The sequence below is a fragment of the Rhamphochromis longiceps genome, linkage group LG7 (assembly GCF_057381845.1).
Source record: "Rhamphochromis longiceps isolate RC_006_pf linkage group LG7, R_longiceps_female_GT1.1, whole genome shotgun sequence".
Classification (NCBI taxonomy): domain Eukaryota; kingdom Metazoa; phylum Chordata; class Actinopteri; order Cichliformes; family Cichlidae; genus Rhamphochromis; species Rhamphochromis longiceps.
This window is the reverse complement of record NC_140563.1, coordinates 56911699-57055877: the sequence shown is the minus strand read 5'-3', so window position 1 is coordinate 57055877 and position 144179 is coordinate 56911699. Positions and strand designations below refer to the sequence as shown.

The following is a 144179-nucleotide window of genomic DNA, read 5'->3' as shown; positions in this document are numbered from 1 at the left end:
GCCTCCTAGAGCAGGCCTTTTAAGTGTTCTTTCTTGCCTTCCCCTTTCCTCTCTTTTGCCTATATTGTTTTTATCGTTAAGTCTTGCTTGCTTATCTGCGTGCTTGTATGCTTGGTTAATCAATGCCAGCCATCTGCTAGCTTATCTGCATTTGTATTTTACTACTGTTTTATTGGATTATGTGAAGCATTTTGGCTACCTCTGGTTTTAAATGTGCTATACAAATAAAGTTGTATTGTATTGTATTGTATTGTCTTTCATGTTAAACTGAAGGCTATGAAAAGATTTTCATGCCTTTGAACAGCGTGAGTAGTTAAACATATTTTAGTAATAATTAGTAACTATGAACTAGTGGCCCCGAAAAAATTAGCTAGATGCTCCACAGGAGGTGCCCTGAGGGCTAAATAAATACACATACAGCAACAAGAAGTAATCTTTTATTATGGCAAATGAAAGAACTGTTTCTGTAAATGTATCCTGAAACACCTTGATCATAGTGCACCCTTTAGCGCAGTTAATGTCACATAAGGTTAATTTTAGGCTTGTCTCAATCAAACCTTAATTACATACAGTATCAACACAAACACGTGGCTCATGTTACACACAAACTTGACATGCCCTGTTCATCCGAGCTGAAACAGGAAGAACAGGAAGAAAAATTCCTCCAAATATTGCACAAAATGGCAAAAGTTGTTTATAAAATTGCCCTGGTGAGCATGACTGATCTGATAAAAAATAATTTAAAACAATGTCTGAACTTTTTTGTTTTAAAATCAAGTACTTGGGATTAAGCACACAGAGAAAAACTTTATAGATACGCTTTACAGGAACATGGCAGAGCGTGGGCGGTACGCTCTTTGGCTTTGCAAATGGATGGATGACAGGAAGCAGTCTGTACAGCAGAGAGGTCAGGGAAAACCAAACACACTTACAGGAACTCACACCATAAAATCACAGCTGAGTTAAATCAGCTGCTTCATCAGCACTGACCTCCTTATGGCCTTCACCTCTCTGAGGACCAATCAGTGAAATAGCACATGTTATGCGTCTATAGCGCCCGAGGCCTCTTGGGGGTGATTTGTTTGCTAGCTTGTTCCTCTTCCTGGAGAGTACAACGGAAAGACTTGACTTTATCTGGAAGAGGAGAGAATATCACACAGAAGGCACTATTTAAATGATGATCTTTGTCTTTAAGGATAACATGAAATCACGTCACTCATACAAAATTTGATACACCAGCTGAAGCTTTTTTTTTAAATATTGTGAAATATTCTGTAGCAAAATGTGAATTTTATAAAAAGTGAAGGTGAAATGATAGGATAAGAGCAGAAACTGGTGAAGAATAGGAAATAAAGATTTATCTCTGTCCTATCAACATGGATAATCCTTCTGCTGGACAATTGTGTTGTCTTTGTTGGGTCTCTTGTATTTTCATATAATTCGTAGCTTAACTTCTTTCTTTCATATAATCAGCTATTTGCTCATTGTGACAAAGTGGAGAAGCAGTTGTAATTCTCTCCATTTGTCCCATATGTGTTTACCTTTTTTTTGCACATTGTACACATTATTCTGTTTCTATGTATTTGCTATGATTTGCTATTTGTCAAGTAACATTGCTTCACTCACTATCCCGGGTTTGTTTGTGTAAGCGTTTTGTTGCCGGCAAATCAAACATTCTGCAAATTAAGACAAATACTAAGTTATGCTTCTTTATACTTTATTATGTTACAGATTAAGTCATTTGTTCATACTTACTCTGTTTGTCTTTTCAGTCATCATGAGTGTCAGGTGTGGGGAAACGCCCGCTTGGCATTTCCTCATTTTAAAGTCCTGATCATGTCACACATGACATCATCAGGTCAAACCATGTGGAGGGGTTTCTTTTTCCAGAGAGATGCTTCCTTTTGTTTGTGTTAATGTTTAAAGGGATTTGTTGAATGTTTTTCCTTTTGTTAATACTGCCATTTAGTTGTGTAAATGTGCATATTAGAAGTGTGTAGAGGTTTTGTGTTTTTAGATAACCTGAGTAGAGTTTTAGATCCCTCAGTTGAGTGAGTGGTACTGGCTGGGCAATTGGAGGGAAATTGATGGCCCTATTTAAAGCCAGTCTCTACCAGATGCAGGAGAGAGGAGAGGTGAGCTGTGTCACCAGAGCCATGTTATGTTGAGTTTTGTTAAATGAATTGATTTGGGGAAAGTTTTGTTAAGTTATACATTAAATTAAGTTCACTGCAAATAAATTGCTCACCTTGGAAACCCAAAATGTCTGCATAGTCTGCTTCCCTACCACCTTCCTTGACGTTCGAGTGTGACTACTTCACACTCATCAATACTGACCTTGATTGAAGTATCAGATTTTTAAATCACCAAATATGGGTATAGTTCTTAAAAATCCAATATGAATATCACCCCTATATAGGGCGATTGTGGCTCAAGAGTTGGGAGTTCGCCTTGTAATCGGAAGGTTGCCGGTTCGAGCCCCGGCTCGTGTCGTTGGACGGTGGATGACTGGTTGTCTATAGCGCTTTGAGGTCCTTAGGGACTAGTAAAAGCGCTATACAAATACAGGCCATTTACCATATGAATAAGTGTAAAACTTATTTGAATTGTTTGCACAAAACACATTTTGAGTTGTACAACTGAAAATGTGAAGATATATTTTAATTTTACTTGCAAGTTTGTTGATGGAAATGGCACACTATCATAGAAACTACTTAGCACTCTTGCACTGTAATGCGTTAGTTTGGATTGAAGCTTACGCACTGTAAACAGAACAATAATACAAACCAACCAATATACACATCAAGGCTGCAGTAGATGAAAAATCCTGTGTTTTGTGAGATAAAATTGCCGTTTCTGAGTCTGGTGGAGAGTAACAGATTCATTTCCTTGTGGGAAAGAACTGCTGGCAGAGGAAATGTTTTAAATGTAGCTTAATATATAACATAACATCGGTACATTGCTTTTATTACTGTGGCAGCTGGTAGTTGTTTGTTAACGGTGTGTCTGTTGCCATCTACAGTTATTCATTTATCAGACTAACTTGTAGAATTGATACTTTCTTAATGCAAAGAGGCTGAAAATTTGGAAACTGCATGATGTTTACCTCTTAACTCAGTAAGAATGTCTATCTTCTGGTCCAGGATTTGTTCTAACTGAGTTGCATATGATTCAACATCATAGTCCACCTCCTCTGTCATTTCCAGAAGCACCTTCTCATCCTCCAAGCACCGGATCGACTCCTGTAAGGGAAAACGATGCAGCTGAGTTGGGCTATGTGGTTTTAAATTCATATTGCCTATGAATGCAAAAGTGGGTCAAAGTTATGTTATGGCACGTGGTTCCTCCTTATAAAAATATGGCAAATTCTATGGTATTTACTGTAAATTACTGCACTAAAGATAAGATAAGATAACCTTTATTAGTCCCACATGTGGGAAATTTGTTTTGTCACAGCAGGAAGTGGACAGTGCAAAAGTTATATGGCAAAAATTAGAATATAATAAAAATAAAATACTGTACACAACTGTACAGAATAGAATAAAATAAAATACTATATACAGTAGAATAAATAGAATAAAATATACAATAGGATAAAAATAGAATACAAATACTTAATACAACTGAGTAAAAATACAACTTTGTCAGATAAAGAGTATTGCACTTAGTGTTATTGCACATGTGTGGATGTGTGTGTTTGATCAGTTGGAGTCTTTGTTGTACAGTCTGACAGAAGTGGGGAGGAAAGACCTGCGAAATCTCTCCGTCCCACACCGTGGGTGCCGCAGTCTCCCACTGAAGGAGCTGCTCAGTGCTGTCAGAGTTTCCTGCATGGTGTGGGAGATGTTGTCCAACAGGGATGACAGCTTAACCACCATTCCCCTGTCACTTCCCACCTCCACTGGGTCCAGAGGGCATCCTAGAACAGAGCTGGCCCTTCTGATCAGCCTGTTCAGTCTCTTCCTGTACCCGGCAGAGATGTTGCCACCCCAGCAGACCACACTGTAAAAGATAGCTGAGGCCACCACAGAGTCATAGAAGGTCTTCAGGAGTGGGCCCTCCACTCCAAACGACCCGAGTCTCTGCAGCAGGTACAGTCTGCTCTGCCCTTTCCTGTAGTCTGAGTTATGAGTCCAGTCCAGTTTGTTGTTCAGATGAACACCAAGGTACCTGTAGCAGTCCACAGCCTAAATGTCCATACCTTGGATGTTCAGTGGTTGCAGTGGAGGATGTTTGTGCCTGCGGAAGTCGACCACCAGCTCCTTGGTTTTACTGGTGTTGATGTGGAGGTAGTTCAGCTGGCACCAGTCCACAAAGGCTTGGGTCAGTCCTCTGTACACCTTGTCGTCCCCATCAGTGATGAGGCCGACTACTACAGAGTCATCAGAGAACTTCTGCAGGAAGCACTGGGTGGAGTTGTGGGAGAAGTGTGCAGTGTAGATGGTGAAGAGGAACGGAGCCAGAACCGTTCCCTGTGGGGTCCTTGTACTGCAGACGACCCTGTCCGACACACAGCCCTGAGTCCTCACATACTGTGGTCGGTCGGTGAGGTAGTCCAGTATCCAGGTAGTGAGGTGACGGTCCACTCCAGAGTTCTCCAGCTTGTCCTTCAGGACCGAGGGAAGAATAGTGTTGAAGGCACTGGAGAAATCAAAGAACATGATTCTCACAGTGCTTCCAGCGGTCTCCAGGTGAGCGAGGGAGCGATGTAGGAGGTGAATGACGGCATCATCCGCTCCAATGCCAGGCTGGTAGGCAAACTGAAGTGGGTCCAGTGATGAGCTCACCAGGTGCCGAAGCTGAGCCAGGACCAGCCGCTCCAGGGTCTTCATCAGGTGGGATGTCAGAGCCACTGGCCTGTAGCTGTTGAGGTCCTTGGGGCGTGAAGTCTTTGGCACTCGCATAAGCTGTTATCGCGATAACATGCGAGAATTCCCGGGGCAGGTAATACGGACGCATGCTAACGGCTAACAGCTCAATGTCTCTGCTGCAGAGTTGTTCTTTCACAGTGATGTGCTCAGGGTTACACCATCTGTCATTTACAAACACTGCCAGTCCCCCTCCTTTCCTCTTACCGCTGTCTCTCGTCCTGTCCGCTCGCAGCAGCTGGAATCCCGGTAGTGTCACGCTTGTGTCCGGAGTTAGCTCCGTTAGCATCATGATGCTACATTGCCGGTACTCCCTCTGTGACCAGGTTAGCGACGTGACCTCATCCATCTTATTGGGCAAAGATCTTACGTTTCCAATAATTACAGAAGGAAGAGATGGTCGATAACGTCTCCTTCTCGGGCGACGGCGCTCCTTCCCAGCACGACACCCCTGTCTTTTCTTCCTCAGCTCGCTGGGAATGTCGATGTAGCTTTAAACAGGTTAAAGCTATCAACAAAGGACTTCATGGAAGGACTTCATACATCTATGTATTTTGTTGAACAGATAACAGAATAAAGAATGACAAACTTCTGGTGACCAAAGAAAAGCAGGATGCTTGTTGAGTCAAACACTTCTGGGAAACACTGACCCACACATACAATTTTGAGCAACAAGAAGAACTGGGAGCTCTTCAAGTAGAAGAAGGCACCATATCTCAACATGAAGTCTGTTTGGCGATGAAAGCTCAAAAATCAAACAAACCAGCCAGCATGGATGAAATCCAATCAGAATTGCTGAAATATGGAGGGCCGATTGTTACAAATGTGCTCACAAAACTGTTCAATGAATGTTGGTGAATGGAGGCCGTCCCCAAAAACTGTCAGAAAGGCGTCATCCTCAAACTACCAAAGGAGAGCAACATGATGGAGTACACAAACTGGTGTGGAATCACCCTACTCTCTGTCAAAAGAAAGGCCTTCTTCACCATGCTACTCTGCCAACTTAAAGGCACTGCCGACCAACGCCTCTGCGAAGAACAGGCGGGCTTTCGACATGGACGATCATGCACTGACCAAATATTCACCCTCAGGAACATCATCGAACAGTTAGCGTTCAATGATATGTGTTAATTGAGAGCGATCACTCTCAATAAACTTCATCGACATCAAAAAAGCCTTTGATAGCATTCACAGAGATTTGCTTTGGAGCATCCTCCACCTGTACGGTGTCCCGCGAAAATTCATCTCAATCTTCAAGTCACTCTACTGCCACCCCAACTGCTCCATCAAGATGAACACGGGCCACACCGATCTCTTCACCATTGAGACTGGTGTCAGGCAAGGACGCATCCTCTCGCCCTTCCTGTTCCTAATGGCCCTCAACTTCATCATGAAGAAAGCCCTGGTCAGGCCAGATGCAGGCATCACCTTGGACGGGATCAGTTGACTTACCGACCTTGATTTTGCAGATGACTGGTGGAAGATGGACACCACCTCCAGCATCCAACGTCGAACCTGGCTGGAAAAAGTTGGACTTTGCATCAGTGCAGAAAAATCAAAAATCATGCACATTAGCGACCAGGCCGGTATGCCTAAGATCAAGATCGGTGGGCAAGAACTCGAGGTGGTTGAGAGGTTTGCATATCTTGGCAGCGTCATTGGCTGGGACGGAGATTGAGAGACTCATTTCAAGAGCCGCACTGGCAAAGCCTCGTTGGTATTCCAACAAATGTGAAATATCTGGTCATCTGCCTCCATCTCAATCAACATCAAGGTTCATTAGTACGCCTCAACCATCATCCCAATGGAAATCTATGCATCTGAAAGGTGTAAAGCGTCGGCCAGTATTACCAGGAAGGTGGACGTCTTCCACCAGTGCTGCCTTTGAAGGATAATGAAGATCCGATACTTTGATCATGTCACCAATGAGTAGGTGCTACGATGAAGCAACCGTCCTCACCTCAGCGTGATTATCGCATGCTGCCGTCAAAAACTTGCCAGGCACATCATTCGCATGGACGACAGCCAAACAAAACATTCAGATGGGTTCCACCTGGAGGTTGTGGCAGGGGACGGCCATGGCTGACCTGGCACCGGACCTTCCATTATGACCTCAAAGCCCTTTGCATTGCTTGGGATAAAGGTGAAGAGCTTGCTGGAAATCGTAATCGATGGAGAGACCTTGTCGCCCAATACGCTCGATAGCTTGGGTGGACGAAGGTCTGGCAAAGGTAAAGCCTCTTGAGAAAATAGGGTAGATGAATTCCAGTGCTAGCTGTGAACTGTTGCTTAGGATATCAGATTTTTAAAACTAAAGCTTTACCCATTATAATAAACGATTTAGCATTGTTCAGAAAAAATCTGTATCTATACTAACATGCCTCAAAACAAATGATCAATCAGGTATGTGGGGCTAGGCATAGCAATTAGCTACAATTGGTTATTAATTTCCTATTATTTTTAGCTGTAAATGGAAAAACAGAAATCTTCTGGCCTACTGTACCTGAAAAACAGCCCTGTGATCCTCTAGCACCTGCTCCTCCATTTCTACCAGCTGAGAGACGGCTTCATGGAAAGTGAAGAGCTGCGGGGAAACCTCTTCCTCCTACAATAAACAAAGCCAGTGCTGTGATTATGAATTTAAAACTGCAGGAAATATATGCAAATTTAAACTAAAAACAATTATGCTAGATAAATTCCAAGAAATAATAATAATGTACCAAAACCCAGAGGTACTTCATTTACTTCTTTTATTAAATCCTAATGTTATTCAATATTCAGCCATGACCATTTTCCAGATGAGGCACCATCAGCCACAATGTGAATGAGGGTTATGACATAAAAGTTAAAAAATAAAGTGACTGCAGAGGAAGGCAAGATCTATTGTTTATTTTGTTGAAACTAGTTTTATATGGAAAGTAACTGTGCAAGAACCTGCAAGCAGACTTAGTGCTGAATTGAACTGTGAATGTGGCAGGGAGCTAGAGTAAAGATATGAGAAGGTAGGAGGTATTTTGAATATTATTGTTTTCTATGGGCCACATTTGTGGAATAATGCAAGTTATCATCTGGCTCAGCAGTTCCCAGCCAACTGAAGTCAGTTTGTGGAAACCTAGCATCTATATTTTTCACACGGAGCTGCTGTGGGTTCAGATGTTCTCTGTCACGGTAGCGTGCGTGGGCAGCAGATGTTCTTACGTTCTGTTCACAGAGCAGCTTCAGATCATCTCTCTGTGGAGAGCTCCCCACTCCCCACTGAGCCTCCAGCACCTCCAGCTGCGTGATGTGTCCTCCCTGATGGCTCTCCATCATGGCTGCCGCAGGGTCCACTGTGAGCTCCTTCACCCTGACAACACATCAGCACTATAGGTAAACCAACAGTATGACAACTGCAAACAACTGCAGAGGTGAGCTACAATGGTGTGTAGCTGTATATGAGAAATATACAAACGTGTCGCGTCGGTGACAAGTGGTTCAACATGCCAAGAAATCAGTGATGAATACTGTGAGTTATGAGAAAGAAACATGAAGATGAAGATGAAGACGAAGAACTTCATGCAGGCTTTGGGAACTCACGTCTGGAAAACAAGTCAAGTCAACAAATGACTGATGAAAAAAGCCTAAAGAACAAAGAAAACCAAAAAGTTTACACTTCTGCTGAATTTGGGATTTAGAGATGGAACAAAGTGGGGCACATGCATCATGATAGGTGACACAAAGCTAAAATATATTGAATAGATTGGATGATACTGGTAAGGTGATGTAGCGATTTCTTTTTTACTTTTTGCCAACAAATCTTACAGAAAGATCAGAACCCAGAGGAGGCAGTTGTCAAATGGTATGCTGAATGGAAAGATCAGGATGCGGTGTAATTTTTTTATATTTTTTTTGCCAGCCATAAATTATTGTAGCACATAATTTTATAAATGAATTGTTAACGTACTCTTCATTTTAGATCAGTTTTATTAACGGTTTCCTGAAGATGCTTTATATTTTAAGGTAAAAGCCCACAGCAACACTGAGAGAACCCCATTGCCCTATGAGCAGCTTTGTTGAGGATCGCTCCTTTAACAGGAAGGTCATATGTGTTGTTAATTGACAGAAAATGCCCCTCTTTTTTTTTTTTTTACTGTGAACCCCTTATAAAAAATTGAAATTTCTATAGATAGTGAAAGAACAGGATCTTTTCTGTCATTTAACAGCTTATCAGTTGCGTCATTACATCGGTGCAGTATAAATGGCCATTAGGGAAGGTTGTGCTGGGCCAATTTCTGCCCCCACGCCCTATATTTGATACTGCTGCTTTAGTGAATAATTATTTGCACTACGAAGACATGTATGTGGGTTTAAAACACAATAAATGACAATTAGTTTTTACAGCAACTAAAAAATTTGTCATCCAGTGCAACAGTGTATCTCACTGGAGTGTTTTGGGATGGAAGTGCAAAATATATAATACTTATATAATGTAATACTTCATAGAAAAGTACAATTGTTATTGTTTTTTTTTTTTCCCCAAAAGGATTTGTTGACAAAAATAAAATAAGACTAACAAAAAAAGTGAATGACTTAACCTTCTAGGACCTGGCGTCCACATATGTGGACATCACATTTTGGGTTATTTAGACCAAAATACTCAATTTTGCTCTACAAGGGCCTGATATCCACTTACGAGGACATTATACAGCTACTGTTCTATCAAAATTTTAAACAAATATCCCCATATGTGGTTCTTATTTTTCTTAAAAACAAAAATAAGGTAAAAAAAATAATAAAGAAATCTGGTGATTCTTCGTTTTTACATTCATAGGGCCCCAATCGGCCCAAATATCAAAGAGAAACTAAAAATGCATTCTGTGGAAGAGTTTGGGTCTTAGGAGGTTAAAGCAATAAAAAAAACTTTGTAAATAATAAGTAAAGTGAGGCAGACAGTGAATGAACTCATTTTAACCTTGGTTCACATGCCAGCTAAACTGAATTTAATTCAGTTTTATTTATATAATGCCAAATCACAACAACAGTTGTCTCAAGGCACTTTATCTTGTAAGGTAAAGACCCTACAAAAATGATTACACCATTATTATGGTGACTGATGATGTTAGGACCCTCAATGATCTTTTTAGAAACAGACACAAAGCGGCTGCCTGGGTTCATGTGAAATGCCAATACGGGGGTAACTAATTGTGCAGGACACTGTTAAGAGACATAGCAAAATGATCATACTCATAGGTAGGGGAGAGCTCAGAGCGACCTCCTCCACCCCCACTCTGGGAGAAGGGAATGTCTGAGGGACTTATCCCAAATTCCTTTACTCTGGGAAAAAAATGCATGACAGGGGAGAGAAACACACATCAACAAGTGGAGGCAGGAGAGGATCATGTTATGTTATGTTATGTAGTCTTTTCTATTTTACATTTTTATGAATTCATTCAACAGAGGAGAAAGACAAACGGAGCACACAGATAACTAAGAATATTCCTCACAATAAGTCAACATTTTCAAGAAAAATCTGGCTTTATGTTTCATGCAAACTCCTCAAACACAAAATTTTAAATAATTCTCTATACTGTTACAATGGTGAATGTGCTTAATAAACAAATTTTCCAAACTTCTGTTTGTGATAGGCAGCCAATCAGAAGAAAGCTGGCTTAAAGTGAGAGAAGTTGAAGTTGAATTGAATTTTTTGACAGTTGAATCTTGTATATTAGATAAAACTATGGAACTTGAAATCAGTATAACAGGTCCACTTTAGAACTTTATGTTGATGCTTTTGACAAAACCTGAAAGTCAGGGTAGTTAGTGGAAAGTGAAGGTGTATAAATTTGAAATTATAACTCAATGTGCATTCATCTTAATGTTATATCTGAAAACCTTTTTTTGCCTTTCAGTAGAATCTTTCCTACCTGTTGGCATATCTCAATGTGTTCAGTGTGTTTTCACAAGATGCCATCCCAGGAGAGATGGTTGCAATCTGTAAAAAGATGAGAGAGGGATTTACCAAAACTGCAACCAAATCTGTAATCACTTTCTATTGTGTCTGTCTATAGTGGGTACATGTTGTTTTCTTACCATGCATGTTCTGGAGTTTTCTCCGATGAACGAGTCCCGCAGCACTTGGGTTAACTTGCTGGCTCTAAATGGAGTGTGTGGTTTGTTTCTGCCCAGGGCTCGAATACACTCCTGCAAACATACACCATGCCCAATTATGCAAAAAATCTGGCTAACTAATTATAGTCATTTTTGAAAATAATTTTTAAGGAGAACTAGGAAATATTTACTATTTTTCTTTTCTCAGATGATTTGCTGTTTCAAGTCAATTGAATATATCTGGGTTTTCTCGAGATTGCCTGCCTCCATCTCCTCCTTTCCTGTAGAATCTTCCAAGAATCTTCTTTGCTGTCTTAAAGTTGTTGTTTTTTTGCTTTTTTTTATATCTATAGCCTATTTGTTGCATTTTCCTTGATGGATGTTCTTCTGATTATACAGCAGCAAAATGCCCCTGAAAGATATTCTTGATCCCTTTTTTCCTCCTGCCTGCTGTCTTCACATCCATTGCTTCATATATCCACTATCCCTCCTCTGACATGTCCAAAAACCCCACCCCTCAAAGCTGCTCAACCAGAGCACCTTATTAAATCCTGTCCAATCTGCTTACTCCTACAAAGATCTTAACATCTTCAACTCTGCCACCTCCAACTTGGCCTCCTGTCAGTGCCACTGTGTCCAAACCATACATCATACCAAATCTCACTACCACCTTACCTTTCACTCTTGCTGCTATTCTTCTGTCACAAATTACCCCTGACAGTTGTCTCCATCAACTTCACCTTGCCTGCACTCGCTTCACCTCTCTTGTGAGGTGAAGCGAGTGCAGGCTGTCTCCGTAGCGATCGGTGAGTGGGAATAGTCGGTGTAAGAATCCAAGTTAATCGTCTTAATATTAAATCAATCGAAAGTATCCGTAACATTTTCTTTCTGTTTGCAGCATCCCCTCGTCGACATGAGAGCTAAGTGGTGAAAGAAGCGCATGCGCAGGCTTTTCCTCTGGGACATTCTGAACTCTTTGTTCTATTAGAAGGCATAGCATACATTTTCACTGCTATGCAGATGACACCCAGCTCTATCTGTCCATGAAGCCAGATAACACACACCAATGAGTTAAACTGCAGGAATGTCTTAAAGACATAAAGACCTGGATGGCCGCTAACTTTCTGCTTCTTAATTCAGATAAAACTGAGGTTATTGTACTCGGCCCTGAAAAGCTTAGAAATATGGTATCTAAGCAGATTCTTACTCTGGATGGCATTACCTTGGCCTCCAGTAACACTGTGAGGAACCTTGGAGTCATTTTTGACCAGGATATGTCCTTCAACGCACATATTAAACAAATATGTAAGACTGCGTTCTTCCATTTGCGCAACATCTCTAAAATTAGAAATATCCTGTCTCAGAGTGACGCTGAAAAACTAGTTCATGCATTTATTACTTCCAGGCTGGACGACTGTAATTCATTATTATCAGGATGTCCAAAAAACTCACTGAAAAGCCTTCAGCTAATCCAAAATGCTGCAGCAAGAGTACTGACAGGGACTAGAAAGAGAGAGCATATTTCTCCTGTTTTGGCTTCCCTTCATTGGCTTCCTGTTAAATCCAGAATTGAATTCAAAATCCTGCTCCTCACATACAAGGTCTTAAATAATCAGGCCCCATCTTATCTTAATGACCTTGTAGTACCATATCACCCTATTAGAGCACTTTGCTCTTGCTCTGCAGGCCTACTTGTTGTTCCTAGAGTATTTAAAAGTAGAATGGGAGAGAGAGCCTTCAGTTTTCAGGCCCCTCTTCTGTGGAACCAGCTTCCAGTTTGGATTCGGGAGACAGACACTATCTCTACTTTTAAGATTAGGCTTAAAACTTTCCTTTTTGCTAAAGCATATAGTTAGGGCTGGACCAGGTGACCCTGAATCCTCCCTTAGCTATGCTGCAATAGACATAGGCTGCCGGGGGATTCCCATGATGCATTGAGTTTTTCCTTTCCAGTCACCTTTCTCACTCACTATGTGTTAATAGACCTCTCTGCATTGAATCATATCTGTTATTAACCTCTGTCTCTCTTCCACAGCATGTCTTTTATCCTGTCTTCCTTCTCTCACCCCAACCGGTCGCAGCAGATGGCCGCCCCTCCCTGAGCCTGGTTCTGCTGGAGGTTTCTTCCTGTTAAAAGGGAGTTTTTCCTTCCCACTGTCGCCAAAGTGCTTGCTCATAGGGGGTCATATGATTGTTGGGTTTTTCTCTGTATCTATGAAGCGCCTTGAGGCGACTTTTGTTGTGATTTGGCGCTATATAAATAAAATTGAATTGAATTGAATTCTGTACTGTCACTTTGCATGGTTAACCCCGAGTATTTTAACTCATCCACCTTCACTACCACCCTTGCTGCTTGCTTTTTCACTGTTATACCTGCCTTCCTTTACCATCAAAACTGCTCATGTCAATGTTAATTAGATTTGCAGGACATTCATGTGCTCCAGGACTTGAAAAAATGAAAACCTTCACTAGGACTTTTCTGTTGTTCTACAAAGTATAATTCTTTTTTTTTTTAGCAAAGGTATGGTGTGCAATCATTTCACCCTGGAAAATAAACAGTTCAAAGAAATCTTTAAAATGAAAATGACATTAATACCCAAAATGAGTGTATGTAAACTTCTGAAATCACAACTATATGAGAAGCACAACACTAAAGAACAGAATATCTGTAGTACTAAAGCGAAGACCTTGAGTGCCAGCAGACTCTTGTTGATCTCTGCTCCCTCGAGGCGAGTCTGCCGGTCAGCGCTGGACGTGTCTGCCCCTCTCTCATTCCCCGCCAGGTCGATAAGAGAGAACTTTCCATGCATCTTCCCCCGCCGACGCAGGATGATCTGGAAAACAGCGTGACTCCGGGAGGAGTGAGCGTTGGCCGATGTCTGCCCAGACGTCCTGCAAGAGGCATGGTGGGGGGTGTTCAGGGGGTTCATTCAGCGGTTCTCCAACTCAAATCTTGTTACTGTTTAGTGTTTTCACATATCCATATGTGAAAAAAAAAATCACGTTTACCTGCAGCTGTTTCCCACTTCGATGAGTTTGAGGACATCTTCTGTGCATTTCACCTCCCTCTCCTGCAGGCCCACCACCTGCACCTGCTGCTTCCCGTCCTCCAGCACCCGTAACTTGGCTTTACGGTTTAACAGGTCAAACACCTTCAAACACAAATATGCTCAACAGTAGCGTTAGCAGTTTAACCTTTTCTCAGCTTCACAAAGACAGAGGACTGGACTCTGGCAAATTTCTCCTGATTTAATTTCCATTACTTGTGCTGATGGTTCTTACCCCATGTAGTATTTTCCTAGCAGCACTTCTACCATGAGAATCATTCACATGATTTACCACCAGCCACTTATGCTGAGATGTGTTTAACATGGTCCCTGATCTGAGCTGCTGGTATCTGGTCAAGGCACATGAACCTCCTTTCCTAGAGCAATTCTCATTACAGCTAATTTTAATCAGAGCCGGTCCTTAGAAAAACTTTTCTGGACTACCTGTCTTTATCATTTGAAGTCATTCTTGTCATAATATTAACATTTACAGCATACTTCCTCCTGAAGTAGCACCATTTAATTTCAATCCCTCACTGCTGACAAATAATACAAATAACGTGCGATATCATGCCCAGATGTGATATGAATCCCAAGCTTGCACCTAGCTCTTACAGGTTCACAGTTCATCTGCTCCCTGCCAAGAAAGCGGTGCCTACTTCAGGTCAAGTTCCATGTTAGTCGCCTTAGAGCAAAGGCCCACTCATGAGCCTCCACAGGGTGTGGAGAGGGGCTCACGTTTGCATGTGAGGAGGAGGGAGATCCTGAAGTTCCTCTGTTGCTGCCCAAGAAGTGCAGTATAAGTTATAAGCTCTCCCACTCGATTATGGAGCCTATCTCCCTGGCATGGAGCACCAAAGGTGCCTCAGGAGGCAAAACAAGACCACAACTGAGAGTATGTTCCACCTGGTGAATGCCAGTGTTCCATGCTATTTGTGTTGTTCTGAATGAACCGACTGAAAGGGAACAAAGTGTTATGTTTAATACTTCTATTGCCTGGAGAAGAGGAATGAGGTAAAACACTAGCTTGCTCTGTTGTGCAGCTGGGCTTGGTGAAGAGCAGCTATCAGACTGACTGTGATGACAGGGGTGTGTATGTGCAAGTGCGGCCGACATTATATATGTTCAGGGAACAGAAGTTATAAACATAACAATTTGTTTTCCAGTGACTGAGGTACCCGTCTGCTACAGAGAATCAAGCACATTGGCATAAACAGTTAAATATAAATATGTGGTATTTTTGAAGTAAATTGAAGTAAATGTCTCATCCTTCATCATGACTCTATTCATCAATTATTTAACCTTTTTTTTTATTATATATTAACATACAGCTTAACTGATCAGTGATGATAACACACTTACCTTCCCACTGTAAATTTCAAAAAATGTGGCAAAAACTTGCAGGTCCAGCTTCTTATAATTTGGCTTCTTTAACATGAGAAAAACGTCTCTGGCTGCAGGGAGAGAAGGACACACCTAAATGAGAGAGACCAGCAATAATAATGATAATAATAATAATCAGTAAAGCAGAAACTAACCAGACAGTGCATAGATCCCTTTGGAGCAGTCCTGGTTCTTTCCTGAGAAGTCCCCTCCCATTGTCTAAAAGGAGACATGAGTTAGAATTTGAGAAGTTTGGTTTTATGACACTAAAACCAAACTTCTCAAATCAAAGTCAAAAACTCACATGTGTTTTTCCACTTCCAGTTTGTCCGTATGCAAAGCACGTCGCCATTCCCCTCTCAAAAATGGTCTCAACCAGTGGCTGAGCAGTGAACCTGCAGGGTGGAGTGTTTATTGGCAGCAGAATATTTGACTCAAGTGCTACAGCATGAAGAAAAAAGAAAAAACAGTGTACCTGTAAACCATTTCATTGGTGGAGTTCTCATCAAAGGCATAGTCAAATCGGAAGGTCTGGTTCTCCAGGTAGCGGGTCAAGTCAACTTTCTGCTTGGGCTCATGGACCATTACAACGTCCTTACTGGGAATGGTGATCACATCCAGATCCTTTGTTGATAACTCTGAAGAGACACAGTCATTGTTATAGACACAGGCTACAATGATGTACAAGGGCAAGGACAAGCAGCAGTCTATAGACATCCCTGTTACTTGTTTTTAATTAATCGACATTCAGAGATTTTTAGAAATAATATTTAAAATGGACACAATTGGCACCACAACAGAAGAAATGACCCATGAGTAGGGATGGGTACCGGTATCCGGTGCCATGATGGCACCGGTTCTGACATAAACGGTAGTAACCAGACCGAAAAGCAGCGCACATTTCGGTGCTTTATTTCCCTGAGATGTCATACACTTTGGATTCTAGCCAATCATTTTACCTTTCCGAGGATAGTAGGCGGGTCCAGGTACGTACGTTCTTTTAGAGCAGAGCTACAGATTAAAAACGCCCAAGGCGAAGTGGTCAAAAGTCTGGCTGTACTTCACAGCAAAAGATGCAAACCCAGCAGCCTGCAACAAGTGCTTTAAGGTGATACTGTGCAAAGGAGGTAACACCTCGAATCTGATGAAACGCCTGGCGACCCATAGCGTTTTTTTAAAAGTCTAGAAATGCGCCGTATTTGATAGCTTGCTGCAAGACCTCACACCGTGCACATCTACTGCGGGTGTGGTGCCTGTTATCGGACCAGGAGTTAGCAACATGAACCCGAAGAGGAGAGTCCTGGCCCCTAGCCCTGCCAGTGTAGCAGAAATGATGACGGATGATGACGGCAGCAGCAGCCGTTCTTCTCTGCGTGAGTAGCTTAATGTTGTTCGTGTGTAATTTACGTTGAGTAGGCTAACCACCATTAATGCACGTAAGGTGAACTAGCAAACACCGTCGTAGTTACATGCGGCTGTCTTCTTGTTTGACGGCAGATGCTCCCTTCACCCTGGCCAAAAAGGCTAAAATGCCCAAAGAAAAAGTGGAAAACAGCTGAGAGGTTTTAGGACAAAGTTTGTGTTTTTCCATTGTTTAAGCACTGCTTCCAGCCAAGAGTGATACCATATATGCCACATAGCTGCAGAGAAGACTAACATTGTTATCTTTTTACAAAAAAACAACTGAACATGATAGGTTTTTGGACAAAGTTTGTGTTCTTCATTCTTTAAGCACCGGTTCGAGCACCGTTTAAGCACTGGCACCGTTTAAAAAGTATCGGTTTGGCACCGGTATCGGATTAAACCTAAACGATACCCATCCCTATCCATGAGTGTCCAAAATCAGGCAGATCTGATTGATATAGTGGATGTAAACAATAAAAAACTTTTAGGGAGGCTTTCCACCTCCTCACAGGGGTCATCTCTCCAATTCTAAACTACTTTGATTAGCTGTCTGAGCTTGAACACAGGCTTCACAGTTTCTCTGAATACAGCTGCTACATAAATATGCTCTTACCTTTTTTGTTGAGGGGACGTGCACGAACGCACACGCATATCCTGTGCTCCTCAATCTGAAACATGAGAAGACATGAATAAATAGTGCGGTTCACACCTTTGTACTGGCCATATGACCTCCTCGTTTCTCCTTTCTTCCAACATTCTCAGGTACCTCTCTCTCTACTGACTCCTTCTGACCAGCAGATCTAAATTGGACTCACCAGATCGTTTGTGGTTAAAGGTCTGTAGTCCAGACTGGCTCTGAAGTCTCTGATCATACACATAATCTCATAGTTTGGTAAATTAACGTCCACCTCCTGCAGTGGCACAGAAAACAAAAGTATTGATCACATAATGACAAAGACAATAAAAACATTCAGGAAGCATTTCAATTATTCGTGAATTAATTAATTCAAAATCAACATCCTAACATTTTGAGTGACACGTCATGTACTTTTAAGTCTTTTGTCTAAATCAGCCGATTAGAAGCTACTTTCAGCCTGAGAATACTTTTTGTATCCAGACAGTGCTCTCTAAAATGGGTTTGGTAGATCACGTTTTGATTTTTAGTTCCAACTAACTATATGTTTTAACTCTAGGGCCACCTGCTCAGAACACTGTGAACCGAACACAGCTGCAATAATCAAAAGAAAAAAACTGAAGCATCTGATTCCTTTAAAAGTTTGTGTTGTTTCAGCTGTTTTCAGAATTTAAACGTTTTTATTAAATGCTACATGAGCTGACTGATTAATTAAAACAGTGCTTATTAAATCTTCTCACAGTTTCAGTTAATATGACTTGATGAGTAATGTTTCTTTTGCTTTGTTTTTTTGGAGTATAATTATCCATGTTTTTTTCTTTTTCATTTCACTCACATTGTCACAGTTTTGCTTATTTAACATGAGGTTATATTTAAAAAACCTGATTAATGGCATGCATTATAGTTTCAATAATTTGCTACTGCAAATCTGGAACATTACCAGCACACTGTGAAAGACTACAGCAGACACACACAATAGAAATAAGCACAGAAAAAAGCTCAGTCCACACATCCACATGCATTAAGGTCAAAATATTCAAGCAAAAATATATACAGTATATTTAATCTTGGGTTAACAGTACAGAGTCTAGTTGTTTGTGCATAATTCTGTTGACCTTTTTTTTTATAAAGAGACACAGTACAACAGTATAGTGGGTAAAACTCCTGTTGTGTGAGAGGCAGCATTATTATCCATGTCTTATAGTTATGACTATAAACCAGAACTTTCAGCATTTAGGTTTGAAAATCTGGGACTTTTGTTTGTTAGAGTGGTGGGGTTGGCTCAAATACTGAACTTTGAAGTCATTTAGATGAAAAAGTGAAGACAGTAGACATTTTGCATTTTTGCAAATTTTGGAAGTGTTACAGTACAAATAGTAAAACAGGTGGCCTCCAGGAGATGTCTTAAAAACCCTGGGAACATGTGTTGGCAGGTATGCTATAAATCAGCTTCATATCTAGAGATAATTCTCAAACAAATGGTTCTCCACTTCACACTGTGGTAATGTGTTTGTTGATGTGTGTATAATGTAAAGTACTGTAGTGTATGCTTGAGTTCTCACTTGTGCCCTCTTCTCTCTGAGCTCTTGTTGCTGAAGACGTCTCTTCTCTCTTTTCTCCTGCAGTTTCTCCACCTCCTTCACACAGTTAGATTTCCTCCGTGCTGAAAAAACAAGGAGCACAGTGGCCTAAAATATCAGCATCAAAATATATATACATATGGTTACAGGCTGAAGTAACAGGGACTATTCCCTCTGATACATTAACAATTATTTTTGATGATGCTGACTCATAATGCCTTACATTTACTTTTACACACACAAAACAAGAGCTGCAGTTTTGCTGATGCTCCTACTCAGTCATCTGGCCACCACATCGACAAAACACTTCATACAACAAAAGGGAAAAAAAAAGAAATAAATCAAAAGAACTGTGTAGCTGAGTAGTTACACTACGCTTTGTACATTTACCTAAAATCTAAATGGTTTCATAAATTTAATTAATCTTGTTCAACTTTTATTATATGTCCCACTTTCAAATCTTGAATTAAAAGTCAGTTTTTCTACTATACAGATGCATCATGCATGCATCACCTTAAATCAGTCATTCTCAATAATCAAGTGTAAAATGTACAATATCTAAAACTTTATATTATAAAGACTACATCCATTTAGCCAATTCATAAGTTGTAAAAAATAATTTGTTGATAATTGTGAATGCCCCCTAACCTGGGTGTTTTTTTAATTGGCAACCAGCATTATTTTAAACGTGTTAAAAGTCCTGGAGTATTCCTAAAACACATGGCAGTGATTTGATTGATTCAGTCCCTCAGCCCATATCTTGCCAAGCTCCATTTGTCATTCTGTGTCTGAGTTCATCTGTGTCATGATGTCGGCTCCGTTCTGCTCTTGCTTTCAGTGTATGCACATAGCCCGGTGGGCAGGTCTACAAAAAACTTGCCAGATTTAGCTGATTTTTAAAAAAAATTACACTGAATATGGCTTTTTATTTACAGTATTTCTTTTTTCAAATGTTATGTTTTGAGTGCTATTTGAAGGCCTGATCTTATTTACATATTTATGGTCATTCAAACAACAGCAGAGGAAAAACTTAAACAAGTGCTGCAGTATGAAGCCACAGCGAGTGAAAGAGCCTTTGACACCCTTAGACACACAGCTGTGTGGGAGCATGACATCACTGCTACAGAGAACAACAACAGAGATGCTGGAAACTCCCTCCAGAGAATTTCAAACAGAGCCATGTGGACATGAATCCTCTCTCATATGAAGTTTGCAGACGGGGTGACTGTGTTACCGTTCTGCTGCTGTATCAGGGACTGGTTTACGGCAGGCTGGGGAACGATGGTTGGTGGGGGTGGCTCCGCAGCTTGGCTGTGCTGACTGGGACGTGCCCGGGTTGTTCCCACTGAGGCAGCTGAGGAGCACACAATCCAGTGTAACTGCTCATCTCAAAACATTAAAAAGGCAGTTCACCCAAATTATACAAAGTTAAACCCAAATTCTCAGGAGAAGTGTTCACAGTGACCCTCTTAGATTTTCTGTGAGGTTTGTTCATGCCAGTGTTTCTATGCTGACTGCTTCAAACCGACTGCACAAACTTAACCATTCATTTTGTCATAACTGACAGACTCGTGAAGCAGGGGATTTTATCATTAGAAGAGTAAATACAACCAAACATGACTCTTTAATTCTAACAAAATATTACAATTTTAAATATTTAACACTGATTTTTTTTCTTGTCAATTCAGTTAAACATTCATAAGAAAGAAATTTCAGCACACTTATTGGATGTTTCTTCCTAAATGCACACTGGGAGTCATTATTACATTCTTACAAAACCCTGTTGTATACAAATTTCTATCTTTGACTTTTACAGTTATTAATCACTTGGACTAATTCTTGTATTGGGAAAACTTTAACTCACCTTAAAAACTGACTTTAAGGTGAGTTAAAGAAGTTGTAGTGAAACTGTTCTACAGTAATTTCCGAGAAAATAACCCTCACTCACTCTGCTTCCCATAAATTCTTTTTTTTTTTACATGATCGGGCAGCACCAACTGTATCGAAGTAGAAAATGATTAAATTATAAGCTTCATATCTCAGAGCTGTTAGTGGGAGAACGTACCTCTGTTCTCCCGTGGGGTATTTTCAGCCTTGGGTATTGCTGTAGTCCGTCTGGTCTATAAAGACCATAATCATTAGAGTTGAATTAAGAATGAAAGAAGGGAGTACACAAAGTATGCAAGGAAAAATGTCTAAACTGAATTATATGTTATAGCAATAAATACAGCATAATCTCTTCAAATCAGGAATAATAGTAATATTCTGTTAAAAGGTCATGTGCAAATAGGAGTGATTGATTAATGATGTCTGGTGTTGAGAAGCAGACCTTGGGTACTTTGCTGGTTTTGGCAACATTGGAGGGAGGAACAGGAGCCTCGGGACTCTGTGGTATCTCTTCATCAGGAGCTACATCTGGATTCAGAGCAAAGACGCTCTCCAGATCAATCTAAATCAGAAAAAAGAAAGAAATTCCTTTGTTATCGTTACAATCTTTGTTTAAGCAGGGGCTAAAGATCACCTCATCAAGTGCAACAGGGGCTGTATTTGCTGAGAACATCAATAAAGATGATCAATAACGTTTATCTTTGCAGTATGTGACTGCTTAATTTGTCGTAATATCTTTTATCAATAATATTTTTTCAATATTTCTACTCTTTTAGAAGGCTGTAATGATGTAAAGGTGAACTTAGCCTCCCAAATGAACACCCAACATAAAAAAAAAGCTCAGATAATTCTGCCAATGACAAAGCTCGTTAAAATCTGCGATCTTTCTGGTTGCCAGCAGGAGGACATTCTTTAGCTTTTTAAAAAGAAGTTTGATTGCATAGAAGCCTATGGGAAAATGGCCTATGAGTTTCAGGTCTTATTGCACACATACATGAAATTATGGTCCTAATTAGATTCTAAAATGAACAATAAAGCAGGTTTTGTCTTAAAGCAAACCTACATTGTTTTTGTGAATGTAGTATTGCTAAATCTTCCAGTCTTTCCTAGTTTTGGTAAACCTTACTTATCACATCTGGTTTCAAAACATCAACATTACAATTCCCAAAAAAAAGCTCACCTTTTGACATGAGGACTTTATTAAACTATGGGTCATGTGACGGTGTCTACTTCTATCTTTTTTAAGCATTTTATGCTTATACACTTGAGATACTTGTAGTGCACTGCATCGGGTACAGCAATATGTTATATGTTACAACAGCATTACAACATGTCCAGGATAAAGCAAGTAATAAGATACTCATGTCTATTTCATTGCTTTCAGGTGTTCCAAAAAGTGATTTCCAGTGTTTCTTTGTGTTTTTCATCTCTAACATATACTGATAAATATTGTGTGGTCAGGATTCACTAAGCTGTTATGTATAAAATAAAGAAATTACCTATTTTGCAAGTATCTTCATGACTCTGTAATATTGTATCTGCTCCTTGTTTTTTATTACGATCAATCCAGTCCTTTTTGGCTACTTAAAACATCTTTACAGTACTATGTCATGTTTGTTGCAATTTCTGCCTCTCTTTTGGCCAGATCCCTCTTAAAAAGCCATTTTTAATATGAATAAGAGTTTTTACCTTGATAAATAACGCGTATATAAAAGTCACTTTGACAAAACTGATTGCAGCATCTGATGTCTGACAGGGTTATTGTTTCTGGCTCAAAATGCTTTGATATTATTAAGATATGTTTCACAGGTTATAGGCCAGCAACTCATTTACAACAGTTTAAATACCAGCTATCATTTTTTGGCAGACAATCACTTTTTAGTCACTTCATCAGCAACACAAATAAAACTACAGACAGGTGCCATATTTGAAAGTTAATTCCTGACAACAATTCAGGAAGAGAATTACAAATTACAAATCACTACATTTCAGGACATAATGAATGAAACCGAGTGCAGAGGTAGATGTACCTCTTTCCCTTTGGTGTCTCCGTTCTCAATCCATTCCACTGTCACACTCTCATTGTCTTCATGCAGTGATGTGACCATCGCCTGGTGTATTCGTCCTGCAGAGAGGATACAGATGGATGCTAGGCCTGCGCAGTGCTGGACCAGACTGTAGAGCCAATGCTCATACAGACACCAACTTATGAGCCATAAAGCTAATGTTCAGTAATTAGGCCTGAGGATATTTTGTGCATTATCTTACAACAAATAAACTGATCCATCAGTCATTCAGTGTTTACAGGGAAAACTTAAACCCTAAAATAAGGATGCTGATATGCTAAATGGGTGTGGCTGATGAAGGATGATGTTGAGACTGTCAATCACACCACTGCAAGCGCTGCGTGTAGTGACTGTTGACCGGGTTCTTAGCCATCAGACAAATATTAAAATACACAGAGCAGTTTGAAAGTCGTGCGATTTTTTTACTGAGATGAAATACAGTTGGAGATGAAAGGCCCCCATCAGCCATCCATCAGCCCTGGTTAACAGGCCACCGCTGCATGGTGCATGATGCAGTGCAGACTTGTGCCTGCATCCCGTCCTCTAACCGGAGGTGTTTCGGCCATGAAGCAATGGACGGGAGGAAGGAGAGGGAGGGCGGCAGGGTAGGTGTCAACCGGACAGCAGGTGGACGGACCCGCCCGCAGCCCTGCAGTCAGGTCGACCCATTGCCGTATGTCTGCATCACTGACAGACACAGCAGCACCGTGTCAAAGACTATTTGTGTCATTTTTGAGTCTCTGACATTTCGCTCGCCGACCTTTTACTGCGACATTCCTGTGAATGACAGTGTAGCAGCCTGCTAGCTAGCAAAAACACCCGGCTGCGTTGAGCGGTAACGTTAGCTGCTCTCATGCGGACCGGCCGGATGGAGAGCGGTGTGTCTGAATGTGCATGTGTGAGCGGAGCATGCTACGTACCGTCGCTCCGTTTTATCTCCACATAAATGCCAACGAATATCTTCCCGAACATCCCGGCCATCGCTCCCGGTATGCCGTTTATTGAGCGCTCCAGTCTAAGTTGTGTGATATTGCGGAGACTGAGGTCATTTGCGGTCTGTCAGGAGAGAAGACAGGCGGAGAAGAGCAGGTGCGCATGCGCCACTGATGTTTTCACCTACAATTTCAACCCAATAAATAAATAAATAAATAATAAAAACGGACTACTGTCGTTAAATTTATAACAAAAATTCACGTTGTAATCCTGTTGTTGTTAGTACAATTAACGAAATATGTAGATACTTTACTTTTATTTCCATTTTCTGTAACTTGGACAATATAATTATTATAGGGCAGAAAATTTGATTAATATATCTTATTTTTTTATTTATTAAAAAAAAATCAACAATCTAAGCTCAATAAAAGCTAATGAACTTTTCGATTTTGGACTGATTCAGAACCTTAGGAGCCTGACAGGCGACATTCTGTCCTCTCCAGTTTTTTGTGACTGTGAATCAGGACAGGAATTAACGAGTACAGTTTATACCAAAATGTGCATCTGTTTAAAATATTGTGGCAATTCTGTTCATTGTTTTTTGTGATGTTTTGTCATAGCGAAAAGAGAGAGACTGTAAATGTATATATATCACATAATTTATTTTTAATATAACGAATTAAGATGTATTCATCCAGTTTTATGCATATAAATAATAATAATAATAATAATGATAATAATAATAATAATAATAATAATAATAATAATAATAATAATAATAATAATAATAATAATTTACAAAAACAAGTTAACTGTGACTGTATGAAGGCAGACCATAACAGATATGGTGACATAACTGATTGACAAATATCATTTTTATGATTCACTACTTTAATTAAAAAGTGCATCTTTTTTTAAACCAGCATTATTGTAAGGACAATCACTGAACATTAAGTCGTATTTTTAAAACAATGCTATATCTTTTTTTATGGAAGCTGAATTTAAAGCAGATTTTTCAAAGTAACATTTTCAACCAGGACTGTTTATTCTTGATTTTCTTTATGTTTACAGAAACCCCAGGATTGTTAACTCACTCTATTCTATTTTAAGCCAGTTTGAGCTTCTGACAAAACAAAAAAGTTGCTATTGTTCCCAATCACTTGACCGTAGAGTAGTAGAAGGAAATTTTAGAACTGAATTTGTTGTACGAGTGGCATCTCATCAAGCTGGAACTCCTGAGAGTGACCCATTATGTTTGTAGTAGCCTGTAATCTTTGTAATCTTTCATTTTCATTCATCTTGACCCCATGCCCACGGGGCTTGTGAAATCCTGCCTCTCTTCTTTACTCCCACTCATCTGTGCTATCATTCACTCTTCTCTCACCACCGGTATCGTTCCCTCCTTATTGAAGACTGCTCTAGTCACTCCTATACTGAAAAAACCTTCTTTAGATCCTAACAACTTTAACAACCTCCGTCCGATTTCCAATCTACCCTTCATTTCTAAGATACTCGAAAAAGTGGTTGCAGCTCAACTTCATTTACACCTGGTTAATAATAACATCTATGAGAGATTTCAATCTGGTTTTCGCTCATGTCACAGTACCGAAACTGCTCTACTTAAAGTCACTAACGATCTCTTAATCGGAGCTGACTCTGGTCTTCTCACCATTCTCGTCCTTTTAGATCTGAGCTCTGCCTTTGACACCATTTCTCACTCTGTCCTTCTAAGCAGACTTTCCTCTCTCGGCATCTCTGACACACCCCTCGCCTGGTTTCAATCATATCTCCTCGACCGTTCCCAGTTTATTCAACTAAGATCATTCTGCTCTCGCCTATTCCCCGTCACCTCTGGTGTACCCCAAGGCTCAGTTTTAGGCCCTCTTCTCTTTATAATATACATCCTCCCTCTGGTACCATCTTCCGCAAATTTGATCTTCAGTTTCATTGTTTTGCTGATGACACCCAGTTATATCTCTCTTGCAAACCTGATTCCTCCCTCCCACCTTCTTCCCTTACAGAATGTCTATCCGAGTTAAAATCCTGGTTTACCTCTAATTTTCTAAAGCTCAATGAGGATAAAACTGAGATCCTCCTTATTGGCACCAAATCCAACCTTTTGAAGGCAAACCATTTCTCACTTACCATCGATAACTCCACAGTTTTCCCTTCTCCTCAGGTTAAGAGCCTTGGTGTCATCCTAGACAGTACACTTTCTTATAAATCACACATCAATAACCTCACCCGTTCTGCCTACTTCCATCTACATAACATTAACAGATTGCTTCCTTCTCTTTCCACCCAGTCTACGTCCATTCTTGTACATAGTCTTGTTACCTCCCGTATTGACTACTGCAATTCTCTTCTGCATGGTCTCCCCCAAAAATCCCTCCATAAGCTTCAACTGGTTCAGAACTCTGCTGCTCGCATTATCACCAGAACCCCCTCTTACCAGCACATCACCCCTGTTCTTCAGGAACTTCACTGGCTCCCTGTGAAATTCCGGATAATTTTCAAACTTTTTCTGCTCACCTTCAAGGCCATTCATAACCTCGCTCCTTCTTACCTTTCTGACCTGTTAACCACCACTTGTTCTGCCCGTTCACTTCGTTCTTCTTCTTCTGTCCAGCTTACTGTACCTTCCTTCCGCCTCACCACCATGGGAAGCAGAGCTTTCAGCTGCTCTGCTCCCAGGCTGTGGAACTCTCTGCCCCCTGAAATAAGAAATATTGGTTCTCTCCCCCAGTTTAAATCCCAACTCAAAACTCATCTGTTCAAATCTGCATATTCACTGTGAATCCACTGTTTGTTCATTTTATCTTGTGCTTTATTTTATTGTTCTTATTCTGCCATTGTTTTACTAAGTGTTTTATCCTATTGTAAAGTGTCCTTGGGTGACTTGAAGGGCGCTCATAAATAAAATTTATTATTATTATTATTATTTTATACACTGGTGACCATGGAAGTGATCGAAACACCTGAATTCAGTGATTTTGGATGGGTGAGTGAATAATATACTGTAATGTACATGCTATGATACACTTATATCTTCTAACACACAGCTGAGGTCACTTGTGGGGCTCCACAGGGTAGCATTGAATCCTATGACAACTATTCAAAAACTATTCAAATTTTCCTTTATTTTTTGATGATTAAAAATGTATATATATATATATATATATATATATATATATATATATATATATATATATATATATATATATATATATATATATATATATTAGAAAGGTTCTGATTCAAGGGGAATAGAAATGCTTTGGTTCAATATACATAAATTATCACTGAATTATAGCAGTGTGATTGTAGTTACAATGTTCTTGTTCAGTCATGTTTATTTGCTAGTAGATAAGTATACATTTATATATGTTGCATGCATTAACTTCCATGACATATTACAAACTGACTCTGGAGGAAGACTTATTACACAGAAGGCAAGTCTTTATTTTGACTGAGTCACAGTTCTCAGAAACGTTATCCAAACTAAATCCAAAAACTAAACACACAAACTCATAAGTAGCCCAAAGGTGTATACTAGGAATCAAACTGAACACAGCCATGATTTTTGTTGTTGTTTTTTTCCCTTGCATAAGCTGGCATGACAAATCACAAAACACCAGCTGGGAATAATGGGCCGCATGATGATTGATATCAACTTTCTTTGTTAATCAGGGCTTTCTGCATCAGGCTCTGTGTGTGCTCACAGAAAAATGGGGGATTTCATGCATCTTTTGACTTATTTTCCACACAAAATGATCTCTATGTGACACCTACTCCGATTAGAGATGTCATCAGATCATCACATGTTAGTTAAAATCTATATAGGATATAAAAGGATAACAGTAAAATGCAACATTTAAATTAATTAAATTAATTAATTTATCCTCTGCTAAAGGAGGTAACAAAAAACCCCACATAAACATGTTTTCTTAGTATTTGCAAAAATTCACCAATGACTTACTTGTGGGTTCTGTTATCAGTTATATCTAAATTCCCCCATCATGTTTTTAAATGACTGAATTTGTGTTTTAATTAAGCTTGTGGTACTTTCTCTCACTTTCTGTACAGTTTTTCTCAATCGCTTTGGCTCAGTTCTCACAGCAGAAAAGTCAAAGCAGTGTTGTCATTGTTTCTACACATACTTCAATACTAAAGATATTTATTACTGCGTTGATGCACTTCTCATTTGAGTCTGACAGCTCATCAAAGCAGTTTGTACTTTTGTTGTTTACAACTCTAGGTCTGTCACTTTCTTGAATACTGTCCAGCATTGCATTAGTGTTTTCAATCAAGTTACTGCAAAATTACAAGAACTATTTTACTTACAACAAATGAAAATACATACTTTCAGTCTTGTGTCACAGTTGCTCATCTAAATTTCCCTTTCTAGTATGTACTAAGAATGCCTCAGTTTCCTGTTCTTAACTGACAGGTGTGGCTCCCAGAGATGCTCTTCTGAGTGAGTGGGGTTTTTTTGAGTTACTGTTTCCTTCCCAAGAGCTCGAAGTAATCTGGCCATTCTCCTCTGATATCAACAAAGTGTTTTCACCCAGACAACTGTCGCTCACTGGATGTTTTCTCATATCAGCCTTTTGAGAATTATATCTATATATATTTTCCTTTTTATGAGCGTGTGTTTCCCTGTAAACCCTGCAGGGGATTGTGTGGGAAAGTACATCTACAGTGTCTGAAATATTCACACAAGCTGACATCAAAATCCACGCCATAAATAATTATTGTTCTTCCTTATTCTGATGCTTAGTTAAACTGAGGTTTAACTCAGTTCTCAACATCTGCTGCTATGTTCTCAGATTGTACATACTCTCTTTGTCTGTTTTCGTATTTTGCTTTTCTCCATTTCATCAGTTTTGTAAAGTTTCAAATAAATCCTTTCCATTTCTTTTTTGCTGAAAACAAAGCACTCTACATCGGCCTTCATTTCTGCAGAACTTTTTCCAAAGTCAGTATGGTTTTGACAAAAAAAACCAAAAACCAAACAAACATTTTATTGACTCAGTCTTTAAAGGTCAGTGAATGGTTTTTATTCATTTACCAGAGTTGATGTGCTTGATTGACCATTCATGTTTCAACAAAAGTAAAAAAGATTTTGATCATTGGAGCATCTTTTGCACAGGTTACTGTTTTGAAAACTGGATTATGAGTGGCGAGAATGACTTTTCTGCTGTGAGAACTGAGTCGAATTGATTGAGTCGAAACGAATTGGTTTTAATAAAGCCTTGAGACTTTATTACTACTTGAGACCAGTAGAGGGAGCTGCTGTCTTAAAAAAGATGAGTCTCGGGTAATTATCACATACAATGATGCCAGTTTAGGGAGCTGGAAGATTTTAGATAAGGAAAGTTGAGATTTTTTCTACCAAACTGTATTGGCATCACTAGAATATTGTATATTGTTATATACCTCAAATTATTTGTCATACAATAATACTACTCTGATAACCTTTGGTGTAGGGATTCATTTTTTAAAGGGCAGTACAAGCGCACCCAGAAAATGCTACCTTGCATTATAAATCATTAATAATTGAAGTGATAGAATAGAATAGAATAGAATAGAATAGAATAGCTCTTTATTGTCATTGTACATGCAAAATGAAACTGGAAGAGAACAGAAGTATATTTGTATATTTCGGCAAAAAGGTTCTTAGTGCTTTTTAAAAATTAAAAGTAAATTACATGAGAGCAAAAACGCCTTAAAAGACGAGCCTTTTTAAATGTACTATTTATTTTAAGAACAGAATTTAATTCAATAATTAATCAACAATTTAAGATAAAAAAAAAGTCAGTACTTTGTTTAAATGTTGGCACAAGTATGTAGTCAGCAGCATCTAGATTCATTTAGGCATGTGATCAAGATAACATCCTGAGGTTCAAACCGAGCATCAAAATGGTGACGGAAGGTGATTTTAAGGCTTTAAGGCATCATTCTCTCAGAATGGCTGTCACAGTGGAAAGAAAGTATGCAGTACTGACAAGTCTGAACTCACAGGTCGAACTTTGAAGCAGATGATTTACAGCAGCAGAGGATTGCACCGTGGTGCCACTCCTATCAGATAAGAACAGAAAACTGAGTCTACAATTCAGAAGGGTTTACCAAAACTAGGAAATAGAAGACTGGAAAAAAATTGGATAGTAGGGTCGGAATAAAAGCATGGAGCCATCCTGACTTGTATCAGAGGTTCAGGCTGCTGTTGATGGTGTAATGGTGTGGGGCATGTTTTCTTGCCAATGTTTGAGCCCCTTATTGCCAACTAAGCATCGTTTAAGTGCAACAGCCTACCCGAGTATTGTCTGATGTCTGCTTCCAGTACAATAATGCACCATGTCCCAAACTTTGATAATCTAAAATTGGTTTCTTGAACATGACAATGAGTGCTCAAATGGGCGCCAAAGTCACCAGAGTTCAGTTCAATACGGCATCTTTGTGATGTGGTGAACTGGAGCAGCTGATACATCTGCAGTAACTGTGTGATGCTATTGTATCATGGACGAAAATTGCTGAGGAATTAAGGGAGTTCTGAAGGTAAAAGGGGGTCCTGGCAAGCCACTGATGAGTTTTTGCCTGTAATTGCAAATAGTTAAACATAGTGATTAGGGGGCACTTTTCTAACAAATGCAATGTGAGAGTGCAGTGTGAAGTCACAGTTTATATTTTATGGAGTTCTGTTTTGAAAATATGAAATGAGAATACAGATGAAGCTCATATCAAGACAACTTTACAGTTGTATGAATGTAGAAGTATTGTGATCTCCAGAGCAGTCATTCTTTCTCTCAAAGAGTGCCCAGGTTCTCCAAAGGACACAGAGCTCACACCAGAAACAGCCAGCAAAGAAGATGCTCATGGTGGTGTTATGTAGGCTGGAGAAGATGAAGAGGCAGTGTGTGATAAATTTAACTAAATTCAAATTAAAAGCCTTGCCTCCCTTCCTGTTCATTTTAAACAATACCTTGTTGATGACTCATCTACAATTTGCATTAATAAATATTTTCAGAAGAACTCTCTGTGCACACTTTAATATGCTGTGGGGGGGAACAATTAAACAAAGTGTTAATTCAGCTGGGCACTATAGTTTTTAAAACACAGTACTGGGAATTATTTTCAGCAGTGGTTAAATACGTATTTGTTCCTCTTGTATTTCTGAATGTAAGACAGTGACGTAGTAGAGCAATGTGTCTGTTTATGATTAGAGAACCAGTGAACCTCAGGACTAATTTAAACTAAATGTTAAAGTGCCTTTCCACAGATACTATGCAAGATACTTCACATTGAAAAGTGAAGCCACCAGACATTAATTAAACCTGGATTCTTGTTAAGAGGCTAGTTTCACATCACATTAAATAAAAATTAAGTTCAGTTTGTAAAAGTATGGTCATTATTAGAGTGAAAAAAGATTATAAACTATACATTTCACTGTCAGTTTGACTGTCAGATTCACCCTCTCTCAGATGATTTTAAAATACAAAGAAGGTGACAATGAAAAGCTTCTGCTCATTCATGACGCCACTGCATAATTAGAGTCTTTTTGACTCTCGATAATTTACAAAATGAAAATGTTGTATTCAGTGCAGTGTGACTGCAAATGTATCAGGAGAGCCTTTACTGATGTTATAGATAAAGTGAGAAATAGGGGTTTTTTTCTCTTGTAATTTTTGATAATTTGATTTCTTTGTGCAATCAGGACAGTTGCCTCCTGCTGGTCGTTACAAAGAATGCAGATTTTGGGGTGAAATCTTTCTGGTAGGAAAAAACCCAAGCTTAATTATCACTCAATCGTTGCTGCACTGTCAAACAAAACAAACAAACAAATAAACAAAAACAACTTTTATTTACATCATACATTAACTAGGTAATTATTTTTCTATGTATTGAAATTTTAAACACCTTCGTTGCAGTCAAATACAATTCTTGTTTCATGGACTGGGGGATACAAGATCAATACCAAACCTAAAACACGTAATAAATATAGATTGTTCTACTAAAGGTAGATGTAAATATGTTTTTATTCATTTATTTATTTTTTATAGAACAACTCAAGGAACACAACTTAAAAAGCTGAGCAGCCATTCAATTTTATAGGATACACTTAAGCATTTATGATACCATAAACAAATGTGGCAGCTCTCCACATCCTTGAAGCTATAACCACAGAGGGTATGGCCTTATTTCTTGAAAAGCAATTGATGATTGACTTTTATGTAGATCTAAAAATGTATTCTCTTGATTATTTTTGCATACTTACAATACATGCCTGTGGTTGACTGTGGTTTGGCACTTGTATTTTGTAATAAATATGAAGACATATATTACATTTTTTTTCTTATTACCTTTTTAGTGTCTCTACAGTGTAATTTTAAGACATCTGCCTTACACACAAAAGATCTCCAGTTTAAAACTGAGAGGAAACACAAGACCTTGGGAGGGTTGCGTCAGAAATGGCATTTGGTGTGAAAATCTGTGCCAAATCAAAGCTGTAGATCCATCATCACTCAATTCAGTTCAGTTTAGTTTAATTCATATAGTGCCAAAATCACAACAACACTCACCTTAAGGCATTTTATATTATAAAGCAAAGACCCTACAATAATAGAGAGAAAAACTAAACGAACAGAAAATCGTTCATGAACAAGCGAGTGGCAACTGGGGGAGGGAAAAACTCCTTTTTAACAGGAAGAAACCTTCAGCAGACCCAGGCTCAGGGAGGAGCCATCTGTCATGACTGGTTGGGCATGAGGGGAGGAAAACATCAACTTTTTCAAGTACAATATTTGATCTTGCCTGATCGGCACTCAGCTTTGGACATCTAACTCTTTTGTGATAGAAGTGAGGTGCTCCAAATATATCAGCCTTCCATTCAGCAGTCTTCAGTCCTAAGCTTTTAGCCATCATGCAACAACACATCAGTCCACAGTAGACTTCTTCACACTGTCCCCCTTTTCACCCCATCATTAGCAACACCCTTTTGCTCTGCCCCCCACACAGATGGACAGGCACAGAAACACATCCCCTTGCTTCATCCTATCCCTGAGTTGTCGGCCATCGCTGTCTCTTGTTTCCCCAGCAACGGCAGCCTGCCCTGCCAGACCTGAGTGTGCTTTCTTCTGTTTGCTTTGGTTTCTGGAGGATTTATGGGCCCACATTATTTTGCTGGTGTTGTGTCTAGGTGTGTAGATGAATATTGGGGTTCAGGGAATACACTGCTGCATGTTCTACAGTAAGAATGCAATTACATTTTTGAAAGCAATTATGTTTCTATAACAAGATGCAAACTCTGGTTATTTAATCAAAGTTCTCTGACATTTGAGTGTCATAGGAAATGTACTCCTTAGCTTGGAAATGCTGATTGAACCCAGACAGACTATGCTTGCATACATATTTGTGCAGATAATTCGCATTATTTTACATACCAATATTCCATGTAGTGCAGCTTCTGCAAGCAGGAGATCTATTTTGCAATCATGGATAATTCATGACGTGCACAGACACTGCATATGAAAGTCCTCTGAAGATGTTTTGGGGCAGGGAAACTCCCCTTTCTTCCACTTACTTTCACTTAGTTAATGCCTGGCTTTTTGTGTTTACTGCCTGGAAATTCACACATTGAAGTAATGTCAAATACATGACTCACTTAAATCAGCCAATGGTGTTCATGTTTTTCCTCCTGCAGTTTTGTTCAGATGTGGAATGAACAGTGTTGACATCTCTACCCAACTGAATCAAGGGGTGATCTACAGAAAGATAGAGTGGTGGCTGTTTATTTAATTTGGTTTTCTTTATTGGCGACAAATATTAAGACACAATATAGGGCAAAGAATACAGCCGCAAATAAGAAAAAGGGTTTGTAGTATCCTCTTACATCTGCCATAAAACTAACAACATTTCATAAAAAGAACATTACACCAACAGTCAGACACGGTGGTGGTAGTATGATGGTCTGGAGCTACTCTGCTGGATTCATGAGAACTGCTACTCATTGGATATTTGCTCTTTTTCAGACCATTCACTGCAAACCTATCTGGATGTACAGGAAACACAGGAAGTTAGTAATTTAAACACAAAATTAAAGTGATTGCTAAGGTTATTAAACAGTTTTTTTCAAGAACATTTTGTTTTTTGTTTTCTCTTTCCAGCAGTTTTTTTTACCATTTGGGTATCCATACCCTTTTGATCGATCGCAGATGCTCACAGCCCTGTTGCCAGCTTGATTATTTGTACCAGATTTCATAAATTGGAAAATACATGACCCACTGAAACATTCTTACCCTGTGCTACTTAAGTCAGCAGGATTTTGCAGGAATGCTTATGCACTTTAAAAATCCAAAGTTTGTTTGTAATGGATTGTTTTCCCAATGCTGTGTTGATACTTATATCTAAACACTAATTTGCCATTGACAGTGATGTGTATGCCTGTCATGTTAGTTGTCAGCACGTTGTGCACTCTGAGCTGACCCGTGAGGGCACATATGATTAACAGCCTGCACTGTAATTGCACCGATTCGACTGCCAATTAAAATTCCCTGTCAAATCTGAAGGTCTGTGCTCAAGTTCCAAGCCTGAAAGGTCTGAGCAGTTCTCTGTAAGGACAAAGGGGCCAATCGAATTACCATCCATTTTACTGATTTCATTGCCACAGTAGAGGCCACAGGAGCAGAGCATCTTCAGCAGGTAATGGTTTCTGGCAACGATGGGCCCCTTTGTCTAGTTCACTGGAGCTGCAACATCACCCCAGGGTTTTATTGGCAGTTAGAGCAATCATTTCTCCTCTTGATGTCATTTGATGAAAAAAAAAGTTATGCTTTAGTTAACCTCATTTGCTGCTCTTTTGTGCATAAAAAAATCTAGGCTATTGTATGTCTGCTCAACCAAACAATGTCCTGTGTAACTGCATAGGTCATTTCAATGTGAAATGGGATCATTTAGAAATATATGAGAGAGATTTGCTTTTATTCAAGCCAGAAATTCACTGAAAAGATGCACTACATAATGGGGATTGTCAGGTAGCAGGCCAGAGACCTTTAATTGGAAGATTAGAAACTGAAAGGAGGAGGAGGAAGAAAAAGAAGAAGAAGGTAGGAGGGGGAGGATGCTGCTGCAGTGTTTAGGGGTGAGAGCAGCGGGAGACCTCTCCAGGGATAGGGTGCTTTACTTTGAAGTGCGTGGTAGGACTGTGCAGCACAAAATCCCCCAGTCCTCAGTCTACCAGGCTTTTCTTTGCTGCTGTATTTGCTCATTATGTTTTCATGGGCTGATTCTCAACGCCTGAGTGGAATCTTTTGGCTCAGGAGAGACAAACTCCAGGGGAATAGGAATGAGGCAGAGACGCTCGTGTATTTTCAGGTCGGCTGTCTACATGGATTGATATGACTGACATCAAAAACGCTAAGATGACATATTAAGAATATGTTACTGTGATTCTTTGATTGAAAACTCACACTGAGCTGCCTTATATGAACCACTCTATCTCAGTTCAGTCTATAACTAGAATAATGAGCCCTGATCATTAGCATCGCTTTATATTTCTTCATGCTCATTTGGCCACATTAAATGTTCTCATCTTGGGTCTTGTCTGAGTGCTCCTGCCTCCTTATCCCGTAAAGCATTTTCTTCAAATTATGTCACACAAATGACAAATGAGAAATCGGTAAAATTATATCTTATTTTAAATTATGCTGAGCAGACAGTTAATGGTCTGAAATGCTGTTCGTCACAACCTTCATTGTTAGTCTTCAAATCATTGTCTTTGTTTACTTTAATATCCGTCAAATGCACTGATTTGCAAAAAGAAAGAAATATTGCTGATGCAAAAATAACATATCAGTTCAGTAAAGTATATTCTCCCTTTTATCATTTTATAATTATGATGATAAAAGTAATTTATATTTTGGATCCAGTTTTCCAATTGAAAATGGATGATGTGTTTTTATTAAAATTATCTTTTCAAAAATTATTTTTATTTTAGTTTTAAGATTTGAGTGCATATACAGTGATTATACGCACTGTGAAAAAGTTTATTTCCATGTATATTTGCAGATGTTTTAATAAATGCTGCACCTATTTTACCAGCAAAATATAAACAAAAAATAAAATAAAAATGACATTCAATTATTCTACATTTAAATTTGACATTTGAAATTATTTTTTTAAAATCTGGGTTTTTGTGTGAATTGCTTAAATGTAAATAATACTTTATTTACATTAAGTACCTATTTTTGGAAATTCAAAATATGAGACATATATGCTTCAATGCCAAACAAAGCATATATATATATATATATATAAACAAAACACCCAGCACGCCCCTGCGGGCGGTTTATCCTTCAAGCTCGGGTCCTCTACCAGAGGCCTGGGAGCTTGAGGGTCCTGCGCAGTATCTTAGCTGTTCCCAGGACTGCGCTCTTCTGGACAGAGATCTCCGATGTTATTCCCGGGATCTGCTGGAGCCACTCGCCTAGCTTGGGAGTCACCGCACCTAGTGCTCCGATTACCACGGGGACCACCGTTACCTTCACCCTCCACATCCTCTCGAGCTCTTCTCTGAGCCCTTGGTATTTCTCCAGCTTCTCGTGTTCCTTCTTCCTGATATTGCTGTCATTCGGAACCGCAGCTGGATAGCGTAGTGGTTAAACTACACGCCTTTGGAACAGAGGATCGCAAGTTCGATTCCTGCCTGGGGCGTCTGTATCCAGTAAGGGTCCTAAGGCTAGACCCCCTATGCTAAGCAAGCCTACCGCAGACATGAGCGAGACAGATAAATATGAAGGCATGCCGGCTCGGACGTCGCCCGGATCAACAAGGTCCGCGTCAGGTGTTGAGGAACCAGGGCACCCTGACGAAAAGTGGGCTACTGGAACAAGAAGGCATCGGTGGGCAAGGGACGAAAACAGGGCGTTGTTGGAATGCTACTACGCAAGTAACCCCGGCGGAAGGGGCTACATGAATAGGATGAGGGACCTATATATATATATATAGATAGATAGGAGGGAGACGAGCTTGGGAGTCACTGCACCTAGTGCTCCGATTACCACGGGGACCACTGTTACCTTCTCCCTCCACATCCTCTCGAGCTCTTCTCTGAGCCCTTGGTATTTCTCCAGCTTCTCGTGTTCCTTCTTCCTGATATTGCTGTCATTCGGAACCGCTACATCGATCACTATGGCCGTCTTCTTCTATTTGTCTACCCCCACTATGTCCGGTTGGTTAGCCACCACCATTTTGTCCGTCTGTATCTGGAAGTCCCACAGGATCTTAGCTCGGTCATTCTCCATCACCCTTGGGGGCATCTCCCATTTTGACCTCGGGACTTCCAGGTTATACTCGGCACAGATGTTCCTGTACACTATGCCGGCCACTTGGTTATGGCGTTCCATGTATGCCTTGCCTGCTAGCATCTTGCACCCTGCTGTTATGTGCTGGATTGTCTCTGGGGCATCTTTACACAGCCTGCACCTGGGGTCTTGCCTGGTGTGATAGACCCCAGCCTCTATGGATCTTGTACTCAGAGCTTGTTCTTGTGCTGCCATGATTAGTGCTTCTGTGCTGTCTTTCAGTCCAGCTTTGTCCAGCCACTGGTAGGATTTCTGGATATCAGCCACCTTCTCTATCTGCCGGTGGTACATACCGTGCAGGGGCCTGTCCTTCCATGATGGTTCCTCGCCTTCCCCCTCTTTCTTGGGTTTCTGCTGCCTGAGGCATTCACTGAGCACGCTGTCAGTTGGGGCCATCTTCATGATGTATTCGTGGATGTTTGTTGTCTCATCCTGGACTGTGGTGCTGACACTCACCAGTATGGTGACCATATTTTGATTTCCAAAAAAGAGGACACTTGGCCTATTCATGAAGAACTTTAATAATGCTGTTTGCTTAAAGACATTTTCGGTTAGCCATTCCGGGTGTCTCTCGTCAACTAGCAGCTGGTTCATTGGTGCTGCCAGATGCTTGTGGAGTGCAGTCAGCTTCTTCAGCCAGTAGGCGTGAACCATGTCAGGGCCTGGTGCTGTCCAACTCTTCATATTGGAGACCCTTTCTTGGATGTCTGCCACTGTGATGGTTACTGGACCCTGTTCGGGGAGGTTGCTGTGGTCTGTCCTCAGATCCACTAGCCACTGAGCATTGCTGTTATGGGTTGCATCCTTCTCCCATATGCTCTTCCAGTATTGTTCCGTATCCAGCCTTGGTGGTGCTGTTCCCATATTGTTCCCCTGCCACTGAGACTACACCTTGGCTGGTTCAGTGGAGAACAGCTGGTTTATTCGCCTTAGTGATGGAGTTTCTACTTTTGTTCTTTTTAGATAACATTTATTGTGCATTTAAAATACCTTAAAACATTTAAATGCATTAATTCATGGTGTGAAGCCCTGATTTTGCTTGTTAATTAAAGAATTAAAGTCATCTTAAGGGTACATGTAAGGTTATTTAGTAAATGAATTCCATTTTTGAGGTACAATTTCCATTTGGCATGCAAATCCCTCAAAATATCTTTTGTTCACATCTGAAAACATTCTAGATTTTAATTTAAAGCAATATCATAATGACTTATTAAATATACCATAAACAATTACTTGTCTTATTCTTTTCAAAATAAATATATTTAAAAATATGATTAATGATATGTTTTCCAGTTATTAGTTGAACCAAGTGATCACTATGTTAAAAATGTGCATTTATTGTTGTGCATGTTTAAAGTTTTTTGATAAAGAGCCAGGTTTTAGGTTGTAGTAAATTCAGCCTGGTGAAGTTTCATTTTCAGAGGCAGCTGATTGCTGATTATTTGGTTTAGCTATAATGAGATGCATTAGAGTGGTGTGGCACAGAAATTTAATACTCCAAGCAATCCTTTCTCCACCAGGCAACTACCAAGTGTGAGCTAAATTTTGGGGAATCTTTTTTTCCTCTAACAGCTATGAAATCTTATCATTTTTACTTCTGAAATTTGTTTTTACTTCTGACAATTGGTGTCTTGTCAGATGATGTTTGCGCAGTTTTTCCACATGATTCCATTGATTTTTCTCTGCCGGCCCATCCAATATCCGCAGCTCTCGTGCTCTTCGTGTTGCACTGCTTGTCACTTATTTTAATATGGCTGTTTTTCATGGTGCGATGATAAAGCCATTATCTACCCTATTCAAAAACTGTCACACGCTGCCACAGAGCGGGTAACAATTAATTTTCTCCAGTGATGATACCTCAGCGAGTCCCTGGTTTGAGATAAAATTTCTTTGTCAGCTTTTATATGAAAATGTATATTTCACAAACGAGTGTGCACCATTCAATTTGGCACACATAGCTGTGCTCACAATCCATCTGATTCCCTTCAGTGGGGTCCCAGAGCTGTCAGCTGGTGAGTCAGTGGGATGCTATGGGTTGTGACAAACTGCAGCAGATGATAGCTGAGAGGTGATGGTGAGCGATTGTGGTGCTCTGTTGGCAGCTGAGAATTTGCCATTATATAAGTAATCCACCACATTTCACCTAAATGCAATTTTTTGTGTTTGGCTACACTTTGCAAAAAAGTTAAAATGTGGCTACCATTTTTGTGAAAACACTCAAATTTGGTTTTTTGAATCACACTGCATAAAAAAAAAATAAAAAATAAAAAATACACACAGTAAAATAAAAACCAAAACGTAACTGCTACATAAAAGTTGATGATGGGTCCATGAGTTTAACATATTTAGACCATATTTAGACCACTTGTCATAAAAACAAAGAAACTGTCATGGGACCGAACAGACTCAAGTGCAGACTCAGAGTTCTTAGAATGAAAATCAAAAGTTTATTTACAATCACCAGGTGAAATATATACAAAGTGCAGGGGTCGGGGTTGAATTTCAAGAAAATAGGTCGGGGTTCCACGGGAAGGAGGGGGAAGGTCCATACACAAAGTCACTATCACACACGCCATGCTCCTCTCCAATGTATACTCCACAGTCATCTTCTGCGAAAACACACTCTCACTCCACACCACCCTGCCAAACTCAGGAATCAAGGGAAGGTAAACAGGAGCAGGTCCAGGGTACCTATGTACAGGGAAACACACAGTCAGAAACAAGCAAGTGATTCGTACAGAGCCTAGGATTTGCTGGGGCTGCACTGACTCAGGTTACTCAATGATCCAACGGGGAGAAGTACTGAGCCACTGCCTTAAACAGTGGCCAGAAAACCAGGTTATTGAGCGGCAGGTGGTTAATCACTCCAGGTGTGTGGGCCAAAGGCAGGAACCTGTGACGAGTTCCAGCCAGGCAGGAGACAGGAGAGTGAGATAGAGAGAGCGGAGAAAAACAATAACAACATATGGGCTGACGCTGAGCCAGTCGAAGAGATGCAGGGGTCTTCCGGTTACTCACCAGGCTTGTCAGGATACTGGCGATGAGAGTCCCACAACATTGTCTTATCCAGGACAGCAGCCCGTGGGATCCAGGAGCGCTCTTCAGGGACGTAGCCCTCCAACAAATGCTGGAACTCCCTAACCCCGCCTAAAGTCCATGATGCAAGTAAAGGAGCAGGTTGGAAGCCTATCCACGACCTGGGTGGGTGGAGGGATCCTGGAATGAGGGCACAACGGACTGGAGAGAATAGACTTTACTTGTGAGACGTGCAAAACATTGTGTATTCCTCATGTTGCGTGGGAGTTTGAGTCTTACAGAGACAGGATTTACCAGAACTGAGACTTCAAAAGATCCAACATAGTTTGAGGTGAGCTTCTTGGATTCTGAATGTACCGGGAAGAAACGTGTGGAGAGCCAAACCTGGCCGACGGAGTATTCCGGTGCGGGAGCTCGGTGCTGGTCTGCAATGCGCTTGTTGCGCTCCTTGGTGCGCAGCAGCGCTGCCCGAGTGGCCCACCATACCTGCGCAGATGAGACTGAAGAGGCGGAACAGAATGCTCACCTTTGATTCTGGGAAAAAGCAGTGGTTGAAAACCCAAAAGGCCTCAAATGTGGTTAGAGCGGTGTTATAAGCATACTCAATCCAAGGCAGCTGCTCACTCCAGATGACCTGATTGGATGAGGCGACACAGGGCAGAGTGGCCTCCAGCTCCGTCTGCCTGCTACTCTATGGATGAAACCTAGAAGAGAGACTGACCTTGGACTAAGGAGCAGAACTCCTTCCAGACCTGAGAAGTAAACTGCGGTTCCCGGCCCAAAACAATGTCCTTCCATGAAGGCAAAAAAACCATGGGTGGTGAGTAGCTGCGCAGTCTCTAAGGCAGTAGAAAGCTTGCATAGGGCCACAAAATGTGCTGCTTTGGAGAAATGATCAACAATAGTAAGAATTGTGTTGTTACCTGCTGAGAGGAGTAGGCCGGTGACAAAATCCAGGGCAATGTGTGACCAGAGCCGGGGAGGTGTTGACAGAGGTTGCAATAATCCCGCAAGTGGCTGATTTGATGGCTTGTTCTGGGCTTGAACAAGGTTGAACAGGCAGTCATATATTAGTGGGCATCCCGGGATAGACCAAAAGAAGTGGCGCTGCAAGAAGGTAGTGGTGCGGTGTACTCCAGGGTGACAGGTGAGGTGGGCTGTGTGAGCACAGTGAGGTACCTGAGACCGGATGGAGACAGGACTGAAAAGCCGCCCCGATGGACCATTTCCAGGGTTCGAGTTGGTTTGCTGGGCTTCCCGATTCTATTTCCCAGGTGACGGCTCAGATTAAGCAAGAGACAGGAAGTACTGGTGCTGGGTTCTGTTTGTTGTCGGTGACGAAAAACTGGTGTGACAAGGCGTCTGGCTTGACTTTGTGAGATCCCGGCCTGTAGGTAATCGAAAAACAGAAACAGGTGAAAAACAGGGCACATCTGGCTTACCGGGCATTCAGTCGCTTAGCTGACTGCAGTCAGTTTTCTCGGTCAGAATCCAGAAATCAATAGAGTAGTCAGCCATACTTCGTCTTCCTTTTTTAAGGTTTAGCAAACGATGTGCGGCTGCTGTCTTGCTGGAGTCTTTGTCAAACACATTCCTAAACTTAGAGAGAAACTCAGAGTAAGCAATTTCTGGGTTGGCTTTAAGAGCAGTCTGAGCTCACTTGATCGTATAATCACACAGTAATTGCACAAAGAAAGTTATTTGCGCTCCATCTTCCCCGTATGGGTGCCTCTGCTGGCAGAAAAAAGTGAACACGGGGTTTGAAATGCTGCACATTTGTCCAACTCACCTGAAAAAGGTGTGGGTAGGTGCCTCTCCAGAGATGCTGATAAGAAGAGACCTTTTGTCAAAGTGAGATGGAAAACTCCCTTTTAAAATAAAGAGACCTCTGGCAGAACCAGGCTCAAGGAAAGGCAGCCATCTGCAATGACCGCTTGGGTGTGAGGTACGAAGACAGGACAAAGACACGCTGTGGAAGAGAGCTAGTGATGAATAATTAATGATTAAATGCAGTGAGCAGTGTAAAACACAATAGATTTAAATGTATTCAACAGAAAAATGGCAAAAAGAACTGAATAACAAGTAATCTCCAGCCAGCCCACTGTCATGGTTCTAGGTCTTTGACCCAGTGTTTAGTGCTTTGTGTTCTGGACTTGTGTGTTTATTTTTGTTTTGCTTATAGTTAATAGTGGGTTATGTTTCCTTGTTTAGTTTTCTTGTTTTATTTCAGGCAACTCATGTTTATTTTACATCGTTTAGTTCCTTTTGTGTTCCCCTCTTGTCCCTCAGTCCTTTCATTGTGTTAGTTTCTACCTTACCAAGTCGGTCTTGTTGTCATGTCCCATCTGTCACAGTCTTCATGCCTGTGTTATGTCTTTAGTGTCCTGCTAGTCTCCCCAACCCGTCCCTTAGTCTTTTCCTCGCTCTCTCCCTCCGTCTTTTGGGCCGATCATGTCTATCTGTCATGTGTTTGTTACTCTTCCCACATCAAGTTGTGTGTTTTGGTCTGCTTCTCACTTTGTTTCCTGCCTTATTTTGACAGTCCCTCATCTCATGTGCATTGTGTTCAGTTTCACTTCCTCTGTCTTGTTATGCCTGATTTGTTACTCCTGTTATCCCAGCTGTTTCCACTTTCCTGATCACCCTGTTGTGTTGTCCCAGTCTCCCCTTTTCATTTGCTGGAACATCAGTTCATCTCATCTCTAGGTTTGCATGACACTCACACTGAATATGGTGGACTAGGAACTGTAATCAACACATGATTTGTTATTAGTAAATAAAAATGTTAAAATTGAGATTTTATCACTGATAAAATAACAGAAAAATAATTTCTCGCTTAGAACCACTCACCCACCCACACACACAGACAGGCATCTTTTTTCCACTTTTCACCTTTTCCCTGTGTTGCTGTCATTGTCCCGGGTCGCTGACCCAGCGTTCTGAGTTTATTGTTATTACTTTCTAGTTTCTTCTGATTTTGTATTAGTTCTTAGGGTTTGGTTCTTCTGTTTAGTGCTTTATTACTCCTACCTGTGTTCTCCCCCCTGTGCTCTGTTCGTGTCCCTGAGTTTGTGTTGTAAAACAGTCTGTGAGTTTCCTGTTTTACTTTGAAGGTCTGTGTCTCATTGTGTCTAATTATGTTCAGCTGTGTTCCCCTCTGGTGTGTCATTCCTTTGTTATCTTGTGTGTATTTATAGTGTGTGCCTGTCTGTGTTTGTTGTCGGCTCATCTGTGTAAACCTTGGTAAACCTTCGCGTCTCTCTGCTCTCCATTCTCTGTGTCATCTCTGTGTATCTTCCCATGTCCTCATGTTTTCAGGTTTGTTCATTAGTTTTTCCCAGTCTAGGTTTTAGTTGCTCCCTGTTCCTTATTTCCTGTTTTTGTACTTTGCCATCACTATAAGTAAACGCTCACTCACACTCCAGCAAGTATCTGCATTTTGGGTCCTTTTCTCACAACACCACACGACTGCTGCCCCAGCCGTAACAGTTGCTGCTCTTTTCTGTCTTTTGTAGAGTGGTGTGGTGGTCTGCTGACTTTATAGCTTGTGGAAATTCTGATAAAACAACAGGGATTTAAGATGACTATGATTTTATGTTGATGATTTATGTATAAAAATGTATGGTTAGCAGTAGAACCTCTACTTTCCCACACTGCCAAGTGGTGGGGAGAGCAACACTCGATCTCTTCTGAATCCTCTGAGCCTGAGCATTGACAGAGCTGCTGGGGAGAAAACATTTTTCACTATGAAATATGCATGGTGTATTCAGCACAAAATATGTCACCGCTATTCCAGTCCGAACTGCTTTCCATGATCTGTCTTTTATGAAAAATGCATGTGTTGTTGTGCCTCAGAACTTCAGTGCAGCCAAACTTGAGTTCGATTAGGGAGAAATCAAAGCACAGATTCTCAGCGAGGAATAATTCATCTTCATTGAGATGCGTTTGCTTTCCCAAAACTTGTGTGATAGTGAATAAAGGGGAGATTCTTCTTCTTTTGCACAAGAATCCTCCCATATCCTCAGGCTTAGCATGAAGATACACAAAAGAGAATAACAGCCTGCAATGAATTCCCTTCTGTGTAGAGTCCCCTCTGCAGCATCAGTCCTGAAAATACACTGGTTAATTATTACCACACATAACCAAGGGATAAAAAGTTTGTAGAAAAGCTTCCTATAAAACAAAACACACTTTAATAAAGGATAGAACTAAGTTTTGAAGTGTGGATATTGTGTTTGTCTCTTTCCTTTAAAGGAGTAGATTTATGGACCTGCTGAATTTCTCGTCCTCCACCCCTGACAACTATTAATTACCTACACCTGGATTAGCAATACCTGATCTGCTATAATTAATAACCATAAACCTTTGGGACTTTTAAGTAGCCAGTCACATTTGTTTCTGTGGACACTGATGGACAACCACCTTTAAGGACCGGAACAAGTCAGGCATGTCTAACAAATGGTTAAACACTCCTGTTTTTCCTTGTTTCCTAGCTGCTTTTTTTTTCTTCACAGAAAGCCATGTGATGTGTGCAGAACTGTAGTGCCTCTTTTTCCCACACGCTTAAGGTCTAAGTCTTAATGACCACTTAAGCTAATGTTGTCCAGTAGGCTGCATTTATGGTTTTGAACCTGCAAGTGGTGCTGCAAGCCACTGAACATGTACAAACTATGTTTCTATTCTGCTTCTCCTTCAGCAATCATAGGACAGTGTCTGCAAAACAGAGTAGTACGACAATTAAGACAATGGACGGGACAGAATGAGGCCTTCTGTGTATTCAATTATACTCCCCTCCAGCGCACCGACACCCATACACCCACACATGCCTTATTATTCCCTTCAACTGTTTAACCGCCATCCGCTTAAATTAAAGCCCTTCACCTCCTGTCATTTTATGTTTCCCCATCAAAGAAAAAAACAGCTGAAGAAACCTAAAAAAACAACAATTGTAGATGGATTTAAATGTTTTGTCTTTTTGTGAGCAGAAAAATCACTCCGTTACTACAACTGCAAGCTTTGTGAGTTTTTTTCTTTGTTTTTGCACTCTTGTTCTAAAATCTCCCATAAGTCTTCACCTAAGTTAAGCTCAGATGATTATGAAGGCCATAGCAATAGCAAATGAATCACATCCTTTTCACAGAGACCCGCCATGCTCAAATTCTTTTCATGGAAGCAACCATGCAGCAATCAGGGTAGAAACCTTTTATATTCAGATAAAGGCTATCATTCAGAAAAAGGTTGTATTGATTTGCAGTAATTGTTCCCTCTCAGGGGACAGCTGAACTCAAGCTAAGCTCCCTATACCACTGCAAAGCTGCCAGGTGCACTCACTATGGGTTTTAGATTTTTCCTTGAATTTGTCACAAGTCTGCATTGAATCATAGCATTAGTTGATGCAAGACATGAATATCAGCTAATCTAATTGCCAACCCACATCTGATATCTTTCTGTCCTTTCAGATTGTCAAATGTCATTTTAAATGAACTACATGCTCTATCTGACTTAATCAGCGCCGTATCCTACCCACAGAACTGACTGACGTGAGAAAAATGGAAAGATCAGTCTTCTTTTCAATGTTATGTTAAAGATAAAACTGATGATTACAACTTGAGTGTGCTTGTCATGACAACTAAAGATGGAGGCTGTAGGTCTTCTCCTCCTTTCACTGCTCACACATTACTGGCTGCTCCAGTTGTCTTAATTAATAGAGAGTGAAATACAGGTCAACTGATATTGACCCATCACAGATGTATTGCTGTTGGCATCTATGAACTCCAGTGTGTACTAATAGTAAAAAATGCATACATTAGGGTAGAAATGGTGTAATCCTATGACATTTGTTCAGCACAAGGGCTCAAATGCCATTACAATTTTTCTGCACGACTTCTGCAGGTCAAAGTAGCATCACAAATGAGCAAATGATGGTGATTAAACGGAGAAGTGTCTTCATGCTCTGCTGTTTAGTTGTTTGTAAAATCTGTTTCTGGAAAGTTGCAACATAACTTCAATACATTGCATTCATAAAAGCAAAGAATATCAGCCAACATAACAATCATCCCTCAAAATTTACACTGTCCTAAAGAATTCAGTGCAGGGCAGCTTTTTTTTGTCATTTACATGTACAGACAAAAGAAACTGGACACTGACATACATTTTTAACATAACAAGCAGGAAAAGTGTAATTTTAAATACTGCAGAGCGTCTTTTTTTTCCTTCTGTTTTTAAAAAAAAAATGTAAATCATAATTTGTCTTAAGTAGATCCACCTGAGCTTTCAGGAAAAAACAAGACTTTTGATGATAAAGTGGATGCTATTTACAGATGAACACCTGGAAAATATGGAAATTCAAAATTGACACGTAAGTAGCATTAAGTATTCTATCAGTTGAACACATATGCAGACAAAACACTGCTGAATGTGTGTGTTTGTGTCTGTCTGTCTGTCTGTCCGTCCCTGTTTTCTACACATTCATTTGCTGCCAGCAGCCTTAGTGGCAATTACGAATGACCCGGCTTAATGTAGTGAGGAGATCAGTACACCACGTTAAAAATCATCACACCCTCCCCCACACATATTTAGAAACATATGTGACAGACTTAACAAAGGACTATAGAGCTGAGCATGAAAGCTTGATCATGAACACACTGAGCCAAATCCTACATGTCCATTTAAATCTTAATGTCCGCCATACTCTGTTCCTGTAGGTTTGTCTTTGTGCAGATGAGTCTGGTTCCTATTTTCACCCATTAGGAGCAGCTCTGACTTGATGGTAGGTGACTGATGCTGCTAAAAGAGCCTGGGGCCATGTTCTTGTAAGCATTATAATGTGTGTTTCGTCATGGCAGCACTCACATGAATACTGCAGGCAGAAGGTGGGAACGCAGCAGAATGTGCTGTTGAAAACTGTTGTCATTGCATAAAGCGGGAAGGCACTGGTGGCCCTGTGACCTCAATACAGTGCAAAAACAAACAACCAGATACTGAAATTTAGCTGTTTGCACAGAAAAGGATGGAACTGCATTACTCAACTAATGGGATTTCCAGGGAACACTGAAATCTTGAGAACAAAATATAACAAATCAACCACTTTTAGCACTGTAAATTCCATCCACTATATTGTGAACTACAAAACCCTCATGTGACATACCAAAATCTAGTCTCTAGAACCTGTATGTCCCATACATATAATCCATAAAAGCTTAAAAGCTTCTCAATGCAGCTTGCAGTTGTTGTATTTGTAGCATAGTTTTTGTATATACTTGCTGCATGTTTGTAGCGCATATCTGTACTTAACTGTGTCTATAAGTTGCTGCTGTGTATGTGTAGAAATACAAATAAATCCTGGCAATCTTCAAAAGATACTCGCAAGATATTGATATTCTACCGTACAGTGCAACCTTTTGTGAAGCTTTACGATATTGAATTAGGGGATCAAGAGTTCTTTACACAATTCATATCCATTGACATTTTGTGGGCTCACGGGTTGCACATTTGTGCCCCAGTGGAGAAAGCAATCGATGGCCTCAGCATTTCTCTGTGGACCAACGCTATTGTGCAGGACAGGACCGTGTTTGCCACACAAGGCAGCATCCTGTCCCTGTGCAGCCAATGGAAGAGCTGTTGCACAAAACTCTGTAGATGCACACAACGGGAAAAGGTGGTCAAGATGCTGCTTACTCATCTATTCTGCTCACGTTTGGACCAAGAAGGCAGACAGACAACACAGGGAGGGTGGGAGCCTCCTTCACAGCTAAAACCCCCAGATGTCATGGAGGGGGCAACGCATCATTGCCATGGAAACCAACCCTCAGTAATATTTGATTTTGATCATCAGCAAGGCTTTGATGAGATCCCACTCGCCTGCTTTCTGCTCTCCAGGTGACAGGATTTTCAAAGTTGGGAAGCAACCTGGAACAGATTGTAGTCATTCAGCTCTTGTAGGGACTAGAATTAGATTTAGCTCTGGTGATAATTGAACTGGGGAAAAGATGACTCCATTGTGATGTTTTCTCCTTTCCTTTCCATATGGGGTGCTTCTCAATCAACAGTTGTGCGCATTAACTTGGGCACCCCTGTACAAACTGCATATTTAGTTGATTGTTTTTTTTAAGCAAAGTAAACCACAAAACCAGACAACAAAACTAAACATTGGGTAGGACAAGCTTTCTGGAACCAGTGAAAAAATACATGGTTTCTGCAGCACATTTTGTAATGAATGAATGTGAAAGAGGCAAGATGTTAGTTTGTTTATTTTTTCTGTATTAACTCCCTGTTTTGCAATCAATAAAAAGATTTTCTCACACCCCAAGGTATTTGAAGTGAGTGAACCATGGCCATAATTAAAAAGATTTTGTGTTCAGTGCTCTATATTAATCATCTGTGAAAGGCTTAAAGATATTCACCCATACTTCATCACTCTTCAGTGATAGCCCTCTTATAACGCTTCAGCTTGTTCTTTAAAATAGTTGGTGAATTTTGTGCTGTGCTTTAGGTCATTGTCCTGTTGAATGAGTTAACTTCTGATGAGTTTTATTTTCTTAAGGTGGGCAAATTTTGCTTATTTCCTGTTCCATAATTTTATTCATCAGCTCTGGTATTTGAGTAGCTTTCTATATGACAGCTACTGAAATATGAGTAAAAGAAATTGCTGTTTATGTTTATGCTGTTTTCATTACGTGAGACTTTGTCCACATTTACTATGAGTCGCACCAGTGTAATAGTGTGTGATGACTAATTGATATTTGCATATATCTTTAGATAGAAATATATATTTCTTGAAATTAAGTGGAAGTGCAATGGATCTTTTATAGTGCCCTTCAAAGAACCCAAGGTACCTTAACACTAAAATTCAAAGGCCAAAAGACTCAGTGAATAAGTGACATTTCAACTGTTTTTGTAAATGCATGAGACAGGACATTGTAGATCTTAGATGGGAGCCTGTTTCAGTGAGTGCTGCCAGTCTGTCCCTAAAAGACTGCAGTCTGCTGTGGTGGATGAAAAGTCCTTGTGCATGGAACACAGAGTCTGGGAGGTATAGAGAAAGAAAAGGCACAATAAGTACTAGGACCGAGCTCAAGTGGAGATTTGTAAGTAAAGAGGAGGATTTCATAGGAGATACAGAATTTAACTGGGAGCGATTGAGCATATATAAGGTTGGGAAGTGAGAACTTTAGCAACTTAGTTTTCAACCTACTATAGCTTGTCTGGACCTCTGGAAAGCAGACCGCACAGGACACCATTGTTGTAGTCAAGGCAGAAGATGTTAAAGACCTGAATGATGGTTTGAACTGCAGAACGTTAGAGAGTTATGGCTGAAGGTGGTAAAAGTCAGATTTATAGATGAGAATGATGTGTGACAAGGAGAAGGTAGAGTCCAAAATCATACCCAAGCTGCAGACCTCCAAAGATAGTGAGATAGAGCAGCCATTGACCATTGATATTGAATGTCTGACCTCTGCCTTGATATGTCAAGGCAGAGGTCAGACATTCTTTGGAGAAGCGAGAATGTGTAACAATGTGTTCTCATCAGAATCCCAGTATGAATGCTCTCTGTGCACAACATGAACCTGGTTTATCCAGGTGTTGTTTTGCAGGCTTCAGGACCTTTGTGATGAGCTTTCAGGTAGGTTTCCTACACTGAAGACTCTCTTAAAACCTGCTTTGTGGATCAGCTTTCACAGTTCCATTTAATTCTCTGATATTTCAGAGAGTGAAAACTGGAAACTGGAAGGTCACTTGGATAAATTTTTAGCCATTTCCTACTTTGTAGGCATGAACCTCACTTCAATATAAGTTCTTCTGCCAGTTTCTTAGAGGACATTATGGGTGTTGTAGATTACTAAAAGGTCTGAACATTCAGAGATTTGATTTAAGTCTGAAGTGGTGTGAGCTTACAATGCCTGATAACAATTCTTGACGTACTTTAGGAGGACTAAACAGAAAGTTAAAGCTCATTAGCACAATGTTGCCCACATTTTGTCACATGGCACAATTAGGTGAGGCAACTTTTGCATACAACTACGCATATTTTTCCCAGGCACCTCTCAATGCTAAAATACCAGCTCACAATATGTAACATGTACCCAGTGCACAGTGAAATACTGTGCAATCACTGCTCAAATGTGGTGCCGAATTACATCATTACCAATAGGCAGAGCTACAGAAAACAACACACCTGAGTCATGAACAACATAAAGATTACTGTATCTAATACTGTGCACAAACCCTACTGCCTGCAATATGAACCTTTGTGTCTAGACGCCCATTACCCGCCTGCACCTAAAACAGTGGAATCAATACCATTGCAGGGAGTCATAATGGCCCAATTACTGTTTGTAGGTTTGTCAATGCCACGTCTCTGAGGACGCCTGCAAAAGGCCACACAAGCATGCAGTGTGCAGAGTAATGCCATAAATTTATAATGGTGTGAACATGTTTGTGTGTTGGATTTTAGTTTTTGAACTGCAGCACTGTGACATTTAGAAGAAAAACGTAAGCAAGCTGCTGTGTTAAGGCCTACGCTCATGTTGTGGCACTGGGCTTGAAAAGACAACAGAAACTACTCCCGGTGCACTTGAATGTAAGCTAAGATAATATGTCAAATATAGCTGGAGGATAACATTGCTGACCTCTTCTCCACTTGATTCTATATTAAAGGTTTTTCAGACTAATAAGGTATTTTATTTCAAATTAAAAAGGCAAAAGCAAAACCTTAAGATTTTAGAGTAAACACTTTTTGTTATTGGCTGAACAGACAGACTGTCTCGTAGCATTGCACTTTAAGATCTAGATGCAACTGTGCAAATATGTGCTTTTTAATGTTTGACAACATGTATCTTTTTATCCTGTCAGTAGCCCTTTCATGTGTTTTTACAGATGGTATCTTTAGGAATAGAAATGGACTTTTAGTTTACCGACAAATAGTTATAACTGCAAAAGAATAATAATTTGAATTCTTAGTTTGAGTGGCCGATATCATTTTCACCTTTCTGAGTTCACCTTGTGAGTGTCCTCATTGCAAAATGTGCTACTACACATCTACTGTACAGGTCTTCATAAATGAGTATACCAAAGCCTAGTCTGAAGGTGAGTTTGTCACATCTTTATGTATTTGTGACTCTAATATGCCTCTGCCCCACTACTGAAGTTCTCTTTCCACATCTTTATCTTTATTTTATTTATTTATTTTTCCCCATGGTATGTGATCCTATTGTGTTTTTTCTTTATTTGATGAAAGTGTGCAATCAATTTCATCACAGCTCTCGTGGTCCATGATGAGATTTTTTTTAGCTTTATTTTTGTCTTCACCATTATAAATAGCCCAGCTGTCCATTTTCTTTTTTTTTTTTCTTCTTCTTCTTTTTTTTCAACAGTTTTCATTAAAAGAATTAATACTGTTTACTTACTTATCTGTATTTAAGGGACAGGAAGGTAAAAATCTAACATAAGCCTCCTATCCCCCTGTATGCTGGCCTCTCTCTGGAGGTCTGTGGTTGGGGAATTATAGGCCGGCTGTAAGAGGCATCTTTTTGGGACCATTAGTCAAAGACGGGGACACTATCAAGGCTTTGATTATAGTGGTATGGAATATTCTCCCAGGATCCACTCTTCTTTGTGCCATTCATCAATTACCACCACTGCAGCAGCAACATAGTCGCTATTGTTCATGTGCATTTAAACACAGCAATACAGACACACACACACACGCACACACATGCACACGAGTGGATGTATACACATTATGCAGAGCATGCACAAGCACTCTCAGACATCCATGCCCATTATCACATACAGGCACTGAGGCATGTGCATGCACACACATGCAAATGGCAGGTGAAATGGTATGTGTGTACCCACCTGGTGTCTTCACACAAATACAAAACTGTTCCAGAGGGTAAGCGTGCTGGAGTTTTCTGTTTATGATTACCAGATCCTGGTACTGTTCAATACCATGGCAACACTACTGAGCCAGAATAGTTAATCAATAACTAGGTGGCTAAGTAAACACTGAAAAGATATTCATGGATTGCAGAAGATGACTCCTAATGATGCTGGTAATTTTTAGCTAATCAGGTTAAGGGCCATGGTGGCATGGGGAGGCTTGTATCAGTCAGCATGGGTCTGCTGCCAACAGTAATTACTGCGGCTTATTAAAAAAGCCTCACCTCTGCTAATTTCAGTCAATGAAACTTTGGACCATATGCCGGTATGTTATATTGCATCACTTTTAATAGAGTTTTTTTTTTTTTTTGGCCTGTCCCGTTTGGCTCTTTTGCCATCAGAATTGTTGTCTAAAGGCAAAGAAAGATGCCCAACGGATTTACTTTACCAAACTGACCATCCCAGCCTTGCCGTAATGGTCCATTTGATTCACCTTTTATTGTTCATTTTATTTTCACTTACTGAATACGGGACAGACTTGACTGGGGGAAAGAAGGGGAGAAAAAAAGAGGGAAAGAGAAACAGCTGAGAAGAGGGACGGGGGAGAAGGGCAAAAGACAAAAACCAACAGAACGGGCAGAGAAAAAAAATGCATATATCAATCACCTGGATCACCTGCTGAGAAAGAAAAAAGAAAGCAAGCAGAAGAGAACAAGAGTAATAGAATAAACAACATCACAATGATATATGGGAATATGACAGTAAATACTAAATGTTAAACATTATTGTGCAGCACCTAAGATCAACAGAACACAGTGTGCTTTGAGGTAGGAGCCAAAAAGGGTGTAGTTTGTGGGTGTGATCACCCGTGTGTACACCTGTGAGCATGGACGCGCTTGTTTTTTGTTTTTTTAAAAGGTTCCTTCATGTAATAATCTGCTAGAGGGTGTGGGGGGGCCACAGCCCCGTCCTCCAGGGCGTGAAGCAGAGTTGAATAAGTAATGATATACTGATAAAGGATGCAACAACTAACGAGATATGTGTTTGTGTGTTTCTGCCATATGGTTCATAAATGCGACATGCTAACCAAGATTAACTTTACAAGCTCGTGTCAAAAAACAGCAACATGTGCAGTCTGCAAAGCAATGACATAACAGCAAATGTGTCTTTTATATACAGCCTATGGTACAAAAAAGCATTTACTGACCATAGCAAACAGCTGTAAATGAAGATGTATGCAACTGTAACCATGCATATACCAAACTATTGTAAAACTGTGCCAAACAAACAACCTTGATTAAATTTCAGAACCAGCTTTTCTGACGGGAACTTTGTGATCAAACAGTAAGTAACCTAACCAGACCCTTTCCTTGTAAGTGCAGCATGCACATTTCAACCTCATGTCCAGCACTGTGTGAAACCTCGTATATTTGATGTGCATTATACCAATATTTAATAAATGGATTCATTTGCAACAGCAAATATAAACGAAGGAATGGTAAGAGACTTTTCTGCGGTAAAGACAAAAACAGTCAAAGAATCAGAAACGCATTTACATTATTACCATATTTGTGTTTTTGTATAACCCAACAGTTTACAGCACAGCAGGCTAATCTCTCTCATTTGTGTTTGGTACACATGATATCACATGCTCATCCACCACTGGACACCTAAACAAGGATACTCACCTGTACAGTAAATGACATAACAGATACAGTGTGTGATGCAGACCTAGACTTTTCAGAAAAATAAATCTGACCCCCAACCCCCAACCCATACCCCCAAGGCAGAAAAGGCAGCTTCACAGTTCATTTGTCAGTTTACAGATCACTAGCTGCTCTAAAAGACACAAAAGGCCTCAAACCCCAGACCTGGCACAGCAGGACACAGCACATGACTGCCTGTAGGTAGTGGAAATGTGTATGCTGAAAGATACATTCCCTAATATCATTGTGTGTTAAGTGTGTGCTTGTGTTAAAGACGCAGGCTATTCAAATAATATGGTCGTATATCTATTGGACACTATACTCAGAAACATATTTTTCCTGGAAGTCACAATTGGTGCTACATTTAACATTTTAGGGTATTTCTTTCAAACATCAACTTCTATATCAGTGTAGCTGTTATAGTGTGTGTGTGTGTGTGTGTGTGTGTGTGTGTGTGTGTGTGTGTGTGTGTGTGTGTGTGTGTGTGTGTGTGTGTGTGTGTGTGTGTGTGTGTATTTTATTGGGAACTGTGCAAAAATAATGCTAATAAAGTCTGGGCAATTAACTGATGAACCAGTTCATGGCCAGGTGAGGCCAATTTCCCTGATAATCCATGACAAACTAATCTGATTAAAGATCTGGAGTGGATTATGTGTCCCTTGGTTTGGACTCAGTGTCTTCAGTTTTGTGGGGTTTTGATTTATTTATGGATTTATGTGATTATTTCTTTAGTTCATCTTTACCTTGTCAAGGTGTTTAGCATTTTTCCCATGTGCCTTCTAGTTTAGTTATATATAGTTCTTAGTTCCATCTTTAATTTAGTCAGTTCCCTTTTATGTACATGGGCCTGTATTTAGTTAGTCTTGTCTTTTTGTCTATTCCCTGTCAGTCTGTGTCCTGTTCCCATCTTTGGATTTCTGTTTTCCTGTGTCTGTCTGGTTACTGTGTCCTGTTCCTCCAGTTTGTCGTGTCTCAGTGTTTGTTTACCTTTTTGTTCCAGTGTCAATTTGTATGTCTTAGTCTGAGTCTTTGTGTCCGTGTATTAGTTCCTGTTTTATGTTGACAGTCCCTTGTCTCATGTGCATCATGTTCAGATTTGCTTCCCATGCCTCATTAGTCATATTCTGCTCAGACATGTTGAGATGAACCTCTTTGGAGAACATTGTGAAGTTAAATCAGCTTTTACAGTACTATGCAAACATTAAAGGCAATACAATAAAATTGAGAAAATTAAATAAATACTTCAATCTATCAACAAAAGTAATTTAAGGTGCAGTAATAATAAACATAAGTCAAATCAATATTTGCCCAGTACCCTTTCTCCTAGATATGCTTGCACGCAGTTTTCAGAGTTTTTGGGAAATAGGCTATTTTTGCTCGGAGTTTAGAGGTTGGAATGCATCCACTACATCAACTGGCATTGTTACAAGTAACAGAACTTTCTCTGATTAAAACAACAAAGGGTGTTGTGAAAGCCTTACAGGTTGAGACTGAAGAAGTCACTTGGATGATTGACGAAACGTTTCTCTCACTGAAAACACTACATCCAGATGAACAGAATCAACTTTTCGGGTATTACAGGCTGACATTTGTATTTTTACCTATCTTTGTATTCTATGTTATGGTAATACTTTTTCAAATGCTGGAAAATAGTTTTCCTGTAATGGTCAGTAGGGGTCACCTACATAAAAGTTTCCATATCCAAACTGTTACAATAACATTTTTATTTTATTCTGACATCTAACTGCTATTCCAGCAATATGTGCCTTTCTTCTCTTGCTCCTACAAATATCAGTTTTGTACCACAGTTGGTGAACCCCGATTGGCTGATTGTGCAGAAAAAGACCTATCCCAGACGCAATATATTTAGCTTAACATGCTCAACAGTTAATTATTCTTATTTATATCACTCTAAAGGGCATATCCTGCTGTCTGCCCTGTTTTTTCATTTACTGTTTCTATTAGTACAACTACATCCAAGCACCCTGCCTGGATGTATAGTTTTCCTGATTGCATGTATTCAATAGAGCCTTTTTCAACCTCCAGTCCTCCATGTCCATCACAGCCTCCCCTCAACCTTTCATCCACTGATTCCTTCATCTTTTCCCGCTGGTGCCTTTTTCGGCCCTCTGCTCTTTGTTTTCTCTCCGAGACATTCAGGTGGGCTGGACCTTGGCAAGCCACAGCCTGCTCTTTGGAGGTTTGTCTGTGGAGCAGAGATAAGGTTTAGGGTCAAAACTAATTTAGAGTAATAACAGAGTCTATCTCTGGAAAAGAGTGACTGCGTGTATATGTGTTTTTTTAAAGCCAGCAGGTACATGTACATATACAGTATTGTATATCTGCTATATGTTCACTACATTTATGAGGTTTTTTAAATCACAAAAACATCAAGACCAGCCAATGTATTTATGCTACTATCAAGTGTTGTGTATGTAGCAAACCCTGAGGTATCGTATTTATCTTTGCCACAGAGCTCTATTGTCCAGTGTTGTTTGTTTGAGTTTAAGCTGACATCACTGTGCCACATCACTAGAGCGGTGAAAATGAATTTATACACTGCTGAAAATAGTCCCCATTAAATCAACCTGCAGCTGCTTGAATAATGTGCTCGAATCCACATTGTTCATATGTTTCTGAAAATTACTGAACTAGAGATTCAAGGTTTTCAGACAGATTAGCATACTGTTTGTTTTTACTTCTTTTTGGTCTTTTCATTGATTGTTGTCTGTTCAAGATCTCACTGATGCTCCATTTCTGATACTATATATTTTATTTTATATCAGTTCCTACCTTATAATATTCCCAAAGTAAAAACGAGAAAACTTTACACTTGATACATTAAACAATTACAGTAGGCAACATCCACTTTTTAAAAAAAGCATATTTTTACTTTAATAAACATTTTCAGGGATTTTCACTCCTAACCGACAGTTCAACTAAAATAACATTTTTAAATTTTGCTTTCCATATATAAAATGTAAAATATTTTCCAACTCTGAGCTATGATGGATCAACAACAAAAATAAAAATTGGTTTTTGATCCTGTGCACAATAGAACATGGCGAATATTATGTACTCAAAGTGTAAACTTCACCATTTTAGGAAAAATATTGTAATATTTTAATAATACTAAGTTAAGGGGCTATACCTCTGTTTGTTTTGCAGGATGTTGCACAAAAAACAAACAAAAAACCCCATAACATTACATCATGTACCGATCCAATATCAGAATTTTAAAAATGAGGACTTCCATGTAAACTTTAAATTTCCAGCATTTCTCTCAACTTAACAAATATCAGCAAATATTTGTTAAGTTGAGAGAAATGCTGAATTTGATATTACCTGCCATTAAAAAAACTTTACTATCTCTATCCTTGCTCCTCATCTGTAGCTAGCTAGATCCTGAAGTACAGCGACCACAGCTTATGGACATCTGTACTTGTTTCAGTGTTCTGGCCAAAAAAAACCCCTCCCCCAAAAAACAACCAGCACACTTTAACCGCTGACTATGGGGCAATAGTCAGAATCACAATAACCCATGGTGATTGTTGCACCAATAACATTGTCTTTTATGTGTTAATGTTTAGTCTCAAATCAGTTTAATGTTTGAAGGTGTGAAGTGATGTAAATAGCTTCCCTCAAATGTCTTAAACTGAAAGTAACAAGCCTGTTTTGAACATGTAAGGTGTACAGATATCTGTTTAAAAATGTAGGGAGCAAAACTAAAGTACAGATACTTGAAAATTCTACTTAAGTACAGTATACCTCTTGAACTAATGCACCCCATACCATGAGAGAGGGAGGTTTTTAAACTGAGCACTGATAATAAGCTGCATGGTCGTAGATGTCTACTGTGAACAACAATCATTGAACAGATAACCAACTGTCAGCCATCTACAATGCAGTTTTGAGATCCCTTCCTGGCGCTTCAACCCCAACTCGTCATTTCAGCTGAAACCTCTGGTGGTCATGACCCATGCCTTTTTTCACAACTTGATTTATGTGATGAGGCGCATGATCATTAGTGGGTCAATGACCACTCCAGTCGCTTTCTTTCCAAGCTCCTTTGAATACAATGACATCGATGACTTTGAACCTACACAGAAACAAGCTGGGCAGTTTTTGTCTCTTCAGTCCTGAGAATGTGGCGTCTTTTCAGAATCGGAATACTTTATTTGGTCACTACGTGGTCATAGTTGCTCCAAGACAGTAAGAACTAAATCATCAGAAAATTTCTGAAGATGGCAGGTCTCTGTGCAGTGGCTGAAGTCTGTGGTGTAGAAAGACTTTTAAAAATTCTAACAGTTCTAACAATCTATTTAAATTGAGCTTTGGCTCAGAGAAGATGGATCATGTTCTCACATGAAGCTTCTACTTGACATGATATAGTTCTAACCTGTGTTTGTGAATCTGACAGCAAACTGTTTCGATAGAAAGTCATTTCTGGAACTGTTTCTGAGCACATGAAGTAATTTACATGACAGAATTATGCCTGTTTTTTATGCAGTGCTGCCCGAAGCCCTGAAGCTCATGAGTATCCAGTATTGATTTTCAGCCTTACCACATACATGGAGAGGTTTCTCCAGATTTTTGAACTCTTTTGATGATATTGTCTATACAATTTTATATGTCCAATACTTTTTGAAAATTTCCCCCAGGCTTCTTCAAGTCCATTTCCCAGTGGAGCTGAGGAGTCGCCATCATCATGTCCCACTCACTTGTCTCTTCAAGCTAGTTAATTCCTGGAAATTCCTCCACTCCACTACCTTCAGGCCACAAAGAAACCTGTTAACCCCTCCTGGGCCAGATTACCTTCCATTCGCAAGTAAGCCTGACATACTCTTACTCACCATTTGGACCCACAAGTTCTTTTCCCTCTGGATCTAACTCTCATCTCCTCTCTCTTAGTGGATCACCCTCCTGAGTCTCAGTTTCTGCCCCGACACCCAGCCACTTCCCTCCAGAGTCTCTCAGTCTCTCTTTTGTGAATCGAAAGTCTCAGCTCAGTTGTGTGTGAGAGTCCACTCTTTTATCAGTCAGCACCATCCTAACGTTGTTGACGTGTTGCTGCCATCAAATTCAAAATGAAGTAATAATTCCCATGAAACAGTAAGATGTCACAGTTTAAACATTTGATATGTTTTCTATGTTCTATTATGAATAAAATATGGGTTTATTTACATTATTTACCTCAAGTTTTTTGATAGTCGGTTGTTCATACTGTATGTACTGTATATGGAAATATTATCATTATTATCACGGGGGTCATGGGATCATGGGATGATCGTGGCTCAAGAGTTGGGAGTTCGCCTTGTAATCGGAAGGTTGCCGGTTCGAGCCCCGGCTTGGACAGTCTCGGTCGTTGTGTCCTTGGGCAAGACACTTCACCCGTTGCCTACTGGTGGTGGTCAGAGGGCCCGGTGGCGCCAGTGTCCGGCAGCCTCGCCTCTGTCAGTGCGCCCCAGGGCAGCTGTGGCTACAATGTAGCTTGCCATCACCAGTGTGTGAATGTGTGTGTGAATGGGTGGATGACTGGATATGTAAAGCGCTTTGGGGTCCTTAGGGACTAGTAAAGCGCTATATAAATACAGGCCATTTACCATTTACCATCACACTGTTCTGGGATGGTGTAAGGTTAAGCAAAGACAGATTTATTGATTCAAAAATAAAAATACCTTACCTGATGTAGGGCATATTCATGCCCCCATCCACCATATTTCACTTTCATGTCACTGATCTAGCTCACAGCTTCACACCAAGTGTCCAACTTTAGGAGCACTGAGGAGGAAGCAATCTTGTCTTTTGTCTTCCTCCTGTCACCTTTGTCTTTGTCCCTGGGGACAAAGACAAGCTGACACCAAAGCCTTGTTTCATCCCTGCTCCTCAAGCTGCAGATGACACTTCACTCAAGTAGAGAATGTGAAGTGAGGGAGCAGGTATGATGTACATGTATTTCATCTGGAGGCAGAGAATGGGGCTCTGCAGAGATAGAAAGATGAAGGTTGGTCGTTGTGAGAACAAAAAACATTTCAAATCTCCACAAATTAGAACACTGTTCCTATGCTTAAATTTTCCCACTGGCTAGTTTATAAATTATTCATGAGCCTTGGGCCAAAATCTAATAAAATGCAAGAATAGCATGAACGCATTAGGTCCCTTTAAACATTCAAAGACATTAAAAAGACAGTAACTAAACATAGTGAAACTGCATGTTATACCTACAATAAACTAGTTTCATAATGTCAGAATTTATTCTGTTTTGAGAACTGAAGCTGTACCGCAAAAGCACATCTTGTACATTATTAGTATTAGTGTTAGATGTATTAAAAAATATCATGTTTTTTTAAATAATGTACTAAAGTATTGCAATATCATTTTAGTTAACAGTACATACTGTATATAAAAGACGATGTAGCTACCATGATATCACTTACTGGTGGCTCAAGTGCTTATCAGTCCTTACTACTACTATTTTGTCATATTGTTTTTGGAGGTAGACAGCATTTGGATGAGAATTAAGCTGTTGCTTAATGCTAACAAGGATGAAAGTAGCATCCCTAGACAGGGTAGACCTTACAGATGCTGAATGCTAATGCTGAAAGTTGTAGAACGCACTTTTATTTGACCTTTGCTATATCCCAGATTATTTTAGCACACTAACTTACTGTTACTTGTAGAAAGCCAATGTTAGCTGTTGGCTAGAAAGTTTGCCTTACATGTTAAGGTACTATAATATTTTGTGCAGGGCTTTTTTAGAGCAATTGATTAATGAATTTTCACTAACTAATAAGTTTATGATGTCTAATTATATAGCATTAAATGTTTGTGTAAATTAAATGTTTTTCTTTCCTATTTCACCTTTCATTGATTTGCAGCTTCAATATTTGTGATCATTGTTTTTTAAAGAGAGCATCTAGTGGGCTACATAAATTAAATGTGGTTGGCAGCTATTTGTTATGTAAAGCATGCAAAATCCCCCCCCACAACTACAAATGAAAAAATTAATTTTCCTTTAATTTAGTTTTTAAAATTGAATATGCTAGTAGCATGTTACTAGCATATTTTACAGCATGCTACTAGCATATATTACAGCATGCTACTAGCATATTTTACAGCATGCTACAGCATATTACAGCAATATTACAAATTGCCAAAGTGGCTTCTTGACTGGTTTAATACAAGGCCATACTGTCACAGTGGAAGAGTGATTCAAAGAGCATATGTAAAGGTCAGACTGTACCACTGCTGTAAATGGACATCTGCTAAAAAACATGCATAAAGGTGAATTTTGTTACTCAGAGCAACTCAAAAGGCTGCAGTTTGCATGAGAACTTGATGTGCACTCAAGAGGAAAATTACATTAACAGTTAATTACACAGTCAAACATGAGCACCAATCTTTAAACAGCCGACTAAGTTAGAGATAGCAGATAACAGTGTGGTAATGTACATTAATTAACTGCCCCTCACACTTTAATGCAGTTTAAAGGTAATAGATGTCCTCAGGTGAAACGTCTCTGCTTTAACAAAGGCATATAAATTAACTTTAATATATTAATTCATTTTGATTTTTTTTTCTTTATCGTAAAATTCACAAGAGGATTATATTACACTGATACATTGGGTGGTAAGGAATTAGAGCAGGAAGGTTGAACATTATCAAGAGGGGCAGTTTTTAAATTCATACCTCTTCTTTTCATGATGTAATGGGTTTGAAGGAAATATCTCTCAATTCTATTTAACTCTAGGCTTGTTAAGGAGGCGAACAAATGGAAACTATTAATCTTCTGACAATGTGGAAAGAACCACTTAGACATACACTCTGGAGATATTAATTAGCATTTATAATTAAATACTAATTAATATCTCCATAAGTATCAATATAATCTCTCAGAAATTTTATATGCTAACCTCTGAGAACCTTTAAGGAAAGGGACAGACCAGTAATTCATTTCAGTTCAATATTATTTCTTTAGTGCCAAATCACAACAACTGTTACTTTAAGACATTTTATATTGCAAGATAAGACCCTGAAACGAGAGAAACAATCATACTCCATTTTGAAAGGAAGAAACTTTTGGCAGAACCAGGCTCAGGGAGGGGCAGCCTTCCACCACAGCTAAAGGGAACAGAGGGAGAGGGGTTATGGTAGTGAGGGAATAAGGAAAGCCAGGGGACTGTGCATATCAGGAAACGAACGCGGTCTAGAGGAAGGAAGAGAGGAAAAGTAGTCCAGGCAGCATTTTCCAGTAATCACTGCAAAGACGTTTTAAACTAGTGAGAGGGAACCTCAGAGTCTGAATGCTTACTTGGAAGTCCAGGGTTATTCAGTCACAGGGGGATGTTGAAACTGCCACGTCTGGGTTTGTGAGGGAGAAGGAGCTGACAGAGGGTGAACAGGCAGCTGAGTAGCAGTGAAGGTTTGAGAAGGAAGTGCTGCAGAGGAAACTGTTGGGTGAGTATCCAATCCAGGTATGATGAGAGGTCACCAGTGTTCTATGGAGGAAGGCGAGCTGAGCGGGCTCCAACTATTCGCATGACCAACAGTGGTATACACTGGAGACAAGGAACAAAGCCGTTGGTTCATGAAGGAAATTTTCACAAAAGGATAACCTAACAGACTGACACGTTTACAACACAGAGTTAGCTGATAATCTGGTAAGGTTTGAGCGGCCAAGCTGGTCCATTTGTACTGAAGCTGATTAGAGTGACAAGACACAGATGGTCCAGCCAGGGAGAGGAAAAGGTTCAACTCAGTTAAACTTGGATTGTGACATGCGTGAGTACTTCTCACCAGCCCACTTGTGCTGTGCTTTGTTTTGTGCTAAGAGGAAAATAAGGTAAAATGAGATCTTTAAGGTATAATGAGGCTTGATTATGTATTCAATTATGATTTTAACAAGGAGGCAATGAAAAGATGCAAATATGGAAGAAATATCATCTGTCTTTCAAGTTCCAGTTAATCCTCTTGCTACAGTGTTCTAGATCAAGGGAAGTTTTTTCATGGAAGTGTTAGAGTAAAAGTAACTTCAGTTTTGTCTGAATTTAGAAGTAGGAAATTATATGCCATTTACGTCTTTATGTCTTTAAGACATCCATGTAGTTTAACACACATCTATCTAGCTGAGACTTTCGATTCACATCTATGTAACACTGAAAATGTATGGAGTGTCTTCTGATAATATTATCTACTGGAAACATGTAATATTAGTCCAAGTGTAACCGGTGTGATTCTGCGTTGTGTCTGATAAAAAAGGTAAAAGAAAGAAAGGCCTCCAAGTAAATAATTTGCCCACTCCAGCTCCTACGACCAAATACAAACAGTGGGGAAGAGGGTTAGCTCAACCCACCACAACTTCCAAGCTAGCAAGAAGTATATATTCATTTATGGCGCCTAAAACCCATTTATGATACACATACTACACACTTGTAACATCTAACAAAAAACAGGCTTAATAATGACAATAATTGAACTAAAATCACAATCAGAAACATCCAGGTGGCTAAATATGTATTATATGAGCGTTTTACAGTGTTGGGAAAGAAATTATACCAACCTCTCCCACAGGGGAATTGTAGAAAAGGGGAGAGGCAAAAGGGGTACACTGTATTTATAGGGTTGCACCAAAGAAGAAGAAGAAAAGAATGAGGAGGAGCTCTAACTGATAATGAACATAACTACAGGCTTGGAGGTCCTAAAAGTCAGGTATAAAAGGAACAGTTTGGGGGTTTAGAACAAATTTTGTGTAATTATAACATAACATGTGATTTATGACCCTGTTACACAGGCACATAATCCTGTGGAACTCTGTGACTAGCTTTTGTGTGATAAGAAAACCGATTTAAATGCACAAACTGGAATCTGATACACATGATTCAAACCACTGCAGCGGAATTCCTTTAATACCATTTACTACAGACAAACCATGTAATGTCTGTAGCAAAATATTGTGGACAGCAATATCGAATCTACACTAAGGTCAAGCACAGAGATGAGTCCACTGTCAGAGGCCTTAAAAAGATCATTCTTAACCTTCACTAGTGGTGTACAATGTACTCTAAATCCTGACTGAAAGTCTTTAAATAAACCTTTTCTCTGAAAATGATCAACACATGCTAACACCCAACAAGCTCATCAAATGTTTCTTACTTACATAGCCCCAGTAAATTTAATGTTAGGTGGGTTTTAGCAGAGAGGGTTTTTAGCCTCTATCTTTGTACCCCACAACTTTACCGTACTGTTAAACATAATGGACATGATGATGATTAACGCTTTTAATAATAGTGTAATGGGTCAGTTTCTATCGATCTTGACTAAATTATTATTAAGTGAAGCGTGAATCTATTACTTATAGCTGATTTTGTGTAATTTTAACTCCAGAATATATTTTAATGATTCACTTACTATTTCACTATTTGATCAAATTAGCCTTTGTTTTTGTTTTTAACATAAATAGTATAAAACATGGAATTATGCTTTTAAAAAATGAAGCCAGATTTGATGCTAGGCCAAAACAGCCTTAATATAAGCCACACAGACTGCCAATCAACAAGCAGAGAGGCATGCTCTGTTGCTAGGAGACTAGAGAGAATACTTGCCCAGTGAGATTCTGATTGGTCAGTCATTACAGGCCACTTATATAACTGACACTGAGGTTTTTTGGTGAGAATGATACATTTTTGAATCAAACATGTTATTAATTATGCAAAATAGGTTAAATTTTAAATGCCTAACAGGAGTAATGCTACAAATAACACAAATATATGTATACTGAAAAACCTGAGTAATTGCATCAATTATGTCTGTGTAACACCAGCTTCTCTCTTACTGTGCGTCATTAAAAAGGATTTTTGTTGTGAAGAGCTGGCCTTTCAGGAAACACCTAATTGCTATTGGCTGTTACGTTTGCAGTGACATTTATGAAAACTTTATGGACAACAATCCCTCCAGCTTGTGACATTTTGGATTCCTTTTAAAGCAGTGAATATGGCAATTTCTGCTTTACGGGCCACAGGACTCAAAATGAAAATGACTTCAGCTCCCAGTTTCACTGGCACAGATCAGAGAGTGATGAGAGAAAAGAGATTGACGGTGTTTTCATCCTGTAAAAAAAGGTCATCAATGTGAAGCATAGATAGAGACAAAGGGTCTTGTTGGGTTTTTCACAAGTTGTTGAACTGCAGGTAATTGAATTGATTAAGTAGATGTTAAACTCAACATGTAACTGTTACATGTGATAGTGTGGTGCCTTTGGACTGGTGTTTGATTTGGATGTATGAAAAAAAAAATCACTTTCAAGGGATTCCCACCTACTGCTCTTTGTGGATTTATGCAATTAATTATCTTGGCTGAATTTCATTTCGTACTCTAATAATATACTGTATACTGTCTTTAGAGTAGACTGTATACAGTTGGTATAAAGGCGGAACTCAGTAAATTGATCTAAGCATCATCATCTTAAATGCTAATTAGTTTATTACACTTGACACAACCCAGCACGGACCATAAGCACCACATCCACTGTGCACCAGGCCAACGCAGTCCTTCGCCACAGTACTGCAAGCTAACCTGTTTATCCTGCACGAAACTGCAGAGTATTTTCATACAACATTTGAATAACACAGTTAGTTGATATACTTAACTTGTTTTGCAGGATGTTTCACAATATAAAAACACATAATTTATCTAATTAATTTATTAAATAAATCTGCAGTTTGTCAATGAGCAGTCGTTACCTTTAAATGCATCTTCTCTTTTTCTTCTCCTGTCCTGTCTTTCTTACATCTTTCACACTCTTTTCTCTTCCTGGAAATACAGCAGCTGGACCTTTAGCTAACAAAACACTGCGTGACAAACTGTACACAAATAGTTTTTGTGTTTGCTGATATTTGTTTAGCTGATAAAATTGCATTTGAAATAACCTGACAGCTAAAAAATGTCACTTCATTTATCCTCACCCCTCTTCTGTAGTGCTAGCTAAATGCCAAAGTATCTTGGCCATAACTTACAGACACATGTACACATTCCTCCCCACTTTAGTCCCTGGGAATATTTGACACAGCTGAACCAAAGGTAACAAGCCAGTATTGAAAATTTAAGACAGAAAGTGCAGATATTTGTGTAAAAATATAGGGAGTAAAAGTACAAAATTGTCAGAAAAAGAAATACTCAAGTATAGATACCTGAAAGTTCTACTTGAGTAGAAGGTCTATCTAATAGTCCACCTTGAACTGGGATAGTTACAGTTCAACGAGAGGAGAGCAGGGGATAAAAGTCATAAAATATGGTAAAAGTTCTAGATTTTGTGTTGTGTGATGTAGCAGAGTGTTAGAGGGCGAAGCTGTAAGCAGACAGTGAGGCAGTGTTTTATAGACACTCTTACAAACCAATCTGGGGATATTTAATCAGGGAAATGTTTTAAAATTATTATGGGTCCACATACACAAATCATATTGATAGAATTCATAAAAACAGTTTTATTACAATAGGTAATGAAAATGGGCATTCATTTGCTTTTTTTCCCCTTTTGAATTCTTAATAGCTGATGATATTTTGTGCTGAATTTGGACAGTGTAATGGTTTCATAGGAAAAACATTGCAAACTTAGGACACAGAAGGCAGAGAAAGACTCCAAAATCACTGTCTTGCCACATTTTCATTTCTCAAGTTGATACTGTTCATGTGGACGTAGCATTTTCAGTGGGGGGAAAAGATATATCATCCATCCAGGTGACTTCTTCAGTCTCAGCTGACTGCAGGTGTATGTGGTTAAATGCCAAGAGGACTGCAGTGAATTACACATCTTGAAATTCAGTCAGCCTCTGGTTAGGCAGATGGCACAACACAGAAGAGCTACCTCGTCAGACCGCGACTCCGAAGCCTATTTACACCTATAATCCAGTGGTCACTCTTACAATGATGAGGAATTTACACATCCTGAAAAGAAAGGAAAGCTGGTTTAAACCTTTATCATTTACGTGAAGAGGGAGTGATCATCTCTGAACAGAGGAAGGGGCCTTAGAGTACATATTTCACTATTGTAGCCATTCCCCAGCTCTCTGTGAAGGTTATTGTATTCATGGCCACTGATTAATGATCATAGCCATTGTTAGTCAGTGGTGCTCATTTCAATTATTATGCAAATGCACTGTTTATAACGTTGGAGAAATTCTCTAATCCTGTCAGTCAAAAGCAAAATACAGAAACCCTTCCAAAAAAAATCACAAATGAGGAGTGAATTAACAAAATAGAGAAAGGTAATTTGACACAAAAGAAAAGACAAAGAAATCGCAAAGACTACTAACTAACACACTGTCTTGAAAGCTTGACAGATGAGAAAGGCAAGTCAGCATGGCAACTAACAAGAGTAAATGGGATTGTATAGGGTGAGAAGACAGATGATAACTCAAAAGAGGTGAAACTGACGAGGACGGGACAGACAGTTACAAAGTAGGGATCTTGGCAATGGCACTCTTGACAGGAAGATTTTTAGTCTTGTCATTTTCTTGGGTAAATAATAATGATATGGATCTTTAAACTAGAGGTTTACGTTGAAATGTTGAATTTGTTCAAAATCTTCATCACTCATCCAAGTGACTTCTTCAGTCTCAGCTGACTGCAGGTTCACCAGCCTTATTAAACTGCAATAATAATTTACTGTTCAGTTGTTCTGGCAACCTGCTTCAGTCATAATATTGTGAACAATAGAGATGACCTTTAATCTTTGCATCAAGGCAAGGAAAATGGGTGAAAATGAATGAATCATGAGAAGGTGTTGGACTTGTTGGCTTCATGCTTTCTACTATAGATGGACAACTTCATTCTCAACATTTAGAGCTACTGCAAGGTACCATACGTTGTTTAGTCTTTAGAATTTTGTGGCATGAATTTATCTCATCATTTTATATAGAAAAACTTTGATATGTTTGTCAATGGGGACAACGGCTCACATAAAATGGAGCATGAGGATATGTCATCACTAAAACATCGTTGTTTGTGTATGTGTTCATGTACATTTAGAGATGTCTACTCTGGTGTCAGACATTCCATCCAATTAAATTGGCATGACAGCCATGGCGCATTAAGCCAGCGGGACTCTATCTTAAAATATATGTTCCTGCAAAATAATGTAGTTAGTAAGCTAATTTATATACTGAAACAGTGTCACTTTCTGCCATTTTAGTCTATATTAGTGTTTGCTTTAAAGCCTCTAAGGACTGTAATCTGACATCAGATCTGCAGTCGGGTCTTCTTGCTTTGCTGGGCAGGTGGACTGTTTTCTCTGCAGTCACCCCACTGCCTTCATTAACATACTGGATCAGATTATCATTACATTATGTATTCCAAGGACAGGCCTGAGCATGATGGATGACTGGTGCAGTCTAGTAATCTTCACCAAGGTGCTTTGTCCAGCCTTGTATTGCTGCCTCGAAATCTAGCGGCAGTGATCTTAGCACTTCTATGCTGCTCCAGGGTCAAAGGCTCAGAGATGTCTTCAGCTTACAGAGTCTTAAATATTAAGTAAAGGTATAGATTAAATGTTTTTATAGAGTCTGCAAATTTTATACAAACGTGCATGTTTGTTGTTTTCCAAAATAATTGCAATAATTACTTGTCCTAAGCTTAGGTGGAAGTATGTAAGTATGGATGCTTGTTTCTGCCACTGGAGATAAATCTTTTGTGGTCCATAAGTCAAAATTTCTGGTCAGTGTCTTGAAAACCTTATATTTCAGAACTGTGATTTGGGTATCTCAACATTTTGATTTACTGTGTGGCTTGGAATTTCAATATATTCAGTTGAAATTTCAGTTTCTAACTTAAATTTTTTAAGATGAACTCAGAATTTCTACTTAGCTCTGCCTGGCTTTTTTGTTTGTTTGCTTGTTTTGTTTTTAGTGTTGAAAACAAGTGTTCATTGAAAAATGTTTGTACTCATTTTTATTTTAAGGGAAAGAAGATGTTCATGGAGCAAGTGACTTAAAGGAGCTATATGTAAGAATTTAAGCATATGATTATCAACATTAAGCAGAAATTGCCAACAGTCTGTTACAGTTTTGACAAGATGTCTATGTATTGTGTTGCAGAGATAGCTACTGAAGTTAACTCTTACCCGCTGGCATGTCTCATAATCGCTATTTACAGGAATTAAAGTGGGATGGAATGGTCCCGTAAGGCGTTCCAGCAACTGCAGCTAATAAATACTTCAAATATGTAAAAATCAAGCAAATTCATTTTTTTATATGTTCCAGCCTGGTGGTCCTTACAGCCAATACCATGCATGGAGTTAAGCAATCCCCATGTCTGCACACACTGCAGATCCTTTTGAGATTTTTTTATGTGTGCAGATGAATATCAAGTAGCAGTCACACTACAAAAGAGTAGCTAGCATAAACAGAGTAACTAGTTGATAGCAAACCGTTTCTCTTCTGGTTCAATGTGTTTGCTAGCTAAAGTCAAACTGGCTGCATTGTCTGCGCAACAAATAAAATTGATTCTCAGAGAGGGTAGATGTGACTGAAACTTGATAGACTGGAAATTTAAAGCAGCTTCCATGTAATTCAATTCAATTCAGTTTTATTTATATACCGCCAAATTACAACAACAGTTGCCTCAAGGTGCTTTATATTGTACAGTAGATCCTACAATAATAGATACAGAGAAAAACCCAACAATCATATGACCCCCTATGAGCAAGCAGTTTCGCGACAGTGGGAAGGAAAAACTCCCTTTTAACAGGAAGAAACCTCCAGCAGAATCAGGCTCAGGGAGGGGTGCGACCGGTTGGGGTAAGAGAAGGAAAACAGGATAAAGACATGCTGTGGAAGAGAGATTAATAACAGGTACAATTCAATGCAGAGAGGTCTATTAACACATAGTGAGTGAGAAAGGTGACTGGAATGGAAAAACTCAATGCATCATGGGAATCCCCCGGCAGCCTACGTCTATTGCAGCATAACTAAGGGAGGATTCAGGGTCACCTGATCCAGCCCTAACTATATGCTTTTGTCATGGTCCTGGGTCGTTGACCCAGCGTTTTGTGTTTTGTGATTATTTCCCTCTGTTCTAGTTATTCTGTGTCCTCCCTCCTTGTGTCCGGTTCGGGTTCTAGATTTCCTGTTTTGTTCTGAAAGTCTGTGTCTGTTGTCATTGTGTTCAGCTTGTGTCCTCCAGTCATCATGTGTATTCAGATCAGCTGTTCTTCCCTCCTGTGTGCGATTACCCGATTACCTTGTGTGTGTGTGTGTATATATAGTGGGTGTCGGTCTGTGTTCGTTGTCGGCTCGTCTGCGTTCTATGGTGTTCCTGTCTCTGCGTCTCTCTGCCCCGCACCCCTTTTGTATGGTCTCAGGTTTGTCACTTAGTTTCTCCCAGTTTAGGTTTCCGTTTGTGATTACTCATGCTTCATTGCCTGTTTTTGCCACTACCACCCTGTAAATAAACGTCACTCGTGTCATCAGTTTGCTGCATTTTGGGTCCTCCTTTTCCTCCACTCCACACGGCACTCCGCCAGCCGTGACAGCTTTAGCAAAAAGGAAAGTTTTAAGCCTAATCTTAAAAGTAGAGATAGTGTCTGTCTCCCGAATCCAAACTGGAAGCTGGTTCCACAGAAGAGGGGCCTGAAAACTGAAGGCTCTCTCTCCCATTCTACTTTTAAATACTCTATGAACAACAAGTAGGCCTGCAGAGTGAGAGCGAAGTGCTCTAATAGGGTGATATGGTACTACAAGGTCATTAAGATAAGATGGGGCCTGATTATTTAAGACCTTGTATGTGAGGAGCAGGATTTTGAATTCAATTCTGGATTTAACAGGAAGCCAATGAAGGGAAGCCAAAACAGGAGAAATCTGCTCTCTCTTTCTAGTCCCTGTCAGTACTCTTGCTGCAGCATTTTGGATTAATTACACTGCGGGCCACATTTGGCCCGCAGTGTAATTACATTTGGCCCGCGAAGCCATACCAAATTACTATTACAGCTGGCCTACTGGTATTATACAGCTAATATCTATATATATATATCGTTTAGTATTAAGCCTTGCTTGTTCCATATTCAGTTTTTCAGCAAAACTTGTTTGAGTCAATAAGAAAAGATTGATTCTTATATCTGAAGGAAGATTTTTTTTTCAATAAATATTAATGTTAGCCCGCAACATTGTTCCAGTTTTGAATTTTGGCCCACTGTGTATTTGAGTTTGACACCCCTGGCCTAAGGGAAGCATGTATAATGTAAACAGAATTGGTCCTGGCACTGAACCCTGTGGAACTCCATAGTTGACCTTAGCATGTGAAGAGGACTCTCCATTTACATGAACAAATTGGAGTCTATTAGATAGATATGATACAAACCACTGCAGTGCAGTACCTGTAATACCTACAACATGTTCTAATCGCTCTAATAGAACATTATGGTCAACAGTATCAAACGCTGCACTAAGGTCTAGCAGGACAAGCACAGAGATGAGTCCACTGTCAGAGGCCATAAGAAGATCATTTGTAACCTTCACTAAAGCTGTTTCTGTGCTGTGATGAGCTCTGAAACCTGACTGAAACTCTTCAAATAGTGTAATGTAATGTCCTTATTTATGTTGAATCTGTTTATGTGTTGCCTGAGTCATCTGATTATTTCATTATAGTGAAATAGTTTTAAAAAACAATGATTTCATGTTATTCCAAGTACTGCATGACAAGTGCAGGATAAAATGGATAGTTTTCAATGTTGTTGTACAGTGCTGTAATAGACTGTTGCACAATACAGGGCAAAGTGTGGTCTCAGTTTTCACTGCTTATCGGAGAGACATGTGACAGAAAGAATTCTAAGCTGAAATTTACGGGACAGTTTTGCAGTTGCCACAATGGTATTAGAGGTATATCGTCCTTTTTGTGAGCTTATAGGGGACTTTTAGTGGATTTTTTAAATATCAGATTTCACTGAGCATGGTGTACATGCAGTTGTTATGTCCCATTAGCCATAATTAAAGTTATTTCAGATAGCTTTAAGGTAAGATATTCATTATGGCTGCTATACAATAGGACTTCTGGGAGGAGATTTCAGTTTGAATTCAGATTTGGGCGGTTCTTTGGTAACACTTACTAAATTCCACCTTTATACTGGTTGACTGGTTGGAAAGCAGCTATAATGACTGTAATATGGGCTTATATGTTGCAGAATGTAGATGGGTAAATGCAGGAAGAGTAGTAAAACACAAAATCAAGAGCAGCATAGGTCAGCTGACCCGCAAAAATTTTTTGCAAAACTCGATTTCATAGAGATTTCAGACCGTGGCTTTTAGTCTTTTGATCCCAACTGCTGAAAAGAAAACCTTAAAATGTTTTCAGTTGTTATTTGTTGTGTATAGAATTTGGCATTAACTTAGCTTGTGATACCACTTGAAAATAATCATGAATAATGAAGATACCGCATCTATAAAGCCATTTACAAAAGCAAAACAAAAAAAAGAAAAAAAGGTCTCACTGATGATTCAATGTTTTTAAATTCCAAGCTGTGATATCATGAGAACTTTTTTTTCTGTCCCCATCACAGATGGATAATACAGAGTCAATAGCTTCACCAGTGTTGCAGCAGGAGTGAAATAACAGGCTGGTTCACACGGGATATGTGTGATTACGTGTGATAAGGTTTATCTGTGGTGCCAGTCACACAGATGGTGTTACAGAAATATGCTGTTGGCTGGTTATAGGATATGTTCTGATTGACACAGGAACAATTTTCTTGTGCTGAGTGGCCGAAAACAAATTGCCTCAAGTAGCAATAAAAGCATATAGGGCTAAATACACAGAGATACCTCATAAATATATGTGGCTATGCATTGATGTGTGACTGATGGACAGTCTGTGACTGTGTGACTGATGGCTGTGAGATTTTGGAGATGTAAGTGATGATGTCACAGGAGACTGAGGACAGTTAAAGAAGATAAAAAAGTAATTTTTCAAACAGCCCAAAGTACAATGAGGCTAATAACAGAAGTCCAAACAGTGAAATTAAACCAGGTGAAACCAGCAAACACAGGACAAACGCCAACAGAATAGAGATACAGAGTAATCACACACGAAACTGAAGTTTAATGGTGTACAGGTGACCTCAGTCACACACTATAAAGGAGGGGAAAATAATAAAGGAAGGAAAAATAGGGAAAGCCCCATGAGGAACTAACAGGAAAGGGAAAAAACATTTAATACACAACAAAGAGATTCAGAATTTACAACAAGGAACCATAAATAATAACAAAAACCACCAACAGGATCTCACTGAAAAAACTGGTAGTCTGTACTAATAGCCTGGTACTGAGTTTTTCTCTCTGTGAGCTTCAAAAGAAAAAACAAACAACCAAACTAAATTCAAGAAGAGGTCAAGTCATTTTTAGATAAGTGGTGGTGTTTTTAGGTGCAAAAAAACAAGCTGTGTGCTGTATTGCATGAATGGCTCTACCTGACTACAGTTTTCCTTGCTTTGCCTTGCTTTTCTGAGGTTACCACTGGAACACGCTCAACTTGGGAGTGACGCCACTCATATCTCTGACATCTGACTCCTGAGGCAAATGAAAAGTATCATTAGGGGTCCATTTGATGTTACACTTCTTTGACAGAGACGGAAAGTGTTCGTGTGACAATCTACCTGCTACTACAGCATCCGTCTTACATTATGGCATCACCACCTGGTTTGAAAACTAGCTAAGTATAAAGGTGACATTTTAAGTATGTGCTGTACTCTGAGTTTGTAGTAATATACTCAGGGCCCCGTTCTGTTAGCATAACTGCTAAAGGCATTCACTCATCCCTGTTTCAGTAAATCTGATAACTGTTTTGTTTGTTTGTTTGTTTGTTTTTTTTACACATTTCATGCTCCTTTTTTGTGATGTTTGCAATTGTCTTTTTTCTTTCTTTCTTTTTTTATGCAGGAGTTGTCTGATTTAGGACAAAGTAATAAATTTATTCTTGGCTAATGGTGTAGCAGTCAGCAAGTTATAGTGACAATGATACCAATTATGCCGTTTAGCTTCCTTTTTTTTAATACCACCTTCCTTTCTAGTTCAGAAATAAAGATTTTAAGGAGTTAGAAAGAACTCAATGGCTCATGTATAATCTTCTGTGGATATCCACAAAGAGCAGTAGTGGGCAATCATCTGATCACAGCATGTGACTTATTTTTAAATGATTATTTTAAAAATAAGTCTTGGGGGTGGCTGTAGCTCAGGAGGTAGAGCAGATCACCTACTGATCTGATCGGAAGTTTGGTGGTTCGATCCCTGGCTCCTCCAGTCTGCATGCCAAGTATCCTTGGGCAAGATACTAATCCCAAGTTGCTCTCTGATGCATCCATCGGAGTGTGAATGTTGTTAGAAAAGCACTCAGTTTACAGTCAGTGCTTGGGAGAATGGGTGTGAATGTGGCATGTTGTACACAGCGCTTTGAGTACTCCAGGAGAGTAGAAAAGCGCTATATAAGAATCTGTCCATTTACCATTTATGCTACACCAGATCTGATTGTTCCTCCACCCACTTTAACACCTGCTGACTATCAAGATTATAATGGGGATGGGGGTTGGGTTTTTTTTTTTTTTTTTTTAATCTTCCCGATGCTTCATGCCCATGCTTGCTGCTGAAAAGACGGAGGAAGTGGAATCAGGAAAGGCTAAAATAACAAAATGAGCATTGCATGACGTTAAACTAGTTTCAAGAGAAACAATGAGTTCCTTCTGGTGATCATTCACTTGGAGGTTGTTTACTCGTTTGAGTAAACAAGTAAACACACGTTTGTTTCTTTGTTTATGAGGGGCTTGATATTACTGCAGTGTTGGTGAGTAGGTATCATCAGACTACTAAATGAGGATTTATTAAAAAATGATCAAGTTAATATATTCAAAGTAATTCAGAAAACATTCTCGTTTTCTTTAAATAACAAATGAGAATGAATTCCAGTCCAAAACTACACCGGACCAGAATAAGTTGAAGTTTGTTGAGAAACTTTCACCACATAATCATTAAATTAACTGAAGTCTGAAATGAGCAGATTGGAGGAGCGTTGCTGCCCAGGGAGCTTAAGATCAACGATTAAAAACAAACTGCAATCCAAGTAATCCATTATCTTCTGTGAGTCTCTCTTCACACAAAGATAAATAAAAACTCCTGAAGTCATCTTCTCACACATGTCAATCTATTTTTCTTCTCTGACTTTTCTCAGTTCTATTTTTTCTTTTTTTAAATATCTCAATCAATCTCAATAAAAAGCTATGAAGATTTTTTAATCTAATAATACGCATTATCTAAATGTGTATTTTTACTCTGATCATGCTGAAGCCTCATTCTATATTATTTAATTCTTTAAAATTCTTTAAAAACTGTGATTATGTTAAAAGATGCTTTACTACAGCCTTGGGTCAGAGGCCAAAATAGATGTAAATAATGGAGGGAAGTGCTTCCATGTTTCTTTGAGGGTTTTTTTTTTTGCACATTCAGAAGATAAATAACACTTGTATAAAGAAAGATTCTTGGGAGACATACCCGAGATGGCTTGGTAAGCTTTAATATGATGCAAACTAACACTTTACCATCAGGGTATAACAAAAAATCTGGTCAACTCAAGGCTTATCAGTCTGTCTAGCTATGAAGCTATGAGCCATTTCACCTGTTATGATCCAAAGGAAAGTGACAATAGGTGCACTGGAGAGACAACAACAAACTAAGCGCCCAAAAAGGAAGATTTTTGCAGGTGATGGCCACAGCCCATTGTTCTCTGTTCTCCCCCCTGACTTATTTTTCTCTATTTTTGCCACTGCTAGTGTTCTTGTCGCTATTGGTGGCAGAGATAGGTACGATGAGGGAGTTATTACAAGAGGAGATCTGGACAAGGCCATAGAGGGGCATCATCCCCACAGGATGTGTGAGGAGGACCAGGAATGAACAGGAAGAGTACTACTGCTTCACTACTGTTAAATTACTTTGGTCATTTTGTTTATTCTACTTGCACTGCTCTGTCAATACATTGCTGTGCTAATATGACATAAAGCACTTTAACATTCCATTTGCACATGTACATTTTCAGGTTTTAATTTAAAATTTCCCATTTTTAATTTAAATTTACTTCTTGTTCATAATGTTTTGCACAGTCAATGAGCAGTTCAGGACACATTTCACAGTGTGTTGTATTGTATGGCTATGCATGTGACAAATAAGGAATCTTGAATCTACCCTAAAAAATGACCTCCATTCTACTCATGTGTGATTTTCTTACCAGACAGACATAGTAAAACAGTTTTTAAACTGCCAGGGGTTTAACTGTCAATGCCCAACACCTATCCTTAGCTGAGAGCATGACTGGGCCCAATGGTAGAACCTAATTAACTTTGGTTACTCAAGTACAGGCTTCAATGTACTTATACTATGTTATGCCACTTCCTACTTCAGCTCCACTGTATTTTGAATCTAAATATTTTACTTTATGAATCATAACTTTTTTTTTTTTTTTTTTTTTTAAAGCTGGGTCATTACTTTGTAGTCTTTACTGTATAAATTTAGTGATATATAATATTTTTATGAATTCAGACAAAATAATGTAATTAATTTTATTCTATATAATTAGTGCTTTTACTTTAAAATGCTTAATTATTAAAACTTTTTTATTATTACATAAATAAGATTAAGGGATCTTATATATATAATTAATAATAAAAGGGTTTTCTTTCACCACTTTGTAAAATAGTTTTTCAGTGATGCTTAAATGACTGCGTAGTACCGCTTTTCACAAAGTCTGCATCTGAGAGCTCAAATGTATTACATTTATTTTAATTCAACATGGTATTGGCAGATGGAACAGGAAGTCTTGGTATCTACTGGCTCCACCACAAGCCTCAAAAAATTGCCCATTGCCCCCAGAAACTATGTCAGCAGGTTGGCTTGGCAGGTGAATTGATAACTCCTGGCTGAGTTAAACTAATCAAATAAACAAACCATTTAATGCAATTGGTAAAACAAAATCTTGTGGAAGTCAGTCAAAAGTAGGAAAATATTTTTTCTATCATTATCATTTTTTTTTTTTATGTCTTGTAGTTATGTATTACTAATTAACAACTTAATGGACAATAAAAAGAGGAAGTAATGAATCTCACTAAATGAAAAATTAATTATTTAATACTTTACTTGTAAAGAGATTTACAGAGAGAAAAGAGCAACTCGCAACAAAAATGTTATTTAAAAAAAACAATTTTAGATTCACAAATAAAAACTGTGATTTTTACGGAGAAATCTATAGGCCTTTGACCTTTGACTAAAGTCAAATTAAGAATGCAGATTATTTTCTGACATTTAATGATGAGCTCCTTCGTTTCAATTCAATTTCCTTTTCCTATTAGCTTCGGGATTCATTGTTGGATTAGCTTCATCATATAGCAGTTCTGTGAATTTTTGGTCCCTGGAGAAAAAGCTGTACTAACTACAAGTTAGCGCTAACATGAATTACACTAGCATCACTGCATGAAGCGCCAGCTTTTTTTTAGGCTTATGTTTGCTTGTGAATATATAGCATCCCAGCAGTACCAGCTAGCTAGCTAGCATTTTTGGTAAGCTAATGTGCTTGTCACAAATAAAGCTCGAAGCAGTTCAAACTTTTAGAACCACTACCGAGCCCTGTTACATTTATACAGTAAGATCAGTGGCTGCCACCTACAGCGTTTAATATAATGATTAAAATGCTGCTGTACACACGGTCATCAGTCCACATTACCACATAACTTTCTGATTTGGTTCGTCGCAGCAGATGGCTGCCCCTCCATGGGCCTGGTTCTGCTGGAGATCTTCTTGTTGGTTTTTGCCCTATATTAAAGTGCCTCGAGGAAACTGTTGTTATGAATTGGTGTTGTATAATTTAGCGTTCAAAAAATTGAGAGAGGATTATTAAAATGATAGCTGACAGTTCTGCCGTTCCTGTATTTTACGGTTTTCTGTTTTAGCAATCACCTTATGCAGAATTTAACTAAAGCTTTCAGCAGCACCAGTTTAAAAGTTGCAATATTATTTTTTAGCAATCCCATGTCTTAGGATAGCTACAAACTAAAAAGGGTTTCCAATCTACTTTCCTGATAAAGTCAAAATGACACTACTAACATACTACGGCATCTTATGTTACAAATTGGTATTACACCAAAGTACAGCCCAGCTCAACTTAAGTTGGTATCTCTTTAACACAATACATAGATCTTTTGGAAATAAACAGGAGTGTTTCTTTACATTCTGAAGATAGCGATAGTGGCTGATTATAAGCCATTTTAAATAAAAATCAATTTATTTTAAATACATTTAAAAAAAAATTACAATATGTACCTTAAAAGCAATAATAAACACAAAGACATTTTCCTCTCAAAAATCTAATTTAATTAAAGCAAAGTGTTGATTCATTAACAACTTTATAAAACAGTGATTTAGTTACATAAATAAATCGATCAGTGTATCAAATCTTAGTTTTAACTTCATGAGCATGTTGACATGGTTGTACAATCATTTACCTAATATAATAAATAAAAGGGCACATCATTCATTTCTAAACAAAAGAGCTACTAGTAGACCTCTAAGAGACGACACTGAAGAAGATGAGATGAGCTTTTCAAGCACAGAATACAGAGCCAGTTCAGCTACAAATCAAAGACACTAAAAGGCCATCATCATGGTCAGTTTGCGTATGAAAAGAGTTTGGTAGTTAGAACTCCCATTTGGTTATTTTAAAGCATTAAGACAAGGCAAGAAAGAAGGCTGTTCTTGTGTGAGGAATTCTAGAGACATGAAGTTAAAGAGGAAGAGACAATAACATTACAATTAAATAAATTTTTTAAAAATGAAGTGGAACAGTCAAGACCTGTTGTACAGAGCAACTTTCTGTCCTGCACAAAGTCAAGAAGTGAGAAAAGGCATGGACTTCAAAAAAAAAAGAAAAAAAAAGCTTCATTTTGTGAGCAAATCACTGCAGAAGGTGGAATGAGGCAGACTTGACCACAATGAGAGAACAGCAGCAGTTGGCAGCTGTATGTTGCTGCCGCTCTGCCTCCTTCAATGACTTGTAAAACCCCTCAGTACACTTCTGTGCTCTGGATAATACCCACTCTGCACGTCCACTTCCTGCCGGCCACTTTCTGCAGTTCATTTCATGTCTGCAGAGCCCAAACAGGGCCCGTAATGCAATGCCAGGCCAACGTTTAGAAGTCCCTCTGATATGTTTTGTTTTTCGCTTGTTTCCAAAATTACTGCAGCTTCAAGTATTGTGTCTTACATAGAATATTCTGTCATAAATTAGTTAACATATACATTTTTTCAATATTCAGACATATACTTTCATATATACACAGGACAATAAAATGCTTTTGTTCTTTTTTCTGCCTTTTTTTTTGTTTGTTTGTTTGTTTGTTTCTGTTTTTTTTGTTTTGTTTTGTTTTGTGTTTTTTGAGAAATCCCTGAGAATATACATAGTTTCCACGAGGATAAGAACTGCGATGGTTTGTCGTCGTGCTATCGTGGCAAATGTGTCCGTCAAATAAGCATACTGAACGTTTGCGACAACACTGCAAAGCCAAAACAACCAGCCTGGAAATGGCAGCGAAATGAATTTTGACGGTGGATTTAGAGCCTTTCTTGAGCAGATGGGTGAGGAGGCCTGGGGGGAAGAGTAAAGCTGGATCCTTTAAAAGAGGTACTCGTCACTTCAAATGGTCCATTTGGTTTAAAGCCATTTGTCTTCTCTTTGAGGCTGTGAGCATTAGCCGAGGAAAGCAGGAGCAGTGCAAGGCAGACATTTTGCCACTGGACAATACAGGAAATACACAGCGTAAAACCCTCTCACGTTTGTATGTAATGGAAAACAAAATCTTCAAACAAAGTGACAGTTTTGCAAACTAAATACATAGTTTTTGGGGTTTTTTTGACACATCAATACCAGGGGCCAGATGTATAAACAGTGTGTACAACACTCCCACAGATAAAGTGATGTTTAAAAAGTCTGGTCTATTAAAGGTACCCTGTGGAGTTTTCTTAGAAATGAAGGCAAGTGTTTCTTCCCCCATACAACATCGCAAAATCATTACACTTTATACATTTACGCTTGTTAGTAAGTGGTCTTATTATTTGCTGCCTTTGAAAGATAACTGCCAAGTTTGTTGGTGTGTTGACACAAAAAATTCTGTGAGCTACATTTAAAAACAAAAAAAATCTGCTGCATAATGATAACAGTGGTCAGCGGGGTAACTTCTAAACATCAGAAAGCAGCAAAAAATAAATAAATAAAAATGTTTGGTATTGGTGAACAGTCCAAGATTTTCAGTGTCTATACTGTTAAGACACCAAAAAGCAACAGATTTACATTTCATTTGAGCTGCATACTTGGTTTTTTATGCCATCATAAACCAGAATCATTTGAAAGTGCTTTAACCTCCTAGGACCTGGCGTCCACATATGTGGACATCACATTTTGGGTTATTTAGACCAAAATATTCAATTTTGCTCTACATGGGCCTGACATCCACTTACGAGGACATTATACTACTACTGTTCTATCAAAATTTTAAACGAATATCCTCATATGTGGCTCTTATTTTTCTTTTTTAAAAAAAAAAAGGTAAAAAAAAATAAATCTGGTAATTCTTTGTTTTTACATTCATCGGGCCCCAATATGCACAAATATCAAAGAGAAATGAAAAATGCATGTCGTGGAAGAGTTCGTGTCTTCGGAGGTTAAGGAAAAGACCATACAACGTTCGAGAAATAACTCTACCATTATCATACACTTGTTGTCAGTGGGAAGGAAGAACTCCCTGAACAGACTGAACAGGAACTCTAAAATGTAATTCCTGCTTATCTTTTAAACATTTAATAAGAATTATGGTTTGGCGCTACAATATCACAAATTGGTGGAGCGGTACCTATAACTTTGTGATTATATTGCAGTTCAAAGTAATACATTTAATTAGAGATCCAATTACTTAATCTATCCGTGGATCAACAGAAAATAATAGTTGGCAACTATTTAAATAATTAAAAACATTTTCAAAAGAATACTGTCAAATAAGAAAAATTGTTGCTTTTCTGTGTCTCTACTATGATGATGCCACACTGACTCCAGAATGTGGTGATGAGTGGCCATTAAAGGTAGATTCCTTCCTCTGGTTCTCGAAGGCTAAATATAATCACTAGCAGATAAAGTTTTTGGGCATTACTCTTGCTGCAGTTATGACTATGGTTGTAGCTACTGCTACTGGGGTGAAGATGATTTACAAGTTACATGTCTGATTAAAGCCCCAATGGGAACGTCTGTATTTACAGTACTGTCTTGGCCGACATCACAATTGTATGCGTTATAAGAGCAACTATCTTGGAACGAACATGGTCACAGTATAGCCATTAGCTATCCACCAGTAGCAACTAACTCTACATTCAGAATTATTTATGTGACAAAAGACTCAGTGCATTTGTATATCTATTTATGGTGAAATAAGCTGGATAAGGACAGAACCGGTATGAAAAGCCTCAAATCTCCCAAACAAAAAAGTGTGTACACTCTGTTTTAGTCTTGGCCCCGGGTGTTGCGGATATGGTTTACAGTCTTTTTTTCCCCTCCAAATTTTAAACTTTACTCTAAAACCTTTTGGGCCAGATTCTAGTGTTGGCTACCCAACACTAGAATCTGTGTGTGATCATGCTCGGTAACGTTTTAACGTCACAGTCTTAAATATTTGCCTTGAGGAAATTGTGTTATCCATCAGACCCAGCAGTCCTAAAGCACAGAAATAAGATTCACATGTAAGTTGTTTTAGGTGGATTTTCACTTCAAGTTAGAAAGGATTTAAAAAAAGGAGACAACAAACAAAACAACAACAACAAAAATACAATTTGGTCATATGATCGTCTTTTAACCAAATCTCTCTCGAACAAGCATCATGAGCTTCTTCTTGCCCTTGTATATCTGTTTTAGGTTGTCTATGAACTGTGTGAACTGGATGTGTCCGTCGTGTGCCATGAGAAATGTTTCTCTGGCTTTGCTGAGGAACTCGATGAACTCGCTGTAGTGGCGTGGGCTGATGTGCGTCAGCCGAGAGTGCGTTGTGTTGATGTAGGCCCCGATTGTGGCGTCCAGTAGCTGCCTGAGTGGAGTTTTGTCCAGAGACATCAGCTTTCCAGAGTTTCTGCGACTGTGTAGTGCCACCATGCCACCTGGTGTTGTTAGAGTGCACCGGCGTAAAATGTCCGACAAGACAGTGGCACACTTCACACTCTTCACCACTAGAGGGATGACGGCTGCCAGTTCGTTTTTACCCAGGGAGTGGCTGAGAGCACATGCCCAGAGCACATCATTAATGGCCGGGTGTGTGTCTTGGTTGTAGCTTAGGTTCAGGTGAGTCATGGCTAACGTTGCTAGTTTGTAGGCCCTTGCTGGATAACCGCGGTGCTCCATGTAGCGTGCTATTGTAAACAGCTGTGTGTAGTTCATTCCAGTGGCAGCTGCATCCAGTACAATCTTATAGGCTGTTTCAAAGGCATTGTGGTCCTTTTCACAGAGTGTCAAAGCTGAGAGGGCACAGTTTTGGGGGTCCTTCATGGCACACTGCAGGGCTAAGGTGCGGGCAGAGTTGGCCAGGTTCTCCTGCTGATGGCAGTCCAGATGCAGGCGGACAATAGTGCTGTTGGACATGACAGTGCTAGCCACAACACTGGTTGCTTCAGTGGGGGTAAAGAGGGTGAACCAGTTCTGCATGATGCTGTCCAGAGCAAACACGCCTAGAAAGACAGAAAAAGAAATCTTAGCTTGACAGTTAAGAGGTTTTTAAAGTGAAGCTTTCAATCGCAAATGTCACTAAGTATGCTCTACATTTACCACATTTCCCGATGAAAGTCTAGTACCGAAAGCGTGTGAAGTGTAAATCATAAGACAGGAGATCTAGTGATGCTGAAAACTGAAACATCATTATCCTTCCATGCAAAAACCTTGAACGAATCCAAGCAGAAATAAAAAGGCAATCTAAAATGACTATTATATTTTGAACCTTTCAAAACCACCGTACATATTTTATTTAACAAAACATGCAATACAGTTCTGATCTGGCCTTGTAAATGAAAATCATTAATTAAAACAGCTTATTACATTGTAATTGGACAGTTTGTTGCTAATTCCTCTGACATTATATGATTTGGCCCCCACTCCACACCAGGCTGGCATTTTCTCAATGAATCCATTCAAAGTCCGCTCACAGAAACAGGGTCCCCTTGTCACTCCCCTGCATTCACAAGAGATCATCTGGAAGGAGGGTTTTCCTCTGTAGAGCTCCCTCCCCCTGGACTTAGCTTCCTGTCCACTTCAGGGAAATCAGCCACTGGGTTTCAGTATTCAAGGCCAAACATAAGGCCCACTTAATCAGCCAACAGCCCACAATCTCCCATAATTACTGACCTTCCAGTCATTCCATCTCCCTTGCAGAGAGCTTTCCAAAACCCACTTATGAAGTCTGACCTGCTGTTTCGCAAAAGTCCCTAAATCTCTAAGCATTCACAGGCACAAACATCTTTACAATCTATTTGTAGCTAACTGTTTGCTATTCCCTTCCCACAACAGGGCACAGCAGGCCTGTCGAGCTTTTTCTACACATGTATGAGTAGACTCTGTGGTGCAATAGAAAGACAAACTGAACTGCATTGTACTTTATACAAAATTTAACCACAAGCACAGCAGCAGTGTAAGAACTGAAATAAACAGTGTGCTTAAAGAAGCAGTCCGTTTATTGCTGGTTACTCATGATAACAGCATAACATAAATGACACTCTTCTCCAACTTCATGTCTTGGACTCCTGTTTTAAGTCCACGCTTTAAGGCCAATCCTCCCTGAAGCCAACTCTCTTCTAATTGGCTGTTCCTTCCAAACATAATTTTAGTTTAATTATTAGACAGTGTAGACTGTGTTATTGTATGTTAAAGTATTCAGATACAACCTAACCTGTTACTTTTTAAGTTGCGTAACCGATTAAATGTTATTGCATGACCAAGATTTGCGCTGATTCTGTCTCATAGATGGCAGGGGAACAAACATAGATATATATAAATCTTATAAAGTTTGTATCTGTCTTGTGTGAAACTTGTATGAAAAGCATACAAGAGTGAAAACGGATATAAGATCCCTTGAAAAATTATACAAATGAAACTTGTATGTTTTGGATACTTACTAAAACAATATATGAAAGTAATGAGAAAGTGGCCACTTTCATGAGTAAATCATATAAGCCTTATATGATTCACTATATGAAGTAGGCCACATTTTATGCAAGTCTTTTGTAAGTTTTTACTATTTCTTTTCCATATGGGACTGCTGCAATGCTCTCACTCTTAAACCTGTGCATGGCACATATAAGAGGTTTTATCCCAAAATTTCACCATTAGATGATATTAATATGCAGGTTATAATATGCAGAAACACAATTTATATAAAAAGACACCATTGACACCTCTGACACAATTAGCACTGTAAAGAGGGTGTGTGTCACGATTTCCTCTGGTATGAAAAACTCACCGACTTCAGTAGCACAGGTGACAAGCCAGCGCACCATCTCTCTCCGACGCCAGTTCAGTGTAGACAGGGTCATCCTCATCACCTTTACGAAACACAAAATTAAAGTCTGTACAGTGTGTGTGTGTGTATGTGTTCCTGTCTAGCTATCTTTGTGAGGACCGAAATCTGCATTTTACTATACTTGTGAGAACCAACAGTCACTTGTGAGGACACACAACCCGGTCCTCACAAATTTGAAGGCATTTTTGAGGCTCAAAATGTGGTTTTAGTGTCAGGGTTACAATTAGGTTATGGTTAGGTTTAGGGTAAGGGTTAGGGTTAGGCATTCATTTTTAATGGTTAGGGTTAGGGGCTAGGGAAAGCATTGTGTGTGTGTGTGTGTGTGTGTGTGTGTGTGTGTGTGTGTGTGTGTGTGTGTGTGTGTGTGTGTGTGTGTGTGTGTGTGTGTGTTTCTTTACCTGAAGGCCCAGCTCCAGGGAAACCTTGAGCAGCGTGAGGTCAGGCAGGCTGTCCATGAGAGTGGCAATTTTGAAGGCATCCTGGGCCAGTTTAAAGATGTGGGAGGAGGAGTGGATGTTCTTCTGGATCGACTCTAACACAGTTTCTAGCTTGCGAGCATCACCTGGTAACACATCAAACAAAGCAAATGGAGAAAATACAGAATGTCACCAGGCAGGCCCTCTAATAATACCTGGGTAGTTTTCAATTACCTTCTTCTGCCAAGCTCATCCAGTGCCACATCATTATAACTTTATATATTTCTGGTAACGTTCCTGAACAAACATTTCAACATTCCCACTTCACACAGCAGCTGCTCCGGTGTGCAAAGTTCTTTACTGAATAAATGCCTTCAAGCAAGACTTGCAGTATTTGAACATTTATTGCCTGTTCAACACTATGTTTCTGTTTTTCATGTGCTTTGATCACACATTTCCAAAAGATATTTAAAGTAAAATCTTAATTAATGTAAATGGGTGAACACAGCAGAAAGTGTAACCTGAATTGTGTACTGTTTGCACGCAGCTCAGTTTGACACAATTATCCTTCTAACAACTATTTAAGGTGACAGACTTTTTGCACCTTCTTTCCATGTGGTGTGTTGAAAAGGCTAAAAACACTTTCCCTTCAGATGTAATCAGGAACTACATTATTTTGAGGGTACTCTAGCTCTTACATGTCCTGGGTACCTGCAGGTTTTTTTCCAAAATAGTTTCTCTCGCTTGCCATAGGTAGCAAATTTTACTTTAGTCTTGTATGTGGTCGCACACGTCAGAAAACATTAAATACCTCTAAACTAAAGGCGAGATTGCTCTGTCAGGAGGCTGTTCAGTTTTTTTTGAGAAGTCTAAGTTGACACCATCAGCCTGAGAAGATGCAGCATCTCCTCAGCTCACTGTGCCTTCAATCCAATTTCCTGTTTATCCTGGTTGAGGCTGTTCTAATTTAATTCATTTTATCATTGAAAATAATTCCCACATACTGTGGGGAAGTACTTAAATTGGTGATAAGCAGCATAAAGGATATTACCATCAGAGCGATATTAGGGCTGTCACGGTATCAGATTTTCACTTCACAGTTTATTGTGGGGAAAAAAAGGTTGCCATCGTTTCCATGGTATCAGTTTTTAGATTTTAAACGTTTCATCTTTTTCTTCCCATTCCTTCTGTCTTCTACACAATCATCTTCTTTAGTCTTTATTGTTTCCTGCCTTTGTGTTTAGATGTTTGGTTTGGTTTTGGTTACTTCCTGTTTTACTTTGAAGGCTGGTTGGTCTTTTGTTGCTGTTTTACTTTTGCTTGTGTTCTTTTTCCCCTGTTCTGATTATTGGCCCTGCCCTCAGTGCTTTTCTATGTTTCAGTGTTTTCACCTATCTGATTACCATACCCTCCCTTTGCGCGCACACTTTCTCAAAATCAGACATTTCTTCTCCCTCATTCCATATGCGTCAAGTGGCCCCTTTTGTTTTACTTATTGGTTTTGGGTCACTTTGGGATTTTTTTGACAGTCAATAAAGTCTTTCCTTTTGCTGTTTAACCTGTATTTGTGTGTTGCATGATGAATAAACATCACCCCAAAGCCTACAGGTGGATGCTGGGGTGGTGTAGGGGTGTGTTTGATGGAGCCATCTACCTGAACTCTACAATAAATAGTAGTAGTAATTTCCCCTATATTGCAGCACTGTGAAATAAAAGATAATATTTTTCATATGTGCATTACTGACAGTATTGATGTTTCATTTTTAAATCTGATGGTTATCATGAATATCAGGTATTTCTATCTTGCCATGTGATCTGTTTTCTGTATATATATAATTCTGTTTGATCACAAAACACCTCAAAATGTACTTTTCCAATCTTGAGTCAATGTACGTTTGTGTACCTTTAGCAGCAGTGAGCATCGTGGAGGCCAGTTCACACTGTTGAGTCTCTATGTGGCTTAGAGTGAACCAGCGAGGGTATCGGTTGGGCACCACCGACACTATGTGGTGAGGCCGAGACAAGTCACTAGAGGGGTTTGTGGACTCCAGGACCGGCAACCTGAGAGCAGATGGAAAAAAATTATATTCGTTCTTTATTAGACAGGAAGAGATGTGACCTCTCAGAAGAACACTTCATGGAGGTAAACAAGTTATCAGAGTGTAATGTTTCCCTTACAGGATCAATCAATAGTTTTTCAGTGGGTGTCCGCACACCTGAGCTCAGGTGGATCTTTGCCTCAGGCTATGAGCACTGAGGAAAGGATGGATTTAAAAATAACTTTTCCTTTTCAGCCAAACCACAGAGATGTTCTACCGGAAATAGCTGATGTACTTTTATAATCATCTTTTGTTTTTAGGTCTGGGGGGGAAAAAAAAAAGTCTGATCGATTTACATAATATAAAAATCAGAGAAGTTTAATTTAAACAAGACGAAATAAAGGTTCCCGTGGTGGTCTAGAAGCAAACCAACAGTGTGTATTTATTATTCACACATTTTTCTAAAACTCCTCCTCAGCATTCTTGAATTATTCAGTGAATATTCCAGCAAAAGGAGGTTTTATCATTAAACAGTGTCCCAGATAACTCCTCAGTCTGCCTCTCTTCTTTTTCCATCTCTAAATCATGAACCAGTGGAGACTTAAAGCGGGCAGAGAGGCAGGTTATATTAGGAGGTGGTGTTAAAATTCCAGCCTTAATCGGTCTTTATGTAAATGCACATTTTCCTTCTCTCTTTCAGGCATGCAGACTAAAACTGATCCTCTGTAGTGAACGTCTAGAGGATGATTTGGATGATGGACTGTCATCATTAACCCCCCAACTTCCTTCCTTCCAACATGAAGGAAGTCTGAATGAAAATGATCGCCTGAAAATGTTAGCTTAGCGCCACTATTTGCATGTTTTTTTTTAGTTTCTCAGCCATTTCGTCTTGCCTAATCTAGACGTCTATTTTTTACTATGAGTTATAGATAAAATATTTTTTGTTTAGTTTTTGCTAGCTTCATTTCCTCAAGAGATTTTGCCTTTTGTTGGCCTGTCATTTTAAATAATGTATGATTCAAGTTTCTGCAGTAATTCTGTAGGTAATAACCACAAACCTTTCTAAAGTTACACTTCAACCGGATGTACACTTTCTTATGTGCAGGCACATGCTGCACAAGTATACATGGTGGCTACTAACGTAGGCTTAATATAGAAATATGAATCATGTATTGTAATTTCTATGACTTCCTCAGTTAAATAAAGGTGACGTTGACTTACTGCATCAGCCTGTGGTACAAAAATACCATTTTGTACACAAGACAGCCCTTATAACACAACACGCCCTAGTTCAGCTTCAGTTGATACAGCTTCAATACAATACACAGATTTTTTTTTTTTTTAATTTAAATTTCTTTTAGGTCACTTTGGTGGTTTGTTCACATTCTGTTAACAGCTTCAGGAACTTACAATAAGTACCTTTATCACTGATGTTATACAAGTACAAAAGGTACTATATCAGTGGTGGATACTAGTATTCTGTCCTTTTTAAAAAAAATCATGTTTTCAATGGTTGTTGTACTGCCATTGAAATCACACATGAGTATTTTTCCATACAGGATATTTAGAATTAGGTCCTAAGACAATATAGTTTGGAGGTGGGGAAAAATAAAAGACAGGCGATAAAGGAAATTACCTTGAACTGTCACCTTGTCTATCCATTCAAAAACAAGCAACTGGAAAGTGAAACATCCTGTTTTCAGAATGTTGTTGGTTTTGTTTTTATGTTTTCTCATGTCTATATTTAAACTACATTTAAATATAGACAGCATGTAACTCACCTCATAGCCCTCAGTGCAATTCTATATGCCAGTTCAGCATCGTGAGGTAGCAGGGAGGTGAACAGAAACTTGGCAAAAGTGTGCATGGGGACACTCTCTCTGTAGAGTATTTCCCCCAGACCACTGTAAGGACCAGCTGGAAGAAACAAGAAAGACATGGATCAGTTCAGTCTGTACAGAGTCGACGTGAATACAGATGAGTGCAGAGAAGAGCTTCATATATGACTGGGTGGTAACCCTATGTACCAGATTGTTTCCCAGCCTGAGGTTAACAAGTTTGATAGTGCTGATTAAACCCACAAAGCAAAGTCGAAGTGTGTGAGTCAGCTCTGTATCAGAGGGTTGATCACTGTGTTGGTGAAACAGAAAGCAGAAACGTTTTGCTTTTAAACTGTGCAAGAGGACATCCTGAAACATGTCAATATGCATGTAGTTCTAAAGAAAATGAAACAGCTTCTAGGAAAAGCTTTCAAGTGCTGGTGTGGTGGCACAAAAAGGGCTTATTTAGTATAATCGCTTCTATTAAATTCAATATTGGTTTTCTCTAAGACAATAATTCAGTTAAATTAAAGAAGTTATTGGATTTAATTGAAATGCTGGGCTCATTCTCAATTTTCTCATGCTTTATTTCTTTATACTTTATAAATAAAAGAGCTAAAATGTGTTAAAAGAAATAAAGATTTACAGACTTTGATAATATATATTAAAATGATTATTTCCTTCACTTTTTTAAGCCTTGCAGCTGTTAGTGGATAACTGCCCTGTTCTTTGTGGAATATACACTCCAAGCTCACTGGTTTTTACTTCGTATTCAAGTCTCTTTTTAAAAAAGAAAAAGAAAATCACAATTATGTAGTTTCATTTTTAAATTCTCAGATCACCTGGAACAGGTTTTTCTACACTAAAATAAATAAACTATTTTTAACTGTAAACGAATATACATTTGGTACTTCTGGCAGATTATGGTTTTTAGTGAAAGTTCAGTTTTCCATTAAAAAAATGGATCTTTTTAACATCTTAACCTGGAATCTGAAAACAATTCGCATGAAAAGACTAAAAACAACAGTGAGTTAAGTTTGTTCTGCTGTACGTGAGAAGTAAACTAAAACAGACTACAATGTGTGTCCATAGCAAAGAAAGATCATGCCGCACAATACAACAGTGTTGACTCATGGATGTGCTTTTAATATGCTTTTGGAGAACAGCAGAGCTTTCTAGCACAGGAAATGTCAGCTTTTAGTACGCTTTTGCTGACAATAGAATAGAGTAGAATATCACAAGATTATTTTGTGTTGACATTTTTTTCATACTATCAGGACAGCGAATAATTTTACCCAATAAACACAACCATGGTGTGCAAAAGACATATTGGCAGGAAAACTAAAGCCATAACATACACACAGACAAATACACAGCGACAACAGACTGACAATGCAAACAAGTCCACAATTGTAAATACGGGACTCCAAACGAAGCGTAAACGTACATGTACAGCACAGAACCTGCAAAGTACACAGAGTTAACAACCTTGTACACACAGAGTCTGTTCTTTAAGCTCACTGTTCGAAAAAGCAGCTTAATGTTGTTAAAGTTGGGTCCTACTCACCCTCTAGCAGTAAGACAGCTTGCTTCCGGAAGATCTTCACCAGCATGTCATTTAAATCAATTTCTTGAAGCTTGCCCAATAGTTGCTCTTCATTGCGACACACTTTCTCCTGAGCGTAAAGGCCGTCTGGCATCACTCTCTGCTGCCCCAGTCCAATGAGAGCTGTCTCCACGGCCAACGACAGGAAAGACTCTCCTTCTTCCAAGAAACGCTGCGCTGGGAAAACCGGATGCTCCGTCCATCTGCCTGAACCCAGCGAGCCTGAGGGTAAGAGAGAGAGTTGGGAGGAGGACAGGGTGAGAGATGACTTAGCAAGGACAATGTCCCCTTTGGGGTGCAGATTGAGCTGAGTATTGATAAATCTACTGATCTGTTTGTTCATTCTCGTGTTCCATTTTCCTCACTGTGTACCCTCCTGATGGTAATCATGTGTTTTAATGGTTTAATGATGTCTTGGCAGACCTTACAGTTCATCCCAGGAGAATTAACAGTCCCTAATGAGCGCGCGCACACACACACGCACAGTTATAAATAGCACAGGCTTAATTGAAAACCTTCCCACCTTCTCAGCTGTTTCTCTTTCCCTCTTTCTTTCTCCCCTTCTTTCCCCCAGTCAAGTCTGTCCCGTATTCAGTAAGTGAAAATAAAATAAACAATAAAAGGTGAATCAAATGGACCATTACGGCAAGGCTGGGATGGTCAGTTTGGTAAAGTAAATCCGTTGGGCATCTTTCTTTGCCTTTAGACAACAATTCTGATGGCAAAAGAGCCAAACGGGACAGGCCAAAAAAAAAAAAAAAAAAAAAAAAAAAGGAAAACCTTCCCACCAAAAAAAAAAAGCCTTATATTCACTACAAAAAGTTCCTTCACTTCTTGAACTCATATTGACAACTCATATTTTTACCCATCAATCTACACTCAATAAACCTTACGAAGTAAAGGTCCAAGAGTCTCAATGCAAACCACCACAGCTGAAGTGTGTATGAGCAGTGTATGTATGATACACAACACTTTGGTATCAAACAATTTCTCTTTATAGTTGGTGCTTTGATACCATCTAATCTTTTCATAGAGTTCGTCATACATCTAAAAAGAGAAGCCCTCTGCAGAGAAAAAAAACATGCAAACCAACTCAACAGCACTGCACTAGTTAGACCTTTACAGTAAAACAGCTGGATGAGTCAGTCTGAGCAAAATATTTATGACTGCTAAGAGCTTAAGAAATTGTATATAAAGGGCTGAGAGAACACGAGGAAAAAAGACAGCTAAGTGAAGGATGGTGGCAGTAGCTCCCTGCTGTGGTGGTGCTTCTAAGAAGGGGAAAGGGTAAGGGAGATCAGTTAGGACTAAGAGAATAAATGCAGCCAAACAGAATTTCTTAAAGAAACCCCCCCCCCCCCCCCCCCCCCAGAGACCAAAGACTGGGACTACAGTTCAGCTTTTAGCGTAACAAGAATTTAAACTGGCAAAGATAATAATGGAATGGTCTCAGGACAAATCTTTAGGGCTGAAGTTGAGTGTCTCAGCCAACACCCCACAGACTACCTGTGGAAAACTCTGAATACAGCAGTTCAGATGCTTGCCATGCCATCCTGCCAAGCCTGACAAGAGGTAGAAAACAAAATGGGATGAACTGCCCAAATCTAGGTGCTGCATCTTGGAGACCTCCACCCTCGACAGGAAAAGCCTGTGGAGGCTTTTCCAACATGACACAATTACATAACTGCAGCTAAGGGTACCTCTACAAAGTACTGAATTAAGTCTCTGAAGGGGATTTCAGTTTTCATTAAGAATTCATTGTAGATTGATGGTGATTAAAATCAGGGTTATGTTTTTAAAATTAAATCTAGAACATAAAAATGAAGGGCCCTGAGCAGTTCCTGAAGAAACTGTTCTTTACAAGCAAAACCGAGTGCTAATGTGACGTCTGTTCTGGCTACAGTACGCTGAAATTCGTCTCGCTGAGCTCCCTGCATAATTAATGCATTTTAATTGGAGTGTTTTTCCTGCTGCATTTCTTATTCATGAGCTGTTATTGGAGGATGACTGAAGGCCAATCAGCATGTCTGTGTCAACTGTGCTGATTGTGACCTGAGGGCCTGCAGCTCTGACAGAGAAGATACAATCACTGCAGTGTAAATGTTGGAGGCACACTCTGGAAAATGAGTATGAGTGTGTGTGTGTGTGTGTGTGTGTGTGTGTGTGTGTGTGTGTGTGTGTGTGTAACATCTGCAGCAAAGGAAAGCAACCATACATACATAATCACTTGAGTATTTTCATTTTCAGCTACAGTATATTTCTATATCATTGCATTCAGAGAACAATATTGTACTTTCTACTACCACTACATTTCTTTGACTTTGCATCCTATGGTAACACTACAAAATCCAATAAAACGTTAAAGCTCATCAGTGACTCACCATACTTTTGCCCTATTACCTCTTAAAAATGTGTGCCTTGTAGGGTTCTCTAGGTAATTTCAGCAAACACACATCTTCCATAAATATTATCAACCCAAAAAAGGACATGAAAATATCTCACAAAAGAATTAGAGCAAACAAAGGCACCCGTCTTCAGAAAGACTTTTGGCACCAGAGGATGTGAGCGATCTGCACGCACCTGAGAAATCAAGCAGAATTCCCTCCTCGCTGCCCCTCCCCATCTCCATGAGGGTGCTGAAAAGAGTGCCGATGGGGTCCAGAGGGTGGCCCACCCATCCTTCCAGGTTGGTGACTGCTGTAATTCCTCTGTTTAGCAGCTCTGCAGTAACACAAAGACACTAAGTATTAGTTTATAACATTAGTTTAGGCAGGCTAGGAAGACCATGTCATGATGCTGAATAAGCCTAAAACATCCATGTATCTCATATAGGGTGTACTATTTAACTGACTTAAGCCTGCACACATTTCTGCAAGCCCCTTTGCAACCCAAATCCACCACACATCCTCTTTTCCTGTTGTTTCTATATTGTCTTTTTTTAATATTTCCTGTTGTTTCTATATTGTCTTTTTTAAATATTTCCTGTCACCAGAACAGAGTCGGATATAAATTCCTGCATATGAAATAATCTTTCATGGTCGTAAATGACTGTTGATGAACTGTTGACATTCTGGTGTTAAACTGATAGAAAGTGTCACAGAAAACTAAATACAGCTTGTATGCATATCTAAAAAGGGTCTCCAGCAACAGATGTTGTGACCCCCACAGAGCTATGATGTCAGTGTCATTGAAGGAATACATAGATAGGAATATATAGATACAGATACGCAGAGACACTTTAATCTACTCCATAAAGCACAAAAAACAAATAACCTGTGGAAAAGGTCTCCAAGATGCAGTTCCACTTAATCCACACATGCAAATTTCTAGGTCTGTATTTTTATTCTACAGCTCTGTTGGCATAATTTTGCATGATTTACAGTTAATAAAAAGCCCCTATTTATGTTAGACCGGTTTTTCATAGAGAACTTTAAGTGAGCCACAGGGCTCCACCAACAGAGTAATTGAGCCCCAAATAAATGTTTCCCATGAATGTTCAAGCCCAAATTTGAATTATACAAGCAGATAACACCAATAACCTTAACAAACAAACAAAAAAAACAAGAGCAATCGAACAGATGGCTGTTTGTAAAGATGCGTGAACATTTGCACTTTAGTTCAATGCAAAATAATGTTTTTGCATTTGTTGCATACGTGCTTGATTGGCCAAGTTCCTGTAAGAGGGAAACCTAAATAAGAGCAAGCGAGGATGTGTTCTTCTTCGCGGGTGAACAGACGTTGTGTATACAGATAATACAGCAGTAAAATGAAAACAGACTTTGGAGGGCACTGATTAAAAGTAGGAAAGCAAAACTAAAGAGCACATTAAAAGAGGGTACACTGACCTTTTTTGTGGGAGCGAAAGAGCTCCAGCTGTTTCTGCTGCTGCCGCCGCAGTGTGTTGACGATGGCGATGGCCAGCCTGAGCGCTTCTTTGGGGTATCCGTGTGATCTCAGGGCATCCACTCGGGCACACGCTGTAGGGACGTGCTCTGTGGGAAGGAGAAGTTATTTCATTTGTATTCCTTCTGCTTTTTTTTCTACATTTATTTCTTGTTATCTCTAACCACAACTCTTCTCTCTCACCATGCCACAAAGGCCACCCTCGGGTGTCGAAGAGGGACGAGTCGAGGTTCTCATGGTAGCAGTAGTTGGTGTAGTGGTCCTCCGTGATGATGTTTTGCAGGTGGGGGTCCTGCCAGTGCAGGTCGCAGGCCTCGATGGCTCGTGTGAAGACCGTCCGGTGAGGCCGAGACAGCGAGTCTGTGAGAGACGTCAGATGTTTTTAAACGTCAAGCTGCGAGGTAGTGGAGTGTGGTGGTTTATTTTGTGTGCCTAATTAGATCATTTAATCAACATAGTTTGATGATAAAGGCAAAGCAATTTATTAATTAAATTTCCATCTGAGAAATATATTTGAAGCCTACATGATACTGGTTCCCTTCGGGTTCCTCCTATGGCCACCTGAGGCTGACTCTGAGGTCAAGCGCAAACTTTTTTTTTGATTTGATAAATTTAGGAATGATCAGGGGTTAAAATGACCAGGAGTTAAAAGGCATGTTTACAGCCTAGTACAAAAGTCCTGATGGATGGTTTCATTTTTGTGACACAGTTATATTTCCAGTCTTAGATTTCCCAAAGTGCTACAAAAGCTGAATACAAAAGTTTAAGATTGCTTGAAAAATGGCAAAAAAAAAAATCATATTTTGCATGGTTGGATCTTAACAAGGTTCCAAGTAGAGCTTCATCATGCAACAAAAAGACATGGCAGTGAGAGAAAACTTTTTTTTGAGCATTCAATTTATTGATCGGGAGTGTATATGAAAAAGACAGAGAATAAGAGAGTGACAAGATGTATAATGAATAAGTTGAATAAGTTGAACTGAAAAAAGGTCAGTAACATAACAAGTGCAGCGTGTTACAGGCAAAAATCTCAGCAGTAATAAAAGGTCCCTTCAGCTCATTTGAAACATTTTTATTATTGCCTGAAAGAAACATTAATTTCGCTGGATTTTCTCCGATTTAGCTAAAGCTGAGGAGAGAATAGAGCCAGAAAAAGCTTCAGGACCTCAAATGTGTTATTAGGATCATTCTATTAGTAAAAAGGTAAAAAGCCTCACGGCCGCCGAGATTGAAAGGAGACTTGATTTTTTTTTTTTTTTTTTTTTTTGGGGGGGGGGGGGGGGGGGGGGGGGCAGTGCTGCTGGAGATTGGACAAAGAAATGATGTGATGCAGGAGAGCGTCTGGGAATAAAACAATAGGAAGACATATTTCTGCCTGGTGTCATCTCACCTGGGTTACCAGCAGGGCCCTGGGGCAGAACGTTGGTCAGATTGGTCAGTTCGCTACTATGGTTACCGTCCTCCAAGGGGCAGACATCCACGCTGTTCCACCTGCGAAGCTGACGTAGCCAGAAAGCCTTCTGCTCAGGTTTGCAGTGGGGGTTCAGCACGATGCACATCCACAGGGCCCCTGCACACACATATCCAGATATATTACACTTACAAACTTTGCTCTCCTCTTCTGAGACTTGCAGCAAGAGAACAGAATGAAAAAAAAAAAAAAGGAATTTAATAACCCATAAAGTTTTGTAGCTTCAAGTTAACTTGTTAAATAATTGAGGGCTGCTGCTAGCCAATACTTTCATTATTGATTAAACTGTTGATTATGCTGGTTTATAAATCATGAGATTGTTTTGTGCTCAGTTGAACCGGCAACCTTAAGGGCTGAAAAATGAAGCAAACATGGAAGTGCCAAAAAAAAAGAAATACAAGAAAGGATCTGCAGTTCCCCTAATGGCCACTTGAGGCTTTCTGCAAAAGCAGACCATTTACCTCCCCTGTTAAACTCTGACAGCCAATTTCAGTTTCAAATTTCAGTACAGCTAATTTCCCGTTACAAAACATCAGAGAGCTGTTTTTGTTTTAATAACTCACCCTTTTTGATACTGATAAAGCTTAAAATTTGAGGTGACTACTTTGACTGATGGATAAGCCGACACTGGCAAGTGTAGCTATTAGCCTCACCTGCACGAGCTGAAGTCACCTTTTCATGTAAATTATAGCAGATTATAGCAGATTATAGCATTTTAATGAAATTATCTGTCAAGTAATATAGCTTGCTGTGTGATTGAGACCATCAAAGAAGTCTATGCTTCGACCGCTAAGCGCTAATCAGCAGCTATCCATGCCTGTGTGGATGCGTTTGCATATGTTTTAGTTTATCAGTTCAGCTTGCTAGCACATGCTTGTCAGCATTAGTTAATAACTAAGTACATCATAGGCTTCTCTAAATATGGTTATTTCTAGCTCTGGAAAAACTAACACCAACAGCCAAAAGAATAAAGGTGAATCCTGCAGATGATTAGGCTCTGTCCATCTTCGATATACAGTCTATAGGCTTGTAACGTCAAGTCAAGAATCAGTTTGCTGTCATATTAGATCAATAAAAGCTCAAAAGCTGGAACCAAAAAAAGCTTTTTTAAACAAACAAACAAACAAACAAACAAACAAACAAACAAACAAACAAACAAACAAACAAACAAACAAACAAAACACAGTTGAAAGACAGTTTTGGACCAGCATTTTACATATCCAACCAAACAGATGGATATATTTTTATGTTATCGACTAAGCAATCAAAGCTGAAACCTGAATTGATAAGACAGCAGGAAATATTCATATTGTTGTTGTAACCAAATTCGAGAAAGTGCCAATTTGTTCTGAACAGTCCAAGCATGTGCTGCTAATATATGATGTTCTGTTTTGTGTGACAAAATGACCACAAAAGGAAAAAGACTAAAATCAGTAAGTGATTATGCCAATTCAATTCCTGATGCTGTATTACTCAATTAATTGTTGCAGCTCCATAAACAATTGGGAGATTAATTGCACTGTTGGCTAAAACCATGAAGACAGTAGTGAAAAAAAAATAACACACACACACACACACACACACACACACACACACACACACACACACACACACACACACACACACACACACACACACACTCAAAGAGGCTGAAGAAGGATGAAGGGAATAATGACTATGTTAGGGCAAAACGAAATTGAAAAAAAAAAAAAAAAAGAAGATGTCCAAAAAAAAGAGAAGACAAGTGGTGAGGGGAGGGATGAAGTGAATACAGGAGGGAGGGAGGGAGGGAGGCTCACAATGAGGGGGAAGGGGAAGGAGGAGACAGGCTTTATCCTCTGTCTCTTTGTTAGGGGTGCACCAAGGACAACACGGAGGAGGGAAAACAGCAGGGCGACGTCACACGTGAGTGACGAAATGCAGAGAAAGAATCTTCAACAGCAACACACAGGGGAAGGAAAGGAAACAGAAGATGGGGAAATAAGTAAAACATTAATATTTACGATTTAAGATTTAATATTAGAATTTTTATAAAAAGGACTTAAATGTTCATGAAAACAGGATTTTGAGTTTGTTTTTAAGGGAAATCTGAGTTATCTTTGATCACAAGCAAATAGGTCAGCTTTACACTTGGAGTCTGGCTGGTTTTGTTTCGTTTTTGGTCTGTTTCTGCAAAAGGAACAGTCACCATCTGGGACAAGCGATTAGAATCAGCCATAGACTGTATATAAAAGATGGGCGAATCCTGATGTCACCTATTAGCAAACTCCTGTTATGAGGCCTCAAATGGACCATCACATCAGTCTTGATTCGATTTGTTTTTTGTATTTTTGTTTGTTTGGTTTTTTAAACAGGATGTCACTTGTTTTATCCGGGAGCATAATTTACAAAATTCATATGACACTGTATTCAATAAGACGTAAAACTACCGATTGAGATAATAAACTTATCAGGAAAGTGTTTACTGAGGTCATAGAGTAGGGGAGACAAAGAGTTATTTTTCTATAGACTTCTACATAGCAAGAGTTCTTTTTGCAAACAGTGGAGTTTCCCCCTGCTAGAGAACAGGAAAAAAAAATCAGGTAAATAAGCTTATTGCTCACATAAACGTATAAAAACTAGCGGTGGATGAATGCAAAGGATTTCACATTCTTTATCTTGCAAGATTTTGAATCTCAGAATTTCAAAATGTATTTCTGTAATAAATGGTAATAAACAATAGGACATCTAAGGGTTAAGAGAATCATAAGAAAAAGACAGCTGGTTGAACTGCACTGTAGCCGCTCACATACTAAAGCTGCCACAAATTGGTTGAAATTCTGTTTGTGTGCCTGTTATCACTGTACCTAGTTCGTCCCACAGCTGCCTGTACTTGTCAGTCATGGCCGTCCCCTGTTGCCTCCACAGCGCCAATCTAGGGTCACCCATGAACTGCTCTGTGATCAGTGTTAACATGCGAGCTCCATTGGAGTCCCTCATCTTCAGCATCTCTCTCACCTGCAGAGACAACGTCACTGTGAGTAAACGGTATATATCACTTTTATTTAATCAGATAATAGGATCAAAATCAAGGTGACAGTTCTGGATTATTTTAATTTCACCAAAGAAATAAAACACTTTTAATGTAAATGATAAAAGACCAAGCATGGATCATTCTGGTACCCCTTAAGGTATTAAATTTGGAAGGTGTTTTGACTATCAGTGCAAATAGCTTGTAGAGTATCAGAATAAATATACATAAAATCAACAAAATCACCGTACATATAAGACATGATGTGATTAGTGGGTCAGTACCTTGCTGAACAGTAAGTTGAGCTGCTTTCCTGAGCCATGGTACCCGCCCTGGGAGAGAAAGAGCTTGACCTGTTCCTGGACTTGCTCCTCATCCAGATGCCAACAGTTCTCGTCATCTACACTTGCCCCCGCTGTCGGATCAGGAGCTCCTGCAGTGAATGAAAATGAATAAGTCAGTAACTCTTAACAACAACTAGATGTCCTCATAAAAAACTGATTTGATGCAGTGCAAAACAGTATGTAATGTGAAAGCATCAAAAGCACAAGTACTTATATATTCGTATGTCCATTAATGCATATGGTCTTATTATTTTAAACAATGATTAAACAACTTGCGCTGATTTCCAAACAAGTGTCTTTTCAGGGAAGAGCACAAAATGAATATGGCACCATCAGCATATCTACTAGTTTACTTTTTGCATTAAAGCATTAGTGCTGTGCAAGCTTAAATGCTGATCAATAGTGAAAATAATGCAAAATCTGCAACAATAAGCATTCTACATGAGCAAAGAGTGCATCCTTCATTTCTAACGCTTAACACCCAACTCCAGGGAATATATAATCCATAAGGTTTATGCTAAATATGTTCCACTATAAGTACACACTTAGTCATCCTTATATTCTGATAACCAGTTATTTAAATCATAATTTAAACATTCATATACTGTATTGTAAAATACTTAAAAGATTTAATTTGTCAACCTGGGATTCAGAAAGTTAAAATGGACAATTTCGCGATGTTCTGACATTTTAAGGGTAAAATGATTCATCAGTACGGGCAACAGTTTCAGCAGCAAAATTAAAATCATAGTTAGCTGCAGCACTACTTTAGATTTGTTCTGCTCAGTACAACAATCTACATAAGACCATTAATACTAAAGTAATTCAGAAACACACAGGTACATTTTCAGGCAGATAATTTGTTCAAGAAGGTAATTTTCAGTTTAATTTTAAGATACTAAAGCTACATATACAAGAGATGCTTTTTAGCATAAGATAATGTATTCAGGCAGACGTTTGCTCAAATATATATGAAATGGGGACTTATGTGTCACTATGTATCACAAATACACACAAAGAAAGTCTCCTTCTTGTATGCTGTAGTACAGGTGCACTTACATACACAGTACATATGGAGATGACAACTGGAAATCCACTGATGGAAGATGAAGAAAATCTAATCTAATCCAGGTACATGGATTTATTTGTGTCTGTTTCTGTGTTTATGGACAGCCTGGTCTTTGTCTAAAATCACAAACCACCCTTAAAGCAGTGGCTCCACTCACCGTGGACCTGGTTGATCTCTGAGTTCTGTGACAGTATTTCATCTGCCAGCTTCTGTGCTGTCGGCAGCACATCTGTGTGATGCACTGTGATAAGGTACTGAACAAACTTCTGCAGTTGATCTCTGTTCATTTGGAATAGAGTCTCTGAGATGGGCAGGCGCAGTTTGACCTGCTCTGGCTTCCGTACTCGGTACAGTGAGAGTGCCACAACGTGGGCACAGTAAAAAATGTCCTTGTTGCCGCAGCTGCATGTCACTGCTGTGATTTTGCAGCGGTCGAAGCTGACGCTCACATTGCAGACTAGCTCTGGCTCAGAGGGTGTAGCGGGTTCCCTTACTGTGCCACTGAGGTGAAAACCTGCAAAGAGACAGAAATGACCATTAGAAATTAATCGCACCATGTATTTTCATGTACATAATTTCACCATGTACATAATCACAAACCACGGCTTAAAATTAAAATAAGATATACTTTGTTTATTTATAATTTCCAACAAACCTGCATCCAGCATAGAACTCAAACCCACAATTTTGAGATTAAAAGTCTCATGCAATATCTACTGAGCTACCGAGGATCTGTGCTGGGTCCTTAACTGTTTACACTCAAAATATTCTTTTTCTTTTAAGGAAAAGGCCAGTTGCCCTTACAATATAAGGTACCTTAAGACAAATATGTGTTCTAGGACTTTTTAAATAAAACTTAAAGTGAATTGAAGCTTATTGTTGTTATAATTGTATCCAATACAATAATATCATATAATATATGTTTGGTAACATATTACACTATATAATATAATGTAACTACTTTTGGGATTAAGGAGCTAGTGAGAGTACTCCAAAACAGTCAGTTAAACAATGAGCTGCCAGATTATGGTAATAATTCACTACAAATGTATCCCTTCATACAACTATTTTTATCTTTGGATGTTGTTCAGAATGATCCTATTCTCGTTCTTTGGTTCTACCTTAATTTCACGTGATCGACAAAGTGCTGCCCAGGTGAAAAAAATGGACACAAAAAAGGTAAAGGGCACGACTGAGTGCAAAGACCAAAATTTTCTCATTTCCTTTTCATTTCCTTTCCACAACACCTTCAGTGTTTACCTTATCCTCACCAGCACTTCAGCAAAGACAGGATCGTTCACAGGCACTGAGAACTGTTATTGTATTGTGAACCTATGGCCCTCTCATGGCCAAAATGTACAGGCCTCTGTGTGTTTGGGAAAAAAAGAATTTAAAAAAACGTATTTTAATGTGAATGTGACCTTGAATTTACTCTTCCCAGCTTAGGGGTTTTGACAGGGAAAAAACATAAATAAAAGCCAAATGTGACAAATACAGATTCAAAAGAACAGCAACACCACGTGGGAGTGAGGTTTAAATATGTGTTGAGTTTTGAGAGCCATAACAGATGGACATGTTTTGGCAGAATATGACAATGCAACAAGTACTTTATGGGTAAAATTCTTCTGTAATTAGAATAAATGGGCAATCTGACTGAGTTAGTAGGTTATCAGTTGATGACAGATGGTTTCATAAACTCAGCCAGAGCTAAACTGATATAAACAATTTCATTTAGTCTGTACTGTTTTAATCTTACTACAGGGAGCACATGCATAGCTCATTTTACGATACACAGGCAGAACAGTGGCTTATTTAGACCTCGAATCGCAGGAGCATGATGTACGTCTTGCATCATGTTGTCATTCAAACTGAAAATCATGTAACGTGGCCAACAGGGAGGCTGATAAGCCTCCATGCCAGACAGTGACAGATGACAGACAGCATTATTAGATGGTCGCTTGAGCCAAAGAAAATGGGAAATGCATTAAAGAGCCAACCTTCTGTCAGATGCTGTCTATGTAATCGTTTGAAAGCAGACAGAAAGAGATTTAAATCATATCTCTTTAGAAATGAGATGTCTTTAGAAAGTGATGTTAAGATATTCAACCAAGACTAACACACACACACACACACACACACACACACACACACACACACACACACACACACACACACACACACACACACACACACACACACACACACACACACACACACACACACACACACACACACACACACACTTATATTCCTTATTCTAACTGTATCTGTATGATATCCGGTCATCTCAGGCATACATCTCTGGCTGTGAGGACTGAAGCCCCACGTATGAACTTTCTGTTTGTCAAAAGCAGTCAGTCAGTCAGAACAAAGTTGGCTTTAAGATAGAGGGAATGGAGCTAAAACAGCTTCTTTTTTTCCAGACAGAGGATGAACTAATGGGATACACGAGGGAGGAGATCAAGATTATTTCAACTGTGAGTCAGCAATAGAGTCCAAGAATAAAAATAGTGAACTGGAAACTAGCATTATAAGTCTGCTTTAAGCATATTAAAGAGATTCCAATACACTTTCTGTACAGTCAGCAATCATTTAGCGTGTGCAAAGGCTGCATGAGTTGAAAAAGAGCAAGACCAGATGCTAGCTAACTTTAGCTAACATTAGCTATCAGCTTCTGGTCTTTTCAGGCCAAGTAATGACACACCAACAAAACCCGAGTACAGTAAGTGAGCACGAGTGTTCTACTCCCTGCAAGTTCACTTTTTCTCACCAAATCTCATAGTACAAATTTGTTTACTGTTAAATAAACGCAAAAATGTTTTCAAAGCCTTCCTATATCGAATAACATCATAAATGTAAAATCTGTGGCTCAACTTCTTTGAAACCAGAGATCAAACTAAAAAGAAGAGAGATCAAGAGAGGCGCGAGTGTTTTTATGGACAGCACTAAATCTGTGTCACAGCTATGAGTATTTGCAGCAATATCGCTATGACGCACGTGGTCACATATTTATAGCTATTAATGTTAGTGCTGAATGCAACTTCTGCAGTTGCAACATCAAAATCGGATGTTCCCTTGCTCGGTAAAAGAAGCGAACAAGAGTAGGTGTTTGTCTGCAGATGTGATGGTGCTTTGTGAGAAAAAACAAAAGAGGCGGAAGGACTACAAGACAATATCTGAGAGTGAAACTTGTATAGAAATAGAAAAGAAAAAAACTAAGGTGTTTCAGTTCTTTCTGCTTTTCCAGTTGAGCAGACACTCAGTCAACCACACAACCACCAGTCCACATCCTGTCTTTTTTTTTTTTTTTTTTTTAATACAGACACACACATACACACACACACACACACGAGATGAAATGTGTGGTGCTCTCCGTTACGCCGCCCTGCCCCAGTCATGCCTGGCCTACAGCTGAACCACTGACGTAACAGAAAGAGAGTGACTCGAGAGGAGGGAGGAGGCCACCACTGTGCTGCTGGAAAAATCGGTATGCCCTCAGCTGAGTGTGTCAGTGAGCACATGCAGGAGTTGCTTGGCGGCGAGCCAAAGCCCTGAGCTCAGCATTCTGTAATGCACTTCCTCGCTCTCTCTGTCTGCTCTTCACAGCTTGCATAATACAGCTCTGTACACCACATAGCAACCATACTTAACTCCTTCCCTCCCAACACATCAGGAAACTAGTCTGGAGCATTTTAAGAACTAAAGCTGGAGATGTGATGCAGTAGAAATGCAAAGACGTTTTTTATATTTATGTTACCTATACTTCCATTTAGGGGGGTGATAGTTACATGGGTAATTGTTACTGTTGTGCTACTTTATTCCACTTTGACCACTAGAGAAGTGATTGTTACATTTACCCCTAATTCTGCGCTGCTAAATATAAGAGCTCTCCATGAATGAAATCTCAAGGACTGCTATTGGTCTTTGGGGCACTTTGGGAACCCTGGAACTAATGCATACTACCGGTTTGTTTTCTAAGTAATGATACTGCAGTTCACCAGTGTCGAGGTGTAATTTCAAGGTATGGAGGTCTTCTACTGTACAAGTACCTAACAACCCTGGAATCCACCACTGGTTCTTCTTGAGATTGCTTGGTTGATGAAACTGGTTGCAACTCTTTGCAAGAGAGGTCACAAACAGAGTCAACCACTATTCATTTCCTCACAGTTTTAAGTTGCACCAAGGTCGGTGCGTAAGATATCAATTTATCTGCAAATGGTCACCAACTACTTGCTAAGTGTTAGTGAAATAAACACTAACCAGAAAGAGAGCGTATTTATCCTTAAATACGCTTCTTTGGAAGCGTTGGTTTCAACAATAAGACAAAACGTTTACTTTGAAGTTCTCCGATTCTGGTTTGCGACACGCTTTTTCAAGTTTCACTATAACTCAGTGGTTAGTTAGTGACTGTTTGCATACATGTAGGCATCTTCTATGAAAACTACAGGCAAACACCACAATCTGCTGGTCCAGCACCCCCTGTGCAACTAATTTCACCCAGCGACAGCGAGGAATCTCCTGCAACCACTCGCCAACCAATCAGGAACAAATTTTATTTCTCTAGTGAAATTTGGTTTCTAGGGGGTCACTAACCAGCATCTAGCCTTATGTGAGTGAGGCCTCTGGGGCTTTGTTTCAGGAAGACGATCAAAAGAGCTTGACATTATATTAGAAAAAAAAAAGGATGACCCAATTAATAAAAGTGTTGAGGTAGACCTTTCTGTCTGAAATCCAGCAAAGATTAAAACAGCTTAATCTAATTGTTTTAGAACAATTAGGGAAAAATAATATTTAATACTATATTTGCATTTTATTTTGTAATATTTATGTGCAGAAAGAACCAAAAGCAGGACCAAATAATAAAATATTGGGAGGCTATTAGCATTATCTGCAATGTACATTCCGCACATAATGCTGGTTTAGTTTTCAATACCAAGCCAACCTCTTTTAGCAAGTACATACTGCATACGTGCTTGTCATATTAGTGAAGATGCTTTCTTTATTTGTTTTCGTGCATCTGAATATGCCTCAGTGCATTAAGGGCCATTGTACATGCTGTTTAAAAAGAAACTTGCTTTTAAAAGAAAATTGCTTCTTCAGATATAAAGAGAGCTGCAGATACCCTGAATACACTCGCTTGCAAAATTGAGGTTTAACACTTCACTCCCAGTTAAGCCGTCTCTATAGGATTCACTGAATCCTATAGAGATGGCTTATATAGAGGAGGAAGGGGGCTGTGGTTGAAAACAGGCATAGGATGTTAGCCTGTGAAACAGCAGTAGCTCAGCTCCATGTAGAGTTCAGCCTCAGAAGGTGTTGTGCCAGCAACTGTGAGCTTTGTTGCACACTGAAATTGTGGCTGTAAGGGGTAAGTCACCGCAGTGTGGCCAAGCATTTCAGCTAAGGTGGTATCTTGACTTTATCAGTGTGTGCATTGTGTGTTGGTTCTGGTGACAATGGGGAACCTAATCCCTCACCCATAGATACCGAGGTGCCTCTGGGGCTGTAGGAAGGAACAGTAAACAACCAATCGATAGTCACAGTGGACTCATCACCATCTGTCTTTAATTACTGGTTTTAGATCAGCTTGCACTTTCAGGGCTTTATGGTATAGCCACTAATCCTAATCGATTTTTGTGATTAATTATTTCTAGCAGTTGATTGGATCAACAAATTTTTCAAACAAATTCATGATTTCATCTTTTTTTTTCTTGCGAGACATAACAAAACTGTTAAGGCTAATGAATGGGATGTTGTGTTATTATGCAATTTCCTTGCATTATGAGTGAAAGCCAGTCTGATCTTTTTTCTTACACTTAAGAACTTGCACTACAGCACTTATTAACAAGCGCTATGGTGCAATACCATCACAATACCATTTCTTTTTCATGTTTTCCATATGAATCATAAACAGGTGTGGGTGATGGCTTTTTACTGGTTAACGTAATCCTTATGCTCCACTGCTACAGAACTGGAGATTTAAAACTACTCATAGTTTGAACATTGGCTTAATCGGCAAGCTACATAACTCAAGTTAAAACAGTTGTAGACAACAAAATCATTAATTGCAGAATTCAAATTAGAGGCATTTTTTATCTTCCTTTTTAATTTTTTAATATACACTTCCCACCTGTCAATAGCAGTAGATGTCAGCGATATGTTTATGGTTTATCCCCCTAGACTCATTCTAGTGAATTTAGTATCTCAGGAGAAACTTGAAAAAAATGTATTTAAAGATGAACTTGTTTCAGATTGAATTATATGTTAAATACACCACAATATCACACTATAGGTGACAAGACCAAAGGTCAACAATGCTGAGACATAATATTGTGAAAAAACTATTTTCTGGACTGAAGGGAAAAGAAATACAATCTAATGTTAATTCTAGTTCTTATTTTAATGCAAAGTTAGTATTTAATATGTTACTGTACATGAAAGAGCCACTGTTAATAAGGTCTTCTTCTTTTCTTTTAACAGCTTGATGGTGGTGGCAACCATTAAAGGGAACTCCATAATCAACATTCTTTGTCAAATTTTTTCAGTAAACTTCCTCTACACATGCCTGAAACCTGAGCTATCCCTCTTATAATACTCATACATACTCATACTACATACCCATTTCAACCCTTGCCTCGCCTAGCACTCCCAAATCCTTCTCTCCATCATAACAAACATCTCTTTCCCTTTACCACCACAGCCCTTACATTTGAAGTCCTTTTCCTTCTCTTTAACGGTCTTTGAACATGCCTTTCCCCCTTGTCCTCTTCATTAGTCTGTGGCCAATAGGAGCACAGTTTCCACTGGCACCCCATTGGCCAACAAAACTGGAGGCAGAGGTTGTAAGCCCAGGCCTAGACAATCCGGTATGGAAATCTCATTCTTGATGATTCATGTTTTTAATTTGGCAAAATCTTTATGCCAGGAGGCCTTCTTGAAACAATCCTCCCCACTAAGACTGGCTGTGTCACTAAGAGTACACTGCCCCCACCCCCTGTGACTGGGTTAGCCACTGTCAATAAGTTAACCTGCTAGAAAAAGGGGCTTGAAAGGAGCTGATGGAGGCAAACCTGAAATAAGGTCAATGAGGATTTGAGTTAACTAGGTCAATCTGTGTTCCTCTTAAGTGAACACCAAAAGCTCCTTCCTCACACCGTGAACCTCACACGCTAGCCGATAAATGTCATACCTGGTGCCAGTTCTCACAGCCCTACAGTGACTAAAAGTAATTAGTAAAAGTAAGTAAAAGTAAAAACAAGACTATAGCCAAAGACAGTGATCTCCTTCCTTGTATCCAATGTCCTGCTTTTGAAACAGAACTCTAGAAATAGCAAACTGCGATGAAATACTACACAGCTGAATGAGTCCTCCTCTGACTGAGCAGACAGAAATTCCTCAGCACTCTCAGAAAAACAAGAGGCCACCTTCACCATGCATGAGAAACTGCATACGGTCTCATCACTCCGAAAAAATAAAAATAAAAATTAGAAAACAACCCAAAAACAACAACTCCAGCAAACACCATGGAAGCCCATTTCACCATGCAATAAAAAGAGGCTGATATTTGAGTTTAACTGCTGCGATTCAGGCTCCAATGAGGCCTGTCTGGCCTGTAGCAAGGATGGGGAAAAAACTCTTATGGTTTTGAAAGAACCACTGCAGTTGGAATTACTTAATCTGGCAGTGAAAGGATAGAGAGACCAGCCTTTTAACAGCGACATACCACTCTAATAGCAGCGGCAGCAGATGAATCGATTAAGAACATAACTATCAAAGCACTTAGAGATGCTGCACTCCTTACTGCCTTCATGTAATGCAATTTGAGGACTATGAGAGCAGGTGTCACACATAGCAGTCAAGCATTTTTCCAAGTCTTGAATTGCAAAAGACTATATTATTATTTTGATTAGAGTGTAAATGATTTCTCTATTATTAAATTAATTGTTTGGACTTTAAAAGATCCAAACACTGAAAAAAAGATACATATTGATATCTAGAATAACTGCAGAATATTGTTTTTTGTAGATTAAAATCTTTTCAAATCTGATAAATCAAGCACAGTGTTACTTCAGACCAGACTTAGCAAAGATCCACGAAAATCCTGAGATCAGTAGATCCAATATCGGGTCCCATCAGCTGATACTCTTCTACTTAGCAAACTCACTATCTTAAATAGAGCGTGCTACTTAAGCTGTTTCAGCCTGTCCGTATTTGTTATGCTTCTACAAGCCACTTTGCAGCCGATATGTACAGGGTGGGCCATTTATATGGATACTCCGTAATAACATGGGAATGGTTGGTGATATTAAAGTCCTGTTTGTGGCACATTAGTATATGTGAGGGGGCAAACTCCTCAAGATGGGTGGTGACCATGGTGGCCATTTAGAAGTCGGCCATCTTGGATACAACTTTTGTTTTTTTTCAATAGGAAGAGGGCCATGTGACACATCAAACTTATTGGTAATGTCACAAGAAAAACAATGGTGTGCTTGGTTTCAACGTAACTTTATTCTTTCATGAGTTATTTACAAGTTTCTCTTTGTTCACAGCCATTGACATGTCGAAGAGGTTAACACGTGAGGAGCAGATCGAAATTGTGTTGATATCTGGTGAACGCAGTAACCGGGTCATTGCAGCAGATTTCAATGCAAGACACCCTACGAGACCACCCATCTCCCATGCTACAGTTAGCAAACTGCTTGCTAAGTTTTGTGAAACTGGTTCAGTGTTGGATTTGCCAAAATGTGGACGCAAGAAAACTGTCACTAATGAAGAAACATCAGTGGCTGTCCTCGCTTCAGTCAGCAAGAGCCCACAGCGTAGCAAGAGCCCACAGCGTAGCATGAGCCCACAGCGTAGCACTCGCCACATGTCACTGGAGAGTGGCATTAGTCGAACATCCCTTCGGCGGATATTAGCTACTCACAAATGGCACCCTTACAAAACTCCAGCTACTGCAGCATCTCAACGAGGATGACCCAGATCGGCGCACAAAATTTGCAGAATGAGCAAAACAAAAATTGGAACAGGGCCCTCAGTTCACACAGAAGATTTTGTTCAGTGATGAGGCAAACTTTTATGTGAATGGTGAAGTTAACCAACAAAACCACCGCTATTGGTCTGACACTAACCCACATTGGATGGATCCCTCCAAGACTGTTAGAACAACAAAAGTGATGGTTTGGTGTGGTATATGGGGTACAACGATAGTGGGTCCATTCTTCATCAATGGAAACCTCAAGGTTACTGGATATTTGAAATTGCGACATGATTATGTGTTTCCCTCTTTGTGCACTGAAGCTGGCACGTTTCCTGAGTTTTTCCAGCAAGATGGTGCACCACCACATTATGGGTGCCGAGTCCGAGCATTCCTAGATGAACAGTTTCCTGGAAAGTGGATTGGTCGCTGTGGGCCAGTTGAATGGCCCCAAGGTCTCCCGATCTGACCCCCTTAGACTTTTATCTTTGGGGTCATCTGAAGGCAATTGTCTATGGTGTGAAGATACGAGATGTGCAGCACCTGAAACTACGGACACTGGATGCCTGTGCTGGCATTTCTATTTGTGCTGGCATTTTTCATTTGTATCTATCAGTGTGTGAAGAGTGGGAGAAGAGGGTTGCATTGACAATCCAACACAATGGGCAAACCATTGAACACATTTTATAAGTGGTCAGAAACTTGTCAATAACTCATGAAAGAATAAAGTTATGTTGAAACCAAGCACACCATTGTTTTTCTTGTGACATTACCAATCCGGTTGTTCAGTGATGACGCGACGAATCCTACTTCCGGGTCTAAAGTAGTCTGCGTTTAATATGGCTTTTGTGTTGTTAACATGTTTAATGTTATGTATTTTCTTCTATTTGATCTCAAAAAGCTCCTAAAACAGTCAGTGATCACTGTTGACCTCCCTTTATTACCGCTAATCATTTATTTAAGGTCAGTTTTTAAAACCTTAGGATGTAACTACAGCCCAGCCCATGCAGCAGTATATGAATGACTAACCTCGTATTGTGGATGGATTATCTCAGTTGTTCTCCTGGCTGAAGTTTGGTCCTTTTACAGCATCCTGCCATGCGATTACATTTGTTCCTGACCACCGAGAACACTCACGTTAACTTTTATCGAGTGGAAAAAAAGTTAGCTTGTTTATATTATGCTAACATAGCTGTGTCGCTAGCGGTCACGTAGCACATCATTATATACCAGCTAGCCCAACTTCAGTAACCCTACAAACGTCACTGCTGTTTAGTTTTCTGTCTTCATTTATGCTGGAAGTGATAACAGAGCTGTACGTTTTAATTTGTTTCCAAAACCCGGCAGTCAGGACATGCTATATTGTATTTAGATAGAAGCTAGCGAGCTAACTCCCTGCTAACTTCTAACTCCGTTAAATGTCATAAATTCCGTTTTCATGGATGCCTGGATGTTAAACTCAATTGTTACACCTGGTAGAGCAGAACGCTGATCATTTTATTAAAGATGAAAGACTTTAGACAGTTTTTCAACTCTCAGTAATGCCATAGTGATCGTTTGATATATGGACCTGCAGCAGAGTTTAGACCCAGACACGGCTAGTGACGTCAGACTGAACAACCGGATAAGTTTGATGTGTCACATGGCCCTCTTCCTATTGAAAAAACAAAAGTTGTATCCAAGATGGCCGACTTCTAAATGGCCACCATGGTCACCACCCATCTTGAGGAGTTTGCCCCCTCACATATACTAATGTGCCACAAACAGGACTTTAATATCACCAACCATTCCCATGTTATTACGGTGTATCCATATAAATGGCCCACCCTGTTTTACCACTTTGTCACATGTGAATTGACAGCACCCTTTCTTCTCAGTGAAACTTGCTTCTCTGTAAAGAAAAGTTTAATTCAGGGCCAACCCATTTTGCGTTGGCCCTGAATTAAACTGTTGTATATATTACACAACATCTCAACTTACCCGCAGTCATTAATCCTGACACCATCACTACCCTTATCCTTTATTTTAAACAAAATGACCTTTGATCGATGTTACAAACTAAAAATATTACCATGTAGTTATAGTTAATAATCCAAAGGTTCCTAGGTTTCCTTCAAATAGTGATTTTTCAAGGCCTACTTCTAGCCAATCAACTCGTAATGAGTACCTCTACTTTTGATACTCGAAGCTGATTTTCCTGATAATGCTACAAGTTAAATCTTAAACAGTGTTAAATCAATTCGATTAGTTCTGGTGTTTGTTTATTTTAGAGACTCTTCTTACACAGTATAAATGTCTAAAGTCACACAGAGTACAGGGCACATGGTGCTGTGAGTTGAAAATACTTCAGAAAACAACCTCCAGTGTTTCACTCCCTGATTAAACTAGCTCCTCCATGGAGGATCATGGACAGACAAACATACAGTTTCTCCAGCATTTTAAAAGTAAGTGTGCCTCTGCTAAGATGAAAAATAATGGCCATGAGAGGTTTGAAAACAAGCTTCTAAAGGGACAGAAGAGGATCTTTGCCTCTCCATCTTTCCCCATTTAAAAGCATTTGTTTGAGTGGTGTCTGTTCCCGATGTGCTCTGCAAAAGTCATTTGTTTAGCCTCTGAGGACCATCAGCAAGGCAGCCAGAGCTTCTTCTCTCCAAATCCATTTGTCCCCACCCCTGAGATACTGCACGGTCTCCACAGAGATCCTTGCAGAGCAGCGTTGCTGCCACTAATGAGCTCAGGAATCCCATAAAGACATAAATAAAATCAAATGCAAGCTTTTAGTGTTTGCTTACATGTTGATCTGATTGTAGCTGATCAAATCTTGTTTTCCAAGATGTGATTAGTGAATATTATGTGAACCGTGTACCTGAGAGGACTTGTTTGACACTTTGGGACACTGAGAGCTGGGAGCTAGATAAGAAGATCAATACTTCTTTTATGTGTGTATGCTAAATATGAAGAAGAAACCAGGGCATGGGTAGCAGAAACTGGATGCAGTTTAACACAAAGTTGGATTTTTAACATGGCATAAGTACAGGATTATTTCCTGTTTTGGACATTTCCTGGCTTATTTCTTTCCGACAAAGTTAACTCTTTCCTAAGTCATCTATAAAATTAGCTATAAGATAAGGATTTTATGCATTTCTGTAACATACAGGTATCTTATAGCTGGTATTGTTCAGCAACGCTAAATTTAAAAAGAAGAAGGTAAAACCTAATGTTGCAATAAACAGCACTGCTCCTACTGTAGGTTAAGTTAAAAACAAAAAGGTCTAAGGTCTAACAAAAAGGTCTCAGAACTGAAGAAGCTTCTCGGATGAGAGGTGAAACGTCTTCAAGCAACTTAAAGAAGTCCAGACGCTTTTCTTTGCAAGCTCCTTTGACTACGATGACCTGGATGACTGAGAACCTTCACAGACATAATGTCTATGAAATGTTAGGCTATTTGTTATATTATTTTTTAATGTAGCATGACAGCATCCAGTAAGGCTAGCCATTTACCCCTTGTGTGTTTCATTAACTAGGATCACATTTTTCATCTAACTCTAAAAGCTACTTATATTACAGAATGTTACACTTTCCTTTTAAACATAATAGGGATATTATTATTATCACTATTATTATTAGCCTCCTTTTAGGTTGGCTTCACCGTCTTTGCAGTCTTAATGCCAAGTTAAACTGACATAAAACTGGCAGAAGATCAAATATACATATAGAGATTCAGATGCCACCCCAATACATTAACTGGCCGCAACATATTCATACACATGTGCTGCACTCAAAGGGCTTTACACAACTTGCCTCATTCACCCGTTCATACAAGCACTTTTTGCGATGCTTTTTCTATGTAAGTGCTTTCTGTCTAACATTCACACACATTCATACGCTGACGGGTGCATCGGAGAGCAACTTGGGGTTAGTATCTTGCCCAAGGATATTTGGTATGGAGACAGCAGCAGCCAGGGCTCGAACAACCAGCCTTCCGATTAGCAGATGACCTGCTGTACAGTTACCGAGGAACGCTCAGTCCTCTAAAATATTAACATTGTATCTTTGACCACATGCACCACGACAATGACCAAAAATAACCAAGAAAAAAAGTCAATGTGGAAAGAGGAGGCAGCTCAGACTGAGCGGATAAAGTTAACTTAGAGTTAAGTTGAATATTTTTTTTGCTCCGGTGGGACTGTGCTGGTGCAACTCCAGCTGTTTCTGCATTTTCATTTCTCTTTAATGTCACCATTTTCCTTAACTGTATCAGTACACACCATCTCCTGAGATTATTGTCTCCGTCACTGCAAAAGAAAATAAAGTGGAAAATAAAGGGGGGGGAAAAGACGACAATACATATACACTACATGTGTAAGCAATGCCTTAGTAATGAAAAAGTGTCTTGTGGAGAGGGGTAGAGAGGGGTAGAAGAATAGCAAGATGAAGCATGAAATTTTAGTGCTCCGTTAAAGTACGAGGCTCAGAAGTATATCTAAAAGTTACAATACTTACATTATTCTTATTTTTCTTACACAGTTGTTAGGAAAGTTGTTACATAGAGGACTCAAATTTGGTTGTGATTGGTTTATTTTGGGGGAAAAATATAGCTCTTTTCCCACGACCTTCAACGGCACTCATGGCGTTCTTCAACCTCAGTTACACAAGCCTAGAGACCTGTCAGGGACCATCTGGTAACCACCAGTCACTGAAAGTTGATGTGAAATCAACTTGCTGGTAACCACAGTTCACCAGTAAAATGTGTGTAATCTGGGACCAGCTGAGAAGTGATTGTTGGTGGTTGCTGGAGGTCGGGGGCTGTTATGAGCATGAAATTGTTCGCAAAGAGATATATGGTGCTGTACCAAAGACCTGCTTGTGACTGTTCTGGTCACTAGCAGGTTACCACAGTCCACAGCCAAATAGAAGACACCTACTTGTTTCCAAACAGTCACAAACTATTCACCAAGCAGTAGTGAAACTGTGACAAGTGTGAAAGTGTGATCCAAACTGGAAATGAAGAACATTAGCCTTCAAATTGAAAGTTGCACCTTTTGAAATGTGCTGGTTGCTGCGACTTTTCAAGTTCCACCGCGGCCCGGAGAGAAATAACCTTTTGATATCAAAAATTAAACTATCATTTTAGTTCCGACCAAAACCTCTTTGCAACCAATTTCCCGTGGCAATAGCCAGCAACCTCCATCAACCACCCACCAAGTGGTTGGGGAATACAAATTTGTCCTAGACGGTTTGATGCTGCCAAGTCGCCAAACGGTGTCCACGCCTGTGTGACTGAGACTGAGGCCTAAGTTGCTGCTTATAAGGTCTTATAAGGACTTCATGAGAGCTAAGAAAATTCATGAGGTGTTCTAGTTTTACGCTGAACAACTTGTCAACAGCCAGTTGTTTGTCAGTTTTGGAAAAATAATAATAATATGCTCCGTTCCACTTTCCTTTGCCCAAACACAAATAAAGAAAATACTTTTTTTTTTTTTTAAAACCCAAAACACTGGAAACATTGTTTTTTTATATCCAGGAATTTCCCTGCTAGAATGTTGTTAGTATGCTATGATATTGAAACTATCATTACTTCTATTTATAAATAAAGTACTATCACCAGGTGCACCCTATAACCAGCTGAAACATTTAAAACAAATACAGAATTATCCCTCACATTTCCCACTCAAATAAAGCCAAAAAAAGCATTTCAAAGCATCATTAGAACAGAAGAAACTGACTCATACAAAAATAATCCTTCTATAAGGAATGCTCGGAAATTAGCTCTTTGTGTCACACTTCAGGCGCACTTATAGAACAGAATGTTGTGGTTTGCGTCACAAGTTAGCGAGGGTGGTCTCTGCCCATGCAGCTACCCTCAGAAAATCCCGAAAACTATTCTAATGGCCATCAAACCACATCTTTATTGATATATGCTGAGGTGTTAAAAGTCATCATTGGGGGAGCAGGGGAGATTGCCGACTGTCATCTTTAAATACACCACTACACCAATAATGACTCTTTCTACTCGCTACGGTGAAAATGAAATATGTGGGTGGTGCAAAGCTTTAAAGGGTGAACTAAACCAAAAGTCTAACATGTCCACAAAAAACCCCAACAAAAAAACCTTAAAGTATATGTGCAAATCTAGTCTGCCAGATTCTGCAGCACCAGCAAACAAGGTTTTCTTTTCAGGAAGCACTGTGACCATTGACCTCGGCACTAACACCAGTTGATATCCTTGAGGTTACAAAAAGCCTAACGACAGCAATACAGGCTGTGTGTATATATGGCAGTAAATTTAAAACAGATCTTGCCTTTGTCAGGTGTTTCTTTTAGAATGTACGCAACTAAGACTTCTTGAGTTTTACTAACATTTGCATCTTGCAAGTCAAAAGAGCATCACTGAAGCGGCATCACATGAACGATATAAGTGACTAAACCAAACCAAATGTGGCTGCGCCAACCCTTTCCAGTAAGCGTATTTTCATATCTCACTTTTCACACACTGTGTTTGCATACATTTCTACCAAAGTAAACCCGGAGACATCAAAAAGAGAGAACTAAAAGGGCACAGTTCCCTTATACTGTGTGTTCAAGTAAATGATGACTCAGAGTTTCTGAATCATTATGACAGTTGTGTTCTTTAAATGCTGTTCAGCTGATGCAGATGTCCTCTGAGTTTGCTTGAACTATTCTCAGTGGGAAAAAAAAAAAAAGAACTGACACACACACACACACACACACACACACACACTAGAAGTGTAGAAGTTTCTAAAAAAAACATTGCATTGAGACACTGGTATGTAAGCATGCTGTGCATCATATATACGCTCTATGTATACTGTTGACTTCAATGTTTCAAGCGTTTATTTCTTTCCTTATTGGAGATTCTGATCTGTGTTTTTAATATAAGTACACACTGGTGTATGTGTTGTTGTTGTTGTGCAATTTAAAGGCCCGTCAAAAGACAGAATGGCAAACCAGGCTGTGCTCTTAAAGCAGTGGTTCATGCTCTACTTGTTCATATATAAATAAATCAACACTCAATCTAAAACCGATCGAATGCAACATGTGTGTTGAACTGTTAGCCTGACGACATGCCCTGCTCTTGCCTTTGTCTCAGACCAACTGTTTAACTGTCATAGTGTAACGTCACAAACGGCATGCCTCCAGGAGGAAAAGAATGCTTTCCTACAGCGTCACGGCAGAGGAGGGGCCCCTCACTGTCAAAACAGGATGCGGGTCACACCTTATCATGGCAGCGCATCAAACCAGAGTTACACACCCTCAGCCTCATTTCTGTTTGGGTTAAACACACAATACGGCTTGCTCAACATTTCTGGAGCGAGAATATGTGTGTGCTTAAAGAGCAGGTGTGAATGGACTGTAAAATAAACAACACTATAATCACAACGAGCTACTGTCCAACTGATCACTCTGCAGGTATTTTGGTTTCTGTTGTCTCGCCGTTCCTCTGCTATCTGTCTGAACACCTCCTCTTTCTGCATCTCAGTCACCAGCTGGAGCAGCCTTGCTGCTCACTGACTGCTTAAACCAGTACTAACTCACTCTCCTTTAACACAATGAAGTGTTTTACATGAGAATGTTTTCTTTTGCAATTCTACTCCACGTCATTTCCTTTTATTCCATTGCTACATCTTTGGTTAGTGGCTATGGTTAGTTAAACCGTTAATCGGAAACAGACTCAAATGGCAAGTGTTTTGGCAATCAATTGATTTTTTAGGTCATTTGGCAAGAACAGAACGGCAGAAAATTGTCATTTCCAGGTTCTAAAATCAATCGTTGGGGTTTGGAACAGCTGCTTAAAAAAAAACAACAACAACAACAAAAAACACACAAATAAAAAAACCCAAGACTTTTAACCCTGAGATATAAGACGTCATCAGTCACAGCCACAAACTCTAGCTGTAAACCTGAGCAATCATACTGTATGTAATTTTTGTAACACATCAAAAGTATTTCAACCTACCCCCTAAATAAATTTTGAAAAAAAAAGTTCTGTTTTGCCTTTATCCAAAATACAGAGTTAGGGTAGGTTCAAGGACCAATGAGTGTTCACTCCGAGGAAAAACCAAACTACTGTATCTAAAAGAACTAGTAATAAAGTTCTAGAGTGCAATCAAAGAGTGTGTCCAAACCTCACTAATTAATACATTTCCTTCTGGTCAATTAAAAAAAACAAAAAAAAAAAAAACAGACGGGGTTGAAAGGAAGAAGAAAGAAAGGAAAAGATAGATAAGTAAGGGGAAAACACAAGAGCGTGAATTTAGGTAAATAAGAAAATCTTGTAGCACCAAAGAAGTATAAAAGAAGAAGTTTGGTCATCTTCAAATATCAATAACTGTATCAGAATTAATGATGTAATTTTTCTTCAGGACTCTGAGTGCATTTTGTTGATAATACTTCTGTGATTTTACTTTAGAGGGAATTGGAACACTTCTCCAGCGTGCAGTTGCACACATTCATCTAATCAGCCCTCCCTCCCTGCTCTGCCGCCGCTCCCTGCTTTAAACTGCATTAAAGCCCAGTCGATGCGGTTTTCAAGTGCATCCCGTTTCCATCGCAAGTACTGACATTACTCATCTTTAACAGATGAAAACAATGACTCAACTTGTAGACGCATGCCAGGCATACCCAGTTTGTGCAGAAATAAACACTGGATGACTTAGCAGGGCTTGTGAGAACTTGTGTCATCCCTGAGGTGAAGTTGTATAAGCAATTAAAGCAACTGCTAGACAGGTTCATTCAAATTATTACAGTTTCATCATATTGCTATCACTTAAACGCACGCGCAGGTGTTTCTACACATAAAAGAGCAGTCTCATGTAGAGCACCACTTTAACGGTTGTATGAACACCCAGTCACTCCTTTATAGTTGTCATGTTTGACAGAAAACATGCAGTACAAACTGCTTTTCTACAATTTGATGGTCTAACAGAAAGAAAAATATACTATGTAATATTAGGGCATGGATGGACAAAAAGACTCAAGAGTTTCTCTCCTAAATTAAAAACAAAAAGTGAAAGTGAAAAATACTAAAGACCACCTAAAGCTGGTTTTAGAATCTGCATCTTAAATCAATTCCCTTTTAGCTTCTTAGTCAGTGTTTTTAAATGGCTTTGACTGACTTCTTCTATAATGCAATTGAGGATCATCAGTAGAATATTACTTTGACGAGACAACATAAAAGAGAAAAATGTTATTTCTTTATATAAAATGTATTTTAATGTATTACTGTGAAAGATATAAATGAATGAATGAAGTCATACAAGCTGAAAATAATTGGGTTGTCTTTGATTTAACTGTAACCAATAGTTTAAAAGTCAATTGATTAAACTATCATAACATACAAGAATATAAAAGTGCCAGATACTGTATTAAATGATTTTAACTTAAAAAAATTGAAGTAGAAATGGTATAAAATGTAGCGCTTTTCTAGTCCCTAAGGACCCCAAAGTGCTTCACACTACATTCAGTCATCCACCCATTCACACACTGGTGATGGCAGCTACATTGTAGCCACAGCTGCCCTGGGGCGCACTGACAGAGGCGAGGCTGCCGGACACTGGCGCCACCGGGCCCTCTGACCACCACCAGTAGGCAAACACGGGGTTAGTATCTTGCCCAAGGATATTTGGCATGCAGCCAGGAGGCAGCCTGGGATCGAACCACCGACCTTCTGATTAGTGGCTGACCTGCTCTGCCACCTGAGCTACAGCCACATGGTATAAAACAAGAAAGAGTTTAGGAAAATACATTTCCTAATTAAGAATCTGAGAATATGATTTAGTTCTCCCATCCCTAATTCAAGTAACAATACAAGAACATTTGAAAAAGGCAATACAGAAAAATGGCTCCCAGTAAACGACTCTATGAAAGACACCTGAGAGCGTAAAGAATATGTAAGAGTCTGTATGTTTGAAACTGACATATGAGATATTTCAGCTTCTACTGGTTTTGTTTTTGTTGTATGCTGGTTTTAGAAAACAGCATACAACACATAACAATTTCCTTCAGCACAAAGTACAGAGTTCACATAGCTGGTCTGGTCCAGCAAACACTGCACCATCCAAACAATAGGCAGCCAATCTTCATAATGATTGGTATTTATGGTTGAAAAGTAAACTGTTCGTTCAATGTTTTTTCATCAGGAAATATTTTCACATTAGATCAACAATAAGCTCAAGTCCTCAGACAAATAGTTTCAGGACGAGCCTTAAAACCTGGTTCTACTTGTCCAAGTTTCAACATGACGTACTTTTAAAGCTCCATGGCTCTCGTATATATGAGTCAGTGAAACTTGGGAGCTGCGATGAAGCTTGGGGAAAAGCCCGAGATGACAGTTGGACCAGGAGAACAAGATCATTTGCTTGTTATTACAGATGCAGACAAAAGTGCCAAGGTGGAGCATGCAAAGAGGCGGAATAATAAACTGAAAGTAGGCGGGAGATCCAGAGCAAAGACAGGAAGTAAATAGTCATGGGTACAGCAGTCAATGGTTTTACGTTATTTCACACACAGTCTGGGTACTTTGCAAATTTGACTAAGCAAACACTTTGACAACTTTTCTCCCAGAGTCAAACATGCACAGACATATAGATAATGAGAGCAGATGGTAGAATCGTTATCTAGCAGAGCAGGTTCAAACGCAGCAAAGACGCACACCGATACTTAAATTTGAATCCACCCCGTCACCACAATGATAATCCAGCTAATCTGCATGCTTTTACATTGCACACAGGGCATATTTTGAATATAATTTTGGAAACAATGCCGAAACTGAGCTTCAAGATTCCGGGTGGACATTTAATGGCTACTAATGAGAAGAGACCTGCTCTAATCTTCCATAACATTTGTGTATCAAGTGTTTCTAATCACCTTTTTTTGTAGGAGTCTTTCCTCTGAGTTTATTAAACACTGACAGGTATGACACATGTTAGCTTTGCACCAGTGGGATCTACATGTGTGCCACCACCAGTGAACTAGGGTGTTACTTTTATTAAGTCTATTCTGTTTGCTAAAGAGAAAAATACTCAGTCATACTAGTAATTTTGTTAATTTCAAGTCAAAGTATTTGCAGTAGTAATTACTCTCATCATTATTAGTTTTATTATTGCGAGGCCATCTCTCTAATCATCCATAATTTACAAAATAAAACGTCATTTTGATATCCTGCACTAAAGATGCTGTGCTTAAATAAAGTAGTGTAACACCTGGAGAGATTAAATGAACAATTACAGCAATTACATAGGAATTTGCTAATTAATTTGACAAATATACAATGATCCCATCATTTCCCTTTTCAGTACAACTCCAATAGGTTTATACCTTATGAATTAAAAATGAAGCATTAGCAGTCTCTCTGACAGTTGTAGCACCTCCGTACGCCAACACAGATACTGGGTCAGTTACATTACCTCACCTCCATGTGAACCAGGACATTATTGCTGGGGAATCTTTTACTGCTTAAAAAAAAATCAAGTCAAATCAAATCAAATGCACATGTCTTTGTCCAGATAAGTGCACAAAATAACTCCAAGGCTACAAAAGGATATATTGTATAGGTAGAGGAAAGGAGCATCACTCTTCATTAAGCATGCTCTGGTTGTGAGCTAAGGTAACAGCCTCTGATTGATGATAGCTTTAAGTTCCCATTAAAAGGTAACCATTGCTCATAAGCAGTCTCTGATCAGCGCTGAGGCTGTGAGAGGTTAGTCGCCTGCTCTACAAAGACAAAAGCTTCTCTTTGGTCTGCAACAGTGATCACGAGCCCCTTGGCGTCCTCTTTATGACAACAGGAAAGACTGTTTTGCTGTGATGACCTCAGAAAATCCTGAGTTTGAAATGCTCCAAGCACTTCACCTGTTAACTAAAGTGCTCTGTTTGCAGATATGCAGTGAGCCAAAGGGCCATCGTCTTCAGGGACCACTTCACACTATGTTCCCATACAGCTGTAGCAATGGCAGGCTTTGACTTGCTGAGACAGTGTGAGGTTGAATAGCACTCCCCAGACATGCCAAGAAAAGACACCACTACAGACTGTGGAAGGCAGAGGCTGTTCTACAGCTCAAACAATTAGCTAATTGATAACGAAATCTATTTCCCAAGCAAACAAAAGAAAAGACAGATTAGCTACTTCTTAACAGTGTCCTGAATTTTTTTGTCTCACATGATAGAACTGCAAATAACAAAAGACTAATCCAGCTAATCATTTTCTTAATCGACTGATTATTTTGTTTATTAAGAAGACAATTTTTTAATAACAAATAAAATAAAATATCGGAAACCCTTCAGACTCACTTTAGCTTTGTTTGCTAGACAAAGATAACAAAGCTACACATTTGTGAAGTTTGGCCAAATAAATGTTAATTGAACCTTTTTTCTCTAAATAAATTGATTTATTAAAAATACATTATTATAAATATGAATGGGACTAAACATCAATCACTGACGCTCTAAATTGGAATAAAATATAACTATGACTACCGTAAATAAATTATGAATTTCACAACTGTAGTCAGACAAAAGGAGGAATATGAAGATGTCGCTTTGGACCCTAGGGGAAAATTGTGATGGGCATTTTTCACTATTTACTGACACTTTATGGAGCGAATGATAAATCACTACAATAATCAGCAGATGAATTCCTAATGAAACACTAGCAGCAGCAGCAGGGGCATGATATGGACAGGTGAACATGTTGGGCTACAAGAATGACAATGAGAACAAAACAGGATTTATTGAGCCAATCGAGTCAGGCGGAGGTAAACTAGTTACTCCCCTCCTCCATCCGCTGCTCTTCTCTGCCGCCTCTCCTCTCTGACAAGCTGAAGGTTAATGACGAAGGGATGCGGCAGAGGAATACAGATCAGAAACACTAAACTAGCCATAGTAAGAGATTTGCAGAATTACCTACATACCAACATATTTATATTACATACCTACGGACATGGAGTGAGGTTTTTTTGTTTATATCAATATCTGTTTTGAAAAGTCCCCCGAAAATCTCTAAAATTTAGCATGTACTTACAGCTTGTTAAGATTCAATGTTGTTCAAAAATCTTAGCAACTATAGGCTGTATATAAAAGATGGTCTCCACCATGACGTCACCCATTAGCTAAAAAGCTTCCACCGGGTGTCTTGATGTATGCTCAATCATCCAGGGAAGGAAATCCCAGAAAGCTGATTCTGTTCATCTGGATGCTGTGTTTTCAGTGGGAGAAAGGTTTTCGTCTCTCATCCAAGTAACTTCTTCGGTCTTTCTCTCGTCCATATAAACAGAATCAAATTTCTGGGACTCCCACTGAGTATTTTCACCACCACCATCTTGTTCTGAATAATAGTTAAGTTTTTACTGACATCAAGGGACTAAATGGCTATTTTCCCTTAGTAAAACTGGGTGTTTTCCTTTTGGAACCAGAGGAGTTCCCTCCTGCTGAAATGCAAGTTTAAGATATTTCCTTGGCTTCATTTTTCAGACTTGGAAGCAAGTCCATCCTTTATATACAGTTTATGAGAGAAACCCAAAGCAAATTCAATCCCATCCAGCTATTCCAAAACTTACTGAAACACCAACTGTACATCTCCAAGAAATGCACTGTTTCCTCCTGTTTCAGTAATGTTAGCTTAAAACTTCCAACACTCAGCTGAGCTACAAATTTGTGATTATTTTCTTTTTTTTTTAAAGATATAGCTCTTCCGTAGGAAAAAAAAAAAAAAAGATGTGCTTTCTCTTCACTGGCAGTTACTGATAAATGGGAAAAATACAGTACTAAAAGAACAAGCCAAACAAAACTCTGCATCAGCTGAGCTTCTGCCATCCATGTGGAAACAGGAATGACCTGAAAAATACCTGGGCACTACTCCAAGTCTTCAACCAGCAACAACAACCCCACTGAAACCAACTCTGCTGTAGGACATCAACACCCACTGCTCGACGCTTTGTTTTTTAATCTCACGCAGGTAGGCTCACTATGCTGTAAAACCATTTTTCAAAATGGCAAGTTTTGCCAATGGCTGCTTTCACAGCATGCGCCCAATGTTGCTCCAATAAAAATTGATCTTGCAGAGAAGAAGCATATTGAGGTCCTATGCACAGACTATTAATGCTGATCAACAAGCTAAAAGGCTGAGTGTGGTTGTCCCTTGGCATACTTACAAGGCTTTGCATCATTCACTAGGTGTGCCCCAATTCATTGATTCTTCATAAAATTGCAGATGAGATCCAGTAATGAGTGAACACGAGAAAGGCCCGAGGCTTCATGTAAGCATCTGCATATGTGTGTATGTGTATGTGAAGAAAAAGCAGTGCTTTCATTTATGAGAGCACGCTGGATTTTTAACCTTAAAAATACAAAGGTTAGGAATAGGTTTGGAACCACTGGACTACAGAGGTTCAGGATCTGTACCTAGCTGTATCCACCTCTACCGCCTGATGCATCACTCCACTGATAATAGCTGTGTAATTTCACTTTCAAAAGGGTTCAGAATACAGAAGTGGCTGCAATATTTCTGCACCTGCTTACAAATGCACAAAGCACAAAAAGAAGAAGCACTGAAATTACAAAAAGGAGGGGGGGAAAGGGGAGAAACAAGAGGCAAGTATATAAAAGGACTATTTCTTTGAACTGTGGCTTAGAGGGGTAGTGTGAGCTGCCTGTACTTCATCTGAAGGACCTGGGCACTTCTATCACCACTGACCATCAGCAGGAAGCTGCACCTCCTCAGAAGACCGCTGAACTAGAACAGGCAAATCTTGGGCTGGACTTCAGCCGGCTCCAGTGATTACAGAAGTGCACCAGTGATAGTCGAGTGTTAATGCTGCCTGCAGACTCAAACCTTACCCAACATCTGAGCTCAGAAACAGAGCTGCCTGAATATCACATGATGAAATGTGAGGAAAACTACAAGCGCTCACACAAGCCTGGTGGACATGCTGGCAGTCATCACTGCCTATCAACCCTCATGACTATGAAGCAACAAGCCAGTGACAGACTTGAGGGCTGAGTCTCAAATTCTGCACTTCAGTGTACAAAATGACAGTAATGTTGACAAAAATGTCAGGAAATGGTGGAAAATGCCAGTTTTCCAGAAGCCAGGGTGACATCTTCAAAAGTCCAAAACCTAAACGACTTTTGCCATTTTTTGCTTGAAAGATTATTAATCAGTTATGAGATAAGTTAACTAAGATCCTGTTCTTCTCAACATCAACACTCTTGTATCTCAGTAATAAGTGGAACATGTCATTTATTATGCAGGGAAAAGTGGTTAACTAAAGATTATTTACAAGCTTCTGCATTATGAAAGTGTACATCTGCTTGTAGAATGATATTAGCTAGCTCAAACACACAGTATGTAGTGGTTACATTTTATAGCAAGTATTGCATTTTTTCTCTCATGTGCATCGTTTGACTTTTTAAATGAAAAAAAGAAAAAAAAAAACAGCATGGCACTGTGCAGGACATTTATTTGTTGTTTTCTGACCATGAGCAGCTTAAACATTAATCAGAATCATCTTTATTTATAAAGCTAACTCTCAATTTTCTTTCATTCCAGGCTGAGCAGACAAGCAAGAAGAAGAAAGAGGGGGGAGGGATTTGCATTTTCCCATAAACAACAAGTATTGAATACCAACAGCGTCAATATTTCAAAGACCTCTGACCCAGTGTAGTTGAAGCAGATAGAAGTAAATCAACAAAGGATGAGGGAAAGAGAGAAGTGCTTCTAAAGTCTAAGTTCAGTGTAAGTTATGAACCTGACCTGAAAAGTTCAAGCAGCTTAAATGCAAGCTAATAACTGGGAAACGCAGGTACCAAACACATTACAGCACGTTTTCCCGCCATATGTAGAATTTCACATACACATATACATATAGATGTGTCTCCCTGCCCAGGTAAATGTGATGCTGTTCACAGCTGTGATATTTTTTCTACTCCCTAAAATAACCATGCTCAGTGCAGACGCACTGCAGCCTATACTTCAGCTCAGACTTGCACTCTGTGAACTGATGTCAATAAAATGCTCTACGTCATGTTTACAGCAAAAACCTCAGGGTGCAGGAGGCAGCAGCCATTATTATTATTTAGCAGCCATTATTATTTATACACTTTCATAAATAAGCAATTAGTCCCTTCAATACTGACCACGAGACTGAAATCTTGTCTCCATTTCAACATCAAGGAAGTGTTATTGAGAAATGCTAGGAAGGAGGTTCTACAGATATCAGCAGTTCACAGGTAGAGCCCCAGTGATTTGGTCCCCTGATCCCTCTGTCAGGGTACTCATATTATATTTTTCCCCTATAGGATGATCTATAAATAAATCTGCTGAGCCTTCAACTTGATCTAATACCATCACAAGGTAATCTATTAATTTGGACTTTTAAACCAAATTATTAACTACAAAACCCATGAAAAATACTTTCAGCATTTCTTTATAATAATAATAATAATGGATTGGATTTATATAGCGCTTTTCAAGGCACCCAAAGCGCTTTACAATGCCACTATTCATTCACTCTCACATTCACACACTGGTGGAGGCAAGCTACGGTTGTAGCCACAGCTGCCCTGGGGCAGACTGACAGAAGCGAGGCTGCCATATCACGCCATCGGCCCCTCTGGCCAACACCAGTAGGCAAGTAGGGTAAAGTGTCTTGCCCAAGGACACAACGACCAGGACAGAGAGCCCCGGGATCGAACCGGCGACCTTCCGGTTACAGATACGCTTCCCAACCCCCTGAGCCACGGTCGCCCTTTATGTTTAGTTCTAATTATAAAACGTTAGCATACAATATCCGCAAGCTCGCTTTACAATGTTGGCATGTAGACACTACTATTGGGGGCATTTTCAGGGCTCCACTTTGCAGTGGGTACCTCCGAGCATGAAGAACTACTGGATGTGACAATGCTAACTGGTTAAACTTGAAGAAGACAACAAGTAGCAATAGAATAAGCAGTGTTACCTTCTCAAGCATTGCTATTAGCATCATAAACTTGATCAGCAAAGGCTAACGCAACAACAACAACAGCATTACAGCAGCTGTGGCAGTTCTCGGTTGTTTTGCTGCTTTGGCAACATTCAGTGCTGAAAATGCAGTTGAAGCTATCACAAAATTATTATATCAACTCGTGAGTCTGATTAATTTTACATCAAAACCAATTAAAAGAGAATTGATGGTCATTAGCAACATCACCCTCCCTCTGAACCTGCTTTGTGTTCCTGGAAAAGGTGCCTACAGCCTCTAACGATGAGGGATTTCACCAATCAAATCAAAGCTAGTACAACAGACCAATGACGGGGTGTAGACTACATATTGGCACAATTTTGGCTGGTTGTGTCGAACAACGGGTATTCACAACGTTTACCCAACAATACTACTTCTAATGTCTTCTACTTTCTGTTCCCTTTCTGCGTCTATTTTCTTGTTCCATAACGACTCTTTGAACAAATTGTAGTTTCTTCACACAGGATGCATTTCTGACTTTTGACCGCAAACTGAATTAGACCCTGACCCTCCTAGCCTACTTCTAACAACTAGCCTTCAAACCCTACCTAAACCTACTCAACCCTCAAACCTAAACCGTAACCATAAATCTAATCCTAAACAGTAACCTGAAACATTGACCCTAAACCTAACCCCAACATATCAGAATATCTGTTACTTGGTTTTTGAAAAGCCAAATTAGGGGCATTTTTCATCACTGATAACTTTCACATAGATAATAATTTAAACTGTAATTTACAATTTGTAACAGAAGATAACTGTGTTGTAGCTCAACAGGTCATCTGGAGCAGTTCAATAAAATGACCACAAACTACGATATAGACTACAAAAAGGTAATAAAGCAGTCATCAGGTCTACACCTGAGAAGCTACACTGTCAAGAAAAAAATGTCTAAGTTGATCTTTGCTCAGATTAACAGTGCAGGTCTGTTGTGGAGCGTGAGGCTCCGCAGCGCATGTGTGCCAATTCATTTCCTCAAGGTCTGCTGCAAGAAAACCTTCCTCCTCCGGTGCAGCCCACATGTGGGGAGATTACATCTTTTATTTATCACTTCTTGGCTCTATTTTTCCAGCAAATTCCAAGCTGGGGTGCAATCAGCCAAGAAAGCCTCCCTGTGTGTGTGTGAGCGTTTGGGATGTGCGGACTACTGTTATTCCTCTTTGTAAGAATGCACATCGAGCCCAGATTCAGTTTCATTCCTGCAGAAACATTTCCCAATATCTGGGAACATAGGCCTCTTGTTTTGGCAGGGGAATGTGTTGTGAGTGCGTATTCACAAATACACAATGCCCACATGAACCGCCTGCATTTGACGGTGGAGGGGGGGGGGGGGGGGGGGGGGTAGGCGAGGGATGGATCATGCAAGCACTCAGATTCCATTACAATTCAAATTAAGCACATGGAGTAATGGGATTACAGCCCTCAGAGATTCATGAACTCACAGGTGACAAACTGTAGCACGGTCACAGCTTCCCCGCTGACCAAACGGAGGGCTGTCTTCATTAAAGTGAGATCTTCAGATATGCACAAAGACACAACCTAAACTGGCTGTAGACTGGTGTGAATCATGGCCCATTTAAGAAGAATCTCCGTGCCAGTATACTTTCTCTTTCCAAACCTCTTCTACTTAACAAGGGAGTGAAAAGATGCTTTTGTTTGCTCTTCTTTTGCTGGCAACAGGACGCTTGAAAGACACAAATGAACATGTAAATAGGAACAAAGTGCCAAACTCACAATGGAAATGCTGGGCATTTGATATGTGTGCTGGGTAATTAAAATCTCAAAGAACCTCTTCAGAGAGGGGAAAAATGACACTAAATCAAGCACTGATTCATGCTGCTGGTGGACTAAAGTTCTCAAGCACAAGCACACAGGTGTCTGTTCCTGTTTCACTAGCTCTCAATGGGTTATAAACAAGATCACGTACGGTAATTCTCAGCTTCTTTTCATAAAAAAGAAAAAAATGTATATATATACACACTTTTTTTCTTGCCTTTTAAAAAAAACAGAACTCTAAAACCTTCCCGTCATTCCTCTAGATCTAAATATAAGACATCAATAGTGCATACTTGTCTCCTTTCCAGTGCAGCAGGTCGTGTTTATCAGCTTCTCACTGCTACACAATGCTGATCAAACTGTATGCAGGCTGTCAAAGCCACAATGCATGCTCAACTATCATTATTATTCAACAGCATATCAATTGTGCTACAAAGAACAACTCATTCAAATGTAATGTGTGTCAGTTGGGACCCAACCCAGCTGAACACTTCCCTTATTACTCAATAGTTTTATGTAATCTTTTAAAACAGATTTTAAAGGTCAGACGGTATTTGAACAGGCTCCTTTCTCATGATATGTGATACAGAAAAAATAAAGCTCTAACGCAACTAAATGCTTCTTCCCCGAGTCACGTCAACGCAGTCACTAAGTGATCCAAGCCAGCCGGAGGACAGTAAAATCGTTTTATTTGTCATTAATATGACAAAGTTTCGCAGTTCATTCTGACGCTGCTGAGGTGTGATGTGGGGGAAAATCCTCTTTTGTTTTATTTTCAGCGTAGTCTGTATTTTAAGGCTTTTTTTCACATTCAAACTAGCCCCGAGCTAAACAGGATTTAAATGCCTCAGTCACACATTCCCATTCATGCACCCAGCAGATTTAAAGCCCCATTGTAGCCTCTCCGCGAGTCTGTCGCCCTTTGTTGTCAAACCCTGTCACTTTACCTCCTCGTGTTAATCGACACATTCTCGCGCACCGACATTAAATTTCTCCTCTTGTTCTTTCTGTTCTCGACTGAAATTGTCCGGTTGTTTCATTTTTGTCCGTAGAGCCCAGTATCGCCACATCACTCACCGACTTGGAGTACGTTGTCCACGCAGCCGCTCTCCAGCAGAGCGATGCCCCGTCGGAAAGGCAGCCGCGTCTCGTCGCCGCTCTCCCCGCTACTTCCGATCTCCTCCCCGCCAGTGTTGAACGACGAATACATGCAGATCTCACGCTCGCTCCTCGGGAAAGACCAGTACACGATCCGTCTCTGGACGGGCTCCGGGATCCGCTCGAAACGCTCCTCTACCCTCTGAAACGGCCACTTCTCAGCGACTTTCCTCGCCGCGATGTCCAGGAGGGTCTCCGGACTCTGGGTTCTGCTCGATTCGCCCTGGGTGGCTCCCGAGCTGCCGCACGGCGCCCCCGCGGCCCGCTGGCCTTGTCTACATGTTGAGCCGTAGCCCGGTCTACAGCAGAGCCGCTTGGCTGGGGGCTGCTGTACGCGCTCCGCCATGATAGCTCCGCTTTAACGGCGACGGAGGAAGTCAACGCACCATATGAACGGGATGGGGAACGGAAAAGGTTACCCACGGTCTGATTGTTGGCCGTGTATGGCCAAATCATCCTTTTATGGCAACATGGGGCAGGGCTTCGGCGAGCTTGTCAAACCCCTTTGTTGACAAATTAAGAGAAGGCGGGGTCTGCGGGGCAAGCTCCGTGCTGAGGACTGCCAGGAGGGCGGAATTCCCGTCCGGCCCTAGTCCTTTGAAAGCCAGATTTCGGCCCAGAATGTTAACTTTGTACAATACAACTACAACGGTGTAGTTGTATTAAAGAGCTACTTCAGACGGTGGTTTTACCGGTTGGCGTTCACATTTACTAGGGACGGAGAGAGGGGGCTTTGTCTTTCGGTGAGGTGGATCAGGCGGATGAAAGCTAGGTGCCAATGGGCGGTTATTCGCCTGTCAACACTCGAGCCTCGTGGTTTGAGGGGGGGAGGGGGCAATGAACGCAGCACCGCCCCGTGTGAGGTTTACGGTCCACCTGAATGTGGGGCGTTTAAAGGAAACGTAACTGCTTCGTGAGATGTATGGAAGTCAATTTTTGACAAAAGAAACACGAAATCTAGTTATGAAAAAAATAGTAAGGCTGAGTCACAAAGCCCGATGAAAGAAATCTTTGAGTTATTAACTACTATAATACGATTTTTAAGATGAAAACATCATTCAATATGTACATTTTGACGTAAAATGTTTACTTTTTTAACACATAACCTCTAATTTTCCTGTTTTAGCATTTTCTTTCTTTCTTTCTGGAATTCACCAACTGTACCTTTAGGTGCCACAGACGCTTTACGATGAACTGCACAACGTGTTACGTCATGTTGCATTTGAAATTACCTGCTGATTAAAGAACCACTACTCTGTATATGTTTGCTTCTAATGCTAACTAGATGCTGAGAATTGTGATATCTGTAACATGAATGCATGAGAAGAAAAAGGGGTTGTGATGATGGTGTAAGTAGGCAATGGGTTGTCATTTATTCATATTGAAAAAGACTGCACCAAAATAAAAAATAAACTAATTTAAAAGTAGTCTGCTTATTAGATGTAACTAGTCATTAATTGATGGTGCCAGAATGCTATTTGAGATCATCCCAGCTAATTTTAACGCCTGAATGGAATAGTATCATACATTGGCTTCACCAGAGCCTGGACCTCAACTTTACTGAAGCAGTGTGGGATCATCTTGATAGAGAATGGAACAAAGGGCAGCCAACATCTGAAGAAGAGCTTTGGAACAGCTTTTGTCCTTTTTAAAGACTGGAGAACTATTCTTGAAGACTGTTTAATGACATTTCAAGACAATTTGCTCAACACAGCCTAACTGTGTTGAAAAATAAAGATGTTTATGTCAAAGATTGACCTTCAAGCTCATTAGAAAAAAAAAATCAGCAGACTGCTGCATCTGTTTGAATTTTTTATAGTTTTGCCAACAAAATATAAAGAAATGAGGGGTGGCTTAAGACCTGTGCACAGTACAATACATAGATAAGATGTGCACTGTTAAAACACATATTTGAGCCCCAGTTATGAACGGGAGTACAAAGACCAGAACCAGCTTCAACAAGTTTTAAAGCTGCAAAAAGAACAGTTTATGGGTTTTTTGTATTGTGTTTAAAGTATTTAAATAATCATTAAAGCTTGTGCAAATCTTTTAAAATGTAATATCTGTGTTTCTCTATTATTCGTTGCTGCCTTTCTAGGACAGTACAGCAGGTTATACTGAAATGAAAACTCCTGGCAGCCCCATCCAAAGATGTTTGATATCTCCTTTTGATCAGCAACTGGGGAACATTTAAGACACAAATTTAAACAGTTTTACTTGAGCATAAACACACTATTTGTCACCGTAATGGGCTTATCTGTCACTTTTCTCTTCCAGTTACAGTACCACCTGCTGCTCCTGCAGGACAGAGTTATCAGCAGCCTCATTTCAGCACACTTGCTCCATGCTGTGTAAATGATTTAGGCCCCCTGGTTGACAATCTTGAGTATTGTCTCATTTTACCCTGCAGACAGCACAGAAGAAGCACAGTAATGGCTGAGTCTATTCACTCAGCATGGTGGGAACACAGTGGGTGGGCTGGGAAAGAGAGACAGTAGCACAGACCATGGCACACTCTGTTGAATAAGACAGTACAGGCCTCTAGCATTTGACTCTGTGCTCATTTTTCAGGCATTTGACCAAATCTATCTTTCACTGTATTCACTAGATTTAAAGCAAGTACATATATTTCATTATATTTCATTAAATTGTCTTTTCAAGAATCTCTCAGTTTCTTGAACCATCTTTTTGATGGATACACTGAAATTTAGTTCCAACATTATTGTTCACCTATAGCAGGGGTCTCAAACTTGCAGCCACTTGCGGCCCACATCACATCTTCTTGTATATCGAGTTGAAGAAATAAAATGCAATTTGGCCCTTGAAGTTACTGTTTTTATTAGAGAGGATTTATTTGTTGTTGAGTGCAATGTTAAAATAAGTTCTTTAAAAAAGCAAAAAATTATTTAATATGAAGCCAATATGAGAGGAGAGTACAAACACGTTGAGGGACTGGCTGTGTTAGTTCAGTGAGAGAGTTATTTGTATAGAAAACAATTTTCACTAGAAGTCAAAAACTAATGTGTACACTTACAGTGGCTTGCAAAAGTATTCGGGCCCCTTGAACTTTCCCACATTTTCTTACATTACAGCCACAAACATGAATCAATTTTATTGGAATTCCACGTGAAAGACCAATACAGAGTGGTGTACACGTGAGAAGTGGAATGAAAATCAGACATGATTCCAAACATTTTTTACAAATAAATAACTGCAAAGTGGGGTGTGCGTAATTATTCAGCCCCCTTTGGTCTGAGTGCAGTCAGTTGTCCATAGACATTGCCTGATGAGTGCTATTGACTAAATAGAGTGCACCTGTGTGTAATCTAATGTCAGTACAAATACAGCTGCTCTGTGACGGCCTCAGAGGTTGTCTAAGAGAATATTGGGAGCAACAACACCATGAAGTCCAAAGAACACACCAGACAGGTCAGGGATAAAGTTATTGAGAAATTTAAAGCAGGCTTAGGCTACAAAAAGATTTCCCAAGCCTTGAACATCCCACGGAGCACTGTTCAAGCGATCATTTAGAATTGGAAGGAGTATGGCACAACTGTAAACCTACCAAGACAAGGCCGTCCACCTAAACTCACAGGCCGAACAAGGAGAGCGCTGATCAGAAATGCAGCCAAGAGGCCCATGGTGACTCTGGACGAGCTGCAGAGATCTACAGCTCAGGTGGGGGAATCTGTCCATAGGACAACTATTAGTCGTGCACTGCACAAAGTTGGCCTTTATGGAAGAGTGGCAAGAAGAAAGCCATTGTTAACAGAAAACCATAAGAAGTCCCGTTTGCAGTTTGCCACAAGCCATGTGGGGGGACACAGCAAACATGTGGAAGAAGGTGCTCTGGTCAGATGAGACCAAAATGGAACTTTTTGTCCAAAATGCAAAACGCTATGTGTGGCGGAAAACTAACACTGCACATCACTCTGAACACACCATCCCCACTGTCAAATATGGTGGTGGCAGCATCATGCTCTGGGGGTGCTTCTCTTCAGCAGGGACAGGGAAGCTGGTCAGAGTTGATGGGAAGATGGATGGAGCCAAATACAGGGCAATCTTGGAAGAAAATCTCTTGGAGTCTGCAAAAGACTTGAGACTGGGGTGAAGGTTCACCTTCCAGCGGGACAATGACCCTAAACATAAAGCCAGGGCAACAATGCAATGGTTTAAAACAAAACATATCCATGTGTTAGTCAAAGTCCAGATCTAAATCCAATCGAGAATCTGTGGCAAGACCTGAAAACTGCTGTTCACAAACACTGTCCATCTAATCTGACTGAGCTGGAGCTGTTTTGCAAAGAAGAATGGGCAAAGATTTCAGTCTCTACATGTGCAAAGCTGGTAGAGACATACCCTAAAAGACTGGCAGCTGTAATTGCAGCAAAAGGTGGTTCTACAAAGTATTGACTCAAGGGGCTGAATAATTATGCCCACCCCACTTTGCAGTTATTTATTTGTAAAAAATGTTTGGAATCATGTCTGATTTTCGTTCCACTTCTCACGTGTACACCACTTTGTATTGGTCTTTCACGTGGAATTGCGTTCACTTTTGCAGTTTTGTCTTGTTACACAATATTGGAAATTTAAAAATACAACAACAAAACACTACATTTTTGGAAATATTTGTGGGTTTGTACTACTGGACCACTAAAGTGGCCCTCCAATGAGATGACAGTGCCAGCAGCGGCCCACAGCTCATTTAAGTTTAGGACCTCTGACCTATAGGATCATAGATACTGTATGTTAGGTGACCTCCATACAGCAACCCACTCGGCTTTGTTGCCTACTCATTATCACTGACACCATTATTCTACTGTAAAACTGTTGATACAGCATATCAAACTGTAGACATTGTCTACTTTTACACTTTCTAGTATAAAAGATCCATGAATTCATCCATGAAGTTTTCGCATCTGTGAAACATCCAAAAAAATATAGAAAGCAGTTTATTTTTGCAATTACACTAATGGTCTGCACCTATTTGCTGATTTGGAACACTTGTGAGCATGTGCAGTGGGCTGCACACAAACCTTAAAACAAAACTAGAAGCTAGAACACTGTTTTGGTTTATGTGCAAATTGCAGCTATTATCAGTGAGGTATGCGGCTGCCATTTGTTTCTGCATACTCAGAACTCTGGAAACCTCTAAATTTCCAGATACAGTAGCTTACTGTATCGGGACAGTCACTTCAGTAAGCAGATTGTGGTCCAGTGTTCATCCCAGGGTTTACTAGGTTTGGGCTGTATGCCCTTGGCCCTATTTGGACTGAGACTCAGTCACTACAAGTGAAATTAGGCCTCGTTTAGTTTTAATTTGGGCTGATTCAAGGGCGTGATTCATCAGCCCAAAACTCATAAGGTAGTACAAAGAAAACATAATAAATTTCTATCAGCCCAAGCTATAGCTAATCTTTGTCTGATGCTAAATATTAGAAGTTAGCACCTTAACATGCTGAGGACGTGGTACATGGTAACCATTATTTCTGTTAAACATGCATATTGCCATATGTGTGAGCATGCTAATTTTCTAAAATTAGTTTCATTTCATGAGGCTAGCTACAGAGTTACCAGGAACATTTTTCATAATCTTGTGCTCAAATCTGTTATGAACTCAGAAAACTACAAATCCAATAATTATATTATAATTGAATATAAAATTCAAGATGGCTGCTTTTATACATAAAAACATGCTGTTTGTGGGGGTTTTGTACAATGGTGTGCAGAAGTCTTGAGCCACAGCCTAAATTCTTTTAGCAAGCTTTCTTGTAATTTCTTCAAACATCCTTCAGGAATGCTTCTTGAACGACAATTCAAAGATTTTCTTTGGATGCTGGCTGCCTTTTGTTCCATTCTCTGTCGAGATGATCCCATACTGCCTTGGGCTCTGGGGAGGCCATTCCATGACTAGTAATGTTCCATGTTTTCCTTTTTATCCAGGTATACTTGTATTACATTTGGCAGTGTATTTGGAATCATTGCTGTGTTCAGAAATGAAGCTGTTGCCAATCAGAAGCTTTCCAGATGACAGTGCATGGTGGAGCTCACAGTAATTTATTATTCTGCATTCAGGAAAGAATCATGGACATCAGCTAAAAGAAAGTGTTGAAACTAGGCTAAGCTAAGCTAAGATATGCAACCTAAGATAGAGTTAAAGCATTTTTCATTTAACTTTTTAATACATGTAATTTAAAAATATAATTTAAAAAAACCTATGTGGAAAAGCAATGTAGTTAGTAAATGTTACTGTTGTAATTATATCTTTAACATAATTTAAACTAACTGAAATAACAGAATTTTGTGATGATTACACAATGCAATATAACTCTTTTAAAATATCAGAATGTACAAATACTTTTCTCACAAGTTTTACTGCAGCATTGAATATTTTGGTATTAAATTTGACTGTAATTTTTTAAACAAGTATTGCTATATATGTCATATATTTGGCAAAAAAGCTAGTTGTTGGTACATTTACTGTTTTGATAAGTTACACTATGCCTATTTTATTAACTAAAGCTACTGCTGAAAAGCTGCTTTTTATGTTGTTACTCACGCGCACACTCATCCACGGTAAACCTTTAATTTCAATTTTCAGTTTTATTTGTATCTACATGATGTGCATGCCTCCTTGAATTCATTGTACCTCAGTGAATATTTTCCATCCAGATCATTGGAAATATTTATATATTAAATACTATCCAGGTATTTAGCCACAAAGAATGCTTTAAGACTTCCATTAACATGATTTCTATGGGTGGACTCTCCCCGCTTAGCTAAAATGGCTAGTAAGGGTGACAATGACACTCTGGCTCACTCCTGGGGATAATCACACACACACACACATATACACACACATGCACAATACAAACCATAGTATCTGTTCATGCTGGGCTCATTTGCATTCTCATCAGTATGCATGAAATTTCTCGCTGAACTTTAATACCCTAACTGCTGCATAATACACTTTAATGAGCATAAGAGTGAGCATGACAATTAAAACTCGCATTAATCACTAAATGCTGAGGGGTGGGGATGTGGGGATGAGATGAGAGAGAGTGGAGGCAGGGAGGGAGGATACTGACTGAGGACTGGGGGGACAAAGAGCACTCCAGAGAGGATGGGGTGAGGAAGAGAAAAGAAACTGAAGTGAAAAATGAAGAACGCATGCAGCCAATGGATGCAAAGAGGATAAAAAACACTAGGAGGGGGCTGATGAAAAGAAGATGTAAAGGAATAGAGTTTACTGAGTTTCTCATATTAAGCGCAGTTGATCTGGTGGGGGCATCTCCACATGAGCAGCAGATGAATGGTGAAGTTTGCAGACAATCGAAACACCCTCCCCTCCCTGTTAGCCCTCCTTATCCTTCACTCGCTCACATTTCCCCACTTTCTCCTTTTGTTCAACGTCGTCTTTAAAGGGTGACAGCGAGTATTGTTCATAAAGGGGATAGTGTTACCTGATAATGAAAACCTTTACCTCCCCCCCTTTAAGGTGCTCCTTCCCTTACTTTGATGCTGATGATGAGATAATTTGAAGGTTATGAATATTCATCTAAAAGAAACAAATACAATCTCAGTTGGTTGTCTTCTACACCTCTGATCCCCCCCACCCTCAACCCCCTCCAGTCAGAGCAGAGGCATAAATGTTCAGAGGTAAACGTTCCTCTTCTTCTTAATACCTCTGTTTCATGGTTTTGTGTTTTGTTTTGTGGGGGCTGCTTTATAGGGTAAGTAATACAAAAAAGATTGTTGCTGTTTACCCATTATCAGTGTGCTTTTCTTTTATTTAGGGGGAATCCACATTTCTATGATTAATGTTTAAATGTTTTAGGGCTGCACAGCTGATTCTGTCTTGCTGTGAAAACACAAGAAGAAAAATGACATATGCACTCATAAACCAGTAGTGGCTCCTCTTTCAGAGGAGGAAGCTATACTTTCAGGCTAAAGGTGAGGCTACAAGTTACTTGCTAGATAAACATTTTATTGTAATATTATGTTTTATATTTAATTTAATATTAGATTTTATATCTATATTATGTTATATTTATATTATATTAAGATAAATAGAAATGATAGACTGGCAACTGTCCAGGGTACTGCACCTCTCACCCATGTCAGCTTGGATAGACTCTTGTCCCCCTGCAACCCTGAATTCTATAGGCAGAAGAAAATTGCTGGATGGATTAAAGCAATAACGTCTGGTCCCAAGATAGTAAATTATCAGACTTTATTAAATGTATTTTATGGGCAGAAATAGGAGGTAATGTATAAAGCTCAATAAAAAATAAAGCAAATGTCAGAGAAAAATAGAGGCCACTCTACTAAACTATCTATATGTATGTGTATATAATAGTTCAAACTAGCTCTTTTGGAGGCAGCTAGGATGATTAAATGATGTTTACATGTTGATCCATGAGTATTAGCAAAGCAATGTTTTTTATAAATGAATTTATTGTGTTTGTTTCTTTAATAGGTAATGTATCAGGAGATATTTTTTTCTGCAGAAAAAAAATCAAAGAATGTCCAAACTGTAGAAAAGCCATGGATGGAAATGTATACATAAATATTTAATAATACCTACAGACAACACACTGACCTGATTATGGATAATAGCTATAGGAAATACTTCATAATTTATGGTAAATGTGGGTTACAATTAATAAATACGAAGACATCTTTATGCACAGATAGATGTGTTTTCATCACTTCAGAAGTGGCAGACACTGACACAACACACTAGAGTGAACATATTATTAGTATTACGCATGTTGCTTCCACAACATGCGTAATACTAATAATACAAGTACACACAGAGGAGATGGGTTTTTTATGCGGAGAGTATTCACTTTTCTTACAGCATTTGAGCCTCTTTTGTCCTTCTTTAAGCTGAACACAACGTGTGTGTGTGTGTGTGTGTGTGTGTGTGTGTGTGTGTGTGTGTGTGTGTGTGTGTGTGTGTATCTTGAAGAGGCGTAATAAAAATTCCATCTGCATTTCCATAAATCAGACAGGCAGGTTTGTTGTCACCCAGTTGAGGGGCCTTAGAGCGAGGCCCCAGGGTTTGCTGGGATTAAAGGTTGTGTGTGTGTGTGTGTGTGTGTGTGTGTGTGTGTGTGTGTGTGTGTGTGTGTGTGTGTGTGTACATACAGTAAAACACATTACACATTCGCAGTAACAGTACCCACAGCTCATCAATGGTTCATCACTGGTGCAGCAGTCCTAATGTTTAAAACATATTTCTGTACATATTTCCTTCTGTCTGTGCTTCCTTTCCTGTTTCTGTCATCCCCTTTCTTTATGCAGCTCACTGTCCTTTCATCACTAATATATTTCTACAATACGTAGGGCAGACCTGCTCTGAAAAATGATATGAAAATGATTTTTTTAAGAATATAAATTCCTGTAGTAACAGCAAACAACAGGCATGTTTTTATTGAAGTTTAATGCAAACTACACCCAAATTTAAAGAAAATCTGTAAATGTAAATGCAAATTAATACCTACTTCTGTGTCCTATCTATGTGGGTTTTTAAGGTTGGTCTATTGAGATAAACAGCAGATAGTACTTATTCTCCCAGTTAGTGCCTTTAAATTATATGGTTTAAAGGGGACCTTTGATTCCCACTCTATTCTTGTACACTACTAGAGCAGATTTACATTTCTCACATGTCACTGCCTTTTCACTTGATTAAGTCAACTGAATAAGTGTTTTTTTCTAAATGTTGTTTAATTTTTATAAGTCAACTTTTCCTTAAATAAAGTTAGTGCCTAATAAACCGCACCCTGTTACAGAGAGTGTTGTAATCGTTGAGAATAGAGTTCAACCCCAGACTGTGGAGACATTGGATTGATACTGATTCCAGAATCTCATCTCCATATCTCTCTGCGTTGAGATTACCTCCGTTGATGACCGTGGTGAAAAAGCCTTGTTTTTACAGTGAGGGAGTTGTCACCACACACCATCACACAGCCTCCACAAAAAGCTGTTAGCCTGTCAGTGAAACAGTCAGCTTAGCATTCTCTGCATTTTTTCCATACTTTGACCCTATGATCTAACTTCCATAGACAGAATCTGGACTCATCGCTGGACATAACATTCCTCCGTATGTTCAGTGTAAAGGTATCTGATGGTGAATGGCACTGATGGCAGACCTCTTGACAGCCCTATGAGACTGGAGATTGACATGGAACTTGGCCTTTAGTTTGGAGATGGTGCTAGGGCTCATTCAAATTTTTCTGCAACGTGGTTTTGCTAAACAGCTTGAAGTTCTCCAGTATCACAGACGCTATCCAGATCAGTCAAGTATTGCATGCTTGGAGCAGGCACCAACAGATTGTTGTAGCTGGGTCTATGCTAATCACCTGTTAATCAAGCACCAGATTATCAGCACCTGGGTTACCAGCAGCTCAAAACATGAGTAAATAACAGAATGAGTTGGTCGGCACTGACAGAGAACATTTGGCATGTTTTTAGTGTGCACAACCCACAAATGCATTTTCCTTACAAATGTGGCACCGTTTAAAGGGAAATAAAATGGCTTTCCAACAGTACGAGTTTTATGGTATGCGCCAATGAAATAATCATTCAAACACAAATTTACTTACTTTTGTTTATTCAAGTTTCTTTGCTACCTAGTTTAAGGTATGGTTAACAATGTGTTTATATATACTGTTTCGTTGTTCATTATTATTCTAATTATTATTGTTGTTCTTGTTGTTGTTTGAAACAAACTATTAGTTACTCTTCTTTTAAGCCAACTTTTTTCTGATTGGCTGCTCACTCCCAGAGTTGTATGGTTAACCATATTAGAGATCTGTATCTGGAGGTCGCACAGGATCTTACCATGGTCATTCTCGACCACCCTAGGGGGCATCTCCCATTTTGTCCTCGGGACTTCCAGGCCATACGTGGCACAGATCTTCCATTATACAATCCTGGCAATTTGGTTTTGGCATTTCATACATGCCATGTACACTGACTTCATTTAATTGCCCATGTTTAATCACCGCTGTAACAGTATATCACAGAATACTGAAAAGCATAATAGGTCACCTTTAAAAAAACTATACTCAAAATGCTGCAATCATAAAGGAACTGTTTTTTTTATTTTTTGTTTGTTTTTTTGTTTGTTTTTTTTTTGCTTCATCTATTAATGTGATGGGTGTTTTTATTTACCCAAATACATATCTGATGTTTGGGTGTAATATTTGATGTCTAGTTCTAGTTGAAAAACAGTTTGGAAATGAAACCTCAAGGTGCAATGTACTCTATGAACATTATCTGAAAGTCATTGTTAAGCTTTCAATCAAGAGGAAGCTGTTCAAGGAAATTGTTGTGCTTTGTCACCCGTTTTATCTCTGCAGATCTCCCATGAAGGAATGGGAGATCTTTTTCTTACTATGTTATTGGTACAGCTACTGTTTTATATCAATATTTTAACAATACGAGCTGAGCTTCCAGATAAATGTAATGTGTTATTAAGATTAGTTTAAATTCAGGTTTTTATTTATTGAAAGCTGGTATTTGTCTGTATGTGCTAATCAAGATGAGAATTTGCTAATTAGTGAGCCAACACCACACACCACAATACACATGTGCCAAAGTTATTTTGACAATATAATCTGATAAATGTAGCTATGTGATTGACTGGCATGATTGACATGAACCTAAACCAGAATTGTCAAATTAGTTTTATATCATGGGTCACGTATAGGATACTTTGATCTTATGGGCCGGACTAGTGAAAATAAATAGTAGTGATGTACATACTTCATTAGAATATACTTTAATACACTTTAATATTTCATATATTTTATTAAAATAGCAGCCAATCACCATTATTGATACTATCAGGAAAGTGCACATATTATTTAAACAATACACTTTTAAACAGTCTTGTAATATTATTTGGTAACACTGTTATTTGTTGTATGCAGAATTACTGCTTTGATTGGTGCTGTTTCTCTTGGTTTTATTGGTTTTTAAAGCATTTAGTTATGTTGGAAAAAATGGTTTGTGTTAAAATACATCAGCTACGACTGAGATGTGGCAGGCAGCTGTTCATTTCAAACAGCAATTGTTCCATAACTTTAATGTCTTTATTGTTGTCCACGTGATACTGAAAGTTTTCTCTTTTTAAACAGAACTATTTTTCCTACATCTAATCTGAGAGAATGGATTGTATTCACAAAGATAAGACGTGTTGTGGACTTACTCATTCGAAAATGACAATTAGCACTTATTTTTATTGTTGATTGTCCTCATAGGTGGACAAAAGAATGCTAAAGTCCTAAAGATGATTACAGTAACCTCACATATCAGCTCTGAAGGTGTTATTTTGTGATCAGTGATGTATTACACTATTACTCCACCCCCACTGCCTTTTGATTTTTGTGAAAAAGCAATAAGTATTTAAGTCCACCAAATTCTTCCATAGCTGTTTTCACGTGCACCGTAGCCCTTAAGTTTTCTCAGTATTACCTTGCAGAGTTGTGTGTGAGAATGAAAAAATGCACATGCCCAACTTACTGGATTTTATTTTATTTATTTAAAGTTAACCTGATGGCCGATGTGAAAATAATGTAGGTAATAGTGTTATGTGTTCTGCCTGTTATGCAGTCTTATGGAAAAAGGCCAGAGAGGGATGAGGAGGAGTCTGTCTGAGGGATGATGCAGAGGCTGACAAAGCAGCATCTTTGCCCTGAGCAGACAAACTGTGTGCATGAGTTACACACATAACCCATGTTAAAATGGGTTATGTGTGTAAAATAAAATAAAAATAAAAAAGAAATCATCCATCCATTGATCCATCCATCCATCTTCTCCCACTCAGGGTCCTGGTCACAGGGGCAGCAGTCTGCACAGACACCAAGACTTCTTTCTCCCCAGCCATCTCATTCATCTTTTTCAGAGGGAACACCAAGCCAGTTGAGAAATGTAATCCCAACGTCCCGACTCTGCCCTGAGGCTTCCTCCTAGTAGGACATGCTCAAAACACTTCAGCTAGGAGGCACCCGGGAGGCATCCAGGTCAGATGCTGTAACTGGCTCCTTTTGATGAGGAGAAGCAACTCTACTCTGAAACCCCATTGAAGGACCAAGCTCCTCACCCTGTCCCTAAGGGGGAGTCAAGACATCTGTTGGATTTTTTTTTTTTAACTGTTGATTTATCAGTCAATCTTTGTTGTTATGTCCCTATGATCACAATCTCTGGGTAACTTAAGACTTTAACAATCTAATGGGTGCTGAAATTAAAACTAAAAACTAAAGCTGGAGTCTCTGTCATGACAGCCTAAACACGAAAAACATCACACATTCACACATTTCTCTTGACTCACTAGTGTAATGGTTGGATATCTTATACAGTTTTATTTTAAACAGGAAAATTGTTGTTGTTGTTGTTGTTGTTGTTGTTGTTGTTGTTGTTGTTGTTGTAACAACTAATGAGCTCTAGATGAAGAATAAAAAGCACAGCTTGATGTTATCTTATTTAACCACAACCTAAAGCAAATACACTACTGTTAGTCTGAGGACATGAATCTGACTCAGCTACATCTTTGGGTTCACCAGCACTGGACTCAAGAAGGCTGCAAAGAAACGTCCTCCTGAGATGGTAAATCAACTGGTTCTTTTCTACTGGAACACTCAAAGCTTTTTTATACTACATGTTTCATTCACCTATACTCAAACAAGTGCTTTCTAACATTCACACCCATTCATTCTCCGATGGACAAATCAGAGAGCAACTTGGGGTTGAATATCATGCCCAAGGATATTTTGACACACTTCTTACATGTTTGCATCACAGCATGTGGCATTTGTAATTCAAAGCAGCTGAATGAAAATTAAATGCTTTTCCCATGCATTAAATTTGAAGGTAAAAGAAGGTGCTGGGTGAAATTAGCCTTACCACTAGTTGCACTTGCAGTCCATTGACCTGTCTCTTTAAGAAAGAACTGAAACTAAAAACTGACAGAGAAATTGGAAAAGGTGTCCACAGAAGAGACAGACGAGTCAATGAAAGGCATGGATGTTGCATTTAAATATAGTCCTATTGTATCATTTTACTGTTAAGATGTACTGACACAAATTTGATCCCGATCCTTTTCTCAGATTCTGTTCAATAATCCAAACACCAAAAGGTTTGCAAAAAAACCCCACATAAAATAACATTTAATATAACTTCTTTTGACTTTTAATACCAATTATGTTCAATATTTCATTCTAAAGTTTTATCTTCAGATCTTTTCAGTCCTGTGTTCTTTAGTTAAATAGTACGTAAAACAGGGACAGAGAAGAAGACAGAGGGAGGGGAAAAAAAGAAAAAACTGACCCAGAACCTCTGGGCATGTCACGAAGCCATTAAAATTAATTTGAGACTCAAATACGTCTCCAAGCCCATCATTTAACTCTCATTGCCATTTATGTTCTTTTCAATTACATGAAGGAGTTTTAAACTGTTATTAATCTAGAACCTCTTCTCCTAAAAGTTTTTTTTTCTCTCTTTCAGTGAGAGGAAAGCTCCCCCAGAAGATTTCACCCTCAGAGGGCCAGTACCAAAGATAGTGAGGGCGTTTTTAAGCGTGTACCTCCCATCTGATCTGATCTAGCAGGTTTGCAGTGGTGAAATTGATCCCAGTGGTAGATGCGCTGACAGGCCTGAGGAGCCAGTGTTCAAATGAATTAAGAAAAGGAGAAGAAGATGGCGAAAGGCTTTCTGTTGTTCGTCCTCTAAATAATACAGCGCAATGATAGCCAGCAAACAAAAGCATTTGTGCTATGAAGGAGCGATACTGGGGATAGGATAGAGGCAGAGGAATGCTTGAATTACAGACGAGAATGGAAACATCTTTTTTTATACGTTTTGTTGTCTGTTAAACATTAATGAGAGAGGATGGCGACAGCGTTCCAGTGTCTGACCATCCAAAAGAAAAGCTAGTGAAAAGACTGGAAGCCACTAGGGTGCGTTCCCAAATGGCCACTTTTTTAATATTTGCAGCATAAAATATATATATTTTTATACTTAATTTTATAGCTTGAGGGTGAACAAAATAAATGAAAGGCGAGCGATTGTATCCAAATTCCCTAAAGGTGA

The 144179-nt window shown here is 39.4% G+C and overlaps 2 protein-coding genes across 3 annotated transcripts; both read right to left on the bottom strand.

The window, feature by feature from the left end:
* Positions 1-460: 460 nt before the first annotated feature.
* On the bottom strand, positions 461-24021 carry LOC146666456 (kinesin-like protein KIF2A). 2 transcript variants are annotated; one of them, XM_085414494.1, is made up of 21 exons: positions 23877-24021; positions 22921-23015; positions 21333-21452; positions 21069-21123; positions 20238-20357; positions 18986-19086; positions 17605-17700; positions 17403-17457; positions 15861-16023; positions 15690-15780; positions 15541-15604; positions 15365-15456; positions 13965-14107; positions 13643-13847; positions 10938-11048; positions 10772-10839; positions 10092-10181; positions 8067-8214; positions 7372-7473; positions 3107-3242; positions 461-1134 (listed from the first exon to the last, which is right to left on the bottom strand). In XM_085414494.1, exons 1-21 carry the CDS (start codon positions 23935-23937, stop codon positions 1049-1051), a joined length of 2202 nt encoding a protein of 733 aa, XP_085270620.1. In that variant the 5' UTR covers positions 23938-24021; the 3' UTR covers positions 461-1048. The 2 variants fall into 2 exon arrangements, with proteins under 2 accessions (XP_085270620.1, XP_085270621.1); XM_085414495.1 differs by lacking the exon at positions 10092-10181.
* Positions 24022-80471: 56450 nt separating this feature from the next.
* LOC146666455 (zinc finger SWIM domain-containing protein 6-like) lies at positions 80472-130421 on the bottom strand. The gene is made up of 14 exons (XM_085414493.1): positions 129000-130421; positions 100312-100668; positions 99026-99174; positions 98578-98728; positions 95651-95830; positions 94444-94620; positions 94203-94349; positions 92938-93078; positions 90319-90579; positions 88713-88848; positions 86796-86953; positions 84875-85038; positions 84417-84498; positions 80472-82635 (listed from the first exon to the last, which is right to left on the bottom strand). The coding sequence occupies exons 1-14, from the start codon at positions 129424-129426 to the stop codon at positions 81770-81772; spliced, it is 3396 nt and encodes a 1131-aa protein (XP_085270619.1). The 5' UTR covers positions 129427-130421; the 3' UTR covers positions 80472-81769.
* Between the last annotated feature and the right edge of the window lie 13758 nt (positions 130422-144179).

Coding starts and splice junctions, on each gene's coding strand:
- LOC146666456 (XM_085414494.1), bottom strand. CDS start 23,937: ATGGCCGGGATGTTCGGGAAGATATTCGTTGGCATTTATGTGGAGATA. Junction 17,701..18,985: donor TCAGAGAGAAGAGGGCACAA/GTGAGAACTCAA, acceptor GTGCCACTGCAG/GAGGTGGACGTTAATTTACC. Junction 8,215..10,091: donor GAGCTCTCCCCTACCTATGA/GTATGATCATTT, acceptor ATGTGTTGTCAG/GGTGAAGGAGCTCACAGTGG.
- LOC146666455 (XM_085414493.1), bottom strand. CDS start 129,426: ATGGCGGAGCGCGTACAGCAGCCCCCAGCCAAGCGGCTCTGCTGTAGA. Junction 99,175..100,311: donor AGAGATCAACCAGGTCCACG/GTGAGTGGAGCC, acceptor CATTCACTGCAG/GAGCTCCTGATCCGACAGCG. Junction 85,039..86,795: donor GATGCTCACTGCTGCTAAAG/GTACACAAACGT, acceptor ATGTGTTACCAG/GTGATGCTCGCAAGCTAGAA.